General features: G+C 35.3%; 1 long non-coding RNA gene across 2 annotated transcripts; it reads right to left on the reverse strand.

The window, feature by feature from the left end:
* Positions 1 to 22,035: 22,035 nt before the first annotated feature.
* LOC141278495 (uncharacterized) lies at positions 22,036 to 83,324 on the reverse strand. Of its 2 annotated transcripts, none has more exons than XR_012331256.1 (3): positions 83,153 to 83,324; positions 78,750 to 78,838; positions 22,036 to 22,087 (listed from the first exon to the last, which is right to left on the reverse strand). It is a non-coding gene; the product is annotated as an uncharacterized lncRNA (long non-coding RNA). The 2 variants fall into 2 exon arrangements; XR_012331255.1 differs by lacking the exon at positions 22,036 to 22,087 and adding an exon at positions 29,432 to 29,730.
* Between the last annotated feature and the right edge of the window lie 60,855 nt (positions 83,325 to 144,179).

Raw genomic sequence — 144,179 nt, forward strand, 5'->3', positions numbered from 1 at the left:
TTCAGCAATCCATCATATTTAATTCCATGGTAGAAGCAGTATAATTCAAGGTGAAAGCATGGACCCTGGAACTAGTTTGTCTGTATTTGAATCTCCATTCTACCACTTTCTAGGAGTATCATCTGTCCTGTCACATGAGGTCAAAATAATACTATTTATCTTGTAAGATTGTTGTGAAGATTACATGAGCAGGTTGCTTAATGTGTGCAACCACTGTGTGCCCAATAGGTAGTTACATTTCATATTTTTGTGGAACAAATTTAAAACAAAGTATTATATAACAATAAGCCAGATGAGTCTTAATTCTCAATTTTCCACACACACCCCCAATTCCAAGACTTTGATGGCTATTTCAGACATCGATAGGTTCACATTTTGCACAAGAGGTAGAGCTATCAAATAATTGTATGCTGACATCAGTTGCCCCTGACAGCTCTAAGATAAGAAGTAACAAGCAGTCAATGTCACACTCCTAAATCAAGCCCAAGGGCTTCCATGGCACCAGACAGTGGCAGCTTGTTACTGCTAAGGAAATGTCAGTCCAGTCAAAGCATGGGGGAGTTGTCAAATCCCTGGTTGTGTCTGCCCTGGTATAACTAACATTCTGTAAGGTAACGTTCATAAAGATGATGTTATGTTGCCAAAAACCCTGAAGCAGAACAGCCAAGGTGGCTCTCAGAGTTCAAGAAGTTGTTTGACTTCTTCAATCACAGGAATTCCTCCCTCCAGGAGACAGGTTTATTTTCTCTCTGTTTGTAGGCACAGCCTTTAGGATCAGAGATCATATTTTCTCCCTGTGAATGTTATAAGATTTGTATAAAGCCAGACATCAGTATACATGTGATGACTTTCAGTTTGCATTCACAAGCAATGCTTATGAACCATTTCTTATTAACTTCTTAAATGCATTGGTTTTTAAAATTACTTATGTCTGCCCCCTTATATCATAACTGGATTTTAATTTCCTTTGACTGGCACTGATTCTGATACCCTGCTATTATCCATTCTCACCCACAGCATCTTTGCCACGGCAGGTATCACTTACTTCTGAGGTGGCACGTTGGTTGAATCCAAGGGTCTTATTAGAGATTTTCTATTTCCATTTAATTTTAAGAGTAGCTTCCAGCATGGGGAGGGGGAAGGGTAAGCTGGGATGAAGTGAGAGAGTGGCATGGACATATATACACTACCAAATGTAAAATAGATAGCTAGTGGGAAGCAGCCGCATAGCACAGGGAGATCAGCTCGCTGCTTTGGGACCACCTAGAGGGGTGGGATAGGGAGGGTGGGAGGGAGACACAAGAGGGAGGAGATATGGGGATGTATGAATATGTATAGCAGATTCACTTTGTTATGCAGCAGAAACTAACACACCATTGTAAAGCAATTATACTCCAATAAAGATGTTAAACAAACCAACAAAGAATAGCTTCTAGGTAATACATATGCTGGTTTAAAAGGTTCATTTTCTTGCTGTTCCTGTAAAGTATGGTGGCATTTTGTTTGTGTTTCAACTTTCCCATCAACAAGCCCATTTCTAGTCTCTATGTCACAAAAAATAATAGAATGTGCTGGCTATTCTCAGTCCTATTTTGCCAATAAATATCAGTGCTCATTGATCCAGTTTTTCATTACAGTTGGCAAAGACCTTTAGTAACATTTAAGGGCTTCAATCCCAGAGTGCTATACAAGCACCAATCAGAATTCCATTTTTGAGTCCACGCTAGAAACGTACATTCATCAACATACTGCAGGACCTGGATCTCATCCTTTGCTGACACTTATAGACAGTCCCCTGTGACTTTTACCATGAAGAGTGTGTTGGGGTTAGAACTGGGTTATAGTCTGTGGTCATTAATCTAAAGTCTCACTGTGGACTTCCCTGTGCCTCAAATTGCAAGTCTCTCTCACCCTCTTCATACACCAGTGTCAAAGAAAATACTTACATCTGTGCTATAAATCAATTTGAATATATGGTAACAGAAACAAACATATGGGTTAAATTTCCATGAAATTACACATGGTTATAAAAATTGACCTAAAAAAAAGTACTTGGAAAAACATGTTTGGGATTTGATCGAACAAAAGTATTTTAAAATATCTCAAGCTGTTTGGCAAATCTCAGAAATGCCAAGTGATTTCCAAACCTACTCACAGCATCCTTTGTCTAATACATCAGGCTTTCAAAGCATGGAAGTGTGTGTGTGTGTGTGTGTGTGTGTGTGTGTGTGTGTGTGTGTGTGTGAGAGAGAGAGAGAGAGAGAGAGAGAGAGAGAGAGAGAGAGAGAGAGATGAAACAATGAGCTTTGTAACCATTTTCAGGAGTTTCATCCTATAAAAACAGGCTAATGAATAACATTGCACAACTGTTTAGGAAATTTGTTATCAGTATTGCAAATACCTGTCAGGTACAGGTTCAGCTCTGCACACAAGTAGAGTCCTAAGGTATGTACTTGCTGTGATTAGGTGATGTCAACGGTACTTGACACTTATTTTCTCAATCAAATGGCATGTTTTCTGCAGAAAAGCTATTTGTTTCAGTTAATGTGGGGAGAAACACAGGTTAAAATGCAAATGTGTTACTCTATTAGCATGGAGTAGCACACACATCACACACTTGATCTCCTCACATACTTGATGTCTGGGGCTTGAGATAACAGTTGTAAGAAACAATGAAGTCTCAACTCAGGAGAGCAGATAAGAAAAGTCAAGAGCATGAGGGCACTGCCAAGGAAGGGTTGATTGCTTGGGGGCGTGAAGGCCATAGTCCTGGGCAGTTGGAGATCCTTCAGTACATGAACGTGGGGTAGCATGGGTGATTTCCAGCATAGAGAAGGTGTTTATGGACATGGGGGTGAAACGTTATTTGATGCATCGAATTATACCTGTCTTTATACCTATAATTATATATATAATATTTATATATGATATAAGCTTCATATACCTTATATACATTATATGAGTATATATACATATTATATATAACATACACTTTATACCTTTATACCTGCAATAACACCAGTATCTTAAATAACTCGGAGACTCTATAATACTCAAGCTTGAAAATAGCCATAGAAAATGCATAAAATATAGCCAACCTAACCAGTTAAGGATATTATATAAATAAGTGTTTATCTGTCTCATGACTTCCCCATTTCCTTACTTATGGTTGCCTCGCTCTTGGTCATCAATCTGGTAAATTTGCTGCTGATCTCATCTTCAGAGTTTCATGTTCCTTCAAATCATTGTGAACCTTTGCCACCAAAAACTCCCTTAAGCATTATGTTAGGCAAACAACACTTCCAATTAGAACTGGTAACTTCCCATTTACTTCAGAAGGGAAGCAAAACATTTGAGCATGCTTAACTCTCCGATCACCATGATGCCTGTTGGGGCAATTTTCTCAGTAATACTTGCAAAGTTGAGTACCTCCTCATTATACGTCTCCTTCAAATCATACAGCAGAGTGACAAACTAATTCCTTCCAAGAAACACTATGTTAAGAAATCAAACTTAAACATGAAAACATTGTTTTATCACAAGTTTCTGGACTACCTGGTGTTATTTGAATCTATCTATAATTTTTGTAAGATTAACTCGTAATATTGATGTGTATGACCTAGGGATCAAAACTTAATCTTCTCTCATTTGATAATTTGTCACGGTATAAAACATAGTGCCTGCTTAAGGTTTGCTCAGGAAAATTAAGTGATGTGGCCCCCTCAGGTCTGCCCAGATAACTCCTCCACACTTGAAGCCCCTTCTCTACCGATTACTCAGAACCACAAATACTGCGGTGCTTTCTGCATAGGTAACACCCCAGCACTGTGCCCAATCTCTTGATTGTCTCAACCACCCTTCTGTGCTTAACTGTGTCCCCCAGCCCTATGCACTTGTGGGCGTGCTCCCTTGGTTCCATAGGAACCTTCAAGCTGTGAACTTTCAAATATGCGAACATGCATCTGGTTCCAGCAAGGAACCAGACCCTGTGCCATCACTATCAGACGTGAGTGAAATTGCAGCTTGCCCTCGGTCTCCCATTGCTGACGATCCTTCAGCTCCACCATCTCCCACCCCCTCTGCCTCCTCCAGTCAGTCACTCTTCTGGCCTGTTCACTCGATGCCAGCCCCTGGATGACAGCTGTTGTACTGTACTACCGTACTTTTCAAGGTACTGTACTGTAAGACTAAAAATGTTTTCTTTATGTTTCGTGTTTGTTCATTTTTTATGTATTATTTGTGAAAAGTATTATAAACCTATTACAGTACAGTACTATGTAGTCTACTGTGTTAGTTGGGTACCTAGGCTAACTGTGTTGGACTTTCAAACAAATTGGACTTAACATACAAACGCACTCTTGGAACGGAACTCGTTTGTATGCAGGGAACTTACTGTATTTCTACCAGCACTGTCTCACTGCTTAGTCATCTGTTCACTAGCCTTTCACATGTCTTGTTTGTCTTTGTATTTCTTCCATGTTGTCTGGAATGTAGCACATTCTTGGTATTGCTTAAATACTTTCCAAGTAGATAAATAAATGTGAACAAATAAACTCAGATTATAATTACAACTCTCAACTGACCTCTAGTGCCATTTAAATTCTCATACTTAAACTTTAACTATGGTTCTATCACCTCTCTCTAAAATTTTTCTCATTATGAAATATTTCAAATTCATAAACATAGTGAATATACTCACCACCCAACTTTATACTTATACTTTTTAAATTCCTCCAGACACATAATTTCTAAAAAAAAATACAGACCCATTCTACTATCTTTTAGTCAGTTAAAATCCTTTCATCTGGAATTGTGTGCTGTGCTTGTGTGGGTGCATAGTAAAGTACCTTTGTCTACTCTTTCACACCTACAATTTTGAGTCTAATAATTGAAAAGACTTCTAATGTTTTTAAAGAGTTGAATTTTAGTTGCAAGACACATTCAATGATATCATGTTTTTAAAAAGAAACAATGAAATAAAGTTCTCAAAAAAATGTTTGTATGGTAGCCTGTGAATGAAGTACCATTTCTGGCCACTAGAGGGAAGCTGCCTTCAAACTCATCAAAGAAGTTTGTTTGTTTTTTTGTTTTTTGTTTTTTTCCTCACTTAACAAGTCCCCTCCCTGGTTTAGTCAGGTATTTGGTCAATGTACTAATCAGAATCCTTCATTAACAATACATTTAATGGCAATGTGTAATCAAATAAAAGACCCTTTTTCTAAGAGCTAGAAACAGAGAACCATAACTGCTAACTGCTATCTGTGTCCCTCTAGAGGCAAAAGGAAACCTATAATTTGCCTTGAGAAAGTGGAAAGAGATCATGAGGCAAAGACAGAGGCAGCATCAAAGTGCAATCTTATTCCTTTACCATCTGTCACAATCACTGTCATTCCCCAAAGGCCATTTTTAAAAATGAGACAAGAGAGAGAGCCCAAGAACTTGAAAAAAAGTAAGAGTTCTGCATCACACTGAATATTAAAACTCAACAATAGCAGCTAGCAACTGCTAGAAATCAAGAGGAAAAATGTCTTCCAGTATAAGCCCAAAGCAGGGAGTAGTTTTTTAAAACAAGTAGGGAAGAAGGAAGAGGATGAGCACACAATAAAAGCTTTAGAAATACGTTTCATGAAGGGTGGCTGTATGTTTTAAAGTTTATTCACTTAGTGTATTGAATTAAAATGTACAGCCACAGTTTCAAGAATTATTATACTGCTATGATTTGAACAGGTGCATTCATATTACATTTAATAAATTTCAAATTGTTCAGCTGTTACGTACCAACAAAAATCAATCAGGCACACAATTGCAGCAGTGATCGATTGACCACATTGTTACCTTTCCAGGTTCTTAGGCTCTCCACCACTTGGGGGCAGACTGAACAGCAACAGGGCAGGGAGGATAAGAAACATCAACAGATTCCCTAAGTGCTTTTTAAAATACGAATGTGTGAATGAAAGCCACTTAACTCTCATTTAAATCCATTTCCTATATAACTAGAGAACATAGACGTTATGACATAGCCAGAGTATAATTTGAATAATTTCATACTAAAATTTTACGTGAGAGAAAAGGCATGCTCAATATTGCCATTCAGCACCCCTGACAGGCCCAGGCATTACTGATAGAGGAAAAAGACAGTGTCTTTTTTTTTTTTTCCTGTTTTCCTTTACTCTTTAGAGGTTTCAATTAAAGCTGTCTTACTCATAGCATAGTCAGTTGTAGTATAAACTTCCCAGTCAATGGACAAACCTCAAATCCCAATGAAAAAAACAAAGGCCTAGACTACTGACAGAGTCAATGCTTGTTCTGTCAGTTGGCATGAGCAATTAGGTTATTAGTTTGTGGCAATTCCAGGCAGGTCCAAAGACAATTCCTTCCTCTTAAATTAAGAGACTTCTGCAGTTGGACCTGATCAATGACTAAAGTCATTGTAATCAAAAAATCTGTATTTCCAGGGAGAGGAGAAGTTCAAAATATACAATAGAAAGAATAGTTATTTCTCTACCCATAATTAGACTAATGCATGTATAAAATGTATCAGAGTTCTGTGGCTTCATCTTTTCCTTTTTTTAGATTTGAAGGGTAGACTTCTGAACATCCAGCACGTGAGCAATTAGCTCATAATGGACTTGACCAAAGCCCATATAGTCAATGTGATAAGACCAGATTAAAATGAAAAACAGAAACATAATTACTTTCTAGGTATTATAATATTGGATAAAGAGCACAGGCTAATCAAAATCATTGACTTGGGCATATCTATAGAAGATGAATCCAACGATTTAAATGGAAAAATACAGAGATTTATAAAAGATGAATAATAACCACTGTCATCTTAAAGAAGAACCTCAAAGGCACTAAAGCAAATCTGATGACCTAAAGTACAATAATTTGATGAACATTACTACCTTGACGTTGATTTCAATAAAATGTAAATCAGCTTTAATTTCTCAATCATAAAACGTATAAAAGAACACTGGGCGGTTGGTGGCAGCACCAACTACTTACAGAGTGATTATTATGTTTTAGGCACTGTCTTTAGATATTGTACTTTACAGGTATCACCTAATTTAGAACTTGAACCTGCAAAGGAGGTGCCATCTCATCTTACAGGAAAACTGAGGTTTAAAGATGTTAAGTAATTTGTGCAAATGGTGTGGCCCTGGTTTGAATCTAAGTCAGTTTCACTTTTAGAACCTATAATTTTAATTTACACTGTCTCTTGTTAATTATCACTCTGGTTTGCTGAGATTCCAGCCCAGACATACTAGCAAATATAAGTAAGACAAATGCTGTAACACTTTTATCTATAATAGGAAAACAGGTCTCTATGGCAGAAACCGCCAGTTTCTGATGCAATATCTTTTTTTTTTCCCCTGTAAATTTATTTATTTATTTTTGTCTGCATTGGGTCTTTGTTGCTGCACATAGGCTTTCTCTCTAGTTGCGGCCAGTGGGAAGCTACTCTTCATTGCGGTGCACAGGCTTCTCATCGTGGTAGCTTCTCTTTGTTGCGAAGCACGGGCTCTAGGGGTGTGGGCTTCAGTAGTTGTGGCACATGGGCTCAGTAGTTGTGGCTCACAGGCTCTAGGGCACAGGTTCAGTAGTTGTGGCGCACGGGCTTAGCTGCTCTGCAGCATGTGGGACCTTCCCGGACCAGGGCTCGAACCCGCGTCTCCTGCATTGGCAGGCGGATTCTTAACCACTGTGCCACCGGGGAAGTTCCCTGATGCAATATCTTTATTCTCCTTTTTTTTTTTAATTAATAGAACCCTAGTTTCGGGGTGGGGAGGAGAGGCATAATGTGATTAATGATAAAACCACACTGCCCAGCCTTATCGCAATGTGGGACCCTGTGAGAAAATGCTGGGCATAGAGTTGTAAGCAAAACACACTGGTACTTCTTAAAAAGCGGACAGACTCACTAGCCTCTAGTCTTTTGTCATTCTCATTATTCTATAAATAAGACGTTGTGCAGACTTTCTTGCAAAACATGTAGGCAATCATGAGAGGGAGACCAAGAAATCTGCAAACACCTTAGGTGCATAAATTGAAAATTTACATATGACATTAACTTTTAGAACTCTTTTACTACCAGTTGAATAAAATCCCTAACTGATAATAGCCCAGTTTTCTTAAATGTAAGCAAAGGGATTGAAGGATATAACCTCAAAGTCACTTCTAGTTCGTAACTTTTATGACTTTATTAGAGTAAGAATCCCAAAGATAAGAAGAAAAGAACAAGTCAGCTTCACAAGCATTCACTGTTTGTTCCAACACTGTAAAATTCGATTAAATAAAGCCCAGACTTGTTGGAATTCATCCCAGAATGCCATTCACCCTCAGACCTTGTAACTCAAATACGTGAGAGTAGTTTGATCAGTGTGGCCTGAATAATGAAATTTAATTTCCATTTAAAATTGTGGGCTCCTTTATGTACCGTCACACGAAGCTTCTATTTACGTAGCTATGCTAAGACTGTTCTGCAAATAAGCCCCTGTGTAGTTCCAAGTTCATATTATTAGTTTGAAAAAGGTCAATTTTGTTTCCATTTTACAGAAGAGGAAACTGAGGCTTTGGAGACATTAAGTAAACTTCATAAGTCACAGTAGTGTGGTCCAGCACTCTTCTCCTTGTACCACATTCTCTTTATTATTACTATTACTCAAAATATCCATGAGCTTACAAAATAATGGTAATGATTTAGCTAAGCAGATACATGTAAAATTTGAAATTTGATTTCAAATTGTTGTAAAAGAGTAAATACGTTACTGAAGTCTAGCCAAAAGACCAAACGATGAGCTTAATTTTAATAAAACAGCCTGCAGGTACATGCCCTATAGCAGGTTATGTGATAGCCTTGCTCTCCAATGAACTGAATAAAACAACTTCAAGACAACAATTTCTCTGTCTTCCTTCCCACCCTAAGTGGCCTGATATAAATGCTTTGTGTACAATCTTGCCGAAATATAAGGAATAAATGATATATTTTAACAATTCCCTATCAGCCCTCTGATGATAGGACTCTATGATACACAGTCTACGCTAATACTTGTAAAATGGTCAGAAATATCCTTGAGCTCTTTGATAGCAGAATTTCATGTATAGAATTTAATCCTGTTGAATCAATATCATAATCACTAAGGGTTTAGTTACTAATAACATATTCACTAATGTTTGTTTTGACCTAAGACAAAAAAACCCATAAATAATACATGGAAAAGAACTCTACTGAAAGAAGAAGAAGCTAATGCAAGATGCAGTTTTGAAAAAGTCAAGACATCAAATATGTAGTTAATCAGCATCCAGACTAAATAAGGTTGGTAGCAATGGGGCTATCCTGAGATTGGAGATTTGTAGTTACTATCTGTATAATCACTATCACTGTTGGCCAAATGTTTCTGGCTGTCCCCTCCTTCCAGACACATGACTAGGTTGCCTTCTGACTTCTTTGTGGGTTTATATGGCCATGTGACTTCCTGAAGCCTATGAATTGTGAGAGAATATGGCATGTGTTACTATAGGATGAAATATTTATCCTGATGCAACAATCTCTGGAACTGTCCTTTCCTTCTGCCACTGTCACCAGAGTTCAATATTCCTTCACCCTGGCTGATAAAAGAAAGGTAATGCCTATAACAGAGCAAGGCCCCAGCCAACCTGTAATAGGCATATAAAGAGTGATAAATTTTGTTTTGCTTTTAAAACTATTGAAAATTTTGAACTTTTGTTACCACAGAATTTCTAACGCATCCCAACTAACATAATAAGATTTGGTGCCCAAAGTGTTGAATGTAGGCATGCGTTATCTTATTCTTTAGATCTTTTCCTTGACGGAGGGTGGAGCAGGCTACACCACATTCATATGAGGCCTTTCCTTTTATTGAAAACAGCTGCTAAGTTCCAATTAGATATTTTAAAAAATGAAGATAAGCTTTGTACTGTCAGCTGTGAAATTAAGCATGACTCTAAAAGCCATCAGGCAAGAAGAATAAAAGTTGTAGATTTATAGATTTGGTGATAATTAAGATTTCTGAATTTTAAAAATGTGTGTGCAGTCATTTCCATGAGTAACTGACACAGTGAATTCTGAAGTGCAGTTTTCTATTTCACTCTAATGATGGAGTAAGGACTGGTTCCTCTTTTGGGTCAAGTTAGACATTTTCACACACTAATAATACAAACTTTGTGTGCTTTTCATTTAAGACATTTAAGGTTTAACATAAGAAAACATATAGTCGTTAAACTCTTTAGCTTGTGAGAGGAATCTGTCTTATACTTTATGGCTGGGGAACAAAAACGATGAACTATCAGACTTGTCTAGACACTCACTCAAAAATCTTAAAAGAGACATGGGTTTATATTTTACTATCTTACTACTTCCATCATGGTTTATGTGTGAACTGAAAGGTAAGACGAAAAGAACTCATTTGTTTTCTCTCCTGTTCTGGGTTAGATATAGGAATGTGAGTTTTTCTATTTCTCTAAGGGCATTCATAAATCTGGCTTCATAAAAGGCTTCTAGATAATACAGATGAAGGTCATCATTTGCAAATAATGCATGAATGATATGATAAATGATAGAGATCAAAACATACCTGAAGTCACTAACAAGTTGTTTTAAAAATAGCCTAGGTATTGAGAGGGTGCAAAATGGGTGAAGGGGGTCAAAAAGTACAAACTTCCAGCTGTGAAATAAATAATAACATACTGCATGGTGACTAGTTAATAATACAGTATTGCATGTTTGAACATTGCTAAGAAAGTAGATATTGAAAGTCCTCACTGCAAGAAGAAAAGAAGAAAAATAAATGTAACTAGGTATGGTGACCGATGTTAACCAGTCTCATTACGGTGATCATTTCCCAGTGTATACAAATACCAAATCATTACTCTGTACACCTGAAAGTAATATAATATTATACGTCAATTATTCCTTAATAAAAAATAAAATAAAAAGTTAAAAATAGCCTAGGCATGTAAAAACAAAAATAAATAAAACATTTCTGTACCTGCTTTTATTTATACAGTGTCAAACGTTACAGAAATAACCTGAAAAATAGCTGGAATTCAACGGGATTTTATATACATGAATAACTGCTGCTAAAGGCAGGTAAGAATGTTAAGAAGTATAAAAGTTTTCCGAATCATTTGTTTTGAGAGACGAGGATGAGAAATTGAGATAGTTGCTTGAAACAGAGAACAATTAATTGTGAAAAGAATTAGGGATCTATACTAAACCAAATCATACTATCTAATATAGAGCAAGAACCTTTAGAAGTTAAGAAGTGGTTAAACCCACTTATGGTCAATTAATCTATGACAAAGGAGGCAAGAATATACAATGGAGAAAAGACAGTCTCTTCAATAAATGGTGCTGGGAAAACTGGACAGCTACATGTAAAAGGATGAAACTAGGAATATTCTCTAACACCACATACAAAACAAACACAAAATGGATTAAAGACCTAAATGTAAGACTGGATACCATAAATCTCCTATAGGAAAACGTAGGCAGAACACTCTGACATAAATTGTAGCAATACTCTTTTGGATACATCTCCTAAAACAAAGGAAATAAAAGCAAAAACAAACCAATAGGACCTAATAAAACTTAAAAGCTTTTGCACTGCAAAGAAATCCACTGACAAAACGAAAAGACAACCGACTGAATGGGAGAAAATATTCACAAATGATATGACTGATAGGGGTTAATATCCAACATATATAAACAGCTCATACAACTCAACATCAAAAAAACCAAACACCCTGATTAAAAAATGAGCAGAAGAACTCAACACGCATTTTTCCAAAGAGGAAATGCAGATGGCCAACCGGCACATGAAAAGATGCTCAACATCACTAACCATCAGGGAAATGAAAATAAAAACCAAAATGAGATATCACCTCACACCTGTCAGAATGGCTATCATCAAAAAGAACACAAATAACAAATGCTGGAGAGGATGTGGAGAAAAGGGAACACTCATACACTGTTGGTGGGAATGTAAATTGGTGCGGCCACTGTGGAAAACAGTATGGAGGTTTCTCAGAAAACTAAAAATAGAACTACCATATGACCCAGCAATTCCACTCCTGGGTATATATCCAAGAAAAAATAAATTAAAACACTAATTTGAAAAGATACATGCATCCCAATGTTCATAGCAGCATTATTTACAGTTGTCAAGATATGGAAGCCACCTAAATGTCCATTAACAGATGACTGGATAAAGAAGATATGGTATATATATATATATATATATATATATATATATATATACACAATGGAATACTACTCAGCCATAAAAAAGAATGAAATCCTGTCATTTGCAGCAATATGGATGGATTTGGAGGGCATTACGCTAAGTGAAATAAGTCAGACAGAGAAAGACAAATACTGTATGATAGCGCTGACAGATATAGAGAACTACTGGTTACCAGTGGGGAGAGGGAAGGGGGAGGGACAATATGGGGGTAGAGGATTAAGAGGTGTAAACTATTAGGTATAAAATAAGCTACAAGGATATATTATACAACACAGGGAATATACCAAATATTGTATAATAACTATAGATGGAGTATAATCTTTAAAATTGTGATTCACTATATTGTACACATGTAATTTATACAATATTATACATAAACTAAAAGTTAAATAATTAATTAAAAAAAACAATGCAACAACAAAAGAGGTAGCTTTGTTTTATTGAAGTGAATTCAGTTGAATTCCAGTGTTCTATGGGGGATAATGATGGCCATGATGTATGCTGTATGAGGACTTTTATTACATACTAACTCCTTTTTGTTTTTAATCATTGACCCAGTGGCTTCAAAATATTTTCAGCAGTTACATTCTTACCAAAGATGATAAGAGGAAAACAGTAGAAGTCAATTAAATAGCCTCCTATATCCCTAATTGACTGTGTCTTGTAAAATCCAGTTGTGCAAAAATATGGCTCATCTACGGAAACTGAGAAATCATGTCAAAGATAAATTTGATCAGAGCTATTGAAAACACTAGGTTATTTCTAGTGTACATAGAATCCTACAATATTATTGGAAGTGCTTGTTGTATGTAATTGTGGCGTCTTTGGCAAAAGCCAGAAACAAAGCTGCAAAGAATGGTTGCACAAATCACAGTCCAGTCAGCTGATGAGGAAAAGAAAAAATTAGAAACCAATACATACACTGAGGTAAAACTCTTATTACCAAAATCGCTTTTTTCATGCATCTAGATTTTGCTTTGATTTAATAAATTAAATGAGTCAGAAAATGAATTTAAACCTACCCACAGAAATTCATAATAAAATGTGTGGTGGATTACTTCTGCTATGACATTTCAATTTACTCATCAGAAGACATCTGATTACTCATGAGTGCTTATATTACATTAGCCTCTTTACTCATGACAAAAAGGCTATATCAGACTTAATCCATTATGGTGTTGCTTTTTTTTTTTTTTCATTTAAAGCTCATCACTACTATGCACACTGAATTGTATATTTAAATGGTAAGACATTGAACTGGTAAATCATGGTCATAGAATAAAATGCTGTTCTAAATTATTTTTTTTATCTATCAGGATACTGAATAAGTAATTGTTCTGATAACAGACCTTGAGTCTTAAGTGAAACAAGATTATATAAGTTTTTGCAATACCATTTAATTTTAAGACATCTCAAGTGGAAAGAAATTCACAGTTTTTCTGAAAGATACAGTTGCTCTCTCTGGAAGTGAATATGTTTTTCTTTTTCTTTTTAGAACCAGATTTGAACGGAACAACAAATGAGTAGACAGAGACAAAATCTTTTCTACGCATATATCCTCAGTTGCGGAGATTTTATGCTCCAAACAGAATTGGAGCCATTGTCTTGCTTTCTTGTCTGCTTTGGCGTTCTTAGGATGCAAAAAAGAAATTCATTTCTCCTAAAAGGGTCTCCAAAAATATCTTTCTCACTTTAATTTCTCATAGGTTTTCAACCACCTGCAACTCTCTGTTTAGAGATGTAGAGAATATAACTTAATCTAAAACTTCTTTTCAATCTAAAACTTCTTTTCAGGCTATAAATAGGGACTCAATTTTATTATATGTTTATATTTAGATTCCTAAAAAGACAGTTAATTTTTTCCATAAATGTGTTCTAGATTTGAGTTTATGTGTACTTAAAATTTGATATGTGATCCACTGAAAGAAATTTAAAATAAGGGGAAAATTTCTTCTCTCAGTCACTGGAATCATAGGAGAAGCCATCTTACTCTGAATAAAGAATCTCTGGATGTCCATCCTAGATAGTACATAGAAATTGAACTTGAAGTCTTTAAACTTTTTTAATGGAAGGAAGAGCTAAGGTCTGATACCACTTCCCCACTTTGATTTACTATGAGTTGTCCAGAGGAAGAATTTATATTAAGGAATGAAGGAAATCACTTCTAACACTGACATCGAGGCCTTACTCTTGCTGTTTTTCAAGTATCACTGCTTTAAATATCACAGTCATCTCCCTGTGGGCCTTTCCACAGAACTGCATACACAAATGTGGTTCTTGCTGATATAAATGTTTGATTCTTCCTGGGGTTGATTCTTCCTGAGGTTGCAGCTAGGTTACTATCTCTAGAGATGGGAAGGATGACATTTTGTCTTTTGCAGGCAGGGCAGTTGCCTTTACTCATCTGGGTAGGAAGCTAAAAACACTGGTTCAGAGATTAACTTGAGAACCAAGCTCTTAGAAATAGGGTTGCCAGATGATCAAATTCAGTACAAATATCTTTATTTTGTTAAATCTGGCGATTCTAATTATGAGCCTTACATCATTATCCAGTGGCTTCTTCCAGGGCAGTGTGGAAGAAGGAATCTCTCTGTAAGTATGAAGCACTAAGCACACTGTAGACAATCAACAGAAGCTTTTTCACTCCCTCTAGATTCAAACACCAGAATCTAGCAAAACAAACAAACAAACAAAATGCAAACACACACACAAAAGAAGCACCTTTCCCATTGGACAGCCACATGTAAATCAATGAAGCTAGAATATACCCTCACACCATACACAAAAATAAACTCAAAATATCTTAAAGACTTAAATATAAGACAAGACATCATAAAACTCCTAGAAGAGAATATAGGCAAAACATTCTCTGACATAAATCATACCAATGTTTACTTAGGTCAGTATCCCAAGGCAATAGAAATAGAAGCAAAAATAAACAAATGGAATCTAGTCAAACTTATAAGCTTTTGCATAGCAAAGGAAACCATAAACAAAATGAAAAGACAACCCACAGAATGGGAAAAAATATTTGCAAATGATGCAACTGACAAGGGCTTGATTTCCAAAATATACAAACAGCTCCTACAATTCAATAACAAAAACCCAAATAACCCAATCAAAAAATGGGCAGAAGGGCTTCCTCGTGGCTCAGTGGTTGAGAGTCCGCCTGCTGATGCAGGGGACATGGGTTCATGTCCCGGTCCGGGAGGATCCCACATGCCGCGGAGCGGCTGGGCCCATGAGCCATGGCCGCTGAGCGTCCGGAGCCTGTGCTCCGCAACGGGAGAGGCCACAACAGTGAGAGGCCTGCATACCACAAAAAAAAAAAAAAAAAAAAAAATGAGCAGAGGATCTAAATAGACATTTCTCCAAAGAAGACATACAGATAGACAATAGGCACATGAAAAGACGCTCATCATCGCTAATTATTAGAGAAATGCAAATCAAAACTACAGTGAGGTACCACCTCACACCCATCAGAATGGCCATCATTAAATAGTCTACAAATAATAAATGCAGGAGAGGGTGTGGAGAAAACAGAACCCTCCTACACTGTTGACGGGAATGTAAACTGGTGCAGTCACTATGGAAAACAGTATGGAGGTTCTTCAAAACTCTAAAAACAGAGTTGCCATATAATCCAGCAATCCTACTCCTGGGCATATACCCAGACAAAATTATAATTCAAAAAGATACATGCACCCCTATATTCATAGCAGCGCTATTTACAATAGCCAAGACATGGAGACAACTTAAATGTCCATTGACAAAACTTAAATGTCCATTGACACATGAATGCATAAAGAAGATGTGTATATTTATATATATACACACACACCATGATAATGCCATTTGCAGAAACATGGATAGACCTAGAGATTATCATACTATGTGAAGTTAAGTCAGAAAGAGAAAGCCAAATCCCATATGATATCATTTATATGTGGAATCTAAAATACAACACAAATGAACATATCTATGAAACAAAAACAGACTCACAGATATAGAGAACAGACTTGTGGTTGTCAAGAGGGAGGGGGATGGGGGAGGGAAGGATTGGGAGTTTGGGATTAGCAGATGCAAACTATTATATATAGGATGGATAAACAACAAGGTCCTACTGTATGGCACAGGAAATTGTATTCAATATCCTGTGATAAACCATAATGGAAAAGAATATGAAAAAGTATATCTACATCTATATATCTATAAGTGAGTCACTTTGCTGTACAGCAGAAATTAAATACAACATTGTAAGTCAACTATACTTCAACAAAATTTTTAGAAAAAAGAACCCCCTCTCCTCTCCCCCCCACCCCGCTGCCCCACAAAAGAAGCATCTTTCCCACTTTTCCTTCTAATTGGCTTCATATTTTGCATTTCTCCGGAATCCCCTAAATTTGTATTTGGGAAGAATAATTAAGCACAGAAACTGTATTTCTGTGAAGGATGTATGTATATATTTATATGTTGTGAGTACATAACATATGGGTTAATAGCTACCAATATACATTAGAATGCATACGAAAATAAAATAGAAGGAAAATAAATTTTGGTTTTTTAGATATTAAACCAATGTTTCTCAATCCTGGCTATAAACAGGAATTAATTGGGATTTAAAAACCTCCCCAAACTGATGACTTGATCCCAACCACAGAGATCCTGATTGAATTGGTCTTGGGTGGGGAGGTCTTAGATGGGGAGAAGCAATTGGTATTTTTAATTAAGGTCCCCAGGTAATTCTAATGTGCTGTCAAGGTTAAGAGCTACTATTGCAGACAATAATACCAGCCAAGTTTAGAAATATATGCCTATGGGTCGCTTTAGTAGAGTCAGAATTAGGACCCAGTATTCATTTATCCTCCTGATTTATGGTGGAAATAATATTAAACACCTTGGATCTAATCCCAAATCAGCTATTTACTGTACGCATGACCATGTGGTCAGCTGTTTTAACTTCTCTAGGTACTGAGTTTCTTAATCTGAGAAAAATGCAGTATTCCCAAATTACCTACACATTTTGAAGAGGGTGGATGAAATAATGCCTTTGTATACAGATATAGGAATTTTAAATATTACTGAAATTACAGAATTTCTTGGTCACATCCATTTCATTGAAGTTGACAGGCACCGATCATCTTTACTAGTCTGTCCTAGCTCCATAAAGTTATGATAACACAAGAATGGTCAGAAATAGCCCTATTTAAATTCTTCAGCGGATACTCTAGTATCTACATCTAGTATCTTGCATCCAGATATCTCTGTTTCTCTTTCCAGGTCCTCTTCATTCCAGTCTCTTAGGATGTGTCCAAAGTCACTGGCACAACTTTTAGAGTCCTAGGCTACTTAGAGGTTCTTTCTTCCACTAGATATTCTCCCATGAACATCTAACTATGTCTTGGTGTTTATCTTTTAATTCAATTTTATTCATATATCACTAGAAAACTGATAATGGTAGTGTGAATCAAAATCCCCCAAAGTCCAGGGAATTTAAATAAGATCTTCCTGCCTACATAGAATATGACTTAATATTTGGCTTAAACTTGTTACTTCTAGCATGAAAAGAATGAATACCACATTTTCTGAAAATTTTCAAATTAATGCTTACATTTAGGTTTCCTTTTGTACACATTGAATATGTACTCTTTTTTTTTTTTTTTTTTGCTGTACGCGGGCCTCTCACTGTTGTGGCCTCTACCGTTGCGGAGCACAGGCTCCGGACGCGCAGGTTCAGCGGCCATGGCTCACGGGCCCAGCCTCTCCGCGGCATGTGGGATCTTCCCGGACCGGGGCACGAACCCGTGTCCCCTGCATCGGCCACTGCGCCACCAGGGAAGCCCGAATATGTACTCTTTGTATGAATGCAGTTTAGTAGAAAAAAAACGAAATGTTCTCCTTTAATCAAGTTAAAATCTCTTCTACCCAACTTACTTATAGTTAATATTTTTAATTTAACTCATGTTGTTCCCAAGAGAAATTTCATATGTTTCTCAAATTTGACAAAAATATCCCTACTCCCCCCCCCCCCTTTACTGAAAATCCTGATTAGTCATAATTAGTCGAGTGATTAGAACCTCGTCAAGCTGTCAGAAGTGAGAGCCCTGGGTAAGGTTTACACCCAGTGTTTAAAGAAAATGTGCCTGTCTTTATTCAGGGCATTGACTGTCCATTTCACTGCAGTCCACCCACATTAATTTTACTCACTTGGCCCCTGATGCTTTTTAGTTCGCAACCCTTGGCCAAAATGATAAACTCTGTTTTCAAACAGTTGACTTAAATTCCACAGAATATATCCTAATCTATAATTTTCTGATATTAAGAAATAATATTAGTGTCAGGTTACTTGGTTCCAACAGAACACTTCTATTTGAACACAGAAAAATACCAACCTGGTGTCTCCCCATCATCACTTTCATACCACCCAAACATATATGAACTAAATCTGTAAGCTGAGACAAGGCTGCAAGAGTAACTTGATTTCTCATCCAATGAAGTTTAGTTGTCAGAAACACTCAATGTACTGTATTTTCCAGACAGCTATGTTATGCATGTTTAAAGCTGCGACTGTTTTGTAAAATAAGATGTTTAAGGTGATAAGGTATCCATTTTGAGGCAGGGTCCAAGGTGGCAAGGATGCATTTATTGAACATTTTTCAAGGATAACTAGAATGAAAAGTGATACTCTATATTGTCAAATGCAGAAATAATGTCCTTCACACACAATGCCTTTGTTCCTGATAGGAGCAAAACAATATAAGCATGACATTTGATTTTCAGGCTAAGGTTTCTAAATAAATGTTCTAATGACCTTTGAAAACAAAGTTTCTAGGATAATACATTCCTCTAACTCTTGAACTAAACTAAGAGATGTCAGTTAATTATTTTGTTATTATAGAACCATGGGAAGATAAATTTACCCCACATACAGACTGACAAAAACAAGTTTTATGTTATATGGTTTATATCTCCATCTCTTTTAAAGAATATTTATTTTCAAAACTCAATTTAGCTTTCAGAAAATAGTTTATTGGTCTATTAGTGAACTTACCTCTTAAAATAGTCACATTGCATTTTTTAAATATATGTTTATTTTAACAGAAGCTAAGATTGAAGAAACACTTTTATTGTATTGTATAATTTAATGTGAGATATATTTCATCATATTAATGATCACACTTTATAACTTTGAGGTTATACATATACTTTGCTTTGCCCAAATAATTGAATACTTCAAAAAGGTGTAAACATGTACTTATATTTTATTAATCAAATTGTATACCATACATACTAATAGAGCTCTCAAAAAAAAATGAGAGATTTGTGAAAGGGAGTTTCTATACAATTAGAATACAATAATATTTTGAAGTATTTAAAGAAGGTTCTTTTAAAATCTGATACTTACATAAATATAGTATTGGTTACTGTATACATATATCATTGTAGTAAATTCACTATTTGAGCAAACTTCAAAACTAAAACAAATATATTTATTTTCATTTACTATTTAAAATGATTCTTCTACTTTTATTGTTACTATGTGGAAGAAAAGGAGAAATAGGATGTTCTCATTATTTCTAAACCTAAAATACTCCCATGTCTTATGAATATATTTTTAGAACAATAAAGAAGTTACCTGAAATAAATATATTCAGTTTTTTTTTTTCTGAAGAAGAATAAAAGATACACACAAACACACGTAAATTCTTAGGTTGATATTCCAGTTCACTCTCATTTAAATATTATAAAGCTAATTTCATACTCTGGAAAACTTTGAAAAAATAGTTTTTTTTTTTATATTATTTTCACATGGAAGTCTAATACTTTTTTAAAATTCAAAGTAGTTTTAGTTTTCTTCTTTTGTGACTTTTTTTGTACTTATGACAAATGATAATTTTAAAATAGATACTGAACTTGGAGCAAAGATGTTATCCTTCAGGCTGAGAATGCTTTCTACCATGGGCTTTAATTTAATTTTGATAGTGCCATGTGAACATGAGTGAATTTGCAGATTTCAATTTAACATTTTAGACTTGGAGATAAAGGGAAAAACTGACAATATCTCAATACCATAGACTGTACTCTTCTGCCCTTTTTACATCTTACCTGAGAACACCATCCCCAAATGTGTCAGCCTACAGCGCTAACATATTGCTGTGCATGGCACATTCTGGGACTTGGATATGTAGGCAACCTTCAGTCTTATAGTCTAACACTCAGAAAAGGCAATCACAATGATTTGCTAGGAAATCTAGTGAAGAATGCTTCCACAATGGCAGTTGAAACCCCTTGTCTAACCTCTTTTATGAATGCAGTGTTTAAAAATTTCACATCGACTATCTGATGTTTATTGCATATTTTAACAGCTATACTCAAAGATTATTTATTTTTCAAATGTTGCAAGCCATGGGTCAAAATGTCCTTAAAATCAAAGTAGAACAGCCATCTACTTTTATTGAGCAACTTTTCAAATATAACTGTGTTCAAATTAACTCATGATGGAGGACGACTGGTAGAGTCCTTACAAGCAAATAAATATTCCCCAAGGGGTGAAAGAACTGGGAAAGCAGACTATTTAAAGACCAGTTGTAACAAAACCCAAAGACAAATAAATAATGCAATATAGAAAACTTCATCTGATCATTTTAGTGCGAAATACTGCAGGCTTATAAATGCATTTGCCAAAAACTACAGCTTACTTAGGTATCCTCTCCCCAACTGACATATTACAAATACATTTACTCCCTTCGTAAGAACAATCTTCTAAGCACAATACATAGATGCACATACCAAATTTATCACACTGCTGTTTGACCAGAAAAAGATAAAATTTCCTAATACAAATAAAGTGAAAATGGTTCTTCCAGTTTAAGGTCCATAAAACACTTATTAAGGATAAAAGCAGGTTATTTAGCAATACTGGACTTTGTGAGATGCAGAATGTGCAACAGAATGAAATAGAAATTTCAGTGATGGAAAATCATACTCCTTCCCTCGTGATAGCATAATAACCTTTTAAATCATGTTTGACATTTGTAAGTCGAGTGAGCTGGCAGCCCTGCAAGGTCTATGTGGTAATATATGTGGTAAACCCTTTCTGGAGCAGTAATCTCATTGCTGTGTCTAACGGCTCTAACTTCATGTGGCCGACTGGGCCCCAAGAGACTTATCTGGCTCTGCACTTCTCAAGCCACTGGTTGCTAATGTTCCCTATTATGAGGAAAGCAGAAACGTGCCTTCAGGCAATGGCCACTCGGCTAGAGGTACACCACCAGCCAACCTTCTGCTGAGTTGTTTTGTTTTAAACTATTAAATATGCACATGCGTTATACAAAGGGGGTTCTTTGTGCTTCAAAAAACAATATGACAGCGATATTTACTCTGCTCCAATTGCTAATCTGACAAGCTCCATCTGGTAAGCAGACCCTTTATCTTCTCATCACCCTAAATCTCTGAAGGAAAGTGGACACTAGTGGCATATGTCCATGTCTGGTCCTTATGCTTAATGAAGTAGAATATTTATAGGATTAAACTTTAAGGACACCTATAAGACATGTTACTTGATGTTGAGAAGGAGAGCTATTCCATTACAGCAAACTATATCAGTCCATTTTCTATCACTCCGCATTTCATTTGTAAAGGGAGCCCAGCACTACCCCTCCTTACAAAGGTGAGACTGAGATTTAATTCTTCTCAAAATATTTAATGATCTTAAAGTGGCAGCTTCAGTGTCCCCAGGGTAACCTCGACTTATCCTTAGCTCTTGCCTCTATATTTTGTCTTCTTATATATCTTTCTTCCCTACTCAATTGTAAGCACTGTGAAGGCAAGACACACAGATTATTTCGTAAGTCTACACAGTAGATGCTTTCTAATAGTTCCATGAGTAAGTGGATACATTTTCACTCTGTTGTAAACATGGAATATTTACATTTTCCATAGGAATAAAAATGATGACAAAACAATCTTTTTACCTTATCATAAAAACAAACATACGAATTGGTAATTTTTGCCTTCCACAGTTGATCAAAGAGCTTCATTTATCTTGTTCTTTGTTACTCATTAAACAACTCATGCACTGAGTAACCCTGAGCAATCCATATTCAAACATGAAAAATATTCTAGGAATATTTTCAATTCAACATGGTACTCTGTACATACAATTTAATTTATCATACTTTGTAGAAATATAGAAGGAACATGGCATGGAGGTACTACTGTGGGTTAGCCCAGAATCAAATGTGTATTCTGAGGGAATTAGCAAGATCTACCTTCAAAGTTGGTAGCATAGTAAATCCCATGAATTCCAGCTATGGAGGGATTAAAAATAAAGGCTATTGTTCATTTTAAGGAAAGAAATATAAGTGCTGCTTTCTATTAGATGCTGATGAAAAAAATCTGAACAGGAAAGATACAGTATTCCCTGGCTTAATTGGTATTTCGTAATCAACCAAAAGCCAACTTTACCCAATGGGGATTTAAAGGCATCTAAGACTTTGGTTTAGAAGTGGGAAATAAATGATGAAATCTCCTTGTCCATTTTCTGGGTCACTTTCTCAATAAAAAGGTCATAGCCAGCTGCTATGGCTTCCTTCCAAGTATATATTTCAGCTGTATTAATGCATTATTTTATTTTTATCACTTAGAGAATACTTAGTGTATTTTCCATTAAGTGCCTGAAATTACAGTTGATTTTAAATCTTTCAAACTAATACAGTGAGCTGCAACACGGTAGAGAAGAGATTTGGAAATCTGGCATTATCCCCTAGATTTGGTGTCCACGTCACTATAAATTGTAAGAATTTCTAGCCCAAGAATATACGTTAAATATATATAAAAAAGGTGTGATTATTCATTCATTGGTTTTACTTTCTTAGGTAATACAACTCACGATACTTTAGGAGTGATTGTGGAAGATGGGAAAGTTAAGCCTAATACTTATGTAGGCTTAGTGAAGAGAAATACAGCTTTAGTCCAAACGATCATAGTTAAATTAAGCCATCACTATGAATGAGGCACTGATCTAACTTATATATATATTAGTTCAATCAATCTTTACAACCATCCTGTGATGTAAGTACTGTTATTATCCTCATTTTCTAAATGAGAAGACTGAGGTCAAGTAACTTGCTTGAGGACACACAACTACTATGTGACAAAATTGGGCAGTTTAGTTTGTCATGTGTTTAACCACCAACTGTGTCTCTAGTAATATCTGAAGTTATAATATTTGAAGACTGGCTTGTAAACTAAAAGGAAGGTCTCATTTTAACTATTATTAAGAGTACTTGTACTAGGTACAAGGGCTAGAAAACGGAATTTTTCACTTGACTGTCTATGCCTATTTTGCAAATGAATGGTATAAAAAACTTATTTTTGTTTCTGTTCACATGTGAATTTAGATATCTACAACTATATGTATGATAGGAACTCAAATATTTGCGGAGTGGATGGATTGATAAGTGAATAAATACATGGATCTCTGTATAAAATATATTTATATAACTTTGTCATTTTGGAGCAATGCATGCACATACAAACACGGAAGAGTGAATGGAGGTTACACAGAAATAACTAGGAGCCACTACTGAGAATCATTTATAAACTGCACTTTGCTAATGCAATTGATTACATTATCAGCAATGGTGGGAATTTGCTTTGCACCTCTCCCAATCACTGTTAATAACTATCCTGACAATAATGATAGTAATAATAATAAAATTCACTGGGAAATTGGGGTCTTTAAAAGTATTATGGAAAGTATTAATAAATGCATCTTTAGAGAACTCTGTTATCATTTTAAATCAGTAACATATCTAAATTTTTAAATGCATCTATTGTTCCGATGTAGGTTTAAGACAAGTCCCCCAACCTCTCTATTTCAGCTAGATTGTAGTCCCTAAACCTCTCTTATAAAGAAATTCTGGAAATACTCATTATGTAAAATGTCGAGGTTTTAATGAAAATGACTGAAGCAGAGAGAGAGGAAGTAAAAGATCACGTGTGGTTTATTTAAAAAGTAAGGACTACCACCTAAATGGGAAAATGACTAGGTTTAATGTACCACAATTTCTTCTTCCTCTTAAAAACAATTTGTTTTCTTTCAGCCTTTTGACATCAGTATTTTTTGTAGCGCAGCAAAGACAGAACTAAAAATTCCAAAGACTGATGTAGAAACAACCTCTTTATAAAATTAGAAGAAAAAAAAAAGAACAGATGGGTTGGGCTCCTACATTCATGCTCCCTACATTGTACTAAATTGAATTAGAAGGAATAACCATCTCTTTGGGTCCCTGCCTAAATATCTAGTTAGAGCTTGAATTGTAAACTACTATAGATTCTCTTCAATCCTGAGTGGCTGCTCTATAGACTAAATTAACTCACTAAGTAACTTTTTTTAAGAATATATTTTGGAATATATAAGGCAGCTTTGCAAATGATAAAACTCTAGGCAGTGTCAATAGCTTGAACAAAAGCAATAATAAAAGTGATTTCACCACTGCACAGTATATTTAATTCTGTGTCAATTTCTCTTTGGCTCTGAATCTACGCTAATCTGCAAAAGTGAATAAAGATACAGCATATGCATTGGTGTCCATGTTGTGTATACAGAATATATAACATGGATGGCAGATTTATATGTTTACGAAAAGAAAGAATGAGGAATTTTTTTACAGTACGAGAATATGATGAGTGTTATAGAAATATTCGCATTCCATATTTATTTCATGAATCTGCCTTCTTTGGTGTCACCCAGACTCAGAATCTTTGAAGTAAGTTGGAGTCTCCATCTTCCTTTTTTTACTTCCATCTAGTTGGCAGACCTTGCCTGCTATTCATCTGCAATGCCTTCTATGTCATAATCTCCATTTGTACAGCTGCCTTTCTAAGTTCCACTTTCTATCAGCCTGAACTAATTTTGCAATCATGCCCTAACACTTTTCCAGACTTTTGCTCTTTATTCGCTCTCTCCAAATTACCCTCGACTCTCTCCTAAGTTGCTTTTCCTAAAACACATCCCGATACTAACCCTACCATCTCCATCTATTTCAGTGCCTCCTCTCCTTGATTTCAATGGCAATATAAACATACTTAGTCCAATATTTTAGGTTTGCCTGGATCTAATTCCAACTCACTTTCCCAACCTTATTTTCAATAATGTTTCACGTTCAGCGAAAGAGCATTACTTTTATTCATGCGTGCCTCTCTTTTCCCTCTTCTAAAATGCTTTCTCCCTATTCTCTGCCATACACATCCTACTTAGCATTCAGTATTTAGTTCAAATTCTTTTTCTTTTTTTCCATGAAAGTTCCTTGGCTCCGTAGTTCAACACTTCCACCTTCTCAGATTCCCTGGCTGTTAATCTAGTATCACTGAACTAGACATTAGAGCACAGTTCTTTATAATCAGTGTTTTACTGTAATTATGTACATATATATCTAATCTTCCACACTAACTGTAGCACTTTAAGGGCATAGTCTCTTACATTATCTAATCTACAGTGCCAAGCACACTGCATGTGTATAGGAGGCACAGATGAGCACATGTATGAAAGAATGACGACTTTATCCATAACAGAAAAAAAAAATTGAACTCAACTCTCCTGAACCCCACCAAGCTATTCTGTTCACTGCTTTGCTGATGGTAACTCGCTATTTAGTCAGCTGTGACTGTTAGGATCCACCTACTTCAAACATTATACTTGCACAGGGTAAAATAATCTTCATTACCATTTTCCATGACTGATGTAAACCTTTCCCACAGCAATTCAGTCTCCTTCTATGTTGCCCTGATCTGAGGGCAGCAGTTAGAAGGCAAAGGGCCTGTGAGCGAAGCAGTCTGGATTCTTAGGCCTACCTCTCCAAAATTCCTTAGCTTGGCAAATCACTTATAGCCTTCATTTTCTCATTTGTTAGATGAGGGGTTTGGGCTGGATGATTCAGGAGTTCCTTTCCAGCTCTGAAATTTATTGGAGGTGAAAGGTATAATCTACCAACTTTGACCTTTAGAAAATCATTTTACATGCTTGAGTTCCTAGGGATTATTATTAAATGATCCTCTGTTTCCCCTGGTGCTGGCTGGTATGGTTCTAACACTCATTCTGATCTCTACCTTTCAAACTTTGTTTCAATATTGCTCAATTCATGCTGAGAATTTCCCTACATCTGTGTCACAGCCTTCAGAATTTCCCTGGAATTCTTCACCCAAAAGGGTCCATTTCCCTATCACTGAATCCTCTGAGGGTTCTAATGCCACTTGTTATTTGCTTGAGGAGGCTAGGCTTTGCTGAACAGCCCGCGGAAGCTTAATGCCCTGCCTCCTTGGGTAGCTGCCCCCTGACAAGCTCCTGCATCTGCTGCCTGGTTTCTCCACCTTCTTGGCATGTGTCCAGTGACTCTTCTGGCTCTCTGACCTTCATAACTATGCCTCTTCATGTCAATGTGCCTTCTATCCCATGGTCTGTTTTTCTCCTTTCTACCCACATTCAAGGTCTTTTTCCTTCCCTTTCTATTCCGTACAAACTTCCTTTACTTCTTTTGTTTGCCGATTTCTTTGTCTTCTCTTGATGTATAGACTCTGAGTGTTAACGGAAGTCTAGAAAATCAGAGGCTTTGATAAAATTGGGTGGGCTTGACATAAATGTGGGAAAATAATCAGAACCAAGAAATGGAGGTACAAACGTTTAACATTAGATCCTGAATGACAGACTTGAAATTGCAGTATGGTAGATGTGATACCGTCTATGGCAAACTTCCAGAGGAGGCAGGGATTCTGTCATCTTATCACCAAGCATTCTGGAAGCTGTTTCCTTTCATTGGATCTGCCTTGAAAGAACTTATCTCTATTCTGTGAAGAGAGTATACTCAGACAAATATCTCATTTTAACGTCCCCTCAGTTCCAAAACACCGGCGATTCCAGTTCAGCCTGAAGATCAGTATGTCCAAAGTTCCATTAAATTTGAAATGATTTATCCAGTAGATCAGTGGTTATCAACTCTGGTTAAACATAGGAATCACCTGTGGGACCTCAAAAATTATGCCTACCTATCACCCCTAAATTGACTGATTTAAGCCTGGACATCAGTATTAGTAAGAATTTCCCACCAGCAATCAAGCTCCTTGGTACTTACCCAAAGGAGTTGAAAATTTACATCCAAATAAAAACCTGCACACAGATGTTTATAGCAGTTTTATTCATAACTGCCCAAACTTGGAAGCAACCAAGATCTTCCTCAGTACATGAATGGATAAAGGAAGTGTGGTACGTCCAGATAATGGCGTATTATTCAGCGTCAAAAAAGAAATGAGCTACCAGACCATGAAAAGTCATGGAATTAGCTTAACTGCCTGCTACTAAGTGAAAGAAGCCAATCTGAAAGGTTACATATTGTATGATTCCACTTATATGACATTCTGGAAAAGGCAAAACTAGGAAGATGGTAAAAGGATCAGTGGTCGGTAGCGGAGATAAACAAGTGGAGCACAGACAATTTTTAGGGCAGTGAAAACACTCTGTAAGATACTGTAACGATGGGTACATGTCATTATACATTTGTCCAAACACACAGAATGTATAACAAGAGTAAATCGTAATGTAAACTGTGGATTCTGAATGACAATGATTGTCAGTGTAGATTCATCAGTTGTAACAAAGGTACCTCTCTGGTGGAGGATGCTGATTATGGGGCAGCTACGCATGTGTGGGGGACAGGGGGTGTATGGAAAACCTCTGTACCTTCCTCTTAATTTTACTGTGAAACTAAAACTGCTCTAAAAATTAAATTTATATATATATAAAATATATATACTATACTATAATATAATATATATATATATATATATTCAAAAACTCACTGCAGTATAGTCAGCTCAGATCTGCCTTTGGTGGCTGGGAGACCAGGAGGGTGGGAGGTTTACCTAATGATTGTTTAAGAACCATTTTGATAGTTTTATACATTTTCCAGTTTTGTGGTAACTTAAGCCTGGAAAAAAAGAAAAGCTTTCAGCTTCTGTCATGTCCCTTGATCTCAAAAATTATTCCTGTTCATTTAAAGGTACAGACAGGTCAAAATATGCAAAAAAAAAAAAAAAAAAGAGCAGTCGATCCTGTTCATGCTTCATGCTTTTCTGGGAGAAAAATGTGTATGTTGGGGACATTTCTAGGGAAAGACGTGAACGGCTGCCCATCACCATTCAGCAAAAACCTAAATCGGTAACATGGCCTACAAAGCCCGGCATAGACCGCTTCTTCTTTCCCAGCTCTCCAGTCTCCTGTCGCACATGACTCCCCAGCTCCCCGCTCTCAGCAGTACCCGAACTTTCAGCTTTATTAAGTTTCTGCTGAGCTTCATCTTACCACTGGCCTTCTCCATCTGCCTAGAATGTCTCTCCAATGGTTCTCAAGCTTTGCTGAGCATTAAAATCACCTGGGAGCATTCTAAAGCTCTCAATACCCACGTCCTACTCTGAACAATCAAATTAGATTTTCTAGAGATGGGAGCCAGCCATCAGTAATTAAAAAAAAAAAAATCCTCAAGCGCTTATGATGTGCAGCAAAGTGTGTGACCCAGTGTTCTAATTTCCTCAGCTCATCTGCTTAACCTCCAATTTGACTTCAGGTCTCTACAAATTTTCACTTCCTAAGAAAAACTTCCACAATTCACAATCTGGCCAAATACCTCTATTTACAATTTTACAGCATCAAGCACCTTCCTTCGTATTGCAGTGTTAATTTTATATTTATTGGTTGGGGCTACAGTCTCTGTCCCAAACTCCAAACTAGACTTTACAATCTATGTAGTCAGTAACTATACGGTATCTAATTTTATTAACAAGACTATCCCCAGTCCCACAACAACAACAGAAACAAACAAACTAAAACAGAATTTGCCTATGTCTAGACTCTTAAATTCATCACATGTATAGATTCAATAAATCAGCTGGACATCATAGAGGTCCATAATGGTGCTATAAATATATTGACAACTTTGCTTCTAATCTTTAGTGATACTTTTGCTAGATCTGATTTCACTGGTAAAATGATATTCTCTGTGATAATATAATACAGTGTTATTGCACTTTTCAATTCTGGACACAAGGTATAATCATTTGCATGCATTGGCTTAAATCATCTCTAGTCTCCTTTATTTTTTTCGCCAGTACAAATGTATGCAATCTACTAATTGTAGATCTGCTGTAACACATTCTGTTAATGCAGTTGTTCAGAAAAGTGTGATTACATTTTTTTGGGGGTGTATTTTGTAAAAAATCTGCCACATTGAAATTTCCTCAGCTGTTGGTTCACAGAGGGTGTCAGACCTGTGGGCTGTCACATGGTCAAATAAGGAAAACAGAACATCAGGCATGTTAATTAGTATTGCATAAGCACAGCCATAATGAAGTCTAATTGCTTTTGCAGTGGCAGTTACTGGAAGACCCAAAACCCATACCAGTCTTCTTCCTGTGAAAAACAAGACAGAAAAATAAAAAAAAAAATGTTTTCCAAAAACTTATATGCTTTTAAGGATGCTGGCATGTAAATGCTCTACTGAAATGTTTGCCACTTGAATATTTTTGCTTTATGCTAATATTTCTCTACTTTTAAACTTCCCTATCCATTACCATCATCCTTTCCGTACACACATTTTTACTAACAACTGTTCATCTGATTCTTGCCATCTAAACTAGCTCCACAATTTCTAGAAACAATTTCACGCTCAGTCAGTTTTGCAGTCTGTATTTGATCTTAGTGTGAAAAAGAGAAAGAACAAAATTCATCACTACACACATAAAATACCCTGTTCTTCAATAAACCCAAGAATTAGATGGAAAACCTAACAGTTTCTCATGAAGCTAAATTACTGTACACCAAGATATCCAGTTTTAATCAAATTTGGAACGATTCAATGAGGATCTAATAGCCAAATGTCAATTTTATACATAATATTGTCACTAATCCTAAAGGAAAAAATAATAATAAAGACTGTATGTGGTTATTTGACCTATTTCATTCATGCTTATGTTAATTTAATTCAAAGTTTTCAAGGAACAATGACTGTCAATTAAGTTAAATTACACTCTAGGGAGAGGCCTTCTGAACATGTGGATTACAATCTGCAAAAGAAAAAAACAAGACACCAAAGCACTTCACTGATCTGAATTTCAGTCATCTTTTAAGATGGCATCCTAAGAAATTTTGAAAGCAGAATCTATGAGTGGCTCCTCTCAAATATCTAAAATCCTCGAAAAATCCATCTCTTACACGTATAGTCACTTGCTGAATGTTTCCTTAAATTTTATTCTCACAGAATGAACAATTTGGATTATGATAGCCTTAAACATGTGCAAGACATAGCATTGCTTCAATATTTGAGGAAGGAAAATAAACTGGGAAGTATCTGGGGATGGTGGGTTTCAAAAATAATTTCAGCTTTATTTTTTCAACTAAAAGAAAATGTACCACAGAAGTGTTTTAAATTAAGGAAATAAGGGATTATTGGTTTTAAGGAATAAGAATAATTCCTGCAGCTAGATCCATAAATCTATTAAAAGATAATGTTAAAACAATGTCTGCCAATTTGAAAAGCATGTTGCAATTCCACTTTATAAGATGTTTTGTGAGGGCACACATCTCTAAAGAGAGCATGTATGCATAGAGGAGTTTGTGGGTGTTCATGTGGATGGGAGAATGTGTGCTAGTGTGCATATAGCATCTTAACAAATTCTCCTGGGTTTATTTCAAGAGTAGAAGGGATTGTATGATGAATCAATTCCATAAAACAATGGCTTATGAACTCCAGATGGAATGCTTTTGCACTTTGTCTAATAAGCAGCGGAATTTGTCAAAAACAGCCTTCCTTTCTAAGAGAACCCAAATGAACAGCAACGTCTATTTTTAATCTGTTTAGAATTCCAAGTTGTCGTTCACTTGTACAAAGGAATCAAGAGTGAAACCATTTGCACTTATATCTTAGTGGCATATTACTCAACATCTGGTATGATCCAAAGTTCTGAACTATAATTTAAACAAACTCCTGGCTAGAATGCAACAAATAAATAAGAAAAAATTGGGAATGCCTCACATACTTTTCAGAGTAGACTTCAAGAACAATAGACTAAATATTTACTCAATACACTTATGTGAAGGATAAGGGAAAACCACAAAGACAAAGTGGAAAAACAATTTTTAGCATAGTTCAAGACATAAACATCATTTTAAAAAATTCCTCTCAAAGTTACAAAAATAATTATCAGAATAGTCTATACTCATGATGTCAAGAAGACAATTGCAGAGTATTTGCAAAGTTATTCAGTTAAAAAATGGCATTGCCCCATAATTTCATATTTCTATAACTTCCATAACTTCTTTGGGTATTTTGAATTCACGTTATTTATCAAAATGGAATATCTTCAAGATACATGATTCACTTAATGAAACATAGTATAATATCTACAACATGCTACCATTTTTGTAAAGCACAAAGCTATATATGAATATGCAGAGATTATTTACATATATTAATGGAAGTTTATACAAGAAAAGCAGCAACATTTGTTACTTCTGAGAAAGGAACGGGATGCTTCGGGGTTAGGGTGAGAAAGAGACTTGATTTCCTTTAATAGCTTTTTTACTTTTTGGTTTTGTACTAATAGAGCATTTTGTTTTAAAAATAAATAAAATCTATATATTAAAATCACATTTGATTTCCACTATAAACCCAGCTCTTGATTTAAGACCTTTTTTGTCTTATCTTCATGGAACATATATTTTGGGAAAATAAGTGATGTGTACATAAAAAAATAAAATTCAAACAAAAGTTTGGAAAGTAGCATAATGAGTGTATGACATGGAGTGAAAGTGGTCTAGGAGCCCCATGAAGGTCATAATGCCTTAGATAGTTAAGAAAAGACTTCAGGTAAAACTGGACATTGTAGGATTTATAGAGAGAGAAAAATAAAAGGGCAATTCTGTCAAAAATCACGTATTTGAAGCACCATATGAAGACAAGGTTGGCCAAAGCAGAGTCCCACTTGATTACAGAGATTTGTGTGTGCGTGTGTGTGTGTGTGTGTGTGTGTGTGTGTGTGTGCATGCACGTGTGTTGACGAACTCTGTGTGGCTGTGGAGAGAAATGTGGGTGTGAGTGTGTAAGTGCTGGAATGAGGTGAATGTATCAGATGGCAGAAGACATTTTTTTTTTATGATTCTGAAAGCAGGACAAGTGGTTGTACTTATTTGGTTTCTCTCCTTTCTTTTTCTTTTATTTTTCTTATAGTTATTTTAAATCTCAAGTATTAATACACCTACAGTTAAGTGCACAAGTCAAAATTACTCATGTGAATAAAGATATACAAAGCGAATATATCCACGTAACCTATACCGATACATAAATGAAGATCTATAATATCACTAGCCTCCCAAAAGATCTTTCCCCCACATTCACACTCCCAAAAGGTAACCAATATTCTTTTCCATCACCAAAGATTAGTTTTGCTAGTTGTGGAAGATTAACTAGAGAGGATCATATCACGTGTGTTTTTCTGGATCTGGCTTTTTTCCCTCATTATGTCTATAAGGTTCATCCGTGTTGATGCATGTGGCAACCCTTGACGCAAAAAGGTTAACCTTGAGCTCTTCGGCTAAATAATTACACATACTCACTACCCCAAAGTACAAAGCACGGAAGCAAGGTAAGGTTAATTAGGCATTAAAACCTATGAATTGTATTGCACGTTACAATTTACACTGCTTCATATTTCTTATTTCATTTGCCCTTTACAATAAACTAATAACCTATTAGAAGATGTGATTATTACATTATTACTATTATTATTATTTTACAGATAAGGAAGTGCAGATTAGAGAGTTTGCAATAACTTACTGAAGGTCTTCTTTAAACAGCAAGTAAGGAGTTAATTGTTATTCACAGTCAGAGCTTCCACCTTCAAAGTCCATGATCATAATACAGGACCACATTATCTCCATTATTATTTAAATAGAGAAAATGGAAAAAAAAAAACTACAATAATATAGTTTAAAGTCTATTTCTCCACTTTCATGACCTAGCATTATTCCTTAGAAAATATGACGCTGATGCTGACACTATGGGTCAGGTCTTTTCCTGAAAGCTTGTATTATTTCACTTAATCATCATAAAAACCATGTGAAGTAGGTACCATCATTATTCTTATTTTACAGATGAGGAAACTAAAGCCCAGAGAGGTAAGAAAACTTGCCTGAGGTCACACAGTGTACTAGTATATCTGAGTTGGTAAACTTCTCCCATAAAGAGCTAGATAGTAAATATTATATTTTAGACTTTATGGGCAATATGGTCTCTGTTATGACTACACTGCTTTACTGTCACAGCACAAAAGCAGCCATAGACAGTAAGTAAATTAATGGGCACGGCTGTGTTACAATCGGACCTTATTTCCAAAAACAGGCACTTGGTCAGATTCAGCCCACTAGCTGTAGTTTGCTGACTTCTTAGAATCAATGGTCATAGAATGCTTGAAAATACCATAATGCAAATTCCAGGTAAAACTTAATTCATGGGTGAAGCTGTAGAAATACTTGCAAGATATAAAAGTTAAAGTATGTTGCAAAAGCATAATACAGCAGAACCCAGAAGCATAAGTAAGCTAGTTAGTGCAAATGCAGAGCTAAAGGCAGAATCAAATGACAAGTGAAAATGAGTTTCCTCAACAAAAAGTTAACCTTAACTTTTCCTCTCTTACTTTACATATGGAACAAACTTTATTCAGAGGCCTGAATAATCAGAGCTGTAAAAATATTACATTATGTAATGTAGGCAAAGCCTGGGTTTCATGGATCTAGGAGTTAGTAAAGGAAACCAGTCAGGTAGGTTCAATAGCCCCAAATGAATACAGCAAAATTAAAATGCATGAACATATTGTCATTCGTAAATTTAAATATTTAACTTTTACCATTTTTAAGAGTGGTTGGTATGTGTATTTTTAACTTAGAGATAAAAATGTGCCCTTACTCATATTTTTTAAAGAGTCCCAATAATAAAAGCTCTGTCATCTTTGTAAATTGTATGCTTTGCTTGTCCTTGTCTTAGAATCCAGTTTATTTTTAAAACAAACATTCTGAAAATCTTTGATACTGCATTCAGCAATCCATCTGCTCCAATGTAAATTCTTTCAAGTGCAGGTGGCCTGTAATGTTGTGTGAGAGCAATTAATGAAGTTTTGAATCTCTTTTGCTCTTTCACGCTTGGCTGACTGGTAAAAAGGGGTTATCATCTTTAATTCTCCAGCTTCACAGTATATACAATTAGATATCTTCATGCATTTTCATTTCCCTTTTCGATACATATATTTTACATGTTATTTTGGTTGTTCTAGATACAGACCAAATGAACTCACCAATGATTTGCAGGATGGATGAAAATTTTAATATCTAGTAGAGGTTATATTAATAATGCTTTTTAAAAGTTTAAAGAAAATATTTCAGTCTGCCAGCATTGTCATTTAGATTCTCAAGTTTACAAAAGCAACTAAAAAAAAGCAGAAGGCTTTTTATGCCAACATCAGTTGTTTAATGAAAAGTTCAAAACTTTAGATATTTATCATGTTTCATTTAATATATAAAGACTTTTCTTCATATGCTAGTAAATCATTCACTCTAATTAAATAATAACTTAATAGCTAATTTATAAATTATTTGATTAGACCCCCAATTTTTCTGATTATCATATTATGCTCTGAGCCTAACAATGACTCAGATCAAATTATACTTATAATAAAATGTGTGAGAGTTTATGTCCTTATCTGTATAGAGATAGTGTTTTGCTAAGTGCATTGAGAATTTATCTGACAATAACCTTACATTTTATAAGGTATGAATGGTTGTAGATAGCTTTGTGAATACCACATTTGTTTCTTTTTTCCTTTAATACAAAGGTTGTGTTTCTAGTTTACAGGTAGAATAATTAAGATCTATTTTCTATCTATAGTAATAATTGTGGAAGCATGGTAAATATTAAAGATTGAAGGATAGAATCTCTAAAGGAAGCAGCCCAGGGAATAAGTCTTGTCATTCTGAACACAGTAAAATTTCATCTATAATGCCAGTTAGTTATCATTCAACAACCATATTATAGTCTATACATCCCTATAAATTATATTAAAAATTATATTTTCATGTCTTAAATCGGTTATTTTAAAAATCAGTCATAAAAAGGTGGAGGAAAAAACCAGTAGAAATATAAAGAACTCCAATAGTTGACTCTAAAAGCTTGCAAAATATATGCACTTCTAAGGATATTTCTAGTACTTTTTTTTCTTTATTTCTAAATTTTATTTTTATTCAAATTTTATTCTTTATTTCTAAATTTTCTTTATTTTATTTATTTCTAGTATTTTTTCTTTATCTTTAATTCTATTTAATGCAAAGTAAAATCTTAATATAGAGGCTTAGAAGAGTTATTGTCTAGCTGGAGACTTGCTAAATTGAAGTCAGAAAAATTTTGTACTAAAACTGTCTATAAGAAAAACTTTTGCTCTTTTGTTTTTGGAAAATACAATTTTTTTTTAAGTTAAAGTCTAGAATTTAAGAGAAGAAAGAAAGATTGAAGTTTTCTTAGGAAACCATCCTAAAGGCCAAATATAGTCTGGGCAATTCAAGACACAGAGTACAGCTTTGGGACTCATCCACTGTCAACTGAAGTCACGCTTATGAGGAAAATGAACAAATGCAAGTGTCTTCAGCTAGGGATGAATATTCAACCATTGAATGGCTGCTTTTTTGAGTAGGTTATGATTTACTAGCATGCGAAAGTATAAGCATGGCCCCTAACACCCTGATAACCCAACACCCGATAATACAGATAGCTTTACATTCCACTTGATTTCCCCAGAAAAATTTATTCTCTCATGCCATTGCATATTCTGTTCTCTATAACTGGAATACTTCTCATCCCTATGTTCCTGTTCTACTTCAGTGTCACTTGCTTAGTCCCTGAAGCTAATGTTAGGCATGACTTTGTTTTGACTCTTAGTTGCTTAGTTTTTCCAACCTAGATTTTGATTGGTTTTATGTGATCCGTGCACAGAAGAGTGCCTGGCACTAGACAGACGATCAATGTACTGAAAAAAAAAGAGTCACAACAAACAAAGGAAATGAAAGAACCTATAATACATGGAATCATATTGTTGTCAGGGATTTCATGAGATTGCTTAAAATTATCTTATTTTCTATTGTTGGGTTATAATCAAACTGGTGTGGGAAAAAACATTTCACTCATTTTATAGTTCTGTAAGTCTCATCATTCCTTTTGATTATAAGATAATGAACTTATAGTTCATTAGAAAGAAGTACCTATCCTTTCCATAATCCAAGTAAAGCCAAATCTGTCCTGTCTTTAGCTGCTTACTAGATTTTATGGGGTTAACCAAACCAACAGAAGACATGATTTCTCTTCTCTAACTGGAAAGACAAAGCATTCACATATTTATCAACTATAGATTTAAATCAGCTATAGTTATATAACCGATTTGTAGGGAATGTAATAAACCAACCATAAATATTGTATGAATTCAGCAACAGAAAATATTACTGTGGCCTAAGCAAGTTGCATAAGGTTTTATGACAGAAAATTTGTTTCCCCAAATATGTGGGTGGTAGCAGAGAAATGTTTAACGATCATGCATTTATGGGAAACATAAGAAACAGTATAGAAACCAGATGAGAATGGAACATCTCAGGAAGAGTGAGCAAGAGAGATACTTTGTACTGAAGAACAACCTTCAATGCTTAAAGATTTGAGATCATATCTAATAGTTAATCAAGAATTAATAGTCTCTTAAATAGAAGGTCATAACCTACTTATATTAATACCTAAGAAAACATACTTTACACTATATTGAAGCAAATATATTTATACTATTTGAAGCAAATATATAGCATTTTTTGAAGTAATCACATGATAGTCTTTCACTCTCCATTAATAATTGAATGTCTGTGAGTGTGACACCAAAATCTGAACAACCCCCAAAAGCACAATTTAACATACAAAACAAATTAAGCCCTAACCACAACATTCTAATGCATAGCATGGCATATACTTCATAGGAAAAGGCAGATACCAAGACTGTTTTTTCTTAATGTTGTTATTTTCATCCACACTGAAGCCATAATAAGTAGAAAGTATTTAATTCTGTGTTATTAATATTTAAGAAAATACTACATCAAAAAGAGAAGGAAAGAAGACTCCAAATGTTAACATGTGTATTCATTTTGCCTTACTTATAATGTTAGTCATTTAACTGAAAAAAAGAAAAAATTAGTCAGGTCTGGATTGGTCCACTAAGGTTTCAACTGTTTTTTGCACGTTAAAAAATGCATATGCATGAATTCTGAAATAATCATTATGAACACACCCCACAAGTTAAGTAGAATTTTCTACTATGCATATTCAAAATGTCTTTTTCAAATGCTAATTTGTTAATTACAAACTTTTTCTCCAGCTTAACTAAACTCATAGACTTCATTGCAATCATTTGCATAATGTTTCCTATATAAGCAATGCCATCATTAAGTTACTGAAAATTTTCATACGAAAAGTACATTTTATTAAACCCAAAAGAATTAAGTTTGTTATTGAGGACAATTATACTCAGAAAATATACAAGGTTCTGAAAATTTAAGCATTTAAAAAATAAGTGGAGCACTCCATTCATTTTATATTGTGGTAACTTATAAGACGTTTTCAATTTTCATAGAGCACTGTTTAATTATCATCCACACTTCTCACACCAACAAATAATCAGGAGCATCTCTAATAAAATACTGGTGTCTGGAGTCTAAGGAATATGATTAGGGTCTCTAAACTTTCATCTTCTCAGTAAGATAAAATGCTGCTATGACTGTGATGATGATTTAGTCAATAGTTAACTAATGCCAGCTGTTTTCATGATTATCATAATGACAATTGTAGTTTCAAAACTGCCAATTCATAAGTTCTGAGTTTGTCATGTTTCTTGTCTTTTTTTACTCCTAGTGGCTATTTTGCTTTTATACTTATTGCTGACATCTCCACAACAGGGAAGGTAGAATGACACCAAAAAAAAAAGGGTAAAACACAAATTAGTCAACTCTTATTTGTATAATCCTTAATTATAACCATCAATAAAATTAGCTATTAAAACCAGCTTTAAAAATACAGTTTGGATATTATTTCACTTTTCGAGAAACAAGGGATAATACAAAGTGTCTACTCTATAAGCTTATTGTGAAGATAGAATTAGAAAATGTATATAAAGTTTATAGCACTGTACCTGGCTTCCAGTATGCACTTAATATATGTAATAATAATTCATAAATTCCAATCATTCATGTATCCACTTGTATAAATTATTCTAATTTGTAAAATTAGTATATATGTTTTTACATTATATTTATTTCCTAGTAAAACTATCCTTCAGCTCAGGATATAAACCCTGAACACACAATTATTTATAGGATTTTGGAGTGACATCAGTTGAAGTGCTATCAGGAAGGCTAGAGTTGGATGTAGGATACTCATACCACCATTTAACATCATGGGATTCTACAGGAGCTAATGGAGTTGTTCATGACAGACAACCTCAATCTGTCAGCAGGGCTTTTTCCATAGGTTTACATGGCCTTTCACTCATGGAACAAATATTAACTCTAACTATGTCAGTTATGAGAATCAAAATCTAAACTCTTTGTTTAAAGGGAAAATTTTATTCTCATCTCTTCCCATCCTCCCTGTTCTCTCTGAAATGGGCAAAGAAAATTGCATTCCTCTGAATGGTACAATTATTGAAGCTTTTCCAGGTGAAGATCAGGAGAGATAATAAAGAATAGCAAAGCAATCCTTATGCATGAGAATGTACCTTAACTATAGGTGATCTTATACTGACAGAGTATGTATTCTGAACGGGGTCATTGGAGCAATGTCAACCCCAAGGGGACAAATAGATTCTCATTGCAAGGTTGGGTGCAAATGTGCTTTTTATATATAAAAGCACAGACATGCATACAGTACATAAACAAATATAGACTTCATCGGTAGTATTAAAATTTCATGGGGATAGCAATTAGGAAAAAATGTTGAAAAAGCTCCTATAAGGGGCAATAATGAAAAAAAGTGAGAAACACTATGCTACTGATATCAGAGAGGTTTTAAAATAAAATCTATTAACTATTAACATGGAAGGACATACCTAGAAAATCATGAATACAGTTAAAATGTGTAGAAAGAGTGGAGAGGAATATGCACAACTTTTTATAGTGTGTTTAGGAATTTTTGCAACCTCTCCATAGATCGTAAAATCAATCTAAATTACATAATGCATCACTAGCACACAAGTACGTTTGCTCAACTCATAGAGTATTTTGATAGCACCTCATATAAGGGGAAAACAATTAGATGCCACCATGTAGAAACTGCATGCTTCAGTTTGCTTTAAGAGCTTCATGTAGACAAAGTCAAAAACCCCTAAAAACAAGGGTAACTTAAAATATCCTTTCCAAATACCACATCACTTCTTGTGTTTCATCTAGAGACGAATTAAGAAAAATAATTTTTAGGATATATAATCTTTTATCATATTGTACACCACACTGTGGTCCTGGCACTCTTGCACCAATAATTTTTGCAATTGATACTATAAAACTTTATCTATTATTTTGATATATGGCTTAACACCATAATTTCAGTACTGCAATGTGAAGAGAAAAACCTATTATTTACTGAAAGAAGAATAAAACAGGATAAAGAAGAGATGCATGAAAAAAACTTGAAGATATTTGCATTTATATACCAGCTATTTTTTTTCCAAACTTTATATTTCTTCACTAGTTGTACATATTATAAGAATAAACTGGACTTCCCTGGTGGCTCAGTGGTAAGAATCTGCCTGCCAATGCAGGGGACATGGGTTCAAACCCTGGTGTGGGAAGATCCCCACATGCCGCGGAGCAACTAAGCCTATGCGCCACAACTACTGAGCCTGCGCTCTAGAGCCCACGAGCCACAACTACTGATCCCGCATGCCACAACTACTGAAGCCCGTGTGCCTAGAGCCCAGGCTCCTCAACAAGAGAAGCCACCACAATGACAAGCCCGCACACTGCAATGAAGAGTAGCCCCCACTCGCCGCAACTAGAGAAAGCTCGAACACAACGCAGACCCAACGCAGCCAAAAATTTAAAAAAAAAAAAAGTTTAAAAAAGAATAAGCTATAGGTGCAGAGCAACTCTACTGGAGAGAGAAATAGAAGAGAAATATCTTTAGCCAGAAGTAGTGATTTTTCAGACAATGTGCTCATTTTATTTCAGTAAGTTCTTTGCATACACTCAAGTTCCTCAGTGATCAGACATGAAATGCTGATGTTCTATCTAAAGTTTTATCTAAAAAGGTTTTGACATATGATGGTTTTGGGGGTTTTTTTGGGTTTTTTTTTTTTTTTTGCGGTACGCGGACCTCTCACTGTTGTGGCGTTTCTCGTTGAAGAGCACAGGCTCCGGACGCGCAGGCTCAGCGGCCATGGCTCACGGGCCTAGCCGCTCCGCTGCATGTGGGATCTTCCCGGACCGGGGCACGAACCCGAGTCCCCTGCATCGGCAGGCGGGCTCTCAACCACTGCGCCACCAGGGAAGCCCCATATGATAGTTTTGAATGACAGAATATTTAGTTTGACTTCAAGTTTATACAAATTGTCTCACCACACAGGATGTCTCCTCAAAACTGTGTCTGAAAGATTTGTCCTCAAGACAAATCAAGTGTTCCAGGTCAATTATATATGCATGCATGTGTATATCTATTGAATTATGTGATATATTTTCACATTTCAAATAGGAAATTTTACAATTTAAAAATGTTCCTTAACAAATGCTTCAGTAACTTCTCTAACTGCAATGTAAATCTAACGGAAGTATCAGTGATTCAGATAGCTAATTTTAAAAATCCATGTCAATACAATATGGTTTTTTACATATATAAAAGAATCCTTCACTTTTTCAAATTCTTAGTACCAAATCCTGATGAACAAATACAGATATCTGATTTTTATTTTTAAATCAATCTTTCTTTTCATTCTAATCTAAAACAGAAGAATATTTTGACTGTCTACTGTTCATAGACTGCGTCACAGTGACTTTAAATTCATCTCTGTGAATCAGTTTATTAATCCATAAAACAATGCTTGAAGACTATCCATTATAAGTACTGATTTTTAAATTGTTCATGGAGGGGGAAAATTACTTACTAAAAAGTATATGATAATGCTTTACCACATCTATTTTCCCAAAACAGTTTGGAAGAGATGCTACATCTTGAAATTCATTCTCCTCATCTATTTCAATCCCTAGCCTATGATATTCTTTTATTTTTAAAGATGGAGAATTTTTGAAAATATCATTAAAATGAAACTCAATCGCAGAATATTCATTAGGTAGCCATCCATGTTGCAACATATTTCAAAGTGGTTGGGAAGTGACAGGTACAGTTGTTTCTCAACCTTATGACAGATAGGTTTTGCTAGTTTTAAATGACAATTCTAAAAATTTTATTTTCATGAAATATAAAACATTCTAACAATATATGTAAGTATAATTTTAATAGGTAGCTAACATTCCCCATCTGCCAGAAAATAAAGCCATTTGAAAGACTAAAACAGAAGAATCCTGCCAAGTTATTTGGCTTTAGTGCTTCTTAGATAATAAAAAAGAAAAAAAAGACCATATGCTTCCTAATTTTCCCACAACACTTTATATGCAAACTTGGATGTAAAATGCATGTATTTTATATGCATTTGTGTGATAAATGTTTCTTGGGAAAAAAAAGGTGTTTAATTTTGGTTAAAAATTTATGCTTCACTTTATTCTACTTAAATGCTTATAGAGAAACTAGAGGTAAAGTCAACTCACACGAAGCCAGAATTATATTAGGGCTATAAATGATTACAATAATAACTTTATCAGTAAACTCAGTATAGCTTTAATTTATGGAAAAAAAATTTTAATGTCAAATTATTTAGATGATGTTTACATCAAAGTGAAATAATATTTTTAAAACTTATTTGGATATAATTTCATGTGACCAAGTCAAATAAAGAATTGGATGGGTCTTGAAATACGTACATAGTCATGTAATTACTACCACACTCATGCTGCAATTGTGATAAAGAGCATTTCCATAACACCAAAAATTCCCTCTGATCTTTGCAGTTATTCTCTTCCCCCAAACCCATCTCTGAAATTATTGTTCACCTTTCCATCAATACAGTCTTTTACCTCTTCAAAAAGTTTATATAAATCAAACCATGAAGCATATAATTGTTTGAATCCACTTCTTTTATTTAGTATGTTTTTAAGAGTTCTTCATGTTATTGTTCTGTACTAGTAGTTCATTCTTTTTATTACTATGTAGTATTCCATTTTATGGATATAAGACAATTTGCTTATTTATTCACCAATTTATAGATACTTGGGTTATTTCCAGATGTTTACTATGATTACTAAAGGTGCTATTACAACATTCACAAATAAGTATTTGTGTAGAGATATATCATCATTTCTCATGGGTAAGTATCTAGGAATTGAAAATTTGAATCATATGGTAATTGTGTACTTAGCTTTATGAGAAATTTCCAAATTTCCAAACTGTGCCATTTGCCTTTCCAACAATGTATGAGAGTTCCAGTTGCTCCAAATTCTCAACAACATTTGATATTGTCAGTCTTTTTAATTTTAGCTAATCTAGTTTGTTTGTAGCATAACTTATTGTGGTTTAGTTAGCACATCCTATAATAACAAATAACAATGAGCACTTTTCTGTGTGCTTATTTGCCATGAATATTTATTCATTGGTGAAGTGCCTATTCAAATTTTAAGAAGTTTTTTGAGTTGCATGTTTTCTTCCTATTAAGATGTAAGTGTTCTTTACATATTCTGTATGTAAGTCCCTTTTTAGAGATCTGTTTTAAAAATAGTCTTTTGAAGAGCAAAGGTTTTTAATTTTGATGAATTCTAACCTTTTTTTTTTTGGATGGCTTATAAGAAATCTTTGTTTACTTCGAGGTCACTTGATTTTCTCCTATGTATTTTTAGAATACATGTTACAGTGTTAAGCTCTTTCATTTAAGCTAGGATCCATATTGAGTTAATACTTATATGAGGCACCTGGTAATGGTAAAGTTTCTTTGGATACTTTTAATTAATTAATTTTTATTTTCATATTGCAGCACTATTTGTTGAAAGACTATCCTTTCCTACATCAAATTACCTTCCCATATTTATAAAAAAATCAACTTCCCATATATATGCGGATTTATGTCTGGACTCTATTCTATTCCATTTTTCTTTATGTCTATCAAGTCAATATCACACAGTCTTGGTTACTGTAGCTTTACAATAAGATTGGAAATGAGGTATGTGAGTCCTCCATCTTTGCTCTTTTCCAAAACTGACTGGGTAAAGAAGCCTTAGTTTTTTGTTTTTTTGTTTTTTTCTTTCAGTAATTTAAAGAAGCCATTCCACTGTTACACAGCTTGCATAGTTTCCGGAGAGAATTTAGTCTCATTATTATCTTTGTTCCTTTTAAAATATTGGGTATTTATTTCTTCTAACTTCCTTCAAGATTTTTTCTTTATCATTGGTTTTCAACAATTTGATTATGATGTGCCTCAGCATGCTTTTCTTTAGTTCTATTCTGCTTTAGGTTTGCTGAGATCCCTTCAATCTGTCAGTTCAGTTTCCATTAAATTAGAAAAATGTCTAGCTATTATTTTTTCAAAGATTTGTTCCATCTTTTATTCTCTCCTCTACTTCTAGTACTCTAAGTACATATATACTAAATTTCTTGGTATCACCCTGCTAACATAGTTTCGTTTTATAGGTCTTCAAGTTTGCTGATCTTTCCTTCTGCTTTTTTTCTAATTTGCTGTCAATCTCATTGTACATTTTTCATTTTATTTTTTGTCACGTGAGTTTTTCAACTTATTTTTTAAGACTATTTTTCAGAGCTATTTTAGGTTCTCAGCAAAGTTGAGAGTAAGGCACAGAGATTTCTGATATACCCGCTACTCCCATGCATGCACAGTCTCTCACATTCAACATACCCCCCCCCACAGTGGGACATTTGTTAAAACTGATGAACTTACATTGGCAAATCATCATCACCAAAGTCCACAGTTTGCATTGTGGTTCACTCTCATTGTATGTTCTATGGATTTTAACAAATGTATAATGAGATGTATCCATGGTTATGGTATCATGCAGAGTATTTTCACTGCCTTAAAAATCCTCTGTGCTCCACCTATTCATCCCTTGCTCTCTCCTAACCTCTGGAAGTCACTGGTCTTTTTATTGTCTCTATAGTTTTACCTTTTCCAGAACAGCACATGGGAAGAAGAAAAGGGGGAGGGGCAAATTAGGAGTATGGGATTAACAGATTCAAACTACCATGTATAAAATAGATAAGCAACAAAGATATATTGTATAGCACAGGAAATTATAGTCATTATCTTATAATAATTTTTAATGAAGTATAAGTTGTAAAAATACTGAATCACTATGCTGTACACCTGAAACTAATTATAAGATTGTAAATCAACCATACTTCAGTATAAATAAATTAATTAATTAATTAATTAATTAATTAATTAAAAGGTGGCATTTCACACTGGTGGCATTTCAAATCATGTTGGGACAATTAGACATTAAAAAATAAGTTTAAACACTACACATCTATTAGAATTGCTAAAATCTGGAACACTGACAACATCAAATGCTGGCAAAGAGGTAGAGCAACAGGAATTCTCATTCATTGCTGGTGGGAATACAAAATGATACAGGTACTTTGGAGGACAGGTTGGCAATGTTTTATAAAATTAACTTACTCTTACCATATAATTTAGCAGTCGCGATCCTTAGTATATACCCAAAGGAATTGGAAACTTAGGTTCACACAAAAACCTGCACAGGAATGTTTACAGCAGCTTTATTCATAATTGCCAAAACTTGAAGCAACCAAGACGTCCTTCAATAGGTGAAAGGATAAATAAACAGCCAGGCAGTGGAATATTATTCAGCGCTAAAAAGAAGTGAGCTATCAAGGAGTAAAAAGACATTGACGGATCTTAAATCCACATCACTAAGTGAAAGAAGCCCGTTTGAAAAGGCTACACACTGTATGATTCCAACTATATGACATTCTGGAAGAGGAAAAACTATGGAGATAATATTTTTATTTTAGACATCATAATTTTTTTATCTCTAAAAGATGTATCTTTTTGTATCTTCCAGGTCTCTCCTCACCATGCTTTCTTTACTTTCCAGAACATATGGAACCTATTTATAATAACTGTTTCTACTTCACTGTCTGCTAGTTATATTACCTCTGCTATGTCTAGGACTGCTTCTAATGGTTGATACTTATTCTGGATGTGGATAATATTTCCCTGCTCTTTTTTCATATTGTGTAATTTTTGATTGAATGATAAACATTATGAACTTTATATTACTCCTTGCTAAATTTTTGTTGTATTCCTTTAAATAATGTTAGATTTTGTTGTAGTGTGCATTTAAGTTAGAGGGAATCAGTTGAATCTTTTTTTTTTTTTTTTTTTTTGGCTGACAAAACAAGACTTTATTGGGAAGCGGCACTCAGGTGGAGAGCAGGAGGGTAAGGGAACCTGGGAGGACTCTCTGCCACATGGCTTGCAGTCTTGGGTTTTATGGGAATGGGGTTAGTTTTCGGGTTGTCTCTGGCCAATCTTTCTGACTCAGGCTCCCTCCTGGTGGCTCGCGCAGTGCCAGGCCAAAATGGGTTCCAGCAAGGATTCTGGGAGGTTGGAAGGACATATGGATTGGCATCTCCTCTCTCCTTTTGACCTTTCCCGAATTCTTCCGGTTGGTGGTTGCTTACCAGGACCTCCTGTTTAAGATAACTCATGCAAGTGGTTACTATGTTGCCTGGCCAGGGCTGGCAGTTTCAGTCAGTGTTTCCCCTAACAAGAGGAAGGATTCTCCAGTTCTCCCCTTCAACATCTATAGTGAAAAGGCTGGGCACTCTGATCTAAATCCTAATACAACTGCATATAATTTGAGTGTAACATGCCAAGAAAAAAGTCTGGGTACGGTTAGAAAGGAGGAGAGGATGTGAGCAAACAAAAGCAACAAATACCCACTCCCCTGGGGGAAGGGCCTCCATTTTCAGGCAAATGTATTCAAAGACCTGGGCATAAAAAGGAGATTAGCATTATCAATCAAATGCAAAAAGAATACCACCACAAAGATTTTGAAAGAGAATAAACAGAGGCTTTCTGAGCAAGGAAAAATTGGGAATGATTTTAAAATCAAAGAATAAATGTATTAATTAGGAAGTAGTCCAAGCTGCTATAGCAATGAGACACTGAAGTACAGTGGATTAAGCAAAACAAAAGTTCATTTTCACTCATAGAACAATTCAGAGGTAAGCAGTCCAAAGTCGTCCTCTTCAACCTAAAGCTTCCATCTCTGGGTTCAAGGTGGCTGCTCTGGCTCCTGCCATCAAATCTGCATCTGAGTTACTCTTTGTACTAAGCAGTCATCTGCATAGGTTCCTTTGTGTGTGCATGGTAATCGTTCAAATCTTGGATCCTTGGCAATCCTTAGAGCCACTCGATACTTCTGCCCCAATTTCTCAATTTCAGCCATTACGCAGCCAGTTATACAAGGGATACACTTGGCATACAGACAGTCCATCATTGACTGCACTAAGTCCAGTTTGGCTTTAATGGAAAAGTTGATAAAGTTGGTATCGACCAGGATGTGGTAAGGTGGGCCCAGCTGTGTGTTATATTGGAAGAATAAGCAGGAAGGGTGTTGGGGGACTTCTCTTTCCTTGAGTGCACTGGGATCTTTCTTTTCTTTCTTTTTCGGTTTTAATCTATCCTTTTCTTTAAGCCTCTGATCTCTGAGACTAACCATTCGCTTCATGGTCGCATACTTCCGTGTTTTCTTTTGTTTCCCCATGTTCACACCGCACTGTTGTTTCTTCCAGTTGAATCTTTTTGAGGTTTGCTTCTAACCTCTGTTAGGACAACTTCAGAGAAGTTTTAGTGTAAGGTTAATTCATACCCCCTACTAAGGTGATACTTGTCGGAGAATTCCATCCATTGGTGGGAACATAAACACTTCCCAGCTCTGTGTGAGTGCCAAGATTTCTGCCATTGGGTAGTGTCCTTCCATTTATGAACTGATCAAAACTCAGCCAAAGATTTGAGGGGGCTTCTCTGCAGCTTCTCTCTTTCTTCCTCTCTCTGTCTCTCTCTGTCTCTCTCTGTCTCTCTCTCTCACAGCTTCTTCTCCAGTGCTTTACCCTACAAATTCTATATACACCTACTCTCCAAAGTGTGTGGGATCTCTCTGTTTTACATCTCAGTGAGATGACCAGGCCCTGTTTGGGCTCCCCCTCCTTACTTTGTAACCTAGAAAGTACCTCCAGAAACAAAGCTAGAACAACTGAAAGGCTCATCTTTTTTGTTTCCCCTTTCTCAGACATCACTGCCTTGAACTGCCTGCTATTCAATACTTGAAAAACCACTGTTTCTTTATTTTATCTGGTTTTCTCGTTGTTTAGGGTGGGAGGATAAATCCTAACCATTACTCCATCATAGCTGGTGAAATTAATTTTTATATAGCACCAAGATATTGATACCTTGTGTACATTCAATAATTAGATCATTTTATTTACTGGTTTTGCTTCCTAACAGTATTTTTATAAAGAATTATTATTCTTCCTTAATATTTAAGAAGTATATCTCATGACTTGTGGTTACTATTTTTTTTACAAAAATGTCATTTACTTTGCTTCTTATCAAATATGATATAAAATTTTCCATTGTGTGCTTATATACATTTAGGAAGAAAAATTAAACATCATGCCTATAAAAAGTATGTTTTATGGCCAAGTTGCAAATTAAAAAAGAACTGTCACATCAAATAACAGTAGAAATTAAGGCATGAAAAGCTTTGAACATTTGAAGCAAGACTTAAATAAAAGTAGTTTAAAAACACCATTAGGGCAGACTAGAAACTAAGAGAAAAGACAAGAATAGAAACTGTAAAAAAGAAGATACTGGTCAACTAGCCAAGAGAAAATTTTATTACTTGCTATAATTACACATAGTACATTATCTATACTTTGGTTACAGCTTTGTAAAGTTGCTAGATTTCTTTTATTTTTCTGTATCTAGGACTCAGATTCATGAATATTCTTCAGGGATAGTTGAAATTATCCAGTCACAATTTTGGTACTTCAACAAGATTATTCATGCCTGAGTTGGCCTGACAAAGCCATTTACAGACACCTTCTACCCTACAAGAAAGGGCTCTGATTTAAAAGTTGCCGAGTGGCAAGACTTTATTTCATTGATAACTGTGAAATGTTTTCACAAAGATAAGGCACAATTATGGTAATAAAACTGTGATTAATTATGGTAAAGATATAATTGTAACAGAGTAACTACTGGATGATGCTACCACTTTTATATTAACTTGAACCCTACATTTATAAATCTTTCCTCATCCTTAACAATTTTGTATTTTGATTATAGAAAGCTTAGATTCCTTTTCAAAGAGTCTTTTAAGCTAGTTCATCAATTTAACATATCAATTGCTCTAATTCCTCATATTAGGGTTTAGGATGGCAAAACAATCAGGTTGAGAGAGAAAGAAAAAGCTATTTCTCTCACATGGTGTAAAATTATAGCCACCTGCCCTATGTTTGCAGTATTACTAAACCAAATAAAAAGCTCAAAATTAAGTACTTCCTTCTACTCTCCGCAGAGAAGAGTGTCTTACAGCAGGAAAGAAGCCATTCTCCACGGCTTACAGAGGCATGCTAAAAATAGCACTCAAACCTTCCTGCTCTAAGAACTTGTTCAGAAGATGAAAAAGCTGTTGGTTAACCATAAGGAAAAGTTCTTGCAATAATGAAACCACATGAAAAAGGTAAAGTCAGGCAGGGCCCATGAGGGCATCTAATGTTGCTACAAGGTAGTTTTCTGTTAATATGTAATTTAGGGAACCCAAAACCAATAGGCAAAGAACAACAGCGTACATCTGAGTAGTACTTGGATTTTTTCACTTGTGATTCTATTTTCTTCTACTTTATTCTCTTTTGTACAAGGACAATAAAAAATGTCACTAAAAAATTACCAATGTGATTTTGTAGCAAGAGACTGGCTAAGAATAGTGCACTGCAGAGGATCTAATCACAGTGTATACTTATTTCCTCACTAAATCCTGATGTTCCTTAATCCTTCAGCTGTTACTTCTAAATACTCTTTAGGTTAATGTTTGACAAATTCACTTCTGTCAGCGGATGGTGCCATGTTTTAAAAAATATAACATAAAATAAATACAATAAAGTAAATATGTCATCCTGCAAAATGCATTATATCTTTCTATTATAATTTACCAGTAGCTTTCCCCACTGCTTCTGGAAAGCCTCCAGCTACAGAATTATTTTTAGGAATTATTAGAGAAACTGAAATATCATGTAGATATCATTGTAGGTTTATACTGCAAGTTTTTACAGGCAGAAGAGGTAATCTTGTTCAATGTTACCTTTCTAACACTTAGCGCTGAGTAGGTCCTCAGTAAATATTTGTTGGTTTACTGTATATATTAAATAGAAGATATAAAATAATTGCCTTAATGCATAATTTTTACACAGAGAATGAGGAATTTCTGAAGACTGAAAACGTACATGTACAGAGATAAAATGATATTTTTTACATAAAAAGTACAAAATAAATATCTTCATCAATTTCAACCATGATATACAAGCTCTATTTTAAAAAAAGAAAGCAAACTCTACATTTTCATTAAATATTTGCATCTTTTTCGATCGTAAGTAACTATCCTTATATCTTTTATGTAATTTTTGTCCTACTGGTAAGTATACAGCAGCGATCTTCAAACATCAATGATTAGGGATTCTTATTTGCATTATCATAATATTTTGAACCACTGAGTTCAATATTGAGGCTTTTTGCCAATATGGTCAATGCTATAACTTAATGTAATATCAGATATCCATACAATTCTAAGAAACAAATATATTTAAATGTATATACACAGGGAAGAATTGACTCAGTGTTCTTATCAAATATGATGCTATCAAAATGTGGCAGGATGTCACTCTGGCGATAGCAAGATTACTTGGCACTTTGTGAGCCAGCATAAAAATAGATCACCAAACATCCACAGTTTTTTTAAATCTGAGTCAAGAAAGTTTAATTTAGAAAGTGGTATTTATTTGAGCATTCTAGAGTGTTTTTAAAGAAAAGATTAGTCTGTTGGTTGTTTCCAAGGAGTACAAACTGATTTCAGCTACATTATTTAACTAAGTAAAGAACTGGGAAAAGACATGATAGGAAACATGCAAGAACTATGTTCTTAATCTTCATTTGCACCAAATCTAACTGGCACATTCAACTTTCTAAAGCTTGACATTCAACTTAAAGCCTAATTCTGTATTTTGAAATGTTTCATGTGCCATTTGTTGCTATGTTTAAATTTTAATTAGAGTACTTATAAAAACTAAAATTAATATAATTTGCAATATAGTTTTCATTTATTTTTAAAGCACACAATGAATTCTGGCTGCCAAATTATAATCGAGGAGAATTCACACCAGGCCAGAGAAAAGCTCTCCTGCCAACACACTTTCTGAAAATTCTCAAGACTTCTTCTAAAACATAGGAACCAGGATATCAGTGATTCATCATTGCCTGTTATTAATCACAGAAATACATATTATAGATGATCATCCCTTATGCATTGGTATGTGTAGGAGAGTTGACGATTTGTGCTTCAAAATGCTGGTCCCTTTTATAGGCAGATATATTTACCCTTTATCTCAGAAAACCCCTTGCCAACCATGTTTTCATTAGAATTCCTTAAATTATGGAACAATAACCTCAAAGGGGATTGTTTATGAGAGGTTTCTAGGCACCCTATATATCTGTGACTTGCAAATGAATTTTAAATGAATGCTAGGAGTGCCAATATCCAAAAGAAAAGCCCATGTGGAAAAAAGATGTATCAAAGCCTAAAGGATTTATGTTTAAATTATTGAAATTCAATTGTGGATGCATGGTTTATTTATGCTAATTTGCTTTCTAGCTGCATTGTATGCTCTAAGTCCACTGGGTTTAGGACAGAAGACAACGACTTCTTTTCTGTATATTTTAATATTTTTTCTACATCACTTGTCCATATTGATAAGACCAGTGACTCAAAAATGAAAAACGTTCGTGTAGTGTTGGTGTAAGTCAACTTTCCTCTCGTCTGTCTTTTAATTGGCTCAGAGATCTGGATTTTCACTGTAGTGTGAGAAAACTATTCATTAGTTAGAAGAATTAAAAATATGAAAACCTTCTTTTCATACCAATGAGGGAAATGAAACTGAATCTGATAAAATGAAAACATTATATACTTATCTAATATATGATAGAACTATTATTTAAACATATCGTGCATACACCATGAACAGTGTAGTAGCAAGCTATCTAGAAGAGGAATTGTTTCATGAGAAGCCTATTATTATAAGCACAAAATATAAGCAGGTATACCCATCTCTTACTACTATTTCTAAAGATGGGCAATGCCCTGGGGAAACCTAGGGCAATGCCCTGGAGAAACCTAGCCAAAGATACATGGCTCCTTTGATTCTTCCTACACGTCTCTGGCGTCTTTTCAGTGTTGTCAAATCTGTCAAGAGCTGTGCCCAAAAGAGGACAAATAAAGTGAATATGAAAATGCCACTTTAGACTCTGGATTAGCAAAGAATGTATGCTTGTTGCCTGCAATGATGTTTTCTCAGAATTCTAAGGAAGGACCCTTTTTCCTCCCTTCTCCAAGTGATGGGCATGAACCTGTTTCAACTTACTAGGTTTCCTAAAATTAGGCAAACTGTGCTAACAAGGGTGTCATTGAATAGTATTTCTTCAGTTTTACTCTGTTTGATGGGTAAAAATTACACTAACACAATATATAAGCAGGAACTTTTTCTAGTCTTAGTGTCATGGTGTCTGCCCCCGGCTCCCCCAAGTAGCATATGGGCCTCAGAAAGCCTACATTATGAGAAGATCCCAGTGCTGAGGCTGAGAATTAATACTTTTATGGTGTGAAGTCTTTCTGCTGGAATTGACTCTGTTGAAAAACTGGAGTACACTAAGTATTTAAAACATACTCCGTAGTTTTTCCCATTATTCCATACAAATGCCCTAATATTTTTTAAAAACTTGCTTCTTTGTGGGAATTAAAATATATGCATTTTTCATTGAGCATAGGTTCCATATTTTATTAGGAAAAAAGAAGACCCAGACAAAAGAAGCTAATTAAAAAACACTAAATGTTTCTTTAGTGTGGTGCATTAACAGTATTTAAGAATTATGTTATAACGGTAAGCTGTAATTATAACATGGCAGAATAATGATATAATTCAGCAAGCTCAAAGCAATTCTACTACATCCAGATACAGTGAATACCCAGCAGGGAATGGCATTTCACAACAACTTGCTCTCATAGTCTATGCAGGTCATATAATATTTATCTTTTATTTCACTGAGTGTGATCATGATGCCAAATAATGTGCTCTGTTGTGCAGAAAGGGTTAAGTTATGGCTTTTGTGAGCCATTAGGTGGAGATTTATTGGGGGAGTTAGTAAGTCTATAGTTCAATATGTGGTGATTGAACAAGGACCATAGGTGCAGAGACAGAGAGAGGAAGAGAGCTGAGGCAAATGACATCCCTAGGGCTTTACAACATATGGCCCATCAGTCAAGGGTCAAGCCCCCTCACAAATTGCATGCACTTTACATAGCCATCTGCATCAATAAATTACTACTCTCCTGTAGCCAGACACTAATGCATGAGCAAGAGGGATCAGCCCCACTTAAAAATAAACTGTTTTATTTATTCTTGTTCATTTTGGCACAATACTGCGACCCATCATTTCCACACGAGACCTTCCCCCATAGTCAGGCCCATCCACTAATAAGTACACTAAGTTTTAAAAATATATATTTGTCTTTTCCAGAGTGATGGAACGTATCTTATAGAGTAACTAAGGTGCAGGTGAAGCAGGTCATTTATAACCTGGGAAGATGAAACTTCAACACATTATCTTATTTCTTTCTGCTGAGTTTCCCTTTGATGCCCAAAGACTGGTTTGCTAGAGAAAACTTCCTGGAATATTGTACTTTGCATTTTTGACATTGTCAATTTACAAATTAAGAATGTCGGGCTTCCCTGGTGGCGCAGTGGTTGAGAGTCCGCCTGCCGATGCAGGGGACACGGGTTCATGCCCCGGTCCGGGAAGATCCCACATGCCACAGAGCAGCTGGGCCCGTGAGCCATGGCCGCTGAGCCTGCGCGTCCAGAGCCTGTGCTCTGCAACGGGAGAGGCCGCAACAGTGAGAGGCCCGTGAACCGCAAAAAAAAAAAAAAAAAAAAGCAACCAGTTATTTCACCACCATGTATATGTGGAAAGAACCTTTGAAACTGGTAATTCTGGGGCACATTTGAAACAGCATGCAAAACAGAGCTCAACTAAGATGCTTTTTGTGTAAATTCAGTTGTTATTTTAACTGCATAATCTCGGAACTTTTATGCTTTGGTGCTTTTGCACAAAAAAAATTAAAGCTTTGTGAGTCCGAGAGTGTCTTTCATATCTGAAAGAAAAAAATATATATAGTGCTTGGCACCCAAAAAGAAGCAAACACTTTTGAAAACGAATAAATACTGGAGAAGTTCATCAGTTTGTAGCCATGTGATTGACTGGTGGTACATTTAAAAAGTCAACCTTTTTCACAGAAGCAGGGTATTTGGGGTGAAAAATGGGAAAGTAAATGGGAATAAGTACCACTTCATTTAATTCTTGCAGCAATCCTCTGATATCAGTAATTATTATCACTATTATATAGATTTAAAAAAAAAAAAAAAGAGAGAGAAGGACAAGATTAAGGGATTTGCCCAAGATCACACAGTGAGAAGAGGTAGAACAGGGATTTATAGACAGCTCTTCCTGGTCCAAAGTTCACTGCCATCCAACTTTCCAAGAAAGGCGGAGGAAGCTGTGAGATCCACAGTGGGGCTGAGAAGTCATGGGATTCTAGGGGAGGGAAGGCCCTTACATATGACCTTGCTCAACCACTTTTCTGCGGCTTTAAACAAGAAGCACTCACAGGAAACAGACAGGGGGAGCAGCAGCAATTCAGTTCAAGAATAAAAGTAATACAGGTAAGAAAAGATATGCATTGTTAGTGGGAATGTAAATTGGTACAGCAACTATGGAAAACAGTTTAAAGGTTCCTCAAAAAATTAAAAATGGAACTACCATGTGATCCAGCGATTCCATACTGGGTATTTATTTGAAGAAAACAAAAATACTAACTCAAAAATATATATGCACCCCTATGTTCATTGCTGCATTATTTACAGTAGCCAAGACACGGAAACAACCTAAGTGTCCATCAACAGGTGAATGGATAAAGAAAACGTGGTTTATATTTATACAATGGAATATTATTCAGCCATAAAAATGAGGGAAATCTTGCCATTTGCTACAACATGACAACATGGACAGAACTTGAGGACATTATGCTAAGTGAAATAAGTCAGACAGAGAAAGACAAACACCATGTGATCTCCCTTATACGTGGAACTAAAATCAAACAAACTCATAGATACAGACAACAGATTGGTGGTTGCCAGAGGCAGGGGGTGGGGGAGAAATGGGTGAAGGCGGGTCAAAAGGTACAAAATCCCAGTTATACAGTAAAAAAGTTATGGAGATGTAATGTACCATTGAGACCACAGTTAATAATACCATACTGTATATGTGAAAGTTGTTAATAGAGCAGATCTTAAAACCTCTCACCCCAAGGAAAAAAAATTCTACTATCTATGGTAACAAAAGTTAACTGGACTTATTGTGGTGATCATTTTACAATATATACAACTATAAAATCATTATGTTGTATGCCTGAAACTAATATAATCTTACATGTTAAATTATACCTCAATTAAAAAATATGTTTTTAAAGAAAAGAGAACGGATAACTGTAGATCAGTACAGCTCTGAAGCTTAAATGTTGCCAGGAATAAGCTCAGTAATTGTGCATATCGAGGACAGATTTCAACTTATACATTTTCTGAAACACTGAGTAGAGCAGGATTCTGAGGGATGCCCAAGATCAATGGGAAAAGAGACAAAGACAGAACAGCTTAGACATAAATAGCACAAGGAAAAAGAGAGAGTTGAGAGAGATGCCTATACTTAATGAGATATTCTTCATCTTACCTGAAAAACTGGTTGAAACCTCAGTTTGTTTACTATACTTTATAAGGCTGGGCCTGGGTATCCTTTTGGAAAGTTTTTGATTCTGCATATTTTCCAGATTATACAGAATACCTTTAAATGTACAAAAATATTGAGATATATATCCATGAAAGATTTTTTCTTTTGGTTTGGTATGTATTAAAAGGGCTAACTTGGATTCCAATAAACCTTATGTATTTCCTTAAATACTCTAGCCTATCAATACAAAACTTAATTAATTACCTTTTAGACTGAGAGCAAATAGACACAGGCATGATTTAGTATGAGAAACACAGATGTGTACTTCACATCTGAGATTGGACTCTAGTTCACGAAACATATTAGAGTGGACACAAGACCAAATTCTTTTGATTTAGATGGAAAGTATACAGTAAGATTTGCATTGTAATGGATCCATTGACCCCTGGTCAAGATGGAATTGTCAATAGAAGTGTCTTATGTATGGTATGAATCATATTTAATGGTTCTATTAACATCATATTGAGATTGAAGTCTCAAGGAGCATGGCTTAGAATAATGGAAATGGAAGAGGGCTTTATTTATTATTTTCATTTCATTTCTACAAGTGTATTTTTTCACTTTTATATCATCTCTCATAAAAAAGCAAGCAATGATACATTTATTAAAATTATATCAAAACACACAAACTTGTAAAAGGCATCCAATTTTAAAACAGATGATTCTCCCCCTGCAAGATCAATTCCTTAATGGCCTACACCTTAAGGAATAAGGAGGATAGGGACTAATGGAAAAAAGGGAGGATTGACAGTGAGCAAACATAGCATCTTCTGCGACTCCTGAGTCTGACATGCTGTGAAACGGTAGGCAAGTGGCTCTATTTCCCTCTCTCAGATTCTTCAACTGGAAAACAGGGATAACATATGCCCGCCCTTTCATGTCGTAAGATGCAAGGATGAATCAGATAATATAAATGAAGCTTTTGGAGCACATTAGAAGAAACTGGTTTTTGAGTTACGATAATTATTTAATGATTTCTTATTGTTATTACATCAGAATAATAACTACTGACCAAATTCAGTATTCATGTAAAAAAATGGACAATCATCAATCTACACAATTTTCTAATTGTCCAAGATATTTCTGAAGGAACAGGAATTAGATATTTTATGCAGTGACATACTTGAAGTAGTAATCTGTCTTATATGCCATTTTAATTTTTAAAATGTTAAACTACAATACCTGAACTACACTCTCCATTTTCCTAACAGTTAAATGGGAAGGCAGCTCTCCATTCAGACTTGTCAGAAGTAATATAATGACTAATAAAAATATCAAAGAAACAGAATGATAAAGGAAAAAAGAGAGAAAAATATTTCTCTTACTATATGGTCATCTATACACTAGAAGTAACCATACTGTAAAGCTGTGATTCTAGAAGACTGTGAATGGTAATGGAAGATCATGGGAAAACAAAATAGCATTGAATCCTCTGGAAGGATCAAGTTGAAAAATTGAAGGATACTTCTCCCAGCAGACACAGGCCTTTTTCAAAACGGGGAAAATCATAAAAATGTAAATTTAGAGCAGAGATTTGAGAAGATGGCGGAGGAATAAGACGTGGAGATCACCTTCCTCCCCACAGATACATCAGAAATACATCTATACGTGGAACAACTCCTACAGAACACCTACTGAATGCTGGCAGAAGACCTCAGACCTCCCAAAAGGCAAGAAACCCCCCACGTACCTGGGTAGGGCAAAAGAAAAAAGAAAAAACAGAGACAAAAGAATAGGGACGGGACCTGCACCAGTGGGAGGGAGCCGGGAAGGAGGAAAGGTTGCCACACACTAGAAGCCCCTTCGCGGGCGGAGACTGCGGGTGGCGGAGGGGAAGCTTCGGGGCCGCGGAGGAGAGCGCAGCCACAGGGGTGCAGCGGACAAAGCGGAGAGATTCCCGCACAGCGGATTCCCGCACAGCCGACTCCCGCACAGCCGACTCCCGCACAGCCGACCATCACTTACCAGCCTGAGAGGCTTGTCTGCTCACCCGCCGGCGCGGGCGTGGCTGGGAGCTGAGGCTCGGGCTTCGGTCAGAGCGCAGGGAGAGGACTGGGGTTGGCGGCGTGAACACAGCCTGAAGGGGAGAGTGCGCCACAGCTAGCCGGGAGGGAGTCCGGGAAAAAGCCTGGAGCTGCCGAAGAGGCAGGAGACTTTTTCTTGCTTCTTCGTTTCATGGTGCGCGAGGAGAGGGGATTAAGAGCGCTGCTTAAAGGAGCTCCAGAGACAGGCGCGAGCCGCGGCTATCAGCGCGGACCACAGAGACGGGCATGAGACACTAAGGCCGCTGCTGCCGCCACCAAGAAGCCTGTGTGCGAGCACAGGTCACTCTACACACCTCCCCTCCCGGGAGCCTGTGCAGCCAGCCACTGCCAGGGTCCTGGGATCCAGGGACAACTTCCCCGGGAGAACGCAAGGCGCGACTCAGGCTGGTGCAACGTCACGCCTGCCTCTGCCACTGCAGACTCGCCCCGCACTCCGTGCCACTCCCTTCCCCCTGGCCTGAGTGAGCCACAGCCCCGAATCAGCTGCTCCTTTAACCCCGTCCTGTCTGAGCGAAGAACAGATGCCCTCCGGCGACCTACACGCAGAGGCGGGGCCAAATCCAAAGCTGAGCCCTGGGAGCTGTGCAACAAAGAAGAGAAAGGGAAATCTCTCCCAGCAGCCTCAGGAGCAGCAGATTAAAGCTCCACAATCAACCTGATGTACCCTGCATCTGTGGAATACCTGAATAGACAACGAATCATCCCAAATTGAGGAGATGGACTTTGGGAGCAAGATATATTATCTTTTCCCTTTTCCTCTTTTTGTGAGTATGTATGTGTATGCTTCTGTGTGAGATTTTGTCTGTATAGCTTTGCTTTCACCATTTGTCCTAGGGTTCTGTCCGCCCGCTTTTTTTCCTTAAAAAAATTTTTTTCTTAATAATTATTTTTTATTTTAATAACTTTATTTTATTTTATCTTACTTTATTTTATTTTATCCTCTTTCTTTGTTTCTTTCTTTCTATTTTTTCTCCCTTTTATTCTGAGCCGTGTGGATGAAAGACTCTTGGTGCTCCAGCCAGGCATCAGGGCTATGCCTCTGAGGTGGGAGAGCCAACTTCAGGACACTGGTCCACAAGAGACCTCCCAGCTCCACGTAATATCAAACAGCGAAAATCTCCCAGAGATCTCCATCTCAACACCAAGACCCAGCTTCACTCAACGACCAGCAAACTACAGTGCTGGACACCCTATGCCAAACAACTAGCAAGACAGGAACACAACCCCATCCACTACCAGAGAGGCTTCCTAAAATCATAATAAGGCCACAGACACCCCAAAACACACCACCACACGTGGACCTGCCCACCAGAAAGACAAGATCCAGCCTCATCCACCAGAACACAGGCACTAGTCCCCTCCACCAGGAAGCCTACACAACACACTGAACCAACCATAGCCACTGGAGACAGACACCAAAAACAGCGGGAACTACGAACCTGCAGCCTGCGAAAAGGAGACCCCAAACACAGTAAGATAAGCAAAATGAGAAGACAGAAAAACATACAGCAGATGAAGGAGCAAGGTAAAAACTCACCAGACCTAACAAATGAAGAGGAAATAGGCAGTCTACCTGAAAAAGAATTCAGAATGATAGTAAAGATGATCCAAAATCTTGGAAATAGAATAGAGAAAATGCAAGAAACATTTAACAGGAACCTAGAAGAACTAAAGAGGAAACAAGCAATGATGAAAAACACAATAAATGAAATTTAAAATACTCTAGAAGGGATCAATAGCAGAATACCTGAGGCAGAAGAACGGATAAGTGACCTGGAAGATAAAATAGTGGAAATAACTACTGCAGAGCAGAATGAAGAAAAAAGAATGAAAAGAATTGAGAACAGTCTCAGAGACCTCTGGGACAACATTAAACGCACCAACATTCGAATTATAGGGGTCCCAGAAGAAGAAGAGAAAAAGAAACGGACTGAGAAAATATTTGAACGGATAATAGTTGAAAACTTCCCTAATATGGGAAAGGAAATAGTTAAGTCCAGGAAGCACAGAAAGTCCCATACAGGATAAATACGCCAAGACACATATTAATCAAACTATCAAAATTAAATACAAAGAAAAAATATTAAAATCAGCAAGGGAAAAACAACAAATAACACACAAGGGAATCCCCATAAGGTTAACAGCTGATCTTTCAGCAGAAACTCTGCAAGCCAGACGGAGTGCCAGGACATGTTTAAAGTGATGAAGGAGAAAAACCTACAACCAACATTACTCTACCCAGCAAGGATCTCATTCAGATTTGACAGAGAAATTAAAACCTTTACAGACAAGCAAAAGGTAACAGAATTCAGTACCACAAAACCAGCTTTACAACAAATGCTAAAGGAACTTCTCTAGGGAGGAATCACAAGAGAACTAAAAGACCTACAATAAAAAGCCCAAAACAATTAGGAAAATGGTAAAAAGAACATACATATGGATGATTACCTTAAATGTAAATGGATTAAATGCTCCAACCAAAAGACATAGAGTGACTGAATGGATATAAAAACAAGACCCGTGTATATGCTGTCTACAAGAGACCCACTTCAGACATAGGGACACATACAGACTGAAAGTGAGGGGATGGAAAAAGATATTCCATTCAAATGGAAACCAGAGAAAGCTGGAGTAGCAATTCTCATATCAGACAAAATCGACTTTAAAACAAAGACTATTACAGGAGACAAAGAAGGACACTACATAATGATCAAGGGATCCATCCAAGAAGAAGATATAACAATCGTAAATATTTATGCACCCAGCAGAGGAGCACCTCAATACATAAGTCAAATATTAACAGCCATAAAAGGGGAAATCAACAGTAACACAATCATAGTAGGCAACTTTAACACTCCACTTTCACCAATGGACAGATCATCCAAAATGAAAATAAATAAGGAAACACAAGCTTTAAATGATACATTAAACAAGGTGGACTTAATCGATATTTATAGGACATTCCATCCAAAAACAACAGAATACACATTTTTCTCAACTGCTTATGGAACATTCTCCAGGATAGATCATATCTTGGGTCACAAATCAAGCCTTGGTAAATTTAAGAAAATTGAAATTGTATCAAGTATCTTTTCCAACCACAATGCTATGAGACTAGATATCAATTACAGGAAAAGATCTGTAAAAAATACAAACACATGGAGGCTAAACAATACACTACTTAGCAACCAAGAGATCACTGAAGAAATCAAAGAGGAAATCAAAAGATACGTAGAAAAAATTACAATGGAGACACGACGACCCAAAACCTATGGGATGCAGCAAAAGCAGTTCTAAGAGGGAGGTTTATAGCAATACAATCCTACCTTAAGAAACAGGAAACATCTCAAATAAACAACCTAACCTTGCACCTAAAGCAATCAGAGAAAGAAGAACAAAAAAACCCCAAAGTTAGCTGAAGGAAAGAAATCATAAAGATCAGATCAGAAATAAATGAAAAAGAAATGAAGGAAACGATAGCAAAGATCAATAAAACTAAAAGCTGGTTCTTTGAGAAGGTAAACAAAATTGATAAACCATTAGCCAGACTCATCAAGAAAAAAAGGGGGAAGACTCAAATCAGTAGAATTAGAAATGAAAATGGAGAAGTAACAACTGACACTGCAGAAATACAAAGGATCATGAGAGATTACTACAAGCAACTCTATGCCAATAAAATGGACAACCTGGAAGAAATGGACAAATTCTTAGAAATGCACAACCTGCCAAGACTGAACCAGGAAGAAATAGAAAATATGAACAGATGATGGCCATTCTGACTGGTGTGAGGTGATACCTCATTGTAGTTTTGACATATGCACAATATTACTCAGCCATAAAAAGAAACGAAACTGAGTTATTTGTAGTGAGGTGGATGGACCTAGAGTCTGTCGTACAGAGTGAAGTAAGTCAGAAGGAGAAACACTAATACAGTATGCTAACACATACATATGGAATCTAAAAAAAAAAAAAGGTTCTGAGGAACCTAGGGGCAGGACAGGAATAAAGACGCAGATGTAGAGAATCGACTTGAGGACATGGGGAGGGGGAAGGGTAAGCTGGGACGAAGTGAGAGCGTGGCATGGACTTATATATACTACCAAGTGTAAAATAGATAGCTAGTGGGAAGCACCACATAGCACAGGGAGATCAGCTCCATGCTTTGTGACCACCTAGAGCGGGGAAAGGGAGGGGGTGGGAGGGAGATGCAAGATGGAGGAGATATGGGGATATATGTATATGTATGAGATATGGGGATATATGTATATGTATGGCTGATTCATGATTCATGATTCATGATTAACATCTTTAACAATAAAGATGTTAAAAATTTTTTTTTTAAAAATAAAATTCCTCTCATGGCAGAGAATAAATCTGAGTAAAGCAGAATAAATATCAACGGAAATTACCACCTTTCTCCAAATGTACGCAAGTAAAAAGGAAAAAAAAAAATCTAGAAGCTCATGTGAAATGGCAGTTACTACAAAACCAGTTTGGTGTGAAAAGAAGCTAAGGATGGATATGCCCAGCAACGACCAATCAAAAAGTCCACGTTAGGGCTTCCCTGTGGCGCAGTGGTTGAGAGTCCGCCTGCTGATGCAGGGGACACGGGTTCGTGCCCCAGTCCGGGAAGATCCCACATGCCGCGGAGCGGCTGGGCCCGTGAGCCATGGCCGCTGAGCCTGCGCATCCGGAGCCTGTGCTCCGCAACGGGAGAGGCCACGACAGTGAGAGGCCCGCGTACCGGAAAAAAAAAAAAAAAAGTCCACGTTAGAGACTCACTAATAAAGTTGAAACCTGAAATTTGTCCCTGGATCTTTAACTTTCAGTTTAGACTTAGACCAAGATCTATAAACAAACAAACAAACAAATATTTTCTGTTTTTATAACTACTTATATCATGGCTTTACTCTCCATTGGTTATACGCAGTGAATTTGAAACTTCAGAAATTCTAATTTTTTAAATGGCAGGTAAATGGCTTAAAACCTAGCTTTACTCCCTTCAAGGCACACCTGTTTGGAATGAGAGCCTTTTCTACCTCTATAGTAATTCAGGCTTTTAAATTTCCATACCTGATCAGATGACCCTACAAATCATTCTGCAACTTGTTCCAGAGAGATCCACTACACCACAGAAAATAGAATCTATTTAAGCACTGTGTCTCAGTGTTTTAAATGTAAAATGGGAACAGTGTGGAAGCGTTGTGAGCATTAAATGAATTAATTACCAAAGTATTTATAATAGCACTTAGTTCATAGCAAGGTTAGCTATCATCATCTTCATCATCACAGTCATCACATTCATCATCATCCTCATCACCAAGGTCATCTGCTCTCTCAAAGATTTAATGTAATATTTGCCTATTTTATGATATTTCAACTTTGATTTATGATGCGAAATGACAATGGTTAAAGTATGAATGACTTCCCAAGTAGCTTTTAAGAATTTTTATATGCTTTTTCTGGGGAGTTTTTTGATATACATTTTGGATTCTTTGTGTGTGTGCATGTTCCTGCCTGGCTGTAGCCTCGCTCCACACCCTACACCCCCCAAAGCCACCATCAAGGCTTGCTCCCCACTTCCAGGTTCAACTTGAAGCTGGCCCCCCTTCAGAAGAACACCCAAGGCTTTTTTCAGTAGTAATCCATTACTCACAAAGATTTATAGCCAAGGTCCATCCAAAGACTTGTGTGAACAGAATGCTCTCTCACTGTGAGGGTGCAACTCCTGGTACGCCTATCAACACAAATGCCCTTTTGCTTTGTGTAATAAAAATGTGGTTCCAACTGATCATGAACTCACTTCTTTTTTCACCTCTTACACATCTTCAGCAATGTAAGCACCACAATTTTGCCATTTTTCAATATGCAAAACATAGGTATCAAAACAAAAGCAAAACAATAGAATCCTCTGATGTGTTTTTCAATCACTGGACATTATCTATAACATATAACTTACTGGTTCACTTGAGAACATCTGTTTGTGCTTCATCTCAAAGATATCCTCTAGCTACTGTATGAAATGGAGCGGGTGATACATTTGTTCCCAACCATAATAATTTTGTGAAATATTTATTTTCTAACAGGCAAAATAATGTACAAAATTGAAGTGGAGAAAATTACTAGGTGGGCAGCTTTAAACTACTATTTTTCAGAAGGCCTGAGAATGTGTCAATCAGTGTAAGGATATTTCAAAATACTATAAACTTTTCTCCTCTCATTCATATAAAAGGTGAAATCTGAAATGCATTCCTTCCCCCCCCCCTTTTTTTTTTTTTGCGGTATGCGGGCCTCTCACTGTTGTGGCCTCTCCCGTTGCGGAGCACAGGCTCCGGACGCGCAGGCTCAGCAGCCATGGCTCACGAGCCCAGCTGCTCCGCGGCATGTGGGATCTTCCCGGAACCGGGACACGAACTCGTGTCCCCTGCACCCTGCATCGGCAGGCGGACTCTCAACCACTGCGCCACCAGGGAAGCCCTGAAATGCATTCCTTCTATAACAGAGCAACCAGAGGTTTTGCAGTAGTTGTACTGCCTTTCTTCCAACTAAGGTAATAAGCCAAGTTTTTAAAAAAACCTGCACACAAATATGCATATGGGAGCATATAGTGCCAGTGTATCTTAGCATTTCACTGCTGGTATATGAGTAGTAATAGTGTCATGATTTCTGATTAAAATATATCCTTGTATAAAAAAAGCAGAGATTCTCCAGAACAAAGGATTACGCCACAATAAAAGCTCCCTTTTATGCCATTTCCTTAGAGAACTGACAACACGGTATAGCAATATGCCTTGTTCTTTCCAAGACTGAACATCATTTTTAAAAGATCTATTCTCAGTCTACAGAAAAGCTTTAACAGCTCATTCCTATTCAAAGTGTCTTTGGAGAGAATATCATCCTTCCCTTGGATCTGTCACTGTTAAGAATTCTTAAGTGGCTACGGAACTTGTAAGGCTGTTTCTGTGACCCTCTTGGCATTCCCCAGGAATGCATTTGCCATTTGGGTAGAGGCAAGGATGAGGGTCCCATCTCTGTCTCCCTACCTGGCTTTATTTAAAATGAAGTACTTTGTTTCTAGTGCAGACTAAGAAAGCCGAGGCAGATCTCCAGATAAATTTATTTCCCATACTCTCTCTCTGTCCAGAGATACCTCCTCAGATATGTGACAGGTCAATTGGAAACCAAGAGCCTGGGAGTGCCTCATTTCAGCACTAATTCTGGGTTGGCAGCCTCTCAGTGAAATTCCCAAGAAGCCCAGACACCAGGAATCAAACCAATGCAGTTTCCTTCGTGTTCCTGCCTTGCTGCAGCCTTGCTCTACATCCTCTACTGCAAAGCCACCGCCAAAGGTGGATTACCCGCTGGGGCAGCACAGTTGTCAGAGTAGTGAAAGTGAAGGGGACGGTGCACAATTATTAGGTCACTTAATCATTTCAGGGACTCAATTATCATGACTGACTCTCCTGTCAGTCCTACTGTCATCTAATAATTGAACAAACTGCATTTTCACCTCCACTCTGAATCTATGGCCTGTGTGACCTTGGGTAAGTCGTTTAATCTCCCAGAGCCAATTCCTCTTGCCAGATATAACACACCAAATTACTGTTTGAGCTGAATCTTCTTTATGCTGTATCGCTTCATTTCAAATGATGGGTTTACTGCAATTCAAAACAGTGAATCAACTTGCTTCACTGTCAAGAAACTTCTTAAAGCACATTTCTAAGGATCATGAATAGTCATTTTATCCATCCTGAGTGGCCAGTGAATCTTCAAACGACTCAGTCCATTGATTGCTGAGAAATAGTTTAGCTGTGCTGTGGAGTATTATCACCTCATTTAGTGATGAATATGCCTATTTCAATAAGTTGGATAAAGAGCTTATAACAAAGTCTGTCTTCCATTTCAATGATAACTGTCTTAAACAATATAGTCAATAGATCAAAAGGGTATTCATATTTTCCCCTAAATCCACAAACAAGCTGCTGTGCACCCATGAAAGACATCTTAACCCAGTGCTGTGAGAATAGCCCTCTTCTTTCTTAGACTCAAGGACCACCTGTTTTATTACTTCTGTAGGACACTGCAGATACATTAAGAGGAATAAGTTGAGAGCATGTGAAAGCAGTTTAAAGTGAAATTCTAACCAGAATGACGAGAGGATCTCCTAAACGGCCTGACCCTCAGCAGGTCCCACAGGTAGTGCCACGGCCCAGCAAAGCTATTAGTGTACACATCCAAGAGACAATAAAGAAGGCTGGCCAGAGCCCCAGATGGTGCTGCCGTAAAAATACATTCCAAAGCTTGGCATCTGGATTTCGCAGCTGCCATGCATAGCCCATGTGTGGCAATAAATACTGGTTCTGAGACTGGAATAGCTAGAGGTTAGGGACAAATGGAATCATCTGAACCATCACAATGGAACAAACAGACAAAGCACGGAAGTGATTGTGAAATGGCATGTACTGTCAGCTGCTGAAATGCTAAGGTAAACTTTCGGCAAATAAGGGTTTATTTGTCAAAGGACAGCAGCTAGCAAATAATCATCCTTTATTTATTACTGTTCTTTATTTTGCCAATTCCAAATATTAAGCTCTGCTTACTCTTATCCATCTTTTTTGTCATCATTTGAATTCTTAGTACTTCCGTTCAGCCACATCGATCATTTATGACATAACCTTTTAGTAACCAAGTGCCTTCTCTTTAAAATGTACAATATTTTTATCCATTTATTTGTTTATTCATGCAACAGCTATTTTGCTGCAGATTTCCCATGGGCCAGGCACAGTTCCAAGCATGAGAGATAAAGGAATATACAAAACAAAGTCCCAACTCTCATGATGCTTACATTCTACTAATGCAAATTCATGTATATGTTTCTTAATATTTATTGTGCACTGACCATATGCCATACGGTTCTCATCTCAAAGACAGAGGAAATTCTGTTCAAGGAAACAGACAAGAAAACAGGTAATAACAAGCCTGTGAAATGCTAACTACAACAGCAGAAGATAATTTCCTGAGAACACAGAGAAGGGTCATTAAATTGGATATGAATATAAGGAAAGTATCGGGAAGGGCTTTGCAAAGGAAGAGAGACCTCAGCTAAGAACTGAAGGCTTAGAAGGAATCCACCAAGGGAACAGCCAGAGGCGGAAAAAAAAAAAAAAAAAAAAAAAAGAAAAGAAAAAAAGATTTGAATGTGCAGAGCTCAGCCAATTGTTTAGCGGAACTGGAATGTAAAATTGTAAAATGGGAGGAAAATATGGAAAGAAATAAAGGTAGAGTGAGCAGCAGTGGCCAGTCATGAAGGGCTTTTGCAAACATCCATGAACAGAAAAAAAAAAAATTTTTATACCTGAAAGCCACCTAATTTGGGAGATTTATAGGTACATAAATACCTATATATAGGTAAAAAGGATACATTCCCAAAGAAAGATACTTTGCAAGTTGAGAAAAGAGATCACACTTATTTACAGCAGAAGGTCACTGAGGAGGCATTTATGCTGAACTCTGAAGCAGAAGTAGGATTCCATAGAAGAGGATCATGGATAATCTGGCCAAGATGAGTATGAAATACTTGAAACTCTTAGGTGGACTTTTAAGACAGTCTGCTCCTCTGAGGAAAATGAGTATAATTTCTCAACTTCTAAAGCTAAGAAAACTCAGGAAGAATATAGGATTAGATAAAAAGTAACACAAACTTGAACTTCTATAGCAGCCATGTCCCCCCACTCACCAAGTTATTTAGTTTAATTAATTTGGTTATTACGTAAACCAGCATTAATCCTGCTTCTACCTTTAGGGTTGATCTAAAATTTCCAGCTATCCTTTCACTTGAAATTTGTACAAGTGGATTTGAATCTACCTTTGTAGTCTCCTATACATACTTTCCATGGCACATTGGCCTCCCTCTGACACGCTGGTAATTATTCTAAACTCACAGAATGTTGGCTCATCAATAGGTTATAAAACCAATATCTTTTATCATATACTCCCTAGCTAGTAGACCTGAACACATGTTATCTTGCTCCAGATTCCACTCAAGACAGTAGCTGAAGAAATATTTAAATGACATTATAACGAAGCATCTTTCTTATCTATGAGATAGATTCAGATAACATATCCTGACATATTATTATCAAAATATCTTTATGGCATTGTTTCTTATTACACATTATTTTTCCCCAATTGTGTCTTAATCCATAATGTAATATGAAAATACTGGTAATAACATCTTCAGTTACACCATTGATCTCTCACCTCTTAAGCTGGAAGCAGAAAATCATAAAAGCCCTGAATTCCATCCAACTAATCAGATTAGTTAGGTAGGCAACCCTATGTTAAGATAATGTTGCTGAAAACACAAGTCTGACCTTTTTTTACCAAAGATTTTTCACTGTTCACATACAGGCTACTTTGTCCTTCTTTATTTTTACTGAGAGTTTGCACTTTCTAAAGAGTAACACTTTTTATTTCTTTCAATCAGTACATAATGATTTCCTATTATTTATAGCAATCATTCCTTTTGAAATACTGTCCTAGTGCCCTACACAGGTCCAAAATGCATGCCCATTTTCATGGTCTCTGCATCTGACCACAGCAGCTTGCCAATTAAGTCTTGCCAGGTCCTGTCATTTCAGCGTTTAAAAGAGCTTCTAAAGTCCCACCTGCTCTGTGAAGCTTCTCAGCAATAAAGATAATTCAGAGGATTGTTTGTTCTGCCTAGTCATAACCTTTGGGCTACATTCTGTTTGCTGAAAAGCCAATCTTTTCCCTGATATGGTTTGCTGAGGGCCCAGTCTGCTTTGTGCACTATGTGTATTTAAATAATAAAACAGAAGCTGGTGATCCCAGGGACCCTCATTGCAGATTATCAAGTGTAAATTAGCCAAGTGTTTTGATAGCTCTTAATTACTGACAACAGACAGACTCATGGAAGCGCCTGCATAAGCCACACATCTAGGTAATATGAAACCTGGCTCCCCTCCTTGGCAATTATATATCTGTTGAGATATGGGGAGGGGAGGGGGACCACCAGGTGTCCACCAAGAAGGACAGGATTTGTGGATTAGCAAAAAGTGAGAGCTAATGAGGTTGGATGCTAGGAGGGCTTTCATTAGCAGTGCTGTATTAGTGCATAATTCAGAGGCCATTTTCAAAAAGGATCTAAAAATTCCCTGGAAGATCACTGGTACACAATATAAATTACTGGGGTAAGCAGGCTAGTTTACTCTGACAGTGCCAAGGTTTGTTTGTTTTGGTGTTCCTTATAAACCTTGGTTTCACCCTCTGCTCTTAGCAAAAGGCTGTCTTGGGACTACCTTATTCTTCTTTACTCCCTTCTCCATCAATATTCTCCACAAATAAAGTACTTTACAATACCAATTGATCAATGATTGAAGCTCTCTGTACTAAATTTTTGGACTAATGCTTAAACCTCCCACCATCTTTAAGCTAAATAAAATATGAGATATCAAAATGTTTATGCTGAATAAAAGAGATTTTTTTTGTTTATTGTTTTCGCACACGCGCATACACACACATTGAAAAGCACACTAAGGAGTTTACTTCTATGACCTCTGTTTATACTTTATGATCTTGATGTTACCTCATCATGCACATTAAGGAAACAGAATAAATGATTTTCCAAAATTACATACCCTGTAATTGGTACAGACTTGTTTTTAGGGCAAAGATGCATTACTAACATTCTTAAATGTTATAAAATATAAAAACAGTGATAACACGTAAGTGTTGACTTTTAAAAATATTTCTAGGATAATAAAGCAGAAAGTATCCTAGATTTGTCTTTTGTTGTCATCTGTGTTTTTTGCTCTATTCATCCCATTTCTGCTAGTGAAATTAAAACAAGAGGATCACTGGCACCGAAAGAGAAATTATCTAAAGAAAAACCAAAACTTGATCAACTGTTGACAATGAGGCAGCTTCATTGGGTTAATGAATTTATAGACACCATTAGCTATCACATACAGAGCTTCAATAATCGATCGTTTTGGAATCAAAGATATTTTTTGATGTGATAATTGAAACACATGTTCAAGGCTGACAGCAAAGCTGGCTTACAACCTGCAGGAGATGCTCAACCTCCAGACAGAAACACCATTGGTCAGTTTTATAACTACAGCTAAATGTGAGAAGAAACCGGATGACTTCCACTCTCATACACCCATAGATTCCCATTGGCAAGACTGTCTTCTCATTGCTTTCTACAGAATAAATTAAAATGCATTTTTCCAGAAGAAAATTGGGTTGATGTTTGGGATCTGCTTAAAAACAGAACGTTTTCTTCCACCATGAACACAAAAGAATCTGAAATGCAATTTAGTTCCTATGCATGCTCACGTTTTTTACCCTGTGATGTCTATAAAATAGCTTTGCTCTCCAAATCTAAGGGCTTTCTGAATTGCTACAGTAAGAGTTTGGGTAGTAACCGTGTCCCCCCAGACTGTTTGTTTCTTGAGTTCAGAACCACCCACATCATGTATTGTACTATTATTTTAGCACTTCAGAGGTTAATTTTTTCTCACACTCAGGGAGCCTGTCTCTGAAATAGACTTGCAACCACAAGGTGGCAGAAGAGATTTGTGGTCACATGGTCTAACTTCAAAGATTGGTGCTTATATATTTATTGTGTATACTACATCTACTCAGTAGTTGAATTGTTTTTATACATGGACCACTTTACACCCGGCTTGTTTTATTAATTCTTACAAATTTACACTTTGCCAACACTTTTCTTTAAACTTACAGGTGCCTTTAAGAAAGGCTTTCTCTACTTTCACACTCATTTAACTGGATTTGATTTGAAAACCTCCAAAAAGGTCTTGGTTCCCATAAATTCTTATTTCCCTGGGTAATAACACATTTCTGTGTTTCTTGTATCAAAAAAAAAATCCAGTATCCCCAGTGCTAATCTGAATCCTACCTCCCTAGGTTATTTGGGATCTTAATAAAGAGTCTCACCTTCTCTAGTTTTCCCCCCGAAAGTACAGTTTAAACTTTGCATTTCAATATATTTTTGTCTCTAAGAAAACATATAGTGGCCCGCCTCTATGATGCACAGAACTGGCTACTGAAGTTTAATGAAAAGGTCATTAACCTTGGGTCAGAAGAACAGGGACCTTTTTTCTATTCTGCCACTTTTCTGCTGGGTGACTTTGAGCAAGACACTTAACCCCTTTGACCCTCGGTTTCCTCTTCTGTCAAATGGAAATGCTGGTTCAATATGGAAGTAAGGGTTAAATAAATATAACTGAAATAAGTGCCTAAAACAGAGTAGGTCTTTAACAAATTTTATACTAGAAGTGCTTTAATTTCTCACTGTAATTTGGCAACCAAAAAAGAGATTAAGAATAAAAACAACCTGTAATAAAACCAAACTTTAAAATGTGGAACAATTCTTTCCTCTTTTCTAACGGTTCTGAAAGGTGTTCTACCTTAACATCACATAAGACTATAAGTAAGAATATTTGATAGTTTTGTTTTCAGCTTTTAAGTTCTCAGCTTAGAGAAAGGAGACAAAACCATCATTCTTTCAAAAAGCCCAACAAAGAAATGTTTTAATTACTTACTACATTGTAAAGCTACTTCTAAGGTTTAAGCCTCTTTCTACTTCCTGGAATATAGCAACCACATTGGACAAATTGTTTTGTACTGGTTCAATTAAAATATGAATATGTTGACTTGATATAGCAGTCACTATTCACTAGAATAGCTAAAAATGATGTCTTTAAAGGAAAAACAAAGCAACAGATTCATTATCTTCTCAAACAAAATCAAAAGTAACTACTTAGCTAAATTCTCCTTAAACATAGTAACTAAGCAAAGTATAAAAACAGAATATGAAAAGAAAAATTATGTCAAATGTGTGTCTTTTTTATTATTTTGAACACCATATATTTCAAATACAATAGATTAGGATTTTTGTTTAATGTCAATTTTTATATTCATGGTTCTAGGTTATTTCTTTACCATTATTTCTAGTTTACTGAATCTAGAGCTTAGAAACCACAGCTGTGTCTAAGAAAGCAACAATCTTCTTACGGAAATAACCCAAATATTTAGATGAAGAATACGCCATTGCCACGGTGCTGACATATATTGTCATTTCTCAGTGGCAAAGAAGAAAAAAAAATCTGATCTTCCATCATTTTAAACTCACTCAGGCCTTTTGATCACATTGTATGATTTTTATTGTCCAAATAGATTTTAATTTTTTCTACCCTGGAGGAAAGTTTGTTTCACGTCAAGACATACATTTCATAATACTTTGGTAATACTAGATTTAATCTTTAAAAAGACAAAATTTAAGAAGTTTTCTTCTGGAATAGAGCTATGCAATGAATATTAAACTTAGTTTTGCAGTTTACAGCACAAAGCTCTTTATGTAAATTACTTCCAGAGAAATTATTTTTCTCCACTTGATTTAATTTTAAATACCTCTTCCATGCAATTATATTTAAATACTTGACTCAATTTGTAGAACTAATTCCTTGGCTTATATGAACTTTTAATTTCTAAATTCAACTTTTAAAAAAGTCTCCTAGGAACAATAATCATATTTCTAATATTCTCATTAAAGTCAAAATTTTAGTGCTGAAATTGTGTACTTCAGAGGCAGTCCCCTTTTTACAGAATCAAATATAAACATCTGCTGGCCATCTGGAGAAACACAGAGACATGCCAGCCGAGGACTCCTATACTGTGCTTACTTCTCAAAAATTTGTTTGCAATGCTTCCGAGTTCTCTTTAGCTTGGGTCTTAAAATGCTCCACACACATCTGTAATGTCAACTTCAGTGTACCCATACATTTTTCAAAGCAACATAAATTGAAGGTTAATACAACTAGCTATATAAATTAATTTAATGCTGTTTTGTCAAATAGAGTAATTCACATTTTCCAAACAGGTGCCCAGTTACAGTTCATTTACCAAAACTTTTTGTTTATCCCTAATTTAAGAATAAGATGCAAACTGTCTGGAAAAAAATCAGGTGCCATTTAAAATGAGTGAAGTGATTTATGAATAAGCCGTGCACACATTTGTCACTCTGAGTCAATGTATTAAGCACCAGGTTTGGTTTTGTTTTGTTTTTAAAGAAAGAGTGGCCTCTCCTCATTTATGAATCACAGCTGCAAAAAAGCAAACACTGAAAGGCATCACCACTTGGTTGGTGGTCATTAATACACAATCCAGGTGTATCACAAAGTAAGCAAAAGGATTGCAAAGTGGACAACATCAAAGAGAGTGCCTCTCCCAAACCTTCATGTTTGATTCTGAAGGAAAAGACCTGTGTCTGCCTCAGCTGCTGTTTTATTTGCATGGCTCGGTCATAGCCCACAAAGACTGTAGGTACTTTTGACTAGTTTGACTAATTTACTTTTTAAAAAAGGATTAAAATAATGTTTAAACCTAAAAAGTAAAACCAACCATCTACTAAGGTTATGGTAGATGTCTCTCTGAGATACACTGCGTTTAGGCATAAAGCACCCAGTTCCATCTTGCTTCCAGCACTAGGTGTCAGGGAGACCAGATATTGAAGGGGAAAGAGAGAAGGCATTTCCACCTGTAGAATGATAGAATGGCATAAGGCTGAACATTTGTTGAAAGCCCAGTACGAGACAGCCTAGTCCCGGCATTTTTGACAATTACCAGACTCAAAGTAATCTTCCAAGGTAGACTGAGGGCCTGCATTTTATAGATGAGGAGACTTAAAATGACCCAAGCTAAATAACTTGATCAAGATTACAAAGTAAATCAGTCAAAAGCTAAGACAGAATTCAGTTCTAGTCCTTTCAAGATCTAAAATTAATATGCTACTCTGAATTATAGTGGTTTTGAAGTAGGCTAGTCATTTTACTTACAATTTTTTTATATAATAGCAATATTTTAGGGCTATGATCTGACCTCTTACATGTAGAATATTAATATGTTACGATATAATGAAGTTTTTCTGTGTTTATATATAAAAAAATTTCTTCAGAATGCTTCCTTAGAAGAGTGGTTCCTCAGGTAAAACTTACAGATGGAAAATCAGGAAAAACCAACGACTCTAAAACTTTGGAACTTTATAGCCAGCTCTTAGTTCTCTGTGGTTATGGATCTAGGTCCTATAGCTATCATCATCATCATCATCATCATCACCATCACATACAGTAGCTATCCTCAAATTTGATTAGTATAATCAACTTTGATTATACTAATATTTTTTAAAAGAAACATTCTCTTTGACTTCTAATAATAATAATTATTTGTTTTATATTACTTAAATATCCATATGAATTCACAAATATAAAATTAGGTTTAAGTTTCATAAGTTTATGTCCTTGGGCAACTGTAAAATGTTTAAGTATAAACCTATGCAACTTCTAAAATTTAGATGAACAACCTAATTTTAAACTGATAGATGATATTACGCAGCTGAAACTAAATGTCACTGGCAATATTAATTTGAGGCTGACTGTCAGGGACCACGTGAATACCACTTATCCTTTTCTATTCAAACACCTGCAAACACTTGGTTCTTACTATGTTGTCTTACAGTCTTTGGTTTTCCCTAATGCCTCACATATCTGTAAAACTTTGATTATTTCCCTCTATATCACACACATTAAAGAACTATCATCTGGAACAAAAGCAATTGTAAAAACTTAAGACACAGAAGGCAGAGCAGGAATGTTTTGTCATAGGTGGTTTCCAGGTAACCCAGAAAAAGCATTTTAGTTTTCTTTTTTTCAGTTATCAATGAAATAAAAAATGCAAATTAAAAAACTTTTGATAAAGAATCCTTACACTTATGGGAATAAAATTGGTGGACTCAAGTTCCAGAATGCTTATATCAAATGATCTCCCGAACTCCTTTTATTGAGTAATTTTTCTCTGACAAAAATTTAAGGAACTGTTATTACTAATTTAACAACATAATTTTACTTGCTTAACATCAAACAGGTGGTAAGAAGCAGATCTGGGATTCAAATCCAGATCAGTTGGATGCCTTGAAATGCTAAGAGAAATAGTGAAAAATATTAAAATTCAAAGAAAAAAGAGAGCGCACATACATTCGCAAAGTCAGCAACATTGTGCCTTTCTGTCAAGGAAACTGATTCTACCACTCAGAATTTGGGGTTGTAGGGGAAATACTCTATAAGCAGCACCATTATTCTTACTGAAGAGAAGAGAAGCCCATGTATTTGTGAGAGGATAACTGAAGGGTGACAATGGGCCTCGTATTTGGGATGTGAATACGGAGTTACTCTCATCACTATCAACAAACCTAACTGAGCCCCCAAGTGCAGAGTACTCTGTCGAGCACTCAGACTAATGGCCCTGCAGTACAGCCTAATTCTAAAATTTTACAGAAGAAAGGCAGTATCCTCTCACCTACAACATAAATAAGAGTCTACTGATTTCTCCCTTAGCTCCATGACAACCTACTCTTGCCAGCTCCAGGAATAAAGACTAGACTCAAAGCTTGGGAGCTATTCCTAGCTGCTTATGGGAGAAGCATTACACAGTCCCACAGCAAATATCATTAGTGATCCATTTCCGTTAAATAAAGCAGTTCTAAGCTTGGAATCTATAAGTAGAGACGTGGGCTAAAGGCTTCAAGCTATTCAGAATGATTCCTCTCTCAGCAGATCACCACTAAAATAATAAATGCAACTGTTTACTAAGAGTGAAATACTTTAAAAATCGCCCCCTTGTTTTTTCATTAATATTTACCTTAAATCTTTCATTAAGTTGAATATACATAGTTCACCCCACCCCCATTCAACTTTCAGCACCAGTTATCAGTGATCAGTTAAGCAATGTTTGGGGACCAGCTAGACATTCAAATCAAACAGCCAATAAATCTTCCTGTTTCTTTGACTGAAAAATTATGCCTCAGAGACAGGTTGTGTAAAATAAGAAGAAGTCCAGCTATAATCAAGAGGCAGATTCTCTCCAAGGAATGAATTTATTTAAATTAAATTCACTGTTTACCAAAAAAGTGCTAACGTGCTTTCTTGATGGCTTTCAGAATATTTTAGGGAATCTATGCAATACTGCCTTGGAGTTCCACCAGAAAGAAAAATAAAATGTTGAGTGCCAACACGTCAAAAGATAGTTGACGTCTCGTGATTCATGTTTCCTTGAGAATGCTAAAGTGTGCAGCATCTTCCACATGGGGCTGAGTTCATTTTGCTATCTTGTATTTCACATTTATTTTTTTACATGGTGGCTCAATATCTAATGGTTTAGATCTGGCCTTACCACTAAATTATCTTCCATTCAACTGAGGATTGATCCAACCTATATAGTTGGAATTAGAGTGAGTGTAGCCACACAATATCAGGGTTAAACTTGTCTGCAATGGTCCCCTCCTCCCTTACTTACCCACCCAACACACACTTATATATATACTAGATACTTTAAAGCCAAACTCAATTCTTGATCCTAGCTCAGGGGTCTTCTGGGATTCAGGGAAGAGCTCATGGATCTCTCTTTGTGCCCAAGAAGCCACAAACTCATTAAAAAGTGGTTTAGACTATTTCTTTTCCTTTTACCTAAGAGTCAGGAAATTCCAAATAATAAGGTAAGAAGAGCTGACCAGCTACAAGTTCTTGACTTTGTTCATAGTACATATTAATTGACATAGTACTATGTTTACCTGTTTTAAGTTCACATTATTTAACTAACTTAGTTCCCCATGGCAACTTAACTCAGACTAAATTGGCAGAACATCAGCAGTGAGTGCTTATTCCAGTTATTATAACCGCATACCTATATAAAGGTACACAATTTATTTTTATGCCTCAGACAGATCCTTCAGCTAACTACAATTTCCAGTTTTATAAATAATTCAGCAATAGCAAGATCATTCTGTGATATCTGGTCTTAAAATTCTTTAAAATATTATGGTTCCATTTAAATCCTAGCAATCTTGGCTTTTCTTTGGTCTCAGTTTTCTGTTTATTTTGCTTGTCATTTTCTATGTACTTTCAAAAGGTGTCTTTATGAAGTTTGCTGTTGTAGCAACAAAGTTTTAGATGTTTGAAAAAAAAAATGATTCTATTTTAAAAAGTCACATTGTACTAAACATCAGCTTGAAAGAAAGAAGCCGCAAATGGCAGAGTTTTCCCCTCACCCTGGATGAGAATCAGAAACCACCCCTGTTTGCCAAAGTTTCTCTGAAGTCTCCACTGTATTCACACAGCCTCATCCTATGGAGAGTTGAGCTAAATGAGTCAGTATGTTAATTATGAGCTCTGGGAGCACAAAGAAGAAATAAAGAAGTTATTACCTTCCCAAGTTTCTCAGGCAATGAGACCGACTTCTGGAGATATGTGGTGCTCTACCAGAATCTATCATGAGAATGAGCTTTGCAGTAAAATGCACAGAATTAATTTTTTAATGAAAATCCTCTACTGGTTTTCTGCGTCAAATCCACCTGACAAATGTCACTGGGCAACGTCATCACCAGTTAACCAGCACAAGGCCTTTAGAACAGATGGTAGAGCGATGCCTTTTCAGAAGTCAGGCTGGCTAATTTCAGCCACCACCACCCCCCCACCATGAAAAGGAAATAAAATAAAATTGGCTCCATGTCACTCAAACGTGACAGTACTTTGGATTTCTCCCCCATGATGTTTTTTAGCCTTGAGGCAGATATGACAGGCGCCTTATTAAATTCCAAAAATAAATGTGGAGCAAGAGGCAGTGCATTCCAATGAGATATCCAACTTGTTAAAATGCAACATGCATAAAACTTGGTTCATTGTATTTTTAGCCATCATCCTCATCATTTGAAATCAAAATGGAAATATAATATTTGTTACCATAATCTGAGTAAAATTAGTAAAAAGATCTGTTATTTTTTTATAAAAATTAGCCATTCATTTGTTCACATGGACTTAAGCTGGAATTTCCCAAAAATATCTCCATCAATACCCGGAAATAGGCAAAAAAGATTTACAGAAGATTTCTCACTCTATATTTTAGCATAGCCCACGCATCTACTAACATTTCCTTAGACAAACCCAGTGATATTTATGGATCCCTGCCTTTGTGCATGCTGTACATTTTCCTATCTGTATTTCTGTCTCTCAAACTACTACAATCCTACTTTGATTTTCACCGTCTTTTCCTGACATACACCCTCTTCCCCCATACCATTATAAGTAACCACAATATGTGCCTTGTTCAGCTATTTAGCACTTAATTCATTTATTTATTCTGCCTCACGTGTTCATTTATTTCCTCCACTAGAAAAGTATTTCTTCTACAAGGAGCTTCTAGGCATCCTTACATAACCTACAGCATCCAGCCTGAGGCATTATACTATCAGGGATTCAATAAATGTTAAAAAGAAAAAACATGACCAATTGCACACATCATAATGATACAATCACTTTTGTTTCTTCCTTGTCTTACTACCATGACTCCAAGAAATTTGGATAATTGATCCCAAGAAGCAACCCAATCTTGAAGTCCCAATATGTGTATAATCTGTACTAGAAAAAACACAACAGAGTGTCTGAATCTGGTCTTTATCTTCAAGAAGATTTACGCTAGAGTGTAGGGACCAGGCCTTGAGGACAATTCTCGGGACATCTCTATGACTCATTCCTTGTAACAATGATAACCAGCATTTGCCTTGGGATTAACAGTAACTAAAGTACTTTTAATGCATCATTTAATGTTAAAACATTCTCATAAAGGAGGCAATACTAGCCCAGTGTTATATATCAGAAATCAGAGATTCAGAGACTTTAAATCACTTGTGCAAGGCCACCTGCCTGCCAAGAAGTGACAGTACTGGGTTTCAAGGTCATGTATGTTAATGACAAAAAACCATGTACTACGCACCTTCAATAATTCCACAATTTCACAAGGCACAAATGTATGTCCCAAGGAACCTGAGGAGACTGGACTAGCAAATCCATGACGCTGTACCCAGAATATTCACTCAGTTTTACCCAGATGATTTTTCCTAATATCTAAGGAAGTGACCCACCTTCCACTCCCAGCTCCAGGGAGCTCTGGCAGAGCCCCCTCCCTCCAGACCATTGTGTTCCCACAGATACTTCCAAGGCTTCCCTGGTCCTAGGAATAATAATCATCATCATGTAGGTCTTTAATCAGTACCAGGGTGCAGTTAGCAATCATGATCCAAAAGATGGTTCAAAGTGCTAAAATTTAGCTTATTTTTATCTAATTCTATTTCTCATGCAAGAAGCAAATTAATATTTTTCAATATGATCAGGTTTAATCTGAAATGCGTTATGCAAACCATCATTATTTCTAAGAAAAAAAAATAAGGTTAACACAAGATCATAAAGATGGGAAAGGCTTTCCTATAACTAAAATTCCTTCAGAGAGTTTCTGTTGCAACATCCTAGGTCAGAAAGCTGACTAAGGCAGGTTGGAGCAGGTATTAGGGTTCTAATTCTCTCCCTGTTTCTCTATCTTTCTCTCTATCATCTCTATCTCTTTCTCTCTCTATCTCTATCTTCATCTGTTTTCCCTTGTTTGATATCTTTCATTTAATTAATTTCAAACCAGGTAATATCTTGCAATATTAAGGCACACTATAATAGGCCATATATAACCTTCCGCATTGAGGACCATATACAATTTGAAGGTCCTTCCTTACATATAAAAAGAAGGCAAAAGACACTATCAGCCACTCTCTCCTCTGCCTTTGATGTGACTCTACATGTTCAAGATTACCCCCTTCTGTTCTCTCTCCCACATTTATTCTCCCTTTTCTGTTGAAGTTCAACAAGAAAGCTGTCTTACGGAAGAACATTTGCTGTTTATACCACCCTCTTGTAAACAAGTCATGTCACTGTTGTCATGATGTTGTATCTATAGCAGAGCTGGATGCAAAGGAAATTTCAACACACTGGAGAAAGTATCTCAGTAAACTTCAAAAGAGAGTATATTCTGGATAACAATAGCGTGGAAGGAGTGTCAGCTTTTCTGCTAAATACCTTCCCACACCTTAGATTTAAATTGCTTTAGCCATATAATTATCTTTTCTTTTCATTCAGAGATGTGAAAGAAGACTATACGATGCAAAATAAGAATGTTTGCTTGCCAAAACGCTGGTTAGAAAACTAAGCCTTAGAGAAAAGAACCTCAACAGGGAAGAATATTGCTATCTCTTTAGCCAAATGCCATGTTTTGCCTTTTGGTAACACTTTAAATTCTTAGAATATATTATTTCTTCTCCTGACATAAATATGAATGTATCCAATCTTACTTGAAATGTGTGAATCTTTAACACTAACAACCCCTGCCAACTGCAATCCATAAGGCAATACGTATTTCAGCACATATCTGGGTCCTCTCTTAGTATAAAAATAAAAATAAATCAAAGTAAGTTGTTAAAAGAGCTTATTTTCCACATGTTAGCAAAATATCTACAAAGTTGCTTCACGTATTTGGGCTTGCTAAATGTTTGTGTTTATTATCAAATCTCCCGATAATAAAAAAAACTGTTCAAAAGTCACTAAAATAGTCAAAGCTTCTGACTTTTGATTCCTTACGCACTTCGTATTTTAGATTCCAACCACATAAAGGAAAGACTGATACAAATGGATGATCCTTTCTTGATACTTAGTTTGCCTCCTGGTATTGATTAATCATACTGCAGTTGTGGAAAGCCCTGAATTAGAGGTCAGAAGATTGATGTTTTTATACTAGCTTAGCCACTATTTATTTCCTGTGTAAGCCTGCCACCTGACCTAACTTGCCTGTACCCCAATTTTCTCCTCTGTCATTTGGGATCCGTAATAACTTACCTCTATTTTAATGAACAAATGGATAGTGATTATTGCTTTTATTTATTCGTACTATTCTTGTCAGATAAATGAACTACAGAAATTCATTTAAAATGTAAAGTTGCATTGGAAATAGTGCTATCATTAAGTAGCACAAACTGAATTTAAAGGAAACAAGAAAATAAAAAATAACATTTGTCTATTTCCTTACTATAATTATTTTAGTTTTGATTTGTACACTTTATGGTTTGAGTCAAAACTAGAAACAGAAATATGAGATGATTATTCTGTTAGTACCATCCCCCGAAAAAGTGTAATTTTCACAAGTGCTTCTATTTCACCAGACTTAGAGGGTGTTACATAGTTAAAATTTGACTTATAAGTACTTAGAACTTTTAAAATACTTCACCTCATCCATCCTTTGATATTTTACTATTACTATCTTTGACAACCAGTAAAAAGTTTGGCGAATAGATCTGTTTACAAAATGCCAGTTGATGCACCAGTGATCAAATATGTACAAAGTACAGAGATTTCTGTATAAAAATAGAAGCATTTTATGTACTCACTCATCAAAACAGATGAGTTTTATCAAGAGATGCTTATGCGGAGTTTCTGAAATATTTTCATTTGAATTGTTACACCTGCCAATCATCTCTGACTTCTCAGCTAATCAGCAGACAAAAAGAAAAATCAAAGAAAATTTGAAATAAGATTGTAACTTAAATTTAAAATTACTACAGCCTGGTGTTCATTTTTGGTTTGTTTGCTTACAATTTCACATGAAGCCTGGGCTGCTATGTAAAGTTATGTTATACAGTTTCCCTCAGCATAGCCATTCAGCTCTCATTTTCCCTGTTCTAGCTGGGTGGGGATTAGTAGCCCAGTTTCATTAGAAATATCAACATTTCCTAAAGTTATTAGAGATATGTAAAAATGTCATCAAAAACTATATATCTGGGGGGACACTAGGAAAATTATGAACTTTTCAGGATATCAGCTACCTCCTCTATCTGCAGGTAGAAAGAAAACAGGAGTATTCCTGAGTAAAGGTCCATGTCACTAGGATAGTTCTGCATTATACATAGTGGTGACCGAACACACAGTGGCACACAATACTTGTTGCCAAACAAGGTAGCCTGTTTGCCTAAAAAGGCCCAGCGATAAACAAATTTTCTTTAGAAAGAAGTGAAAAATATAATCATAATGAGCAAAAGAAAAGTAGTTTTAGTCTGCTAAATGAAATATGTCTCTATAAAAGAAAATCGAATAGTAAATATGGCTGAAGCTATAATTAAAAGCAAATATTTAGAAATACAGTAAATGTTCTTCAACACAATTTTTTTCATTAAACTTCATTTTAATTTTAAAAGGAACTATTTAAAAAATTTTAAGCCATAAGTATTCTTAATAAAATTGGCAAAATAGGAAGTAGTAATTGTGCATGTACTTTATTTTTAGGGGCAAGTGGGATCAAAAAGGCATCGAATGTTAATACCAGATTATTCTAGCAGAAAGAATTTTAATTATCCAAATGAATGCTTTTGAATCACATTGTACTTTTGGCAGAAAGCATGATAGAAATATGTTAAAATAAATTTCCTTAAATCTCTGAAATTTTCTGTCTAATATATAAGTGAATTGATTCTTCTGCTGATAGAACATCACAATTTTTGACATTGCATTAAAAAAGCATATATGTGTCATTGGTTCAAGTTCATATTTTATATTTAGGTAAATTCCACTCACATCATTAACGTCTTTTTTCTTTCATATTATTGAATGTATAAGGTTGTAAAGCTGGGAAAGGACTTTCAGGTCATATAACATTTCTTTAATTTTAGAGATGAAAAAATTAGTATTTAAGCTATTCTGATTTCATATTTAGTCATCACTTTATGCGTGATTTTTTTCTCCCAAATATATGGTATATTGTAATTAAGCTTATTTAAATATTGTTTACTGTAATAGATTATAAAATCTACCAAAATACAATACAAAGTCATTGTTTTTCCATTGGTCATCTTTTGGGAGAAGACACAATAACAACCTCTTCATTTTGTCTGATTGAGCTATTCTGTCTTTTCTAATTTAAATACTTCAATCACAGAAAGGCATCACTTTTTGAACGTTACAGTGAAAAAAATATCCGCAATGCTTAAATACAAGCAACCACCAGAAACCCCCAGAATTAAAGTAAGGCCACTTCATGATGTGGACTTCATCCACCTGAGCATCAAGGAACCAATCCCAAAAGTCCCCAACCAATAACCAGAAAGCCCTGACATTGAGAAGATAAGCCCTAAACAGATACTATCAGAACATTTGTCATTGAATTTTTAATTCTGTTTCTTTTTCAATAAGCTCATCCCATCTGATGACTCTCCTAGAAAGGGTGAGTATTACATGGACAAAGCACTTACATAGGCCAACATGAAAATTACAAAAGGAAAAAGGATAAAGAGATTGCAACATTTGATTGAAAAATATTAATAAACCTCTTATTCCTTTTAAGTAGTTCCCCTCTCTCCTTGGGGGATAAATGTCCCTTTCATATGCCAGATAATCTTTAAATAGATGCATCTTTCATTTCAAAGAATGCTGTAAAAAGCAGATTGTCTCTGTGACTCACCTAATTGTATTCTTTTCTGTCCACATTCACATTAAATGTTTGCAGTGTAATTCCTGAAGCCAAAAGAATTTCACTGCCTCAAAAGTAATAACAGACACCCAGGCATGATTAGTACTCAAATATTTGACTGCTCTCTCTTAGAACCCTAATCTCACTTCATTTTAACATGAACAACAACCCCAGGGGTTCTGAGATGGTAATGATGTCACAATCCCAAGGGCAAAAGTGGGTGAAGGGAGGGGCGAGGAGTCAGGTTTGATTTCAATAGACAGTGTGAGTTGTTGCTCTTCTGTGAATTTTGACATTGCCTTGGAAGGAAGGAAGGAGTCTGTTCAAAGCCAGACTAGACAAAGCAATATTAAATATTTAATTTCCAAAGGCAAAACCCCAAGGTTCCAAATCTCCGTGAAAGCTAACGGTCCTCTCCCTAGTTAGGCTGTCAGGAGCAATTACCAAACTCAGCACTAATTTGGCTGTAAGATACAGGGACTTTCTTCAGAAATATTTATAAATCCCCAGGTTGTTTTCATTACTTTTTAAACAGAAACACAAAGTATGCATATTTTAAAATTCTGCAAATATTAATACACGTGTATTTATATACTAAGAGGATTCACTAACACATATCCTGTCTTGTATATAGACGTTAAAAGCAAATGAATTTTAGTTTCATTTAAATATTGCTCTTTTTGAGAAAAAAAACAAAGTTAAATAATAAGAATGAAATGCTCACATATTCTTTTCTAAAATTAATATAAACATCTGATTATATATAATATTAACTTAAAACGTATAAAAATCTATATAAACACTTGCTTAAGATTTGGTTATAATTCTTAAAAATTATTTAAAACAGTGACATGTATATATACTTAACATGGGATAGTGTTCCAAAAGTATTATACCAGTACTGTACTAAAATTTGAAATACAGTTAAATCCCCATTAACTTCTGAACACTCATATGGGCATTACACACACTGGATAATGTTCTTTTGCATATAATGATGGGCAGGGTTTCTCTCCTTCTGTACCACAGAAAACCTACGATGCAGATGTCATTTTTTTTCTTTGACACCAGGGCCTAATAGTGTACTCCTTTAAATCATACTGCCTTTACCAATGCATAACTGCTTCAGGTTCATTACCTATAACCCAGAGAACTGCTAAAGACAAAAAAAGCAAGGATGGTTTTTTCACATTATTTAAATCACATTTCAAATATAATACAAAGAGGCTTCACCTCACTGATATTACTGAACTGTTCACAGTATTATTACCTTCGAATGTTCAGACATCCTAATTGATGAGGCAGCAATCAATCAGATTAGCTTTGCAGAGATAAAAATTGACCATGAAGATAGGTAAAAGCGATTGTATGACCTGTTGTGGACTTTTTTTTTTCCGTTTAATTTTTCCACATAAGTAATATACTTCTTTATATTTGTTGGTTTATTATATTACAAGCACTAACCTCAAACACAATGACTTGGTTTCAGAAGGTGGAAAATATGTGTCAGATGTAACCCATGCTGGTAAATAAAAAGTTATTCTTTAAATTAAAGGAAATAATATAAAACTGAAAATTATATATTATTGTAGCATAAGCACGGAAGTACCTTGAAAATCATGAGGCAGTTGAAATGAACAGATATCTTTGAGCACTGAACTAGATGACGGGAAAGGGGATCATGGGCCAAATCAGCTAGCCAACACAATTTGGAAACTATTACCAGATTCATCATTCTTGTGTCTGGGCTTTCCACTTGTTCTTTCTTCTTCCAGGATTCCTCTTACTGTGGTCTTTTAGGACAGCCTCTCTTTAAGAGAGAACATTCCTGACCACACCAGGTAAATAGCTCTCCCTGATCCAGTTACTCTATACATCATTGCTTTATTTTTTTTTTTCCGTAAGATTTAACTACCATTTAAAATTATATTATTTGCATGTTTCCTAGTTCATTTTCTCTCTCCTTCCACAGCACACAGCTCCATGATAGCTGGGATATTTTCTTTCTTAGTCACTTCTGAAAACACAGTTGCTCTAACATTGCTCGACTCATGGAGACACGCAATAAATTGAAAGAAAAATCAGTGGATTTTGGAAACGAGGAAGAACACAGCAAGGTTGAAGACAGGAGGAGAACCAAGAGTGTACAATACTAGTGGATTCAAAGAAAGACAAATATTCAAGGAGGAGCAAATGGTCCATTATTTGAAAGCTACAGAGAACAAGAGCTGGGTAAAGCATTGAAAGACTTTGGAGATAATAGTTTCAGTAGGGCTACAAGGATAGAGACTAGAGTCTAAGAAGAAGAGGACTGGGATAGTCTATTTCCACAAAGTGTGTAGAAGAGAGAGTGAGGACAAAGAATCAGTGGAGAGAAAACTAATAGAGCTATGAAAGAGAGCCATAAGGGACAAAATATCACCCCAGAGAAGGGTGACAGGATTAGAAATACAACACCAGTATAGGGTTTCAGACTGGGAAAGAGTGGAAGCAAGTCTGTCCTTGAAACTGTAAGGAAAGAGAAGAAAATTAAGGTAACATATTAAGAATTAATAGGTAAAAACAGATAAAAGATTCTAGCACAGCCAACTCTATTTTCTTTGTAAAATAACGGGTGAGAGTTTAAGAACTCAAACAACAGAGTAGGGCATAGCATAGAACATCCAATAAAGAAAAAGAACCTGATGAGGATTCCTAGCATTTCTTTTCTTCCCCCTTTTTAATAAAAGGCTTTTCCTTTATACTAAGGCCCTTATCACCAAAAATTATATGATCCTACTGAACAGGATGATGCCTAACTAGCGAGAAAGCAACTCACAATTTTAAGTAAAGCCGTATTTTTTTACCAACCCTGCCAAGCACATGTTTAATCACACAAATTATTTTCTTTTATTAACTGAAAATAAAACTGCATATTGAGTAAATATTTTAGAAACAAACAAAATAAAACAGTACTTCAAAATCTAGAGAACCTAAATATGACTAAGTCAATGATTTTCATGAAAAAGATAATAAATGAATAATTTTGCATTCAAAGAAGTCTAATTTTAAGGAAAGCCAGAATTGCTGTTTGAAATATTCTTTACAAATGGCCTATGCTTTAGAGAAACTAGTTTCTCTATATTTTATGTGGCAGCCAATCTCCTAGTTTTTTCATTAAGAAAATTTGAAAAAGAAACAAGCTTTCAGATAAGTACTTAGAGATTTGCTTGAAGGATTCTAATAGAAAAGTAAACTAATACAAAATTAATGTACTCTAATAAACAGGACTTCAATTGATATAGCCATATATATCCAATTCCAGTATTAATATGTTTAATTTTCTTTTCCTATTGCCTTTGTCAGACCCTAGGACATTCACTTTTGCCCTCAAAGAAATCTAGGTTAACATTATACTTATAGAGTAACTTATGTTTATATTATTGTTGTTGTTGTTGTATTTTAAAAGTAGTTTAACATGGCCGATTCAAGGAATAACTCCAGAGTTCTCTGACACAGAAAAAAGACGTATTTCCCAGCACCAGATGGAAGTCACTTAATAAAGTTCAAGCTTTTATTCACCAGAAAAAGCAATACTTTTACTTTCATATAAACTATTATATGCTTTCACCATTTAACCTAAGACAACCCAGTTAAACAACGTGTAGTATTATTGTACAATAGCTCTGAAGTAAAAAATTGATCTAACTTTTATCACAGAGGGAATTCTGAATACAAATCCTTAGGGAAACTAATAACCTCCTGATTCCAATGGGTCGAAATCTCCTAAAAGAAACAAAGATAGCACTAGGGAAGCATGGCAGCAAGCACTGGACACCACTGCCTATTCTATTTCTTACGAGCTATTTCAACTTGGCCCATTCTTTTAACTTTCCCAAGCCCCAATTTATGTATCTGATCAATAGCTTTAATAATACTCATGATGCGTCTTCCTGAGGATGTTTCTGAAAAGCAAATTAGATAATGTACATAAAACAATCTCAAACTATACACAGCTACATAATTTAGATTAGTACTAAATCACACACACACACTAACCAAAAGGTGCATCCTTTTCATTATGTGTTATTTGAGAGAAATACGTTACAGATACTGAGGTGAAGGCTTAGAAATTAAAATGAGTTCTTGAATGTGAAAACAGTTTCTTAGAGATTAATTTCATTGGTTTAGCAGATAGCTTATCAACAAAGCATGCCAAATGAACCTAGCAGACTGAATATATCTTGAGCCACACAAAGTGCATAAGAACTAAAAATGAGTAGTCCAGCTATTTTAAAGTTTGTGTCCTATCAGCTAGCTTGTTGGCTTGATAAAGCTTAATCTGGACTTAAGCATATCAACAGAGGACCAACTTCAAGAGATCAGAAATAGTTAGGTCTTTTACTGGCACGGTTCCGTGTTTCTCTCTGGATTTTATTAAGATTTTATTTTTAATCTTGCAACTAATATTTTAAAATTAAATGTGTGTATGTCTGTGTGTGAATCACAGCATCTGCTCTCCTAGCTATTCAATGAAAATCCTCAATAAAATCCCAGAATTACTGCTAATTTGAATCCAGCAATACAGAGAAAATATTGCTAAATGTTTTTATAAAGAAATATTTTAGTTGTAGGCTTTACCGATTATTTGAGTCTGTCAAATAATAAGTCAAATATTAGGAAAATACACTGTTGGATTTAACTTTAGTCTGGTTTCTCTCCTAATACACATGCACACCCATTAACATTTGTGTAGAGTTTTCAACACGTGGACTGAAATAACTGTTATGTCTGTGTTTGCAAGAGCAAAGTAATGGAGTCATAAAATAAACTTCTGCATACATGCAGAAACTAGTTTCACTATTTTGACGGACTTGACAGTGAATGACAGGGCAAGGCAGCTGAAAGAACAATCAGATTATCTGATTGACTTGAAAGGACAGTATAACCTGTTTCCTCTCCCTCATCCACCCAATACTCCATCTTATCCTGATCCAACCTACCAGTCAAACCCATCATATACAAACCGGTTTGTACACGTAAACATTAGCTTGGGCAGCATAACTAATGCCATTCTAAAAGAGGAGAGAACTGTCTTCACAAAAATTCAACTCTGTTATATATTATCCTTAACTTGTTCTTTCCTTAGAACTGGGTTGTCCTGGAGTGTCTGTCCAACAGCACTTTGGAAAGGAGTCAAATTGCTAATTACTTTACCAAAATCCTATTTTAGTAGTCAAAATGTATCATAGTAAAGTTTTTTCAATAATCACCATTTGAAAAATCTTCTTCAAACCCATTTATGAGAGAAAAATAATCTATTTGAGAATATTTTTCTTGACTGTTCTAAATGGAAACAGAGAAATAAAGCAAATTGACAAAGTTGTATGTCTGAATCTTTCATGAATATTTTAAAAGCCATATTTGTTGTTCTTTTTTAAACTGAGGTTTATGACCTCCTTAAATGTCATTTTTAGTCAAAGTTTCTGAATTTTATTTTTTTACTCATATTTTGGGGCAGTTAAAATACTTTATTCATTTTGCTCTACAAGAAAGAAATCCAGAACCTGTGTGTTCCACTACTATAAACAGAAAATTACGAGCCTAAAAGCCATTTAATAAAAAACAAAATGCTTTTAAGGTGAAACATTTTTCCATTGTATAAAAAGGTCAAGAATTTTTGAATAAAATTGCATTTTACTTTGGCCTCACAATTCAAGTTTTTAAGAAAAATCACCTTGGTCAGCACCACTCATTAACTGAGTAATCTTGTCTTGATCAATCAAGACAATATAAGGAGTCAAAACAGCACGTGTGGAGGCAGATTTACCCCAGCTTATCCTTACATTGTTCTTCTTATGGACATTTCAGTGTAGGCACCAGACTCTACAAGCAGCTCTGAGCCATGTAAGTGTGGGAAAGAGCACGTAAAGAGTAGAAAGGAGAAGAAGGAAAGGGAAAGAGGAGGGAAAGGGGTTGGGGGAGAAGAGGAGGAAGAAGAAGTAAGAAAGAAAATGCTCGTTTAGAACAGTCCTAATAGGGTCATCTTGTTTTACTAGGATAGTAATTTCTTGCTATTTATTTATTTATTTATTTATTTTTTGTTTGTTTATTTTGCGGTACGCGGGGCCTCTCACTGTTGTGGCCTCTCCCGTTGCAGAGCACAGGCTCCGGACGTGCAGGCCCAGCGGCCATGGCTCAGTGGCCCAGCCTCTCCGCGGCATGTGGGATCTTCCCGGACCGGGGCATGAACCCGTGTCCCCTGCATCGGCAGGCGGACTCTCAACCACTGTGCCACCAGGGAAGCCCTGTTTTTTTGTTTTTTAACAAAAAATAAATTGTGTTTTTCTAGTCAAAACAGCCTTAATTGAATTTGTTTGTTGTTTACTCAGTTTAATCATATCTCAACTTTTTGATGAATATAACATTCCTAAAATAAAAGATTCATGTTATATTATTTCTTGCAAATAATGGAGTAGAACTGTGTCTCCAAATTTTCATTACAGAAATTTTCCAGATGATAAGAACAAGTGATGTGGATAGTGATCCCATGATAAGGATAGTGATATCATATGTTTAACTGAATCTCATGATACATTACTCCATTCTCATTAAAATGTTTCTCCCTAAAAATTGAACTTTATAAGAAATACGATCTTAAAGTAAACATCACGAACATTTTCCTGTAATGAAATTTGCATAGCATGAAACCACATATAGAAATTATATTTCTGGCTGAAAGTGAAGGATTTTGCTTAAATATTTACAGCCTTTCCAATACTATTATAAGCATACAAGTGTTAATTCAGTTTCAATGAATGAGTCATTTTTTTTTACTATTAAGTGTATTTTAATACACTATTACACACAATCTCTTGATGGTATATATACTCATAAACTGATTTAGCTGCACATCCTATTTTCCCCTATCTCTTTAGTTAATCATGTTCTTAAAATCATGTTAATCAAAAATGACCCACACAGAGCTTTATTTAATTTATTATAGGATTTATTTTTTAAAAAAAGGTTGCCTGGTAATGAATCCATGGCTGAAAGTATATTAAAGAAATGCACTTTGAAGAACAAAGGAAAAAAATAAAACAGGGCTTCACACAGCCCGAGCATATTGTTGAAGATGAGTTTCCTCTGAGCAACAGAATCCAAAAGCCCTCAGAAAGAATAAAAAGATGCTTTTTCATCATTACATATTATGCAAAATTTACTAAACTAGAATCCATTAATGAGAGCAAAATTGGGGGAAACACCCTTGAAAAAAATTCAGTCACTGTTTTCAATAGAATGAAATAATATGAACATAGTAACCCCAGTTACTCTATATCTTCTATTAAAAAATAAAATACCTAGAGTAAATTTCACTAATTTTGCAAGGAAAAGTCTATATATACTGTGTGAGATACTTACTGAAATATCTAGTAGTAAAATGAGAAGCTTTAATATACTTCAGAGTGAAGAAAAGAAGGAATAAACATTGTAGCAAAATATCAACATGGTTACATGTCAGATCATTATACTGTGTTCTGTAATTCTGTATATGTTTGAAAATTTTCAGGAATCTTTCCTAGGGAGAAATAAGTGTCTAATAATATAAAGTGTATCTTATCTAGAATCTATATAGTCAAGAATTTCCAATGGATTCTCCTAACTTTTCTTGGATCATGACTCTTTCTCTGATTTTAGGAGAAAAGTATCTGTAACCAATGAACTCAGGAGAAGTTTAATTAAAAAAAAACCACCCCACCCCCCAAATTCAGTCAAACAATAAAACAAATTTTAGGATAAACTGTAGAATTAACATAGATTTAATTCACCAATACAGTAGGCCCAATGAACGTTAATATCCACAGTGATAGCAATGAAGCATTATAAAACTCTTAAGTCCAAAGAATATTAAATGCTGTTCTCTGTATTTTATTAATGCATTTTTTAAGGCAGTAAGGATTTCTTTGAGAAAGTATAAGCCAAGAATGCCATTTTACATAATCTTAAATTAGCCAGATATCTTTTCCCCAAGCCTCTTATAAGTACTTTAGTTTACTTAATTAGGCAATCTTTCAGCTCTAATATTCAAACCTTTGTGGTTTATGAAGAACCATGTACACTGTCTTTGGATTTGGACTATATAGTAAGTAAAATCAGAAATTTGTGTCAGAGTTCAAAACTCCTTTTACTTTCTTCTGGTGAAGGGGCTGTCTTCTCACAGGCATCATATTGGTTGAAAGCACATTCATGAACAGTGTTAGAGAATATGGTTTACAACTAGTAGTCAAAAGGAGTAATGCTAGTTCTAAGATCATAGGCCTGAAGTACTCTAACTACAACAGACATCTTAAAACACAGAAGTGGCAAAGGCTCATCTATACAAATTTAGAAGGACATAACTTGTAAATCAATTCCAATAGCAAAAGTATACACTAACCTCCTTTAAAATATTTGAACAACAATGAAGATGCCACATATGAATATGATATACATGGACAGTTATGGGAAACCCAACCATATGACAAAATAATATTCTAAGCTAATCAAATCACCTTGATATAATCACACTGAAGTAAACACATAAACAAAACTAAAAGGAAAACAAAACGAGGTTTTTCTCTTCTCTGGCCTTAATGAAGTATTGTAATGACTCCTAATATAATCCGCATATAAACATAGTCTATGTCACAGTTTCTCAGAATGATTTTTTTTATTGTTCAAGGATTAAATATGCTTAGGCAACTCAGTTGAACCAACAGAGCACAGATAACTCTACTACAAGTTTTGCAGAGTGTAATATGCAAATTTCAATTATGAATCTACAGGAGAAGGCAGAGTAGGTAGTATTTTACTGTGTAACCCTTTTGTCATGGAACAGAGAAGAGAGTAGGCAAGTACAAATAATTAGTATTCTGCAGGACACAATTTTGTGGAATGTGCATCAAAATCTCAAACAAGTTGACATCAAATTTGCACCCCCTGAAAAAAAATGGCTCAAATGCCTTGTTTAGGTGTTCCCTTTTCTTGGGAAATCAACTTATCAATATTTAGTCTCAGTATCCATTAAGTATGACTATGTTGTACCTAGAATTGTTGAGGTAACTGTTTTTTTTTAAATGTGAAGCCCTTTCCAAATGCATGTCAAAATGAAGATATATTCTTTTCAAGGCCTATTTTTTTAAAGTGTAAAAATTCCTTCTTTACAGTTGAACTATTAAAAGCCCACAGAGCCATCCTTACAAGTAAAACAGCATAGCTAACTAATAAAGTAATTCACCTAGACTTTCAGCTTGTGTAAGGGTAAGAGCTTTGACTGTAAGGAAAACAGAAAGCGAAGGCTCCTGTATATTGTACACCTCAATGATCTTGGAAATCATTTTCCCAGGGTAGAAGGGGAAGAGGTCACACATACATTCTATTTGATTCTATTTTGACAGGGTGAAGTGGATTACCAAAACAACAGTTCATACATATTTAAAGAGGAAGGAAAGTACTCCTTGGGAACTACAGCTTTAAGTGCTTTTCTACACCAGATGTCTGCTTTTTAATGGGTCTTCTTTATTTAGGAAATGAAAATGAAATTAGGAGTAGGCCACATTTTCCCATTGAACAAATGTGCATATCACATGGAGCACGTGGACATATCACCATGCTGTCTCATCATCAGCTTAAAATACAGAACGAATTTAAGTGGGAAGAAAATGCTTTTAAAAAAGTTTCATTTATAAATGCTTATATGTATGTGTGTGTGTGTGTGTGTGTGTGTGTGTGTGTGTGTGTATATATATATATAAAGATAAAGTTTTGAACAGCAGTTGTTTCCAATGACCTAAAGAAATTTTGAGGAGAATGACCAATAAAGATAACCTGAAGGGAAAAACAGAATCTACTTTGCAAAGTAATTCATACTTAGATTCCTTCATACTGAAAAATGTTGCAATTTTTTGAAAACCTTCTAGGAAAATCTCTCATCTCTTTATTACTCAGAAAATCCTCTGTGATTTACCAGAGGTACATACATATACATATAACCCACTGGGAAATGCATACACCAAATTGGTAAAATAAAAGGATCTAGAGCAGGTACTATTCCCTATACTTAATTCTTCACATTGACAAAATTTCTGTACCAGTTTTTGGCTAGGATCTACATATTCAATCAATATAACTTCTCTTTTCCACTTAGGGTTTTTGGGACAGGAAGGTAAAATAAGATAGCATATTAATAGTCCAATGGGCTATCCATTCTTTTTTTTTTTTTTTTTTTTTTTTTTTGCAGTACGCGGGCCTCTCACTGTTGTGGCCTCTCCCGTTGCGGAGCACAGGCTCCAGACGCACAGGCTCAGCGGCCATGGCTCACGGCCCAGCTGCTCCGCGGCATGTGGGATCCTCCCAGACCGGGGCGTGAACCCGTGTCCCCTGCATTGGCAGGTGGACTCTCAACCACTGAGCCACCAGGAAAGCCCCTATCCATCCATTTTTTAAAAACAAATATCTACCGTTCACTTGGACAAGTATTGTCTCTCATTACAGGACTCCCTTTCTTTTGGGAACTCCTATTCTATAATTCCCGTCCAGTGGCCACATTTTTATATGTCCCAATAGATTGGTGCATAGATGGGCACTTGATCTAAACTGGACAGTGAGCCCTTTTTATTTAAGGGATGTTCTGTAGTATGAACTATAAAAGGTTGCATAAGAAGGTTAGTTAGGAGAAGAGACAGACAGACAGACAGACCCAGGGAGGAAGGTATGAGAGAGACAAAAAAGGTTGGAGAAGGTCTGAATCCTGGTGTCAGGCTCAGCTTCCTCTCTGTGCCTTGGATCAGTGACACACGCTACCAGCTTTATAACAAAAACCCTTTTTAACTCAAATTGATTGAAATTGCATTTCTGTTACATTTAACCAAATAATACATTGTAACCCTATAAACTCACTTTCAAAGGGTAAACACCTTCTATCTAACATGAAACTGGTCTGAGTAATGGGATTTCAGCTTATAGAGCCATGCAGTGCTGCACTGCAGAGCACCAGGGAGCATTTCCACACGGGCAGGGGGAGCCAGGTCAAGAAAGAGTGCACCCAGATATATGAACCATTAAAACCATGGGAAGACAAAGCTGTGTACCTGTCATGTTTACAGCTGCAGTGTTCAGGTAATTCACGTTTTCCTTGTCAAAAATGTTCAGAACGTGTAAAACCTAAGATGCATAGGAAAGCTTTATCATCAGATACATAAGTCACTAAAAATTGTACTTATGCTAAATACTAACTTTGACTCCTTCATTTGGATTATATTTTCTATGAATCTCCTTCACCCCTTTTTTTGTAATAGAAAATATGTGATTTCTCCTATTATACAACATCATAATACTTAGGATGCAAAAGTTAAACAATAATTAATCTTCTTCCAAAAGATGAATGGGTAACTCTGCTGTGTAAGACTGAAAGTTCATTAATGTCTAAATGATAAAAGAGATACTAATCTCTCTTCATTAGTTAGGTGAAGTTAGTTACACCTTCTATGAAAGTGTATTCAGAAGTTACATAATTTTAAGTATACACTGGAAGATTCCATGATTCAATCAGAACATTAGAAAAAAATGTCCATTTAATCAACTTGACAGATTCATGCCTTTATTAATTTTAAGAATCATTTATAATTTCTATAAAGAATCGAGTTGAACTGAATTAAAATAGTAGAGACAGTAATCTAATATTTTAGATTTATGGGGAAATGATAATATAAATGAACACGTTTAATATATATATATAAAGCATTGACTTAAAATGAGTAATTTCATTTAAGTAATGGCACACGCTTTTATAGTAAAATTTCTAGAAGCATATCCATATTTTCAGTTGAGGCCTGAATGTAACTTTTTTGTATGTGAAGTTTCCAGTTTGTGAAGAAATGCAAGCATGTTTTCTAAAGCCACGTTCTGAATATTTTCTATTGTCATCTGTACTTCTGATCGGATATGCTACTGCTCCTACATTACTAAAGGATTTTTACTTAAAGTAATTGATATTTACACCTCTTTTCTATATCAAACATATTTTTAGAGTTAGTGTCAGACATCTAAAAACTTCCTACACAATTTGGACTTTTAATTTGATGTGAAATTAGTAAAAATCTTTGACACATAAAACATTCTGATTGTTACATCTAACTTACAACTGTGATTTCGTGAGGGCAAGTTTAGCCATTTTATAAATCAGCAAACTGATGCTCACAGAAGCTAAATGACTTCCTTAGGCATCACAATTCAAATCTTCAGTTTATTACCTAAATCTATTACCCCCAAAGGAAAGTACCCAACATAATATATATACTTAGGTAGTCAATATGGTTCTCTCGGGGCTTCCCTGGTGGCGCAGTGGTTGAGAGTCCGCCTGCCGATGCAGGGGACATGGGTTCGTGCCCCGGTCCGGGAAGATCCCACATGCCGCGGAGCGCCTGGACTCGTGAGCCATGGCCGCTGAGACTGCGCGTCTGGAGCCTGTGCTCCGCAACGGGAGAGGCCACCACAGTGAGAGGCCCGCGTACCGCAAAAAAAAAAAAAAGATAGCTAGTGGGAAGCCGCCGCATAGCACAGGGAGATCAGCTCGGTGCTTTGTGACCCCCTGGAGGGGTGAGATAGGGAAGGTGGGAGGGAGGGAGATGCAAGATGGAAGAGATATGGGAACATATGTATATATATAACTGATTCATTTTGTTGTAAAGCAGAAACTAACACACCATTGTAAAGCAATTATACTCCAATAAAGATGTTAAAAAAATAAAAATAAAATAAACAAAAACTCACTACCTCAAAGGAAAAAATATATATATGGTTCTCTCAAAAATTTTACTTATAAAATAAAGACTAGTGAGTTTGGTTATAATCATTTAACAAAATGTGGTGTGAGGAGAGAGAGAAGTTTTAAGATAAATGAAAAGGAGCAATAATGGGCACTGTATCTCAAAATAAGTTGATAAAACATAATGCTAAAGATATTGGAAAGATGAGAAGGTCATTCACTCATGTACATTTAAGCACTTTCAAGAAGTTTTAAAAGTAAAAAAACAAATTACAAAAAGACACGTTCAATGTGCCATATTTTGTGCTAGATTCTAAGTGTATATATAGCATTACATAAAAATTTATAGTTCTTAATATCATAGAGTTTATAATCTAGAGGGAAGTTCAGATATTAATCAAACACAAATAAATGTATTACTACAAACTGCAGGAAAATATGAAGGAAACGAATAGGGTGATATTATACCGAGAGAACTTCTGTGAAGAAGAATTTCAGTTAACTCTGAAAGATAAGCAAGAATTAGACAAGTGGAGAAATCCAGGCAGAAAGGAAATCGTGTAAAACTTTAGGGTGAGGAGCTTGGCATATTAAAAGAGCAGGGTGAGGGGAAGATGGCATAGGATAGGTAAGGGCTAGATCATGAAGGGTCTTATTTAAAGAACTTGCTTTTTAATGCCCACTCCATTAGGAAAGCATAGTGGACAAGGGGATTTAATACATTCATACACGACGACTGGACCCTACAAATCATCAATTTAAACAGAGATTTCCATACTCTTAAATCTTGGTTATAATTTTCTTGGAATCTGGGAAGTATATATCTATTTACTTCAAAATGTCTTTTTGGAAATTCAAAGCTGTCTTTGGCATGGATAATTGTGCCAAATGTATCCCAAATGGACAAAAGATAACTAATTTCAAAATAATGAGATATTAGCTCATTTACATAGAAAACTACTCTAGCCTGTTACATTAATTTATTTTTCTGTGTTCTATTGTTCTTCTTTATGAAATAAGGGTTAAGCCTAGACCTTGGGTTTCCAGCATGAATCCAAAAGCCGTGAAGCTTAATCAAATTAATAAAAGAAAATTGATCTAGATTGCTAGTTCACATGAGTATAATACCCACATACTACCTCCTACAAGTTTTATGGAACTGGTTCCCTTCAGGTGTCATGTTAATAAGCTTGTATCAATTAATAACTGTAACTGAAGCTGAACATAATTAAGCATTTAATTTTGAGCTCTTCAAGTATAATTCCATTAAAGTCACATCATGAAACTGGGGCAAAATAAAGAATTATTGACAAAAGATGACCAGAAATGAAAAGCTTCACCATGCAGTGATGCATGGCTTAATTGGGTCCAAACTGACTATTAAGTACATTTATCTTCAAGTCAACAGTAGAAAAATGAGGAGGCCTACACACCTTTGAATTTCTGGTTGTGAGTTTACTAATAATTTTCCCTCAGCAAATGATCTCCTATATTTTGAAGCTCTGACATCAGTTACATAGGGTCTTAAGATAGTTCTTCAGATTTTTAGGTTAAAAAGTGCCTTCATGCCACTGGTCTCCGTACACCACCTTACACACTTGCCATGGGGATTTTTAAAATAATACAAAGTAACATATATTTTGAAGAAAAACATGTCTGTCTAAGCCAAACCAAACACAAAATAACCTTTCATAATTCTATCTCTTTAGAGATAGAAAGAATATCTCAGTATTGGGGTATTTGGCATTAGAGCCTTTTTTTTTCCTTGCACATGGGAGATTTTATTTTGGTCTGTTTGTTTACGAACATAGAATAATACCATTTGGTAATTTGCTTCTTTTACTGAATAATATATAGTGACTATTTTCCGTGTCAGTAAAGTAAATATAGTTCTAATACAGACTTTTTAATCTCAGCAGAGTATAATATTGTATGATTATACCAAAACTCTTTTAACCAATTTCTTGGTTTTGGTATTTGTGATATTTTAAATTAATTTTTATGACAAAATATGCTGCAAAGAATATCCATAAATCTTTGAACGCAATTTAAGATCAATTCCTAGAAGAAAACTGTTAGGCTAAAGCACATGCAATAGATATTTTAAGGCCATTTTCCAAATGGAAGGGGGCAGGGTGAGGTTTTGAGATACTTATAAAAATATCTGCACAGGATGCTGCTCAACTACAGGAATACGAGCTTACTTCCAAAGCAAAAGTCCTAAGAACCTGATCAGCAGATCCATAAATGTGTCCTACCTTATACGGTAAGTATTCTTGGAAACAGCTTAGAAAAACATATAATTTATTTATTTTTTCCTTTAAAAAGGAGGGGGCTTCCCTGGTGGCACAGTGGTTGAGGGTCTGCCTGCCTGTGCAGAGGACGCAGGTTTGTGCCCCAGTCCGGGAAGATCCCAGCTGCTTGGGCCCATGAGCCATGGCCGCTGAGCCTGTGCGTCCGGAGCCTGTGCTCTGCAACGGGAGGGTCCACAGCAGTGAGAGGCCCGCATACCGCGGGAAAAAAAAAAAAAAAAAAAAAAGGAGGAACTTTTAGGAGTCATGTGTTCCAACTGTCCTGAAATATCAGAATCACCTGTGTTGCTTTGTGTAAATACCTGTTTGTGAGCACCCGTCTGGACTTAATAAATAATTATTTCTGAGTGCAGAAACTGGGGATAGTGGTATTTAAAAGTTTCCTAAACGATCCTGATGTGGCCAGCCTGACATTTGCCCTTGGACCAGCATTTTGGATCTAACTGCCTACTCCGGTCCTCTCATTTTGTAGATTAGGAAACTGACTCCACACACATTTTGTTGTTTACCAAACTCTCTAGTTAAACAGGCAGATAGAGACCTCTAAACCTCAAATCAGTGTTCTTTTCGCTATATTAATTTGCTTCTATTGCTGTCAATATGGACGCGTGATAATCAGCCCACTGGATCTACCATTAGAAGACAAATCAGGAAAGAAATGGATTATTTAATAATATTCATTGCATTATCTCACAAAGGGGAATGCATGTCTTTTGAACCCTGTTTATTGCTATTTTGATCTTATTGCTTTTTTAACCTTGAACTTATTGAAAATTAGATGAAACTATCAAAGTAAAATATTCTTAGACAACCTTACCTTCAGTTAAGACGTCTTTATGTGACATCAATCCACTAAAATAACAATCAATCAGCAAAACGTAATGCTTTTGTCCAAGGCAAATAAATATTTAATTATTTTTTCTATAAACTATCTGGTCTTAGATTTATATAGACCATGAAACAAAAATATTGAGTTCTATTCTTCATTACTATTCATATTTGTTGCATAGAACTAACATTACCAAATTACTTCTGGAATAAAGTTGTTAATAAATGATAGATTAATACCTTCATGAATAGCCTTATTAACTTTACAAGACCATGCCTATTTTTCAAAGAATCAGATGAGAGATCTCTTTCTTAGAATCTTTCAAAGCTTCACCAAAAAAGACGTAGAATTGTTCATAATACATCAACCATAAGGATCTCTCAAAATATACAATATAATATCACACCATTATTTAACACAGTCCAATGGCTTCTTTTTGCATTAAAAAAAATCCAAATGCCTAATTGTAGCTTACATAGCCCAGTGCCATCTGAACATGACTACTTTCTCTTTGAATTTATCTTCTGCTGTTTTTCTCCTCATCTATTATGACCAGTCATATTGGCCTTCTTTGTCTTATTCTTCTACACATTTGGATCCTGAAACTAGCATGGTACCTGGAGTACCATGCTCTAGCTCCAGAGAGCTGTGTGATATTCTCAGGCAAATGCCTCCTTTTCAGAGAGAACTTCTCTGACAGGCATGTCTAAAATAGTTACCAATAAACATCTACTGCAGCAGATTTTAATTCTCTACAGCAGTTGTGATTAGCTAATGCTTCTTCTGATTTGCTTGTTTGTATATTTATTTGCTTACTTGTTTATTTTATTTACTTTGACCACCAAAATATAATCACCAAGAGAGAGGCTATGTCTCTCTTGTTCTCAGGTAGTCTTCCATAAGTAGGTGTTGGGAAGAACGAATAAATGAGTTTGTACAGGAATAGAAATCAAATAAAATATTGTAGCCAACATTTCATTTTTAAATATTTTTTTCATTATGTAAAAGAAATCTGTTAATTTAATTTGGGATTGTGAAAAATTCAATATATCTCTATATCACGTGAGATATGAAAATATGGCTTTTTTAAACAAAACCCCAATTTTAGATTACAAAGATAACTCAGTGAGGCATTGTGTCATAAAACATGTGGCCATAAGCTATTGTCCATCTTCAAACAAATATGAGACTGATTTCTCATTCATGGCTGTAAAAATAGTGTCTGTCCATTAGTATTAACTTTGTCCAGCCTAATAGGTCCTCAGGAGCTAAGTTTTAACAGGTCAGAAGTCAATGAAAACACATTGATAATTCTAACAGTGTTCATCATCAGCCATCAGCATGCTGTCTGTCATGCCAACTTGTGAAACTGTATTAACTGGTTTCAATTCAATCTCCACGTTCTTTAAAGCAAAAGAAAATGTATATTTATGATAAAATCAACTGATACAATATATAGCTTAATCAATCAAAATTCTCCCCCAATACTACATTTCACCCAAAGCAAAATGTAGTTCTATAGACTGAGAGAGTAATATAGTCACAACTTCAGAATTCTTAGGGAGCTTTGAGTTCCAGGTGAGATACTTTTTTAAGAAATACAAATGAATGGGCAAGGTCATGAGGTGAATATGTTTCCTAATCATTCTGTTCACACTGGGTAGATCTTTGTCAAATGGTTTAGAATCACAGAAAAAGACTAGGAATTAAACTTAGCATTGCTTAGTTTTAATGCACAAATCTTAGTCTTTAAGGAGACAGCTCATGATAGATTCTTTATCTGAGCCAATTGTTGCCCTCAGATATTCACGGATAATTCCCACCATGGGAGAGAATCCACCACAAGCTCCTGTTGAGTATGAAATCAATTCTCAGGAGTAAGAAGACATCTTTAGTACCCACACATTCTGAAAAGCAGCAAGGATCTTAAAACGTCAGCTGCATGAAAGGCATATCATGAATAGACTCCACTCAAAGTATTTAGAGGTTCAAACACTGAGCCAATGAATCTGCAATTATCTTACATGAACCATGGATACTCTTAAAACTGCTACACACTAAAAGCCTATGACTGCCCTTTTGTGATCGCTGGAACTCACCTCCAATCCCATTTTGGGAGCTACACATGCTCCTCACTGGACAGTGAAAATAATTTTGTATTTCATATGGGCACAACATACAAAGAGTGTCAATATGAATTACACGCTCGTTTTTTTATTATTTTTTATTTATTTATGGCTGTGTTGGGTCTTACATGCTCGTTTTTAACCTTCCCTTTATCTAAAAATGATGTTGAGATCAAATTCTGCTAGTGTATATTTATAAGTATGTTCTAAAAATAAAATGATGGCTAAAGTGAATAAAAGGTAGAAACACTAGTAAAACCATAAATTAATAAATGGGTGTTCTACTTAAATATCTAAATGTAAAATGCAGATCAAAAATAATTCTGACTCATTTAATATAAAACTGGGATGAAACATGATTCTTAATATGAATAGTGTGACTGCCAGAATGGATTTTTTTATATCATATAAAGTTTATATTTTAGAATGATCCTTACTAACTAAAATAGACATACAGTAATAACTCTCCCATTAAATCCTCTCATAACTCAAAGTCCTTCTATGAATAAATCTTAGGGACTTCCCTGGTGGTGCAGTGGTTAAGAATATGCCTGCCAAAGCAGGGGGCACGGGTTCAAGCCCTGGTCCGGGAAGATCCCCACATGCCGCGGAGCAACTAAGCCCGTGCACCACAACTACTGAGCCTGCGCTCTAGAGTCTGTGAGTCACAACCATTGAAGCCCATGTGCCACAACTACTGAAATCCATGCACCTAGAGCCCGTGCTCTGCAACAAGAGAAGCCACCACAATGAGAAGCCCGCGCACCACAAAGAAGAGTAGCCCCCGCTCAGCGCAACTATAGAAAGCCTGCGTGTAGCAACGAAGACCCAACGCAGCCAAAAACAAATAAATACATTAAAAAATAATAAAATTAAAAAAAATAAATCTTAGACTTCTGATGGGAGAAGCAGGACTCAATAGGAGAGAAAAATCATACACATATAATGATATTCCTTATATTCACTATAACTGCAGCTTGTGTTGCCAAATAAATCAATTAAATTGATATAATGCCCATATTTAAATAAAATTATTTAAACTATATTCTGTGTTTGTTGTTTATAGGAACAGAGTGTCTACTATATAGAGGATAGAGTACCTCAAATCACCAGTTCATTGATGAAAGGAGAAAAAAATAAACAATAGCCCAACCAAGTGCTATGCTTTATGTGTGACCAGTCAATGAACAGTGCACAATCGTGTAGCAATTCAAGAATATTACAATGCATTTAAAATGTCCATGAAAAAACTGAAAAATATTTAAAAAAACACAGAAATATTTTCTTACAAGAGAGCACAGCTAGGGAAATCATTTTCATGCAAAGAAGGGGCAGCACTACAATTAATCTTATTCCAAAAGGGAAATAATATTTTAAAAATTTTAAATCTATATCCTCATTATTATGGGCTAAATTGTGTCCCCCAAAAGGATGGATCCTTTCTTAGAGGATTTGGAGAGAGCATGGACCTTGATTTCAAATTTCTTTCCAAAGCTGTGAGGTAAAGTGAATAAATTTCTGTTGTTTTAAGCCACCCAGTTTGTAATACAGTAATTTGTTAAGGTAGCCCTAGGAATCGACTCTTGTTCCGCATAACCCTGATCTACATAATTTATTTCAATATTTTCCTTCTCATCAGTCAAAGCTAGGTTATTCTTTAAAGCCCATATTTGCAATAAAATCAGTAGTAATTTTTTTTTGCTTATACATTACAGAAGTATAATTCCTCCAATGGCACAACCCATTAAACTAGTTTAAGACTACATGTAATTGACCTATTGGTATGAATCTCCTCACATTCCTACCTCCCTACCTAAGATCTGGTTAATTAGACTGGCCAACATTAGACATTTTCTTGAAGAAGAAAAATATGGATTATCTAACTTGGAGTTCATTTTGTTTTCTTGTTCACACATTTACAGGGAGAAAATACTAAATTATAAAAAGTACTATCAGGTAAACCATTGGATAGTCAAATAGACTTCAAAAAAGGAAAAGAAAATTGCATATTCTAGGAAAAATCTGAACCTTTTTTCTACTTTTATTAAAATTGAAGGGAAGTATAGCAGTCTAAAAAGTTTCAAAAGACAGATTTAAACATATTGATCTTCTAAAATTATGAATTCCATAACAAAAATCATGGCACTTAAAGTATAAAGCTATTGTCATAAATGCCTTCTAAAACTTATTTCATGTTATTTGTTGGGAAAAAATTGCTCTTAATTCTAAGTTATCTTGCAGTTTCCCACCAAATATCTTTTATTTGAAGTGAAAGAATCTTAAAGTTTGAATAATGTAAAGAAGTATTTTGCTAACAAAAAAAGCGATGTTTTTAAATTGCACCCACTGAATTGAATGTTAAGATTAGTGTGGCTTTAGGAAAATGCCATCCAGTATTATTTAATGGTTGTGAAGCAAGTGCAGAGGTAGAGTACAGAGTAAACGATGGGTAACCATTGGGTAACCACTGAGCTCTGTCGCTAGTCCTTCATCTCTAGCTGTTCCACTGGAATCCTGCAAAATTAAGCCAGGTTGGCTGGGAGCTCTGACTCAAAATGGTTTCCCTAATATATTTTAAATAATATAGGCAGTGCATCATTCTTATTTACCTTCTACTCTAAAACAGGTTCACCTCCTATTTACATTTTTGGTTGAGATTAAGGCCACGCCAAATTATGCATCATAGTTTGTCCTAGGAGGGAAAGTATCCAAAAGAGAGTGATCTTACACTTATTTAAGTTGCTCTTTTCATGGAGAAGCAGTTTTGAATTGTGGTTAAGAGCACAGGTCTTAGAACCTTGTTCCTTCACCTACTAGCTGTGTAGCCTTGAAGATATTACTAATTCATTTGTACTTTAGTTTGCTCATCTACAGAATAGGGACGAGTCTAGTTTCTATCTCACAGAGTTGCAGTCAAGGACTGAATGAGAAAATACAGGTAAATCAATTCCAACAGTGTCAGTTTCAGCCACCACCATCAACACAATCATCACCAAACTATACTGCAGAGAAGCCATGAAGTCTCTTTCAATAAAAACATGAAACAGTAAAAAAGGAAAAAATTAAATATATGTAAATAATTAACTGCCATTTGGTTTCTTGAAAAAGATAGACAAGTTTGATTCAGTAACTTTTACATGGTAAGTGTATTCAAACACTTTGAAGCTGACATTTTAAATGTCACCATCATCATTGGCTTCTGATGCCTTAGTTACACATCAATCTTACTTTAACTAGTTTTCCCTCCCAAGAAAATGGGAAACCTAATTTATTTTTATAAGTGTTTTCGGGAAAAAATAGATTCTTAACCTAAGATTACTTGCAAACTCTCAAAATGCCATAAACAGTTTGTGCCTCACCCCCAAGAACAGAGTATGATCAATCATTCCCATGATATATTTGCACTAAGTATTGCTTAATCTTCTTAATCAACACAATAAGAAAAGTAGGTGAGGTGACCTTCTGGCAAAAAATATTCTACAAATTGCATAAACCCTTTACACACCTTGAGTAGTACCTTTACATGCAATGCTTTGTCTTTTAGCATCAAGTGGAACTGGAGAAACATATTACTTAGTTATTTGATTCTTTAGGCACAGTAGGACACAATGCTACACTGCAATGCCAAGAAAAAGAGATAGGTCTTCCTCCTAATCCCAAATGACTTTATGGCATGACTGCTGCCAACCCATCCAGCTGTATTCCTATGAGTGGCTGAGATTCTATTTTGCTGCATGCTAAAAGACACCGTGCAGGAAAGCAGCTCTGTTGGGGAAGCTCTCAACGAGAGAGAGTCTGCTAGAAACCATCCTTGCTGAGGATCTCCTACCCTAAGACCTTTCAGTTAAGATCAGTCATGTTATTCTGAGAAGGTGAGTAATTTCATTTCATGGGGCTGCTACAATCACCCAAGGAGTCATTTGATAGACACTAAAAAAAATATTTGATGAATGCAAGAAAGAAAGAGAGAGGGATATAAACCAAAAGAGAGGGTGAGGTAGTGGGAGGAGGTGATGGAGTGGGGTAGAGGAGATGGAGAGGGAGAGGGGGAAGGAAGGAAGGAAGGAAGGAAGAAAGGGAGGAAGAGGGGAGGGAGGGAAGGAAGGAAGGAGGGAAGGAGGGAGGGAAGGAAGGAAGTGGGGAGGGAGGGAAGGACAGAAGGAAGGAAGGAAGGAGGAAGGAAGGAAGGACGGAAGGAAGGAAGGAAGGGAGGAAGTCAAGTAATTTAAGTTGAGGGCTTTCTTAAGTAATGCTTCCATTACTCATGCTGCAAAGGAAAATCAAATTGCCTATGAAGAATAATTTTTAAAACAGTAATGAAGTTAGAAGGACAGGAAGGAATAACTATTTCAGAACAAGCCCTGCCCTGGTCATTTCTACAAGTTTTAAGGAGAAGGATGATAGGATAGGCATACATTAAAAACATTAGTCGTTTTTACTATGTCATCCCTCCTGAAATATCACCAATTTGTTTTTCTTCAAGTCATTCAGCATTTTTCTAATACTCTAGAAGACAGACGTGTAATCAGATGGAGCAAATTAGAATAAAGTACCGTAAGGTAGCAGTGCTCTACACTGCAGAAAATGTTGTCTATAGCAGTTTGAAACATGGTCAAAATTCAGAGAAAAAGCCCAGCAACTAGTAATTTCACAGCTGGCCAGCTTCTCTCTAATCTTTGCTATTTTTCTTGACTCTTTCTTTGACTTCTGAGTAAGTGCGTACCTATCTGGGCAAGTCAAAATTAAAGTTACTACTTTAATCAAAATGTAGATTAAATAGGAATCACACCTACACCCTTATTACCTCTAAGTAGCTTGCATATGTAATTTGTTTAAAACCTAGGAATTTGTGAGCAATCTAGATGTATAATTTTTAAGTTAGTAAAACTCATTAGGTCATCCATAATTTGTTTGTCCTTGAAGATCAAAGTACAATCTTAATTTTTTAAATTAATTTATTTTTAATATTTATTTATTTATTTTAAATTTTTGGCTGCGTTGGGTATTCATTGCTGTGTACGGGCTTTCTCTAGTTGCGGCGAGCAAGGGCTATTATTCTTCTTTGCGGTGCGCGGGCTTCTCATTGTGGTGGCTTCTCTTGTTGCACAGCATGGGCTCTAGATGCGCAGGCTTCAGTAGTTGTGGCAAGTGGCCTCAGTAGTTGTGGTTCATGGGCTCCAGAGTGCAGGCTCAGTAGCTGTGGCGCACAGGCTCTGTAGCATGTGGGATTTTCCTGGACCAGGGATCGAACCCTGCATTGGCAGGCAGATTCTTAAGCACTGTGCCACCAGGGAAGTCCCTCAAGGTACAATCTTTTTTTTTTCTTTTTTCAAGGTACGGTCTTAAGGTAAACAATATTCAGGAAATTGCTGTTGGCAGTTACCCATTATATTTTAATGTAGATTTCAGAATATAGGTCTTTTTTTTTTCATGGAAATTATGCCAGTGACTTCAAAACCGACATCCAGATAATATAAAAATGTTACTATATTTTATTATTTGTTATAAAAATAGAAGTATAGCAGAAAGCTTCAATGAAAATCCAGGAGAAAAATATTTATTTTCCTTATACCTTATCCCCATTCATGATTTCACGATTACTTTCTGTGTCTATTTGTCCTTAGATGGTTTAGTTTGCCTTTTTTTTTTTTTCTTTTTCTTTTCACAGCCTGCAACTATTACCCTGTGGTGTGTACCTGTATTGTAGTTTTATTACATTCAGAACTGGAAAGTTCTTTTAACCCAATCATTTTCCCCTCAAAGTCTGATCATGAGTCCCCCAGTTACCACTGACGCTTTTTAAAAATGGAAGTTCCTAGTCTCTGCCCCATACTCACTAAATCGAAATCTCTGGGGGTGGTTCCACGAAATTGGATTTTTAACAAATTCCTCAGTGATTCTTATACTCTAAAGTTTGGGTATTTCTGCCCTAAACTCACCAGTCCAGTTATGGGTACAGTCATACATAGGATCCAGAAAGAAATTTTTAGGTAACAAATGCAGTAAATGTCCATGAGCTCAGTTCAAGATGAGCATGCTAAGGCATGCAGAAATAAATACTCTGTTCTGATAACATGTCCAGGTGAAATAAGGCAAACCAATCTACTTTAATGCAGAATTTAAAGATGGAAAATTGGGATTATATTTTCAGCTACAAAAAGTCTGAGTTTCCTTGATCTATTCAAAGTTCAGAGGTCTTGTTATTAAATTAATTTCAGAGCAACACAATACGTATAACTTAAAAAATAAGAAAAATTAAACTGTAATTGTTATTATATGCTCAGATTCTAAGTTAAGCACAGATGGCTGCAATGGGGTTTGCTACTTTGGGGGAGGATTTTGCCCTTACATTATTCTGTAAATCTCCTTAAACAATGAATCGGTGAGGTGCCTGCCTCACCAAAGAAAGGAAGGGAATGTGACGATGTAGAAGAGCACAGAATCCAGAAACACCTGACTTCAACTCTAGGTTGTTCCACATTATGAGAGGTATGACCTTGAGCAAGTTACTTAAAATCTCTACAGCTTTGTTTTCCACGTTTTGCATAATGAGGATAATACTATCTTACCCTTCAAGGTTGTAATAAAAATTAGGTAAGTGATATAGCACTTATAATGACCAGCATCTAGTAGGTGCTTGAGATATTATAACTAGAACAGCAGCAATGACAAAGGCAGCAGGTACAATAATTACATTCAAATTATACATATTCTTTATATCAAAGAAATAATTGCAAATATGCAATTACAGATTGCCTGGAATCTGACTGGGGCCTTGGTGAGGAAAGGGAATGCTTGGCCTGTAGTGTCTGGGACAGTCCCTGTGTGCCAGTTGGCTTGTTGTTTAGAGACAATGTGTTTAAATCCTATGTGCTCCCCAGTCACTGGTATCTGAAGGGTGGCAAAATATGGCACTCCAAAATACACCACTTTAGCATAAGGATAATTTTAAGCTAAAGGCACTTGAAAAATAGCAGGTACGAGAAAGGCACTCTGAACTTCCCTTTTCTTCCTGAAATTAGGAGATAAAATTTATGCGAAAGATGCCTTCCTTATACCAGAGGAAAGAAAAATTCTTATCACCAGAGAAAGGGAGTAGAGGTAGACAGAATTCTGTAGGAAAAGACCTTGTTAAAGTAACTTTCATCTTTAAAGTAACTTTCATCTTTAAAGCCCCATATGTTTAATTGTCTCTCTTTGCTCAACCTAATGTATAAGCACTTAGGTTTTGCCACTTCTTTGGCTCTTCGTTTCCATATGAGGGCCCCCATGTCATGTAAAACTTATATTAAATAAATTTGTATGTTTTTCTCTTCTTTATCTGTCTTCTGTTATGGAGCTCCAGACAAGATCCTAAGGTAGTTAGGGAAAAGATGTTTCCTCCCCTACATATCAAACATACCATATACTCTTTAAGAAAATTATGTGGCTTTCAGGGACTTTTGATTTTAAGAACACTCTTTTTCTTAATCCTCAGTCTGGTAGTGACTAAGAAAAAGCCGAACTATAGTTCTTCTGACAATACCTTATCTTACTATCTGGTCTGCTTGAAGATTAGGAGCATCCTCTTCACTAGAGACAAACCGACCACTTGTAACCTAAAACAACCGACAGCACAATATAAACACCTTTCTGAAAAACTTTTATAGGACTAATGAGAAAGTAATACTGATTTACTTTTTCTTTTCTAAGTTGCATTTACTGTGCTGCTCTTTGTGGCTCCGAAATTGATTTAATACCATGGACAGCTACCAAAAAATAACAATATCTGTAATCTTTTAAATGTTTTCCATTTTATGCCCTTAGCCTACAGTAATTAGATTATATATAATAGATTACATAGGTTCCACACACACACATTATTGGTATATATTTCATTACTACGATCTCCTTGTAAATAGTTGAAATAATATTATTAAAATGAAAGTGACCCATAACACCTTCTAAAATGCTATTCCCTTTCCAAGAGTAAACAGGTGTGTGGGTGTGTTTTCATACCATTTCTTACACATACATATACATGTAAAAGTAGAGAAATTAAAGATTTTTTATATAAATGAAGTCATGCTCTTTTTCCACTTACTCTTTACACTCAACACTATATAATGGATATTTCCATGCCAGTTCATAAATCTCTACAAGTACACTATTTACATGTGATGTAAACAGTGACTGTGAGAATAACAATAGCCTGCATTACTGACTGCCCACTGTGAAGAGATGAATTAGCTGAGGGACAAGAGGTTGACCATTCTGACTAAGGAATCACTGACTTTTTTTTTTTTTTTTCCGGTACGCGGGCCTGTCACTGCTGTGGCCTCTCCCGTTGTGGAGCACAAGCTCCGGACGCGCAGGCTCAGCGGCCATGGCTCACGGGCCCAGCCGCTCCGAGGCATGTGGGATCCTCCCGGACAGGGGCACGAACCCTGCATCGGCACGAACCCTGCATCGGCAGGCGGACTCTCAACCACTGCGCCACCAGGGAAGCCCAGGAATCACTGACTTTTAACCCATAATGAAAACAGCTGAATTAGCCTTTATGATTTTTTTTTTCCTGAATACCTTGTCTCTGCTCTCTGGACTTCACCTGGACACCACCACTTAGAGAACAATGACTCATTTCACTTGACCTCATTCGATGTCTCTGGCTCCCCAACTAGGGATCAGCTAGGTTCTCTACCTCAGTTTCCAAGGGAGAAAGGCAAAACACTTATGATTCAAGCCACCTAGATAAAAACCCTAATGCATAACAAAATAAGGGAGAAAACAATTGCATTAAAGGAAGTGTCAAGGAGTCAGTGGTACCACAAGGAGATGAAAACCCAGGATGGAATCTTGCAAGAGATTATAAAGTATTTTCACCAAAGGGGCTAACACTTCACTTTATCAACCACCAAATAGTACCCTTCTGGGAATCATTACTATTGATTACTGTGTCATTTATATGTATCACACTGTATGGTAATTATCTGTTTATACATCTGTCTCTCCAGAGTCTGGGTTCTTTGAGAGTAGGGATTACTTAAAGTTTATCAATGAAGACCAAGCACTTGAATATAGAGTATATTTTTATGAACTACTTGTTGAAATGAAATGCCTTTCTGAGAAACATTTGGGGGCCTGACCAAAGAAGTCATGTGCAATCTGAACTCTGTACCTTGGTCCTGAAAAGCCCACATAGTCAGGCCACTGTGGCCTTTCCACCCTTCCATTTGATAACTCTTGCTCCCTGTTCACTCCTCTCCAGCCACTGGGTGTTTTTTCAGCTCTTAAACCAGCAAACAGCTTTTTCAACTTAGGAACTTTAGGCAAGTGGTTCCCTATCCTTGAAATTCTCTTCCCCTAGCTCTACTGATTCCTTCTCATCCTCAAGTTTCAGTTCAAATATTCCCTCCTCAGTGCTGACCACCCTGACAGGGGCTCCCTGCTATTCACTATTTTAGCATGCTGCTAATTTCTTCCCGGGACTTATCCTAACCTCCATTTTGAAAATAGATTCTTCTTATTCAGTGTCTTCCCCCAGTAGAATGTATTCTCCACGAGGGAATAGACATGAGTAACAAGTATCATATGAGGCACATCCAATTTTGAGGGCTTAACTCAATCTAAGGGTAAAATATCAACTCTCCAGATGCACAGTTTATACCTTCTTTACTGTATTTCTTTTTTCTCTCTCAGCTGGACTTCTGAATACCACAAGATCTGTGGATGCTTGCAGATAGCAGTCAAGAGGGAATTCTTGACTGCTTGGGGAAAGCTTAGGTAGGCTGAAAATAAAGGGTTTTTGCCCCATTGCTAACATACCATGAATATACATTATTTCCAAATAATTAACTAGGAGATCATGAGATATCTCTTTATGGGTTAGCAAAATTTGAAAAACTATGTTCTGTAGCACTGATTCATTTGTTCACTAGTTTATTCATTCAATCAAATAGTTGTTGAGCACTTGCTATGCATCAGGCATTGTTCTGGGTGCCAGGGATACAATTGTGAACAGGACCAACTTCTGGCCCCTGTGAAACTTGCACTCTACCTAGGGAGCCAGAAGGTAAACAAATAGAGAGACTTGGCTGGCGGCCACTTTCTCCATCTTCGAAGCTTGCAATGTTGCATCTCTCTGACCCACCTTCCATAGTCACATCTCCCTCTGGGTTCAGTAGAGAACGGTTCTCAGCTCTAAAAGATTCTTGTAGTTATATTAGCTCCACCTGGATAATGCAAGCTAATCTCCCCATCTCAAGGTTCTAACTTAATTACATTTTAAAATCCCTTTTGTCCTGTAAGGTAATGTAGTCACAGGTTCTGGGGATTAAGATGTGGACATCTTTGGCAATCCATTATTTTGCCTACCAAGCTAAAGGAAGCTAAATGAATTATTTTTCATCTTCCTTTGCAGTTGGATGTTTGGCTGTTTGATTTATTCTCACTCCATTTCTGATGGCAGAAACATAGAAGTCAGCAGTGTTCGGATCAATTCCCCATTTTTCCAACCATTTTCTGACTAGCCTCCACTTGTCTTCACTGGAACCAACAGACTCCACAATGAACCCTGTTTTTTAAAGAACATAATAATTTAACCAGTCTCTTTTTTGCTCATATGTGATGCTTAATAACCAGATGATTTTTAGCACTGTATCATACAGACCCAGTGAAGATGAACGTAAGACTGTGAATATTCATCACAAGGTAGATAAAGTCAAGTCATCTGTTGTTCAGTAATGAAGCTTTCCACATAAGTTCAGCCAACACTGGGAGCAGTTGATCACTACATATATTGCCCTCATTACAACTTGCAAAAGTGAAAGGTGTGAAATTTCAGCTTGGGTACTTGGAGGAAATAAGATTTTGAAATGGGATTGATGCTCTTCCTCCAGAGAAATCACATGGAAGCATTTCTGTTCAGGAGAAATATTATTTCATGATACCATAAAATATTTTAGGAGATAGCCAATGGTTTCATGTATGAGAACACTGGAACTATTTGAACTGTTGGAAGTTTTGATTTATTCCATTTACTTTGTCTTTTCCCTCTCTTTCCACCTCTCTGCTTTTTTCTTTATAATGTAACAAGGAATTTCATTAGGTCTCTCTTTTTTCTTTTTACTTAAGCCAAATTTTTACCAACTTTTGCCCCTCCTTTTTTGACTCTATTGTATACAGTTATTTGGTTCAGTATATAAGTTAAATTTTCCAATGAATAAATCTAGTCACTTAAATTTATTTACTGCTTGCTCCTGAATTTGCTTAATCGGGTACAAGCAGGGAATAAAGAACGTGTTTGTCTGTGTTTGCCTGAGGCAACACAAAGTTGCTTAACCATTACCATTTTTTTTAACATCTTTATTGGAGTATAATTGCTTTACAATGGTGTGTTAGTTTCTGCTTTATAACAAAGTGAATCAGCTATACACATACATATATCCCCATATCTCCTCCCTCTTGTGTCTCCCTCCCTCCCGCCCTCCCTATCCCACCCCTCTGGGTGGTCACAAAGCAACGAGTTGATCTCCCTGTGCTATGTGGCTGCCCTCTAGTTATGAGAGATCAATTTATCAATATCAATCTATCAATATAAATTAAAATAATAAAATATTAAGGTAAAATAAATATATATGAATATATTAATAATAAAATGTATAATATGTATATGTATATATACCTTTGAACTACCACAGTATATTTAAGTATTCTGATAAAATACATACTAAATCAATTTATTAGACAAAAATATAAAAGGGCCAAATTGTTGAATTCTGCAGGGGGAAAATGAGATGCTCTCCTCATCATCAAATTTTGCTAATTCAGTAAAATAAATATTAACGTCCTCTCAAATGATCTATTACTAACTTACAAAAACACAAGACTAATTAGCAATCCCCAAAAGACTTGGGTTTGAGAATTCTGATTCTTTATAATGGAGTTCCTAGATTTTCCAGAAAGAAGCATGTTTCAAAGTTACACGTTTAATGAAACACTCAGGTAAGTATAGTATTGGATTAATCCACACACACACATTTGTACTACGATACACAGTAGCTAAAATTACATAACAGGCTTTCAAATGGATTTCTCACATTCCCATACGAAGCAAGCAGAGCCCTGCACTACCTGTCTGTTGCTCCCTATTTGCTCGCTACTGCTGCTCTCCAGCAAGGTGCCAGGGAAGGCTCTAAATATATTTGATTAGTTTCAGGCTTTCATTTTTAGCAAGTCATCACCCTCTTAACAGCAGATGATGCCCTCTAGTTCGAATCAATGTGAGTGGCCCTGGTTACAATGGGCTGGATTAATGATGAAAAATGTGTCGTCAGCCTAGAGGTCCTTGGACATTCATCACCCAATGGGTCTGCCAATTGGTGGGCTGCCCCTGGCTCATCAGCACAATACTTTCCCAGCCTTAAAGAGATAGTGTTCTTTTCAGATTAATTTAATGAGGCCTGGGAGGTGGGGAAAGGGACATGGTGAGACAGTTAACTTGACAGTTAACTTGACAGATTTAGGTTCTATATGTTTCAGTACTTCTCTAACAAGTGTGCTTCCTTTTGAAATTTGCAAGGGAAGTATATGCAATTATTAAAAGCTGTATCTGGAAGTCTATAATTGCTGATGTTTCATTTTAAAATATTTTTCTTATAAAGTAAACCTAGAAAATGTTATTAATATGGATATGATAGATTTAAAATGTTTGTGGTTAACTATAATATTTCCAGAAACCTTAAATGCCTGATTAATTCTCAAAATGAAGTGAATATCATCTTTAAAATTATTTTATTTTATTCACTCCTTTTTCCTTGAGTTCATTTATATTGTTACTCTCAGCCTAGGGCTTTTTTCTTGACCTTGATCATCAGTGCATATACTTTCATTTAAAAGATAGAAAAAACTGTAAGGAAGCCACTTAAATAAGTTCTCCTTTTAAAAAAGTTTACATTCATCCTGCATTCATAAATGTTTACTTAACATTTCATTGAGCAACTTCCTGTCCTTCTCGAGCTCACCAAAGTAATGGACATGTGGAAATTAATATAAGAAATTGTTCTAGGTTTTATAAACAAGTCAAATAAAATATATTTGGCAAAATTAGCAAGGAAAAAATAAATGCCAAGTGTAATTTGTATTGTCTCCTGCTTATCTGAATTTAATGAAGTTGAAAAAAATATTAAAAAAATATTAGTCACTGAAAGGAAACAACACACGTCATGGGTTAAGATTGGGGAGGGGGAGATGGTGACAGATTTCAATGTCATTGTTAACATGGAAAATCCTAATAGCATTGCCCCTTCATTCTGAAATTCTTTCTTCCAAAAGTCACCTGATATTCAATTTCTGATAAATTATAATGATTACTATGAAAAAGGATTTTCTGATATAAATCAAACATTACAAATTAAGCTTTACACTATAATTACTCCTCCATCCATAGCCATATTTCTAACAACCAAGTAATGCATGCTGAATTCATAACTTCCCATTAACTTTGTAACTTCCCATTAAATGACACAACAAGTCCAAGATACTATAAGTTAATAATAGCAGTTAACTCAGTGTTGATTCCAGAAAATTGGGGAATACTTTTTCCAGATTAGTAAAAGAGATCTGTAAACATAATTTACCCTATGAACATTTAATCTTGGCAATTACCAAGTTCTCAGGAAACACATACTGAGTTGAATGAATTAACCCAATTTTCTGCTGTTAGGAAATCTTAAACATAAACCTATTGCATTCAATCAGAAAACATTACTAAATGAAGGGTCTGGAGTCTGGAATGACCAGAGGATATGTAAGAGAAATTAAGCAACATCCTGAGAAAGGAGTCATTAAAAGTAATAACCATGTTAAGTTTGGCACAAGCGAACTTACATGAAGAGTAGCTGGTACAAGGACACAGGACAGTAAGGTGTTAGGAGTGAATGGGGCCAGTGACAAGAAGACAGCTTAAATGGAGAGTCCCCCAGAGAATTTGGAGAGAGGCTGTAAACTGGTATATTGAATTAAGCTGCCACTGATCTTACTATCAACTAGAACTAGCTATAACATTTAGGAAATTTTTCTAGATTAGATATGAAAGAATAAAATCTTTAAATCAGTATTCCACAGCCATTGGTGTTTGACATCAGCTATCATCTCACCTAACATAAGTTAGTCTTTGCTTTATTCGCTTTAGGCTTTGACAGCTGTTTGAGGACAACAAAATATAATAAAAAACTAATCTATACCTGAAAATGTAGGTTCCCAATGTCTACATTAAAAAACAGATGCATACACGTGGGTCCAATAAATAATATCTAGCTATAACTCGATAACTAGAACTTCGAAAAAGGGAGTGCTTCACTTTTATTCTTGAATTTTTCCACTTTTAGGTATTTTCACAGATTTGAAAAGATATGTGAGGTTTTGCGTCATTTAAAACAAGAACTTTTTCAAAGAATTCCCTACCAGAGTGATGACATAGTTTTGTTTAGCCTTGCTTTTTAGGTCATGACCTGTCTTCACCTTCTGCTACTCCAAGGTCATGGCCCTATTAGTAAACAAGGAAATTTGTCCATAAAATTATTTTGTTGACTTAAATACATGAACATTCCAATGGTCCACATATCCATCAAAAACTCCTCCCCCATCATCTTAGTAAGCCCTCATGCCAAGAAGAATCCTTTCTGTACAATTTTCTCATAGAATTAGGTATGACTCTGCCCTGGAAATTGATATCTTCTCTGAATCCAAGGTAACCGTACCATTACAAATTTTGTTCTCAGAGCATTTTTACTCCTTCTAGCACTGATTAACCTACCAGACTGAAAATCAAACTATACTGAAACAACATTGACCTTTTAGTGTTGGCATGCCACTTACAGACCAGGCAAGGCTGCGAACATATTATGGAAATGTATTCTAATATTTGTAAAGCAGAGTAAGTGTCAAAAAGGAAATATGTTCTGTTATCAAGAAGAAAAAGAACTCTCAAATTTAATGAGAAACAACTTAGTTTACAGCACCTTATTTGTTATAGCAAAAAATACTCATTAGCTAAGAATAGTTACCCAGTAGTTCAAATTATTTGGCAGATAACTTCTATTGCTAACATTAAAATTATGACCAAAACTGAATAGTTGCAGTCAATATTTAAAGGTATCTTTATTCTGTAAGAATTAGTTCCAATAAACGTATAAAGATAACCTAGCAAAGCAGAGAAATGTGTGGTAGTCCAAACCCACTCATTAACTTTATGAACTGGAGGATTTCCATTTTAAATTCTTAAGAAAATACTTTCTTTTTTTTTTTAAACATGGCCAGTATATTAAAAAATACTTACAAAGCAGAACACATTTTTTATAAACTTATGAAGACAGGATATCTATGAAGATAAAATAACTGCATTGAGGATGTATTGGCATTTAAATTTTACTTTCAAACTATCTTGTTAAATATAAGAAATAAAATGACACACCCAAATGACACATTTTTGCTATGTATCAAAAACTGCATACCCAACTTTTCTAAATAATATTAAATTACTTACTTTTTTCAATGCATAGTTTACCACTCTGTTTAGATTCACGCAATTTCTTTTATTTTTAATTTTATTTTTTAACATCTTTATTGGAGAATAATTGCTTTACAATGTTGTGTTAGTTTCTGCTGTATAACAAAGTGAATCAGCTATATATATACATATATCCCCATATCCCCTCCCTCTTGCGTCTCCCTCCCACCCTCCCTATCCCACCCCTCTAGGTGGTCACAAAGCACCAAGCTGACTTCCCTGTGCTATGTGGCTGCTTCCCACTAGCTATCTATTTTACATTTGGTAGTGTATATATGTCAATGCCACTCTCTCACTTCGTCCCAGGTTACCCTTCCCCCTCCCCGTATCCTCAAGTCCATTCTCTACGTCTGTGTATTTATTCCTGTCCTGCCCCTAGGCTCTTCAGACGTTTTTTTTTTTTTTAGATTCCATATATATCACGCAATTTCTTCCCCAAACAGAATCACATTCATTTTATGACCATGCTGTGTACTATCTACAATCATCTGACATTTAAAGGAAAAGTGTTATTTATAATGTTTATCATGCTTGCCAGTATACTTTTACAAGTCTTTGACATGTCAATGTGAAAAATTTATAGATATACAATAAAGCTTCATTGTAAGGATTTTCAAATAAACTAAGATGCATTTTGTGTTTGTCTAAAAGGCTCAGTAATGAAGCCCTGGGGACTTGTTTATGCATAGTGTTTTCCCAGTAGGAGAACCAATATTGGTCAGTTCTCTCGTCCTCAGAGGCCTTTCTCAGTAAGTGGAACAGCATTAGCTCTGTTCTTTAATTCTAATTAACAACCAAATCATAAATTGTAGGCTTTGCCCAATTGAATTAAGCTTTCAGCATTGCGTGTGTTAAAAAAAAATTCTTACTGCCTTGAATTTTATTAGGTAAAAAGAAAAAAGCAAGGGCAAAATGGTGAATACCAAAAGCAAGATAGTGTACAAGTTTAATGCATTAGCCTCTTATCCCTAGAGATCACGGTTCCTACCTGTCTTACGCCGCACTTTTAAAGAGTTGAATGATCTAGAGAAATCCCTCATGAGTATTTAGCCCTATCACTGAGTCCCTGAACAATTAAGATTCTCTGCTCAATTTATGGCTCTCTACTGGACAAGCTGGTGGCACAACAGGTCAAAAATTAAGGTGCTCACACTAATTTGTTCTCTCAGTAAACTTACATTGTCTATTAGGCTTATTTCAGGACTAAATGAAATAACACACTTAAAGTACAATATCTGTCACCCAGTAAGTCATATTAATATATGGTTGCTCATATTATAGTACTTTCTATTACTTTTTTTTTTACTTTCTATTACTAAAACTGACCATAAGAACTTAGACAAATATTCCAGACGTGTATAATGTATTTATTTAGCATCTAATAAAAGCCTTATTCGAAAGGTAAGGTTGATCATTTATTTTTATCTTCCTGAATAAAAATTCAGGAAGTGTCTTTCTTCCAATTTTTTTTTTTTTTTTTCGCTTATAACGTCTGATATATTTCCAGGAGCGTCTCTATGAAATGTACTTCCAAAATGCAAACACTTTTCCTGACCTTCACATGGATGTTTCTGGCCAGCAGGGCCATTCACCTTTGATATGGGCTACCTTAGCATTTTTGTACATCACTGTAAATTATATAAAGAACACAGACATTACCATTTCAGAAGTTCCTTCGGTTTACATCAGTGTAATAATTTTGTGTATACACTTCACATTCCTTATAGTCCAAGAGTCTAACCATTGAATAAAACTAATAAAACTCTTCTTTTCAAAATCTAGGATTGAACAGCAGAAACAAATTCTTTTAAAGCATGTTTTTTAAAAAGGCTTTAGCCAAGATAAAAGTACAAAGTATGTTCAGACAAAATATAATGCTTCCTTGCTAGATGCTGCCTGCCAAGATCTGGTGTGTTTCACAGATTATAATGCTGCATTTCACTGTTTTCTCTAAAAATAAGTTATACAGTTTTTATTTGAAAAGAAAATAGAATTCCTTTTATCTGATAAATTGGGAGGAATGTTAAAGGAGGCATTCAGGTCAGGATTTGCTTACAGAGCTCTCAGAGACAATATCTTTTATTTTGAGAAACATCTGGCAGAGCAGTTAACAGTAGGGATCAGAATTCATGTTTTACTCATTTACACATAGAGAATGCCACCCTCAAAAAGTTGCAAATGACTAAAGAAAAAGATTACTTTCTAGCACACTTAGAATTTTCCAATAAGGTTAAGCTAATTGTCCAGTTTTAATTTTATTCTAGTCCTTCATGAACACTTGGAATAAAATTGGTGTTTAATGGAGATACGGATCTTCTCTGTAATAATTTCATGCATTCTTTAGGAAAAAGGGTCAAATTTTCCACCGAATAATATTTCATGACACAGAAGAACAGATATATGGTTTCAACTGCAGTGCTAAATTAGCCTAAAATATTGCCTCTTTTTTTTTCATGAAGCTATAAAGAATAAGGACAAGAGTGCTAACATAAGTAACTTGATTTCAGCATCACAAAACTCAACTAACTTGTTTTAAGCTAATGCCATCATATTCTACTTAAGATAAAACTACAGATATTGCTGTCCTATTCAAATATTTGTTTTACTCTGAAATTTATTTTTATAGTAAATTGTTATATACTGTATATGTTCACGTCCCTTCTTATATGTCTTATAAAATCTTACCATAAAATAAACATCATATTTTAAAGACTACTTATTTGGGGGATATAATATTGAGAATGAACTCAGCCTTCAAGAAAAGAAGTAGATTGAACAGGCACTGTTTTGACATGTTCAAGGTTTGCTATTTCTTTGTGTCATCGTGATTGAGTGCTTGTAAGCAATACATTTTCCTGTACCCCCGATAAAAGAGGGCACAGGTATCTTCTTTAAAAAACAGTTATCATGCATGACATATGAGGTAAATATCATTTATCATCTTTCCATGGTCACTTCTAAGAGGGTTTCTTACAAATCGTATCTTCAGTGTTTTTGTGTCAGCAATCATGTAACTTCTTCAGTTTCCACATAATCTTCAGCATGTTCCACATTTTAACCTTATCATATCTACTTACAAGAGTTCACAATATCAAACCAAGACACATTAGCACAATAAGCATTTACAAAATTTGTCACATCAGGAACATAAAATTCTCAGAAATTTCATTAAGAGATCAAATGAATGTGAGAACCCATGAGAAGAGTCTAAGCTAGAATAATATGAGTTAAATTTTAGAAAGTATCTGATACAATATTTTTACTTTAAAAAAATGTGTTATATAGAGGGAAAATTTCTGTATTTTGAACCAGAAAGTTAACTGCCTCTTTCTCTCTCTCTCCCTCACTTTCTCTTTCTCTCTCTTTCCCACACACACACACACACACACACACACACACACACACACACAGATTACATAAGTAATCTGGCTTTAAGTTTTAAATATTTGTTCTTGCACTAGAAATGTTATCTTTTCTCATCATGCATTGCTTAAAAATATATCAAGAAAATTCTTTTCTTCTAGACTGCTTTTTGGCTCTGTCGAGACCATAGATCTAAAACTATGTTACACAAATATCCCTTTGGTAGACTTTTGTAATTTCAGAACTGATTTTTAAAAATTTTGATAAGTATAAAATGTAACTAGACAGATGCTAGACTATAAAGATACAAAATAAAAATGTTCTCTTACAGCATAATAGAATGTTATTGCCAGTTTTATCCTGAAAAGAGTACATTTTGGTTTAGCAGTACACATTACACTTTTAATGGTCATTTTTCTGCCTTCAACTAATCAAGGACACATAGATAAGTATGAAAATGCCATGTAAAAGCATAAGCATTCTCAAATAAATCCAGTAAGCAATGCAATCACATGCCCAGAAACTCATTTCTTCACCTTTGTTTCCAGGGCATTGATTAGGAGGTAGGGTCAGAATTTTTTTCCATAATCCTGACAGGTCATTTTGCATATAAAATATATCTAGACTTTAATAACCCTCTAGGGTAATGGTAGCTCTGTTTTGACAAATATTAGTGCTTCCCTTCAAATTATTTAATCCTTCCATTGGAAAAAAATATCATATACATTAATTTCCCCGGATGTTTGTAAATCCACTCAGTTGGCGTTTACCCTTCAGAGTAAATCATATATAAGTGAATAAGCCTATAAGCCTATTTTATTTCAATCTATCCTATGTCCTTTTTTTTTGTCCTTTTTTTGTAACACTGATAATTCAAAGTAAGAATCCACATAACATTGAAGAGAAATAATATGTAAGCAAAGCACAACAGCCCTGAAATTTCTCATGCTTAACGTTATAAAATGTATGCTGTTACTCATTTACCCAATTTGAAAATATTACTCCAATATTTTATCATATTTGAGGTTGGAAGTCATTTTGTTCATAGCATATATGTGACACAGTCAGTATTCTTGTAGTTGGCTCTGAGCAATTACAGTTAACATTTTTTATAATTTACTGAATTTATCCCTTACTCAGTTCTAAAAAGAAGAAGTCAAGTTATTCTCTGGTACTTATTTCAATGAATTTTGATGAAAGAAAATACACACATACCAATTATAAGTGCATAAGTTAATTTAAAACATAGTGCACTTTATTTTTTATTCTTGAAACGGGTGAGATTTGGAACTTAAAAGAACTGCAGAATTGCTTTTCCTATAATCCACTATAAAGAGAGACTCTAAATGCAGAAATAAATAGAGCTGGAGAAACTGTCTAGGATTTTTAAAAAGAAAAAAGGTACTGATATGTTGAATTATTCAGGAAAGAGTGAATGTGAAGATCTATGGATTCTGCAGTGGGACTAAAGTACTTTTTAAGTGCAACAAGTCACTATATGCATCTACCTGTCAAAACAAGACCAAAGGCAACTGTAAAGTCAAATATATTCACCATAAATATAAAGATTTTTAATACAAATTTAAAAATTCATTTGGGTAATTTCAAGTATATTTGTTTTAAACCGGTATTCAATTACTTTCAGTGCAGTTTGGGTGTTGAATAACTGGGCCCTTTAGGCACGAATCAGAAGTTTCAGATTCCCAAGAATGGCAAAACCAAACCTTATGCATATTACTTTTTATTTAAAATGAAAGAATTAGGTAGTCAATAACTATCTGATATCTTTGTATGCTGATATATTGTAACTAGACTTACCATGGTGATCAGTTTGAAATGTACAGAAACATTGAATTTCTATGTTGTATAACAGGAACTAACATAGTTTTACAGGTCAATTATACTTCAAAGCCAAACAAACAAACAAACTCACAGAAAAAGAGATCAGATTTGCGGTTACCAGACGTGGGGACAGGAGGAGAGGGAATTGGATGAAGGCAAGCAAAATGTACAAACTTCTGGATATAAGATAAATAAGTACTAGGGATGTAATGTGCAACATAATAAATATAATGAACACTGCTGTATGTTATATATGAAAGTTGTTAGGAGAGCAGTCCTAAGAGTTCTCATGATAATTTTTTTTTTCTATTTCTTTAATTTTGTATCTGTATGAGACCACAAATTTTCACTAAATTTATTGTGATGATCACCTTATCATGTACATGAATCAAATCATTATGTTATATACCTTATACAGTGCTGTATGTCAATTATTTCTCAATAAAACTGGAAGAAAAATAATAAAATAAAATGAAAGAATTAGTCTGCACTTCCCTAAAGGGCCAACATTTCAAGTTAATCTAAATAGACAAGTTCACTTAACTAGAGCAAATGTTAATTTTAGATTCTTCTTCCAACCTCGCCGATCTATAGAAGAAATATTTTAATATATATGACTTATTTAATCCTAGTTGCTCTTTTATTGTGTTTTTACAATGAAGGATCAGTCTTATAGTTTTCATTTTCAATTATTTCAGTGATAATTTTATAGGAGAAACAATAGCTGTGATTACATTTGTGATAATTATTACAGTAATTTATAGCTTTTACTTTCTGCCTCTTGAATACTAAAAATACAAGTTTTCAATCACCCGATGTTGACATGGTGTATATTACATTACATAAATGTAATTCAGCAGACCAATTCACTCTATAAATAATATTACCTAATCAAAAGAAAGTTAAAGTAGTATTTTAATCAGCTCATCAGCATAAAAAAAAAACAGTCAAAAGTAAAGTAGTAATAATAGGCTGCAAGTTAGAAGCCACATGGATCTGGGCTAGAATTCTAACTTGGCACAAACTGTTGTATGATTTGAGTTACATCATTTAACCTCATGGAACCACAGTTTCAAAATCTGCAAAATGGGATCAGTATTATCTACCTTCAAGAATTGTTGTCAGGTTTAAAAGATAACCACAAAACCTCATTACAGGAAAAACAAAACAAAACAAAACAAAAACTGTCTTTTTGTAAAAGTCCTATACAGCCCTCTGTACTCTGGATAAACTCATTTGCATTTGACTGAGGTCCAGCCTTCACCAGTTGCTTTCTATTAGAATTTAGATTTGTCTCTTGCCTTGGTCTTCTCTCTCCATCTTAAAGGACCCTTCCTCTCATCCTCTTGGTCCTTCAAACTATTACCTCCCACTCTACTAATAATCACTCATTTATTTTTTACCCCCTTGCCAGTTTGATTCAAAAGTTATTAACCTATGGAATCTTCTCTTTATAAGACCATCTGTGAACTTTCTGATCTTCAAAACTTTGGGGCTTTTCCTCCTTGACTTCATTTCAATTTCACCATGGTATTAAATATTACTGTTCACTTCTAATCTCCTTATTCTCTGCAATGCTGACATTTTGGTATCCCTTCTACTTCTCCCACTACTCACTTGTTTCCTTCTGTCATTCCATTTCTTTTCTTTCCCCAAAATATCCACTCCTCGAAAACCTGTTTTTCAGCATTATCTATGTCTGCCTATAATTTCCAGGTTAGTAATCTGACTTTACCATTCTAAACAGATAACTCTTCCACTTTGTCTACATCTAAATCTAAGATGGCCATTATATAGTATTTCCAATGCTACGTCCCCAAATGAACACATTCTATTCCACATAAACTTACTCCTGTCCTCACTCTTTTTGGTGGGACCTATCTTTATGGCAGCCTTGAACCCACACAAACACTTGTCAAGTTTTGCAGGTTCTGTTTTCAAATATCTCCTTCATCTATTATGTTCTATTTCTATAGCTGCTCTGCTATTTCTGGCTGTGATTATAATTAATTCATCAACACGTTCTATAAGCTACTAAGTGTCAGGCATTATGCTACAATCTGAGAATGTAAAAATGAGAACTGTATTATCTCAGTCTTATCTGCCCAACTGAAGATCCTGAAATATCCTCTAAAACTTTTTTCCCCCAAGTCATTGTATATATAAAAGAAGCAGAATATTTTCATGTGAAACTCATATTCATAAATAGTACATATATGTCTACTTCCTATATAATAATATAATATCTTTAAACTGACATTGAAGGATTACCTAATGTGAAGCAAACTTACTTCAATAGTTTCTTTCATTCTCAATAAATGTATTTAACATGTAGTTAAGAAAATACATGCATTTTCTTACCTGTGTTTTCACTCACATTATCCCACCAGCTTGAAATGTCCTTTCCCTTCCAAATGTTTGATGTGCAAACCCAAATCTCACCATCTTTTTTATACATGCTACAATTGCCAACGTTCCATTACTCACTGCTTGGTTCCCACAGATAGAAGTGATCCTCTAAACTCTTAATATTTTATCTGTATCACTTCTTGATTGCATATTCTCTACTCTATTGTAGTTCCTTATCTTCACATGATATCTCCTTTTTAGAATATAAGATCATTAATAGCAAAATCTACATCTAATTCATCTCCCCATCTCCCATGGTGACTTATACATAGAGGATGCTTCATAATTTTGTCAATCAAATGGCTGCATTTCTAGTTTTGAATTTCTGTTCAAAAGATCAAATACTTTATGAATCTCAGAATTTAAAATTGAAGCTGATGCAAGATTTATAAGGGTAAAACACATATACTTTATAATTAGTCAAGATCAGCTCTGGAGATTCAGGTTGTGTTGTCCAGCAGTAAGGAAATCCCCTGAGCCTTCGTTCATTATACCAACCTTGCAAACATGCTTCTAATCATTCAGTGAACATATCTATAAATATTTTTCTCCTGAAGGTTTGCTTGGTGTTTAATGGGATCTAATGATGTCCAGGGCCATAAAGGAATAGAGAGTAAACCTCAGATGCAACTGAATGTGAAAGATATGATGATGATTAAAGACAGCAGAAAAACTGACATTGTGTGCTAATGTGATAAACAGCACAGGGCAAATCAACAATGATAGCAAAGATTTTTATAAATCTTGGCATATCACTTGAAAATAAGAAAGTTAATCAGTTCAACAGAGATTTATTGAGTGTTTATTATGTGACTAGTGATCCGCATCATGTTCTAGACATGATCAAGAGGTTCTAGTCCACATGAGATATCAAGGCAATTGAACAGACAAAATACACAAACAATACCTTTCATCACTATTGCATTAGTCTGTAGGGATGCCAATTTGGGGGAGTTTAAACAGAAATGTATTGTCTCACAATTCTGGAGGCTAAAAGTCCGAGATCAAGGTGTCAACAGAGTTGGTTCCTTCTCAGGTCTCTCTCCTTAGCCTGCAGATGGCTGTCTTTTCCCTGTTTCCTCATATGATCTTCCCTCTGTACATTCTGTGTCCTAATCTCCTCTTTAGAAGGACAGTCCTCATGTTGGAATAGGGCCACTCTAATGACCTCATTTTGGTTTAATCACCTCTGTAAAGACTCTATCTCCAAATACAGTTACATTCAGAGGTATTGGGAGTTAAGACTTTAGCATATGAATTTGGGGGCACCCATTCATCCCATAACAACTATTACTACCTAGTCATGTGTCCAGTTAAGGAAGTAATCCCTGTGGCAACACTGGAGAAGAGGGAACTCTTAGTGTCCCGGAATTCTTAAAGATTATAGAGGAGCAAATAAAGGGAAGAGCATGCAGCTTTGGTGGTTGGAACAAAAAAGGTTTTTTGTTTGTTTGTTGTTTGGTTTTGTTTTTGAGAACACTTAGTAACAATAAAACATGTGTTGGCATTGGTGAGATAGGGATATACAGACTATCTGGAATCTGATTAGGTTATCATCTGATAACCACTTAGGGGATAAAGTAACATTTTCATTTAAAGGTAGATTTGATGACTCATATTTTATGAAAAGTGCTTATATTCAGAAGGTCTCAGATAATGTAATTTACAGCCTGGTTACATGCAGCTTTAGACATTCTTTACTAACAGCTTTTTTTTTAAAGTTCCTTTCACCGTGGAGCTGCCTCTCTTGGGAGGGATTGAGCAGTACACCAACTCACTGTAGTTTCAGGGATAAAGCTACAAATGGCACCAAGCCCTGCTTCTGTCAGCTCACTATTCACTGAGGTCTGCTCAATCTAAGGTCTGTCTTCTCATCAGCTGATCGAGGTTGGCACTTGTCTTTGGCTACACAACTCAAATTAGGAGGATGGACTGTTGCTCTCTCATGAATTATTCAAAAGAATGTGTTTGAATTCAATTCCTCCCCTACCCCACCTCAGACAGAATTAATCACTCCCTCCTTCAGAATTACTGTTCTAGCTTGTACATACCTCTGTTACTGTGCTGATCACATTGTACTTTACTGTATTACAATAATTTATTTGCATGTCTTTCTCTGCTCCTGGACTAGGGACTCCTTTATGATGAGGACTGTGTATATCTTTTTTGTCCCAACACCAAGCACAAGGCCTGTACTCTCTGTCAGTCCTCAACCAGTCTGTTAAATGGATGAATGAATGAATGAGTTATCTGGCTCTTCCCACCACCATAAATGTACATTGTTATTGCTGTATATGATACCAATATGAATTACCCACATATTCAGTCTCAGCTGTTGGAAATTTCTTGATAAGGAGTGCTTTAGTCTCAATTAGCCTTGTTGAGGATGGTTACAAAAGTTGCCAAATATAAATTAAGTCTTTCCAAAGGAATAAAATAAAACCCTTTGCATGAGATAACCATTTACTAGGAATCAGAAGGTTACTGACAACTTTTATAACAGCAGGATACATACAGCTAAAACTATACTGATGTTTGTGGCTCATAAAGGACTTTAGGCTATTTTAACTAAAATCAATCATTGCACCAATAAGAGAAGTGTTAATAGTTCTCCTTACTTAAGAAATGATTAATTTAATCAACTTTATTGCGCTTACCACAAAACTATGTTTATCAACTTACATGTGACTTTGCATTTTAAAATATTTTCATTATAATTAAATGTTTGACAAGTTATATATACTAGAATAATAAGAATATTATTAAGACAATCTGAAACATAAAAAGCCAGTATATTTGGGCATCATTCTTTTTCTTAGTTACAGTACTCAGTAATGCATTTTCAATCTGAATATTTTATATTCTAAATGACTTGTTAAGTTTTATTCCTTTTCCTGTTTAATTTCTGCAAAGACTTTAGAAAGAGAGATATACTTTACACACCTTAGGGGACCCAGGCATGTGTGAGAAAATATTAGCTAAATATTACACTAATGTCTCATTTTTTTTTCATTTCCCATGTTTAAAATTATATACTGAAATAAAATGCTTAATACGGCAGAACAACCCTATCTTAATAAATTCAGACCTACATTCTCAATGACAGGTGAATCCTTCATCCAGAAAGACACATACACCACTCTGAAATGTATACAGAAATTAGGAAATATCCCCTTCTATGAGCTTCTCCTGGAAACATGGGCCATATCTCATCCCCTTTACTATACGGTCATTAGCTCCACAGCATGTCAGATAATCTTGGTACGTCATCTAATCAAGTCTAACAGGAGTGTAGTGTGGATTCACTACAAAATCCTAAGCTGTTCCTAGCATAATCAAAAGGCATTCCAGTTTATCTCTGGCAGTTCATCTATTACAACAGGTGGACAACATTAAAAACTGGCAACCAAGTGAGATTTAAAAATGTAGTACTGTATTTTTAAATGCTACCCTTATTTAATTAGACCCTAAGGTCACAAGTAGGAGATTATTTGAATTTGCCGTAATAAGTATGTGCAAGTTTTATAATGGTGTCTATGGAGTTCTGGCAGCAAGGTAAGTGCAACTCAGTAGAATCTGGACCAGAAGCACCACTTTCCAACAATCATTTTACTTGAGAGTTCTAAAGATCAATATTACAATCTAGGCGCTTTTGTGGATTTTTAATGAGTGGATATCATGGGCCAAAACAAATACCACACATAAAAGTATACATTAATATTTTATCACAGAATTTCTCTCTCTTCCTATACTATACTGTATGTGTATATACGTATACACACACATGCATACACCTTTCTATGTAACAAGTTTCAAAAATACTTGGGAAGTATTTAAGAAAAATTTGCTTTTAAACAGAAGTATGAAATGAGATCTTCAATTCTACAGACATAATACACCCCTAATGTGCTTATGAACTTCATAGCATTTCCTTTTATTTTCAATGTCTTTCATTCAATTGACATGGTATAGAGAAAAACATATAAAGGATTCCTATAGATAGTTTAGAAACATTTTCTACTCTGTATCACCTCCCCAAATCATTCGACCCTTTTGTTCTTGATTGATTTTTTTACTTGTTAAACTGGTCCTTTCACACTTGGTTCGATCATTCAAGTAAAGTTTATTTTTCTAGACCTTGGCTGCACCATGTAGTTCATACAAAATATGCTCCCTGTTCTATTTCCTCTTTGTGGAGCCTTACACCACTTACAAGTGTTTTTAGTGGTAAACAGAAGATTAAATGTAAGTATTAGATCTCATCAACACTAAACATGGGGGAAGAATGTCTGTGGCTCTTTTCCAGGCAGCAAATTAAAGCATTGCTGGCAGTGGTACTTCAAACAAGCCCTGATGCTTTTATCGACTCCCTCACCATCTCAAACACAGCCCAGTATTCAGTCAATACTTGTCATTCCACGGGAGCCACTAACTCACTGTTGCTGTCAGTTTTCCTTATCTAATTACAAATGGGCTCCTGTTCATGAAAGTATCTCGTAATAGAGTGCACCCAGGACTGTAACTTGTTAAGAGACAATTTAACTAACTTTAGCAGTTGTTTAAGATCTTCTTATATTCACATATATTTCCTTAATAACAGCATTTTTTCTCTTTTGTTGATATATTTCCTTAATAACGGCAGTTTTTCTCTTTTGTCTATATTTGATTGTGTTTTCATGGAAAGTAAGTTTATGGGAGATTTAAGATTACATATTTATGTACAAAATAAAAAACACTGGATATTGATAGCAACAGAAGTGTCAAGGCATTCTTTTTAATGCTAATTGTTATTATCTTGATGCTGCACAAATTTAAAGTGTAACTTTTTCCTGCCTCCTACTTTTGATTAGATCTTCCCTGGTCCTACTATTTTCACATAAAATATTTGCAATTTTTTAATATATGTTTTCCTCAAAACATAAATCTTGTTAAATACATATGTATGTATTTGTATACATCCATACATTATGTGAAAGAGTAAAATATATTTGCACTGCATTGTAGGAAAATATAATTAAAAAGGAGATATGTACGGCGCCTTTTGCTTAATTTAAGTTTTTTTTTTTTTTTGCACATTTATTAAGTAAACTTGCCTATAGCAATCCAATCTCCTGAGAACTGAAGAGTTATTAGCAAGTGACCAGGAATTTTGAAGCCTATTGTTAAGGATGGAAAGGACACTGACAATCTACACCTAAAGGCAGTTACTAAATATTAAAGCTCTCTGAATTTTCATTATGCAAAAGGCAGTTTAAGAAAAAAGTCATTTTCGTTATTTCTAAGGAATATTCTGTACCTTTTAATAATGAAAATAACTAATTTAGAAATAAGAGGAATACCTATAGTAAGTAGCCACACATTATGATATGTTAATACATACCTAAAATACACTAAGTCCATCAAAATGAATTATTTTGGAACTATTGGCAGATACCCAAGTCATCCAAATTTATACCAGTATTCAAGCACACTTAGCATCAGCATGGTGTCTAAACAACAGTAGCAATAGAACAAGATAAGTATTTCTGTTCCAACTCAACCTCAAACTTGACACTGAAAAAAGATGAAGTTTGCTCTATGAGTAGCCTTCCTATTTTCAAAATATTTCTGCAGAGTACTAAAGAAAACAAAATAGCTAAATCTTAGAAAATGTTGCTAAGAAAATATTTAAATATAGCCATGAGCCAAAATAATCCTTGTAAATTGGGGAGTTTTATATATACATGGCAACAAATAATTGTATATATACTGAGGAGGTTATAAAATTACCTCAAAAAACTAAAATGGTACTTATTTTTAGTGCATTTGTTTCTCAGATATTTAAAATTTTCTCTTTGCTGGTTCTCTTGAGCATGCATCTTCAACTGTTTAATAAAGTGGGACGTCTTTTCATTAATCTGAAGCACCGAAATCAGTTTGTAAGTGTGCATTTTCCGTAGAGCAGGTTTTGGAGATCTGGGATCAAAACTGTTGAGCGTGAGTTCATGGCAAACACACCGAAAGAGTACCTCTTCCTTTAAAAAGTCAAAACCAATAATCTAGGCATCAACATATAGTTCTACCTGGGGGTGCTTTAAGGTATTCTGAAATCACATCCTAATCTGTGTGTTGGGAACTCCAGTTCTACAAGACAAAATGATCAATGGAGGGAAAAGATAAATATGGATTATACATTATTGAAAGAGTATGCAACAGATATCTGCAAAGCTTGCCTTGTACCATCCATTGCTGTCTCCAGATCTACCTTACACAGTGGCCCCACCCCAAGAGCACTTTCTATCCCCTTATCTTCTTTTATCTACCTGATGTTAAATTTTATGTTGTCTATAGGTTTATCTTCTGTCTTCCCCTTTTACATGGAAGCTCTACAAGGCCAAATCTTTACCTCTATTATCTACTGCTCTGTCCCTGAGCCTATAACACCACTAGGTACATTGCAGTTGCTCAATATATATTAGCTAAATATGTAAATTAGGAAAACACTTAAGGAGGTGCAGAAGAATAGAATGGTAATCGAACCATTTCTTTTGTACATATACATACACATCTATGAACAGAAGGGTGATTCGTGTTGATTCACTAGAAAACATGAAGGAAAAAAAATAACCTATCAATTCACCCACAGTCTTAGTAGGGTATGTGGAATTTCCTTCTTCTTTCCTATTGGTTAAAAATATAATTTTCAATATATATGATTAATCAGAAAAAGGGAAACTTAGACTCAAAACTACCACTAAGGATAGTATAATATGAAATAGTTCATATTATGATATGAAAAGTTATAAAAATAGACTAAGAAATATGAAAATATTGTTTGGTGCTTAAAGTAGATGGGTTCTTAGAACCAAAGGACAGGAAAAGAGCATGTTTAGTACTTGTTTAACTAGATGAAAAAAATCTTCAGAGGTTTTGGAGTTGAAATTTCGTTAAATGCAAAACTGAAAATATTTTGGCTGCATTTGAACATTTTTCAACTCTAATTAATGAGATATATCTGAAGTATTAACAGACAGTGAAACGGAGGTAGACAAATAACCAGTGGGTACAACTGAGAGCCCTTTCAACAGCTGTTTGGATTACATCTGTATATTTTCCATAATTTTTTAGCCAAAAAATATTGAATTCACAAAAAATTATCTATAAATTATTTAAAGATATGCTTTTTTTTGTTCTACACATAGAGAGTACTAAGTTTGTATTTTTGCTTCCTGACTTTGGTCAGATTCTCAGTCTTGAACTTGAAAGTTTTAGATGATAAAATTAAACAACAGTTGATCAAAATAAGATGTCACATACTTCTAGACTAAAATTCATTCTGATCTATATGGAGCAGACCAGAGTAATCTAGTTTTAACATAGTGTAGTTTATTCCTAGAAAGAAATAAAACAACTTATTTTCATTAATCTCAAATATTTTCTTTATTTTCTTATTTTTATTTTTTAGTTTAAGCATGTGTGGATCTACTAAGATCCACAAGATTTTGGCAGCAGAGATAAAGATGAATAAATTCATAAAGTGAAGAAATGACAAAGTGCATTTTGGTCTTATTCCAAGGTGCTATATGCTTCTTGAAGCATATAGTTGTGTATAAGGTAAATACTATCTACCAGTTCATATTTACCTACTGACTTCCACTATAATTTTAAAGATGTTTGAACACAATGGAAAAAATAATTATGCACCCTAAATTTTACTTTAGAGATTGTGTGTTTATGAACAAACAGTCTAAAGACATTATTTCCACACAATCTCTGAAAGTACCCAAATGAATAATCTGTTCACATAAGCTTTATATATATATTTGTTTTACTGGGCATTTTCACTGCCTCCTTCATATTTAACTAATCTATGTCTACCATTGTTGGAGGTCCTCAGTAATGATCACCAGCATAAGGCTTTCTTTATAGACCTTGGTTGAAGTAAACACCCTTTTCTCAGTTAGCTCTGAGGTATATGAAATTTGACCACTTCCTGCTTCTTGGGAGTCTCTTCCCTTTCACTGTTTATGACTCCCCAAATTCATCTGCACTTTTGGAATTGTCCTTTCCTAATTCCCCCTCCGGATCCTGCTACTTGCTACCTAAATGTGAGTGTCACTGTAGGCGTGTCACTGTAGGCTAATTCCTCAGCCTTCTCTCTCTCTCTCTCTCTCTCTCTCTCTCTCTCCTTCTTATTTTTCCTGTGCTTCATTCTTAATGATTCCATCTCTTCTAATAGATGTTCTATTCTGTTCTAAGTTTGGTTTCAACTTTCTTAAACTAGATGATTCCATAGGTTCTATTTCTACCTCTGACTTTTCTCCCTGCTTCTAGAATGACATTTCCAAACTTTTCTCTGGTTTTTCCATTAATATATCAAACTCAGTATGTATCAATTCAGATAGCACCAAAATCCAATTTTCCTCTTGATTTTCCAGTTTCCATTAATGATGCTTCTTTCTTCTCAGTCACCGAGTCATCTCTCTCCACCCTTGCCTTTGATCCTAAGGTCCCTGACTATTCCAGCTTACAAATCCTGGAAATTCCACCTAAACCAATCTGACCAATTTATATCCTTTTCATTGCACTATCACCTTCCTGGTTTAGGTGTCATGATTTCTCATCCACACTGCTGCAATAGTTTCCAAATGATTACCCATTTTATCAATGTTTCCTGTGTCAATTTATCCTACACTTGTTAACATGTAGCTCTAACACCATCACTTCATGTTCAAAATTCTGATGACTAATTATTGCATATTTATTAAATTAAGTCGGAATTCTTCAGTCTACAATTCAAGAACCTCTCCAATATAGTTCCGATTTACATTTCTGTTCCTACCTCATGCTACTTTTCTTTAGATGCTCCAAAAGTAACAACTAGTTTTGAAAATAGATTTGGAAAGCTTATAGAGCTAACAGCTTTGTAGTTAATACTATGTTCAAGTACTGTGTGGAGAGGCAGTAAGTACAGTGGTCAGGGAAACACTCTAGAGCCAACTAAGTACACACTTTGACTCTAACAGTTACTACTACTTAGATGTATGACTTCAGGCAAGTTATTTAGTCTTTTTGACTCACTTTCTACATCTGTAGAATGGGAACAGTAATAGAATAGTATTGGGAATAGTAATACCTTACAGGGTTGTAGTGAAAATGTATGGGTTATAAATTCAAACCAGTAAGAAGGTTATGTGATTCATTGTATGCTTTAGCTATTTATTAAAAGTGAGTTCTATTTTTTTTTAAAAACTTATTGGTGACAATTAGTAGTATTTATGTTATGACAGGCTTAATATTTAGGGATGTCTTTAAATACCATCACTTTATGAAGCCTTCTTATTTTCCAAAACTAAATGTAGTCTTTTTTAAATGAAATTCTATAGAATTTTTCTGTTTATCTATATTGTTCTCTGTTTGGCATGGAGGAGTGTCTGGTATGATTCTATTTTAAGGGAGAGTCAGTAAAGAGTAAAACAGAACGGTTTTTTGTCAGGAACAGAATGGGAGAAATGAAAACCATTAACATAACTAAATAGGTTGGCCTTAGCCATATAAATTAGCTTTAACAGAGCTAAACCAAATAGAAAAGGATACGTGAAGTTTTGGAGAAATCTTAAGATAAAGAAGAGGGAAACAGAAATAATTCACATATAATAACTTGGTGTTGTTACATGAAATTCAGATTAAAGTTATCCTCTAACAATGAAAGGTGGTATGGGAGGAGGAGAGATCCATGCCAATGGCACTGGAGAAATGAATTTAAAGAAAGAAAGAAAAAAAACAACCAGCAAGTAGTATTGAAGGCAAAATTGAAATGTGTTGGTTTGGATGTTTTTCAATTTAAATCTATTAACACAGGTTAATATAACATTTTCTGGATTGTATAAAAACAAACACTCTTTCCTTTGTAAGAGTAATTTATATATTTAAAAATTTCAAAATATTTTAATTGTTCTCTAAGCTTGAGGCAATGCTAATCAACACTGAAAAAAATCTTTATTTAAAATTCATGATTAGGATTTTCAGAGTCAAGCAAAGCTACAGGGATGGGACACTCATGACCCAGTTAATGTCTTAGTTGAAAGGTGTCATTACTTTATAAACTACCTAGTCTAGGAAATCTAGCTTGGGGATAGAATTCAACTCATAAGAAAGAAGTGAGTGACAAGAAATGAAGAGTTAGGAAAGCAGTCCTGAGGGTTATAGTTATTCCATTTATTTTCATTCCTCTTTCTTCTTGAGTAAATAAATGAATAACAAACATGTGGAAAGTCCAGGATACATCACACACTTAACTTTTAGGATGCCTAAGGCATTGTATATCACAATGAGAAGACAGAGTATTCGAGATGGTAGGTGTTTGGAATCAAGAGCAATTTCTGTTATGGTCGATGCTAAGAAAACAAAGGTGGTAGTTTCAAATCTAGAGAGAATTAGGGGAGATAATATTACTTCTTTATAACCACTGGATCTTTTAAATCCCTTTAGATATAATACCTTCAGAAATACAATATGAATTCCTAATTAATTACAATTTTTTTGAAATGATTAAACATAAATAATGCTTTAGGAAAATTTATATAATATACACATGTCTTCTACTTAAAATAACAGTGGCAGGCCTGTGTTAGATGATATATATATATATTTCATGATTTCATTGTTTATGAAAACTCTTTGGGATGGGCATTATCATCGCTATTTTACAAATGAAGAAACTGAGGGTCATAAAAGATTAAGCAACTTACTCAAGATTATATAATTATTGTGTATGTAGGCAAAACATCTTAGACTCTGAATCTGAGTCTTTGTATCACACATGTGAAGGGGCAAACACAATTAGGAAAAAAAAGAACCCTAAATTAACAAGGTCACTTCTTGTTTTTAGAACAATATACTTGCCAAATTGTTAATTTGGAAAAATAATAAAAGCATGGAAACTTTTTGTGAAATATGAGTGCTCTCTGGGGTTGAAAAAAAATTAGAATACACAAAGCTTTTAGAAATACATATTTGATAGTCATTTTTCAAATGATATACCATTACCTTGTAGGCTTAAATATATAAAAATCGTTAATATGTTATCTATTCTTAAAATCTACCTACACCTTCTTCTAACTAGTGTTTCTTCCTTTAGAAACTGTTTCTAACTTCCCAAAGTCTTCAAAGGTATGAGCCAACCCTTTCTAAATAGATGGTTCTTCCTAGGTATTGATTCTGCCTTGTTGTTTTACCTTGTCTATCTACGTGACATCTCCACTCCATTCAGAGTTCATTGAATGCAAACATCCTTCTGCTTAATGGCTAATTTATTATTTGCCTTGCAAATGTTTATCTGCTGGGAAATGGGATAAATACTTCAGTTCTGACAAGTAGGAGGGCCACTATTCTTGGCCTGATGGAATGGTCAGTTGACGGCATCCCAGAGGACCCGGGCCCTGCCTTGATTTTCTGAGACAATCTTCTGAAAATCTAAGTATCTATTTTTAATGAGTACAATGGAAAATCAATTAGCTAGTGGTTTACAGGAGGAAATTACTGATAACTTTTGTATGGCATCTTACAAACCTAATCACAAATAACCTGCATATGTAATCACTTGGCAATATTGTAACCTACTTATTTAAAATAAAAGTACACCACCAGAATCATAGACTTAACTATATATTTACCAAGCTCTAAAACAGCATCACCGAAAACACTTAAAAAACACACCCACATACGTAAACATTTAAAATCTTAAAACAAAAGCCAAAATGGACAAATATGAAAATGTTAACAATGTTTTCCACTAAATGGTAGGTGATTTTTATTTTATTATCTGCACTTGATAATGTTTGTTAAATTGTGTAATAAAAACATATTCCTTTAAAATTATATAAATGGTATATAAGAAAATATTTCTCACAGAAAAGAAATATATCCAATGTAAGTTATGAATGACACATCGATGGTAGAAAGCCAACATTGTATATACAATTATTTTTTATCTCTGCAGTGACCAATTCTGTGGAAAGCAACCTCATGAGACAACTGGGTATAAGCCACGGAAGTATTCCTAGTCTATTCTGCTTGTTGGGAAGCAAACAAAAATCTGTTTGTCTATGTACGTACAGATATTTTCACACTGATGCTAAGAAAATCTGGAGTAGGGGAACATATCTAATTCCTACAAAACAAATACGTGTAAGTTTGACTATGTAAAACTATACTGTGAATTTTTCCAAACAGTAAAATTCCAGGCAGAATATAATAGAGCTATGAAATTATTAGTCTGGGTGTAATTAAATAAATAGCATTTATAAACTAACACAAAGAAAAGTCTCTTGCTGAGAAAGAAATACAGCTAACTGACAATTCTGATGCTCCAGGTGGTCTGACTAATTTAGGTGTTAGTTTCTCTACAACTGAAGGTAGGCAATGGAAATAGTGTTCTTTTTCTTCAAATTTATTTGAAATTATTAAACAATAAAACAGAAATAAATGGAAAACATGAGACTGACAGACAAACCTTTTTTAAAAGTCTGACAGATATGCACATGTACCACCCACCCTGCCTAGAATATATTCCACATTTTAAATGATGCCTTTCTGCTAAAATGATGGAGCTGAGGGTCTCGTCCTGATACTTACTGAGTGAAATTCATTAGCTGTGCATTTGGACTTTGGCTAATAACATGAGCACAAGAGGAAAAGTTAGAAAAGTTATCTTAACTCACAAAGAAACATAAGACAATGTAATAATCATTTTTGTAAATACTTTCAAGCCCATTTGAATTCTCCAAAGTCTATTTTAATTATTAAAAAAAGAGGAAACATCTTTGTTCTGATATTAACTCTCAAAGAGAAATAATGCCAACAATTAATGTTATCCCCCTAAAAACTAACCCATGATTACTTTTCTAAGTGGGATGAAGTCGGCTCCATGTTTCTTCAGCAAGTACAGGCAATCTGCTGGGGTCCTGTTATTCAGACATCATATATGTAACGAGTCCTGACAACTGCTGATTGTATCTTTTTTACAGGACTGCTTTCCTCTTTTTTGTTTGCCAGTTATATCCTCTAGTGTATATGCCAATGCAGGCAACGCCCCATCACCGGTAATTGTCACTGGGCTCCCTGTCAGTGACGAGGAGAAAAGGGTGACAGCCTTGACATCCCACCACTCATCCCTCTGGAAAATTGATATTGTCCTTCCCAGTAAACAACAGCTCAAGAATCGACCAGTCCCGCTGGCACATCCCCGAACAATCAGCTTCCATTAAGGACAGAAGCCACACATTTATCCCACCACAGTCCAATCAATAGGAAACTGACTTTTTCTGTCCCTTTTAAGCACCTTCTACTTGTATTTTGCACTTAATACCCCCCAATTACAAACACCCTGTGGTCCTTGTTTGCGTCACTGGAATTCACAGTAAGATTTGAAACATTCATTTGGGAGGGGGTAGAGAAATCCTCATATGTAATGGATAATTTATTTTTAATATGATTAAGATGCAAATATTGAAGAGATATAAACTTCTGCTCCTTTAGATTTGAGACTTGCCAAAGTTTTACAAACATTTTCCATTAACTCTTTCTAAAAGCTAAGTAATTCTATTACTGCCATTTACATATAAACCAAATTAGGACAAAATAAAACCAGATAACAGTACAGTTGATACACATGTGGCTTTCTAGTAAAGTGAAATGTGTATCACAGAGAAGATACATATTTTTTAATAGAAACAAATAACCAGTGGTTATTGACTTAATGGCAATCATTTAAAGTCTGATGATGTTAAAGTCCTTTTTCCCAACTCACAGATTTTTAAAGCCTCTTATCATGTACAGTGCTCTGAAATATTAGTTATAAGACCATTAAATGCAATATGTTATCAGTAATTACAAATACATGTTCATACATTTACATGCTTACTTTTTTACAAAAAAAAAATGCATGTTGGGTTGTGTTTAGTTGTGTACCAATGGCTACATGGAAATTCCAAGTTTTTAGGGCATAAATTTAAAAACTGCCTTGTCTATAATGACAGTGATTTTATAATACATGGGCAGCCACCCAGAAAATACCACCTAGGCAGAATATGGAAGTGGATAAAAAAAAATAGATTCAGCTACAGTGACAGAGAATGCATACTCTTTAAAAGGTGACGAGTGTCAGCTCTGGGGGGAAGGCAGTGAGTGGCTAAAGGATCATGCCGGAACACTCACTTGCTGATTTATGAAGCTTCCCATGTGTCAGTCTGGGAGCATGATGTGCTGCTCTATTTCTGGACCAGAGTTAGGTACAAAGGAAGGAATCAGTCAAGGGAAGCCCATCACCGTCAGATGCCATCTCACCCCCCAGAGCCTCTAGGAGGACCAAAGTGGGGAGGTTCCTGCTCACCTCCCATCCCCTTTGTGGGGAACTGTGTCTGTTTCCATTGTAATCTCCAACTTTTTGGAATACTTTTCACTCATGAACTACCTTCTTAGAGTGACCTTTATCTTTAGAATAAAAAAAAGAAGGAAAAAAAAGGCAAACATCAAGGTAGTTAGTTATTACTAAAACAGGTTTGTAGTTTAAGCACTCAGTCATAGATACAGAGAAGTTTTCACTGAAACGTGTGGATAAGTAAGTTTGATTTACAAGTAGCACTATAATTTTCAGAAGCAATATTCACAAAATTCCTACTATATGTATGCTTGAATTCCATTTAACATGAAATTTTTATTAATATTAATGAAAACATTTCTTTTGAGGAGTTTAAATCCAATGTTGGTACATATTAAAAGCGATTTACAAACAACATAGCAAGTCAGGAGGTCTTATGGTTTCTTTTTATTTCATTTTCATTTAGAGCTTCTGTCTAGTAAATAAAGATAAAGGACTACTAAAGCTCAACAAATTTGGAGACTAAAGATGAAACAGAGGGTTTATTGTAGTCGTAGATATCTACAACATCCCAGTAGGAACATTAAAAAAACCCTCCAAGTATCCAAGTGAAGGTTTTAAATGAACAAAATGCTAAATAAACATTTTACCTATATAACAAGCCTAATGACTTGTTCACAAGCTCAAAGAACACAGACATATATTTTATATATTCACAGTTTTAGAAGCTGGAATTTGAATGCTTTCCATTTGTATACATGTAGACACAATCAAGACATTATACAAATGCAGGAAGTACAAATTCTTATTCTGTGCTCATTTAGTCTTCTTTGAACACTGGAAATAGAATCACTCCACACTTCCTGTTGGCACTTAAAGACAAGACAACTATTGGACAAAAACACAGTTATCTAAACCTGAGAGAAATTATTCACATAGATGAGAGAAGGCAAGTCTCCATACTCCAGCACCAATTTTTCTCCTTCCCTGAGATGGACACTGCACGTTTTCAAGGTGACATGAGCAGGACTCCACGTGGCAAGAAGCAAAGGGAGCCCTTGGTGAGGGTGAAATTGAACAATTTGTTCATTCAATCATTAAAACATTCCCTGATTGAGCAGACTTTTTGTTTTAAATTCCATACTATGGCTTATGTACTTACTAGGTGCTAGGGCAAAAAATTACAATTGGACAGTATCTTATATAAAGAGATATTCTAATGAAAGGACAAGCAAGTAAAATTAATTATAATGTGAAATAAACACATTGCTATGAGAGTTAGTGTGAGGAATGTAACCATGTCCAGTACTTCCATGGTCTGGGTCTCTAAGGTGAAGGAAATGGAAAGGAAGATCAAAATTTCAATCAGACTGGATATTTCCTATGCTTCTTGCTAGTTTTTAAAGCTATAACTTCACACATGTAATTGAGAGGACAAATGCTCCCCATGAATGTGAGATAACTCCGTAAATAGAAAGATTTACACAGTGAAATTCCTTTCAACTATACAAACTCATGATGTTTTCCTTCATAATCAAATTTCATAAGACCAAGACTAACAGCAACTGTAAGAACCATACTGGTTACACAGCCATTCTGCCATTGACTTAATCTTGTATTTAGGGGCAGGAGGTATGTTAAGCAAACTGTGTGCAATGTTTATTATTGTGGAGGTCCAAGTATAATGATGAAATGCCAAGCCATTGGGGAGTTACTGCACCCTCAACCTTACTAAATGGACACAATCAATACCTTAATGGGGATGTTTGGAATCAACCTTATGAGAACCAAATTGGCACATTACAACACATTTTCCAGCTAAGCATTAAGTTCATTTCCTTTTCTCATTTGAATTACAAATTTCATTTCTCTGATCCAGATAAAGACAAGATCTCATTTACAGGCTCAGAGTTTTGCCATGTTAATGTTCTACAAGGAACAATAAAGTTAATGCAGCAGAGAAACATCACGTCTCCTCTCTTGGGAGACAATTAGAATAGAGTGTAGAGTTAGAATATAGGGTTCCATATTCCAATAATTCTGATGGAAGTGGCACAGGACCTCCCATAAAAAAATGTGAGAAATTTATGAGGTGAGAAGATTCAAGGACTAATATATGATATTTTTAAAAAAATGTTTAAAATGCAAAACTATAGTATAATATCACAACCAGGATATTGACATCCACATACCATTTTACCTATATATGGTTATGTATTAGAATGGATTTTCTTTATCAGACTACCTCTATGCAGTGGAGAATTGATCTGGTTGATTCAAATATATTCATCTTAAGAAAAGAGCTCTGTGTGTATATGAATGTATCTGTATTGGTCTATGGTATGTCTGTCTAGTTATCCATCCATCTTTCTAGAGAAACCATTTTTGACTATGCCAGAAATAAATTTAAAACATAGATGAAATATTTTTAAAAGTAACAGTAAGATATTTAAACTATTACAAGCCACGTAAATTCAACATAATTTTCTCAAGCTCTTAGTTTGTGTCCCAGATCATGTCTAAGTGTAAGTTGTTTAACAAAAGAGAGTTGTCAGCCAACTTGAGAAAACAGACATTAAACAAATGAACATGCAGATATGATTTCAAGTTATAATAAATACTATAATGTGAAATGACAGGGTGTTATAAAAGAAAATAGGAGGACCCTAAAAAGATGCCAGCAAGTATAGATGGCCTCTATGGTTAAGGAATTTTGAAATATAAAGCACTATGAAATAAATGGCCTAGAACACAGTGTGTGTCGTTGGATTATTGGAATCTCTGTAGGTTAACAGTTTAATGATTAGCAAGACTACTGTCAGAATCAGCTAGACCTCTGCCTTATAGCAAGATTAACTCTCACTCAAAGATATTTGGGGACGATTTATATAATGTAAAATAACATTTGTATTATCTACGTATGGGTTATTTATTCCTATAGCATGTCTAGACAGCAAGAAGAATGTCTTGGTTATATATACATTTTCAGAGTTAGTGGACATCATTGACATCAGAAAATGTAAAAATTTTGTATAGATTCAAAAGAAGCAAAATTTGTAACACCAACTTTACTGAAATTTTCAAAGTAATACGCTTAGGTCCTAAAGCAGAGATTTTTCAGTGTCTCCCACCTCTAGTGCAAAACCTCGTCACCCCTCCCACTCCCACATCCCCACTTCTCCTGGCCAAAAATGCTTTAAATCCTTTGCAGGCTTATTAGACAAAAAGAGAAATGCATACCTTCTATAAAGGATAAGTTATTTAATTCATATAAAAGGGAGGTTAATTTTAAAGTTTTGGGTTTTTTTTTGCGGTACACGGGCCTCTCACTGCTGTGGCCTCTCCTGCCGCAGAGCACAGGCCCCGGACGCGCAGGCTCAGCGGCCATGGCCCACAGGCCCAGCCGCTCCGCGGCACGCAGGATCCTCCCGGACCGGGGCACGAACCCACGTCCCCTGCATGGGCAGGCGGACTCTCAACCACTGCGCCACCAGGGAAGCCCAGGGGGAGGTTATTTTAATGTTCCATGCCTTATAGCTTTTGATCAGGGAGCGAGTGATACACAGGCAGGTGTATACTGTTTGCATTAGCAAGGTTTCTAGAATTCATTAAGACACTAAACTTGTCATATAAGATGCTACTTCTTGGATCCTGACAATGGAAATACTGTTGCTTATCTGTTTGAAAGTTATTTTAATTAAATGCAGAAGACAATGGTAGTTTTTTTTCCCAACACAGTACTTTTATCCTCATTCATTGTATACTGGATATCAAACTGTGTAAGGTCAATATTTGTTAAGCCATGCATTATTTTAATATCCATCTTAGAATCAGAATTACATATTTAAAGCATCCAACAATTTTGAAATTTAAACTGTGAAAAATATATAGTACAAATATATTTTGTGTTGTTATTACTGTCATGGCCGTAATATTTATTCTTAAGCTGTTTTATTCTTTCTTTTTTAGCTATTATATTTCACAGAGTATGCTTTCTGCTATATGTCGTATTTTTTTAACATTGGAGAGTTTTGACTTAGGAAAGTTTGCTAATGCTCCAAGTTAAAACTTGGTGAGTTTAACTCTCAAGTTTTTACACACTGAATTTGAGATGAATTGTATCTATATCTTCCTTAGAAAGAGATTATTTTTAAATGTACTGTTGGTATTACTGAATTTGCAATAGAGAAGTTCTAATTCTACATTATATTCAGACCATGACTTTGTATGTAACTTGGACAAAGCTACTAATTTGACAATGATATGAATATGGAATATTCTTGTTTAGAAAGGAAGCTACATGTTTCAATAAGGAAACATGACAGCAGAGAATGGGAAGAAAGAAAGAAAGAGAAAGGAGGTAGAATAGAGTAAGGGAAACAATGGTAAGAGAGACAAAGAAGAATATACATTTTCAGAAAATACATGGAAGTGAACGAAAGCTAACTTAGTAATTTTCAAATTGAATTTTTTATTTCTAAATCTGATTTCTTAAGAGGAACCGAAAATAGAATATCTTTGGGCTATTTTTCAGAAAATAAAAATAAATTGCTATGGAATCATTCTCTAAATAAACCAACTTCAAACAGTTTACTTTTGTCATGTTAATGAAAAATTATAAGAAGGTGATATATTACTCTGAAATGGAAAATAATTTATAATCTTTTACCTTACTTTTAATAACAACTAAAGATTGTGTATACATATTTGTCCTTAATAAAGAGTTGAAATGTTGCTTGAAGAGCAGTCATCAAGCACATATAATACAATAATAAATTTAAAATAGTCAAATAAAACACCAGCATCAAATGAAGCCTATATTTGAACTGTCTTGGCTCCATATGCAAATGAAGCATCATAAAAATGATGCTGAGGTTGCATTTTATGGAAGACAGAGCTTTGTATTGTAGATGCAAAAATCCAATTCCAAATACATAATTATTATTATGGTCATAATGTGTTTTTCTCAACACCTAAACAAACAACTAAAACCCCCTGGGATTGAAATGCCCTAGGCAATCATGCTCCATTGGCTCCCTCTTTCTGAGAAGTGCGGGCCATGAAGCTTACAGGGAGGGAGGGTTGTAATTAGCAGCATCTTCCAACCCATTGGAGTACTCCTTTTACCTATCTGTGGAACCAGTTAACCATTCAGTCATAAAGGATGCTTTAATAACACTTTACATATTCTAATTCCATAGAAAATTGGGGAAGTTATCATAGCAATAAATTACTCTTCAGCAGCCCAAACTCACAATACGATCCGTTCAAAATCAACATACAATTTCACATTCAAGTTCTTATTAGTTTAAAATTACAGTATCAGTATTTCTCTAGGTCAATCTGTAACTCCTGAGTAATTACATGTCAAGAATGCAGTAATTATATGCTCAGTGTCTAACTTGAAGTAGCAGTAATAAAACTGTAGTTCAAATGTAATTTTCTAT

The sequence above is a fragment of the Tursiops truncatus genome, chromosome 4 (assembly GCF_011762595.2).
Source record: "Tursiops truncatus isolate mTurTru1 chromosome 4, mTurTru1.mat.Y, whole genome shotgun sequence".
Taxonomy (NCBI): Eukaryota; Metazoa; Chordata; class Mammalia; order Artiodactyla; family Delphinidae; genus Tursiops; species Tursiops truncatus.